We start from the raw sequence: 140774 nt of genomic DNA, 5'->3' as shown, positions 1-140774 counted from the left end.
ACCCAGGGCCGGGGGGCAGGGATGGTGGCTGTGTCCCGTGCTGCTCCGGGGACAATTAGCATCAGAAGATTAGATGCATGGTGGGCCACTCGTTTTCTCTGCTCGTCACCGCTGTCTGGCGGAGAATTGGAATTCTTAATCCCCTCCCCTCCCCGCCCCCACTCTCAGCGAATGCATATTAAACTGTTCGGACAGCTTGGAAATTTTGTCGCAGATTCTTGATGAGCTCATATGTCAGGACGAATTTGCAGCCTTGTTTTCAGCTGAGTTCTTGAGTCAGGGCTTCAGGGGATCCGGCTTCTCCCGAGTCTACCACTGAGGCGTGACAGGTGGCGGTGGTCCCGCTGAGCCCACGAGTGGGTCTGATGTCCGGACCCACCAGGAGCCCTCTGAATTTTGCTCAAGGAACAAACAGTGAGCTTTCTGCCCGACTAAAAGTACACGTACAGCCTTTGCCGGAGACCCCGAGAGGCCGGCGAGAACATCCGTGAAGCTTGCGGCTCGTTCTGGCGTGGGACAAAGGCCGCAGGGTGCAGGGGGAGAGGGCGGCGGGTAAGACCGTGGGGCGCCCACCCCAGCTCTGCTTGCCGCTGACCGTCCAGCTTGGGCCGGTCGCCCACGCTTTTCTGAGTTTCCTCTTCCTCGCCAGCAGCGTGGGGGCGGTGGGACAGAAACCTTACGGGGCTGCTGCCAATAGTGAGGAAGTACGTGTATCAGGGTTCTTTCTCCGTGCCCTTGCGTGGTGTCCGTGAAGGAGGGAGGTTCCTCGTGTGAAAGCGCAGTGCCTCTTCCTTCACCCTCTTCCTCTCCGTCATCCTCCCTCGTGCCTGGTTCCTGTCGCCGGTCAGAGAAAGTCTGCAGGACTCTCCCACGGAAACGGTGCTGAGCCACAGGCCGTGGTCCAAGCCCCTACAAACGCTACACAGAACACACGGCCGTTTCAACAGTGGTCGATCTCAGCGTCACTACCAAGACCCTTTACCCTGCGGCCCCCCTGCCGAGCCCCCGGGTGCCGCGTGCCAGTCTCGCCGACGGCACGTCCCACGCGCCACGCTTCAGGCGCTCCGTCAGCCACGTGAGGTGGGTGCCCGGGCCGTCGCTCAGCCCTGCTCCACACGTCCTCACGATTCCCCAGAACCTCCCCCACTGTGCCCTCTAGTTCCCGGCCTCCTCCTGCCCAGTGTGTCCCCGCTGTGGCCCGGGAGACCCCCACCTGCAGGCACAACGGCTCCAGAACCAGCCCGAGGACTCACGGAGGGACGCGAGGGATCCTGCCATGCCGGGAGGGCCCTGGGGTTGAGCCGCCCTCTCCACATCCACAATCAGGTGGCCTCTGGGCCCCACGCCTGGGCCTCTGGGCCCCACGCCTGGTCCTCTGGGCCCCACGCCTGGGCCTCTGTGCCCCACGCCTGGGCCTCAGGGCCCCACGCCTGGGCCTCTGGGCCCCACGCCTGGCCTTCCTGGTAGAACCTTCAGGACTGCGTTAGCTGGCCATTCTACTACTGCCTGGCTTCCTCTTCCGTCCTGAGCAGCCTGGGCTCCCAGAGGAGAGGCCAGTGGTGCCCCGGGCCCGATGACGGGGCAGGTCTGCTGGTCAATCAGCGCTTACACTTGCCACACGGCACCGGCCCAGCCCGGCTCACTGCTGCCCCAGGCTCCCGGCCATGTTGGACTCCGGGTCACCAGGTCGCAGTGGGGCTGGAGAGCGGGAAGCTCATGTTGACTTGGAGCAGCCGCCCAGGCAGGGGGAGCTGCCCCGTCTGCTCATGGCCCACCTCGTGGCTGGGCTCTGTGGTGAGGTCTGGGGGCCCGGCCACACGTGGGACGCCGAGCCGGCTGGCGGTGGGTGGCACGTGTGTGAAACGATTAACTGCCACACGGTGGCGGCTTGCTCTGACCACGGCGGGGCTGGAGAAAGAGGTGGATAAAAGAGCTGAAGGTAGGAAATGTAAATCTTATGCCGAAGGATGGAGATGAGGGTTTTCTTGGTTGCTAGAAACAGGAGCCTTGAGCCAGCTTAAGCCCGAGGGTGGCCACGGAGGTGGCTGTACCGAGGACGCAGGCACTCGGCCGGCAGAGGAATTCCTAAGTCCTGGGTGAGGCCGCAGGCCGGCTTCTGGGGCAGCTCTCACTCCTGTGCTCTGCCCGGCCCTGTCCTCGACGTGGCCCCGGCCCCCGGCCCAGTCCTGTTTGCTATAGTGTCCGCACAGGATCCCGGAGGTGTCGCCCACGTGCACAGGGCAGCCGGGCCGGCGGCCACTTTCTTAAATTCAAATTCAAAATTTGGGAGAAAGGACTCAACTCAGCTGGAACCCAGCACAGCTCGAGTTAGGTGGCCGGGAGATGGGGCCGCGTGGGACAAGCACAGCTCCCTCTCTGTGACTGCATGGACGCGGGAGAGCGGGATCCCCACCCCCACTCAGAGGCCTATTCCCGGAGAGGCGGGACCAGGTTGCAAACCGAGCAGCGGATGTTCACTACATCCCGCCCTCCGACTGCTCCCGCGGGTGTGCACGTGTGTGCGTGCGTTGCACGAGTGTGTGTGTGAGTGTGCATGCCTGCGTGGGCACTTGTGTGTGCACGCCTGTGTGTGGGTCTGTGTGCATGTGTGGGCGTGTGTGCGCGTGTGTTGCACAAGTGTGTATGTGTGAGTGTGCATGCATGTGTGGGCACTTGTGTGTGCACATGTGTGGGCATGCATGAGTGTGTGGGCACTTGTGTGCCTGCATGAGTGTGCACGCCTGTGTGTAGGTGTGCGTGCGTGCGTGGGCATGCACGCGTGTGCGTTGCACGATTGTGTGTGTGAGAGTGCATGCCTGCGTGGGCACTTGTGTGTGCACATGTGTGGGCGTGCATGAGCATGTGGGCACTTGTGTGCCTGCGTGAGTGTGCAAACCCATGTGTAGGTGTGCGTGCGTGTGTAGGCGTGCACGTGTGCGTTGCACGAGTGTGTGAGCGTGCATGCCTGCGTGGGCACTTGTGTGTGCACGCCTGTGTGTGGGTCTGTGTGCATGTGTGGGCGTGTGTGCATGTGCGTTGCACGAGTGTGTGTGTGAGTGTGCATGCCTGCGTGGGCACTTGTGTGTGCACGCCTGTGTGTGGGTCTGTGTGCATGTGTGGGCGTGTGTGCATGTGCGTTGCACGAGTGTGTGTGTGAGTGTGCATGCCTGCGTGGGCACTTGTGTGTGCACGCCTGTGTGTGGGTCTGTGTGCATGTGTGGGCGTGTGTGCGCGTGTGTTGCACAAGTGTGTATGTGTGAGTGTGCATGCATGTGTGGGCACTTGTGTGTGCACGTGTGTGGGCATGCATGAGTGTGTGGGCACTTGTGTGCCTGCATGAGTGTGCACGCCTGTGTGTAGGTGTGCGTGCATGCGTGGGCGTGCACACGTGCATTGCACGAGTGTGTGCATGAGCATGCATGCCTGCATGGGCACTTGTGTGTGCACGTGTGGGCGTGCATGAGCATGTGGGCACTTGTGTGCCTGCATGAGTGTGCACACCCATGTGTAGGTGTGCGTGCGTGTGTAGGCGTGCACGTGTGCGTTGCACGAGTGTGTGAGCGTGCATGCCTGCGTGGGCACTTGTGTGTGCACGTGTGTGGGTGTGCACGAGCGTGTGGGCACTTGTGTGCCTGCATGAGTGTGCACGCCCGTGTGTAGGTGTGCATGCACGCGTGTGCGTTGCACGAGTGTGTGCGTGAGTGTGCATGCCTGCATGGGCACTTGTGTGTGCACGCCTGTGTGTGGGCCTGGGTGCATGTGTGCGGTGGGCACACGTGTGGGTGTACAGTCTGGGGAGCACTCCTTCCACTCTCTCTTTCAAGGGTGCTTTGGAGGAACAGAGGGGGCTGAGGGGAGTTCTAGGGTCCCGGGCTGCTCTGGCTTCTCCTCAGGGTCGTGGCCGGGACACTAGCTTCCGTGCCACACGGACACAGGGGCAGACGTGGTGGCTGCAGTCGGGCCCGGGCATGGAACTGGCCTCCAGCTGCCTGGATTTCCAGCGACATCCGTGCGTGACACACACGTCCCCATTCTCAGCTCCGCTCTGTCCACGTTCAGGACAGATGGGAGCTGGTCTCTGGAACCGTGGAAGCTGCTGCGGGAAGTAACTGGAATGTGCTGGAATCCTCTGGTAACACTAGCGAGTGGAGCCCCGGGGGCAGACAGGAGAGGCTTCCCCGAGCGTCACTTTTGGGTGGCGAGGAGCGCGTCTTTCCAGACAGGATAGGAAGCTCCTTGCCAGCCTCCTTCTGCCTGCCTCCCTGCCAGCTCAGAGTCTCCACTCCTGGCAGCAACTTCCACGTTCGTCATGTTTCATTTGGCCCGTGGTGGCAGAGGGACTCCAGCTGGCCCAGCTTAGCGAGGACGTTTCCTGCTCGGCAGCTGGGGAAGTCGCGGGGTCCACGCCACGACTGAACGGCCAGGCCTTGAGGTGCTCGGGGACCAGGCCGGCCCAGGGCTCTTGGCTGGAGGCTTTCGTGGGCCTTCCCACAGCGGGCGTCCCACCTAGCTGTCCAGTGGCACCCGGGCGCCGTGTCTCAGTCGGAGGGCTGGGTTTCTGGTGGGGACGATCTAATGGCCCAGCTCGAGCCAGAAGCCCACCTGGCGGCCAGGGAAGCAGAGCCCATGACGCAGACGCAGCTGAAGGGGGTCTTTTGGTGACAGCGGGCGGCCACGGGGAATCGGCGATTGTGACGAGCCGGGCGCTCACCCCACGGTGTCTACGCGGACCTGGAGGCAGATGGGCTTTGCCGTCCGCACGGCTGTTCCTCTTTGATTCCTTACAAGGGACCCTCGGCTTTTGCCAAATTCCCTACGTCCTGCAGCGTATTTAGCAAACCATAGATGTCACTCACTTTATCGCTGCGCAGAAACCCACGCTCCCTCCCAGGCTCTCTCAGCCCCGAGCTTCCTCACCCTTGTGTACGCTCAACGTGTCCCTCTGTCCACAGGGGAACGTTCGAGAACCGCGTCCAAGTTGGGGGGCATGCGTTATCTGTGACGTCGTTCTCCACCTTCTCACGTCAGCATCGTTAGTGTATTTAGATTTCTTCCCCACCAAACGCTCTGCAAACACATCATCATCTTCTGGGATTTAGTGCCGTGAAGGCAAAGCCTGAGCCAGCTGACTTTCCTTTTTGTGCGAACCCGGATTTCTCTGCCTGGGCACTGCCTCCACTGTTTTCATTCCCTTTGAAGTGTTTTGTTTGTTTTGTTTTCTTGTTTTATTTTGTGGAAGGAGAACTGGAGAAGTGACAATGCGCACAGGCTTCCTCTCCAGTAAGACCCGCGTGAGCAGCGGAAGGACCCAGCAAACACCAGAACCCCGACGACTCAGCCGTGCTCCACGATCCTGGGTGCCGCGGGGTCCAGTGTGACGGCCGCGGCCGTCCCGGCGGGCAGCACGTCCGAACTCGGGCACGTGGGTCCCGGAGGCGGGTGGGGCAGCGCATCTGGGGGGTGTCAGGGGGCTTAACTGAGACAAGACGGAAACGAAAGCCGGTCTGAGAAATAAAGTATCTCCAGGCGATGCCGGGGGCCTCGTGGCGCTCAGAGGTCACACGCCGGCAATAATAATACACGACCGCCTGGTTATGCGGCTCGCTCCAAAGCGCTCAGAGGCCGGGGTGCTGGGTTGCAGGAAGCAGGCCGGTGAGCGGATGGAGGCTCGGGTCCTCAGCAGGTGCGACAAGGACAAAGGGCCGAGGAGAGCGGGGTGTGCGGTGCCTGGTGGGTCCAGACTTCAGGGCAGAAGTGAGGACAGAAGCTGAGGGGGGAGGGGGCCCCAGAGGGTCGGACTCGGGGCGAGGTTTGCAAGGAGGCTGAAGAGAATTTCATGTGAGAGGGAAAATATTTCAGCCGACCGAGACCTGGACACGAGCAAGTTGACTTTTATTAATTTCCAAATTTCCAGAGTGCCCTCAATTTCTGTCTCTGGTCCTCCAGCCCACCCTCCGGCCGATGTCCTAATCCTTTCAGAAGACGCAGCCCCTCCTGGGAGTTCAGGCTGACTGAGCCAGAGCCCGGTCCACAGAGGGCGGCTCCCCTCCCTCTTTCTCTGTGGACCCCAGAGCCCTGGCGGGCTTTTCTGGCCACGGTGCATCATCCGTGGCCGGAGCAGGAGTTTGCTGCCCGTGCCCTGGATCAGGCTGGCCGGTGCCCGGTCAGGCGGACCTTCCCTTGGCCCGGCCAGCTGTGTGCACCTGTTTCAAAACCTCCCACTTTCAGAGACGATGCCCGCCTTTCGGGGAGGCTTTGTCTTGACTTCTCTGCTGCAAAGGCAGGAAAATTTTAAGACACCAAAGACAGAGTTTCCAGATGTTTCTCCTGCCCCTTAATGTCCCACTCAAGACCATGGCAAAGCCGCGTCCAGCGGTCACCTGCCCCGTCTTCAGCCTTTTGTGAGAGCTCGGACCGCTCCGTATTTAAGCAGTCCCGGACCCTGGCCTGTGAGTCTCCTGGACGGACAGACAGAAGCAGCTGGCCAGACCCACAGCCCAAATCCCAACTCCGGACGCTGGTGCTGCTGTGACTACTTCCATCCGACACGGCCGTCCTGCGGCAGAAATGACGGGTCACTGCGGCACATCACACCCACTCTTCCGTCACCAGAGGCAGCTTTAAGGCTCGGGGACAAAACTGACTTTATTTCTGAGAAGTCACTCAAAGCGTGAAGGGCAGATTTATCTCTGTTATGAGGGGACATTTGGGGACGATGAGAGACTTCCTTAGGCAAGACTTCAAATACTCGTCCCTTATTGCAGTGAGAAGGAGGACGGAGACCCTGGAGGCACGTTCGCCGTAGAATCTCAGTTCGCGGGTCCCATGTCCCTTCCCTGGGGACAAAGTAAATGCGTTCAACAGACTTAAGGCATCTTCTAGAGCAGGTGTGCGCTGGGGGGTCACAGGTGCTCCCGTGAGCACTGCTGGGACATGGGTCCACACAGGACGCTGTGACCAAGGGCCCCTCAAGGGGACACCACAGCCCTTTCAGGGGAGCCCCCACCCCAGCCACGGACTCCACGGCAGAAAACTCCCGTGATCCTCCCGCTCGCCCCCGGCCCCCCACTCAGGGCCCTGGGAGCCTCTGGCTGGGTTTCCGTGTCTTCAAGGTCACGCAGAATACGTGTGCAGGCGCTGGGCCCTCCGTTCGCGGTCTAGGCACGTGGCACTCCTGTCTTAATGCCCTCGTCATGTGGCACTCCCCTGAAATGTTTTCAATTCCAGAAGTAATGGGAGAAGGGATCAAGCAGATGCCTTCCTGATGACCCGTGGACTTGGAGGGAAATTCTCTGCGAGCCCCACCCTTCCTTAGGGACCTCCTGGAAGGTGGAGTGCTGGCCCGGGCCCTCCCTTTGACCATGGGAAGACCCCCCACCCCAAGTCAGTTTCTGTGTCATGTGATGGGGGTGCACAGCTAGGCGCCCTCATTTGTCTGCATGAATCATGTGACCCTGTGCCCTTTGGAGCTACAGTTGTGAGGAGGGGCGTCGGTGCATGGAGGGTGACCCCCAGGCTGTCTCCCCACCCCCCGCCCCAGCGCGTCCCCAGCCCAAGGACCTCAGTGGACGTCGGAAGGCACGGGAGGTAAAGGCTCTCCCCTCGGTTCACGTGGGGACGAACAGAGGCCTAATGCACCCTCCGTGTCCCCCAGGGGGTCAGGATGTGGCCTGATGCTCCTGATCCCCGCTCCCCCTTAGCGGTTCCTCCCGGGGATGGGCCGACCCACGCATCCCAGTTTGCACAAAACTGTCCCCTCTCTGTCAAGTTCCGCGTCCCCGCAGCCCCCCCATCCCCAGTCCCTCCGCGGGGCCAGCGCTCGCTGAGTAAACTGCGCTGATCTTCATTTAGGCCCCAGGCCGTCCTCCGGAGCCGGAGCATTTGCCCCCATGGTAAATGCTCCCCAACGACCCAAACACCTCCGGAGCAGCCTTCACATGGGGGAGGGGCAACGAGGGGCTGGGGGGGCGGGTGGCAGACGCACCGGCTTCCGGTCACCTTGCGAGGACCGCACGCGGGCATCGGAGAGGCGGGCAGAGTCCGGGGCCCTGCGGGGCGGCGGGCGGCCCGAAGGTGAAAGTCGCCGGAGTTGAGTTGAGCCAGGAGGACGGCCAGCACTGAGACCAGGAGGGTCTTCTCCCACGGAGCCCTGGTGGGACAGCAGCCGTTTGGAAAGGGACTCATCTGCTCATCAGGTGAGCCCGTCTGTTGTCCCGAGAATCGGTCTAGTCGAGGAGAAAGCCGTGGTTCGAACAAATGAGCGTGTAGGCAGCTCCTGAAAGACACAGCGAGGGCATTTTAACTTTCTCTTCTTGGGTAGACTTTTCTTCTGAAATCCTACAGTCGTGCCAACGTTACTGGTTTCTGAGGGAGCCACACCATCTGGACCAGGCCAGGGGCTCCCCTGTTTATAGGTGAATCTTGGTCATAAGATGCCACCAACAGCTCAGCGGGGACACGGAGACCTCACGGAACTGGGGTTGCTCGTCCTCACTCTGGTCCCTTGTCCGTGCAGGGGTGGGGATGGCCATTGTGCAGCAGGAGCGAGGAGCGAAACAGAGGAGACGGGCCTGGGAGTCACCGCTCCCGTGGCCTGGGGGAGCCATCTGGTCAGATGTCTGCTGGTGGTCCCTCTCCTTGGTCGCTCCACCCGGGACCCCCGAGTGTTAGCACGGCCTGGCCTCCCTTCCTGCCTGTGGACGTGGGCAGGGGTGAGGGGATGGGAAGAGAGCTGAGCAGGTCCCTGGGGAGTCGGGCTTCTTAGACAGGAGCACACTCACCCTGACGGGTTACGAGGCACAGAGTCCCAAGGGGCACAAGGAGAGCAACGGGCACAGGGTCAGGGAGAGGCAGCCCGGCAGGGGCGGGTAGGGCTGGGGAGGGCGAGGCTGGGGGCGGGCAGGAGAGCGGGCAAGGACTTCCCGGGTGACCAAGGAGTACAGGACAGGACGCAGGGGAGGCTGAGGGTTAGCCAGGCTTCCCAGTTTCCCCAGGGCTGGCACGAGAGGCAGGGGCCAGGCAGCGGGTGACCCCCAGAAGCCTGTCTCTGAGGGGCCCGCAGCCTGAGATGCAGCCACCCCAGTTGGACGCAGGGCCGCGGGCCTCGTGCGGGCGTCAGCTGTGGTCGCGGCTGCTTTTCTAACCACAACCCTGCGGCCGCCGGGACGTGATCTCACCCGGGGCTCTGGCATATGGTTGCTTATTACCCATAATGTCCCCGCTGCTGTGAATTTTCTCCTTTTCATCTTTTTTTATGAGTAGTTTAATGGGAAGGTAGGGGGAGGGTGCGTCGGGCTGAATCTGCAGATGGTAATTTGAAGGCACATTCCCCCGGCGGTGGCGAGTTCTGGAAGGAGCACAGCCCACGGGGACCGGAGGAGCTGCTCCCGGCTTGCAGAGCTGGATGGACCCAGAGTCAGGGGGAGGGGCCGGGGCTGGCAGGGAGGCCAGACTGCGACCAGACGGGGCACAGAGAGAAGGTGTCCCTGTTCTGGCGGCAGGCCAGCGGGAGGGGGCTGGACGCTAGAACCCAGGAGCACGGAACCACTCCCAGCCCGTGTGCACCACCAGGGTGGCCCCGGGGAGCTGACCTGCACAGCGGCAAAGTCACCCTCAGAAGGTCGAAAGGACCCCACATAACGCTTTGCTACTGCCGTCTTGAAATTCATGGTAGTTAAAAAAAATTTTTTTTAATGTTTATTTATTTTTTGAGAGAGAGAGAGACAGAGCGCGAGCAGGGGAGGGTCAGAGAGAGGGAGACGCAGAATCCGAAACAGGCTCCAGGCTCCGAGCTGTCCGCACAGAGCCCGACGCGGGGCTCGAGCCCACGAACCGTGATATTATGACTCGAGCCGAAGTCGGACGCTGAACCGACTGAGCCCCCAGGTGCCCAGGTAATTTTTTCCCACAGGGTCCCCACGTTTTCCTTTTCTACCAGGCCTTACCAATCATGCAGCCATTCTTGTACAGATGCCTCGTGGGTGAGTGTGCCGATCACACCCACGTTCCTCCTGCACGACTCGGAGCACGGTGCTGTGCACACGCTGCGCCCCAGGGGGGTAGGGTTTTCCCCACACCAAGAAATTCTGCGGCACCAGCCAGGTATCCTGCAGTGTAAGTCACTCGTGACGCCATCCCCCCGGAGACTGTCCCCACCTCAGACACCAGTCACAAGGCCAGGCTGTCTCTTGCGCTCCTGACCTACCTGCTCCGGATGGGAGGCTCCCACGACCCCCTCTCAAGTTCCATAATTTGCTGGAGGGGCCCACGGAGCTCAGAGCGGTCGCTGCTCACCCGTTTGTCATACGAGGACAGGATGAAGGAGGCCGTGAACTCAGATGGGAGGGGCGTAGGGCGAGGTACGGGGAGGGGTGCCGAGCTCCCGCCCCTCCCCAGGGGCACCCCTCTGCCAGCGCCCCCCACGTGCCCGTGTTCACCGGCCCTCTACTTTTGGGACTTTTACGGAGGCTTCACCACGTGGACGTGATCATCATTTGAGGGACCCTTTTCCAGCCCCTCACTCTGGAGAACGGGCTGGGCGAACTGAATGTTCCGGGCTTCTGACGGCAGCTGGGTCTTTCCCGCGTCCAGCCCCCACCCGGGAGCCACCTAGCATCGCCTCGTTAGAACAAAGGATCTAGGAGCGCCGTGTCGGGAACCAGGGTCAAGACCAGGTATCAGAACAGCGGTTCCTGGTGCTCTGATCAGTTGGGAGGTGACGCGGGTTTAAGAGCTGTGTGCCAGGAACAGGGACGAGGACCAAATACAACTTTCTCATTAGAAATCACAATATCGTAACAAGAAAACGTCTGTCTTGGCTCATATTGTGTTGAAGCCCCCCACGTGCCTGTCGGCCACGCGTCACCCGTCACATATTTGGTGCCGTTGGCCGTTCTGCCACGAAAGCGCATTTCGCAAACACATCAATTGTTTCAAAACATGTTAGTGCGTGCATATTAAGGGCCTGTACGGTAGGGAATTCAGCGTCTAGAAAGCCACAAATAATTGTTTGTTTTCTTGTTGCCGTCTCCCACTCTGTAGTATCGTTTTCATAGTTCTTATTCGGAGGACAACGTCCTCTCACACTGAAATGATCCTACGTGATTAGTGTAGAAATGACCCTTTTGCGGGCATGCATTTTCACTTATCATTTTAACAGATTGCGGAGCGTCAGCTCTGTGTCAGGCCCGATAGAGACTGCACTGGGGACACGGTGATAAATAAAACACAACCCTGGCCCTTGGAATTCTCCGGTAGGAGTTAGAGCTTGGTGAGTATCTTCATTTTGCCTTATTTTCGTTTGGGTTCCTAAGGAGAAATTCCACGAAGAGAGTTTGCAGGTTCGGAAAAGCCAAGTGCTTTAGTGGCTGCAAGTGCATATTATCAAGTCGCTTTCCAACCCACCGTCCCCTGGGCCCCCTGCTCGTGTACCTGCTTCCCTGGAACCCCGCCGAGGTTGGGTATTATCATAAAAAAGCATCCCCCAACTTAAAGGGTGTGAAATGGAAGAGAACTGCTTCAGCTCTCGGGTGGTTCTTCTAAAGCCCACCCCTCCCCAGTCCCAGGAACCGCGTATTTATTTCAGCCCGACTCCACTCCGTCTACAAGGCACAGCCCCTCTTTCCCTCCACTATGGAGCTGAAGGATGTAATTCTCATTGTGCCTTTCTTAGAAAATATTGTGTGACCTTGTGAAATTTTTACAGCCTCTAAAACCATTTCCCTAGAGAGGAATCTTTGCTTCCCTAAAAAGTGCATCTCCCTAGAGCACTAGCTCCTTCTTCTCCCTGCCAGGAAGTGGGCGGGGCCGTTCCAAACTGAAGCTGATTTTATACACCCTCAAGCTCCCGGGGGGCCTCAACCCGGAGACCCACCTTTGAGTACCCTCTGGGGCACACCTAGATGGAGGCCACGTGGGACCAACCTGGGCTGCAGTCGCTGTTGACTCTCAAGCCCCCCAGCGGCCATGTGGGGTATTGCACCTCCTGCAGTTGCAGAGCCCCGCCCACCGCTGCCAAGCTGAACCAATGGCATCCCCCCACTCCTTGAATAGTTGGTCCAATGGGTGGGCAAGCGGTTCAAGGCGGGCCAATCACAGTCCTGCCCTGAGATTTTTTTCCCAATCTGAGCTGGAGAAGAGCAGCCCCTTTATCCCTTAGTCCTCTGTCTATGCATAGAGGTGCGAATCTGGACTTCCAGCTGCCAGCTTCCCCCTTTCCCACCCCATCCCACCAGCCAACAGGAGAGACAGCCCGCGGGTGGGTGGAGAGGGTGAGGAGGCTCCATGCGCGACGGCATTGGTCATCAATTTCGGTCTTCCCCACGGGCAGCTCCCAGCCACCTTTTCCCACACCCTTCCTACACTTTCACCATATGATTTAAAAAAGCAACTCATGTTTTGTCTTCTTTGCTCATTGATGCTAGTTAGTGTATTTCACGTGCAGGTAAGAGTTGATATTTATTTAAAGTCATGTGGAGTTTCCCCCTCATCTTGTGGGTTTGGTTGATCTCAGACCATAATCATAAAAATTCAGGTCGAATGGTTTGGCGCAGAAAGTCAGTCATTCCGCATGCACGACGTCCCTCGCCATGAGCGAGACACATTCCGAACGCATCTCCTAGACATGGAAACTCGACATTCCCATCCGAGCCATCAACCGCCCAAGTGGTTTCTTGGGTTCAGAAAGGGTGGGACTGGCGGTGAGCATTAAACTCCGTTTTGCTCCCTTGCCCTCAGACGCCAGAGCTAAGGTGAACAGCAGCAGCAGTAGTGGGGAGGCGGGACTAGAGCGGCATGCAGCTTCTGGAATATTTTGCCGAAAGCAGCCGCTGGGAAATTGAGATGCTCACCGAGGTGGCAGACAGGTGGGCCGGCAGCCCGGGCGAAAGACAGACATGAAATAACTTCATTATCTGTGTCGTCCTCCCATCAGGAACCAGCACTGGGTGCTGGGGTCTATTTTTAGCAGAGGCATCAGGTTTTACAAAGATAGTACCCAGCTTTGTCGAAGGCCTCATTTCTTTCCTCTCCTGAGTCATCTGGACTGTTGCGACACTCCCGCCCTCGCACGGGACTCAGACGTGTAAATAACAGCTGCTGGCTTGGACCGGCTTCTTTCTGTTCCCCGCCCCCTCCCCCCGCCCCCCGCAAGGGGAGGAGGGAACTCTGTCACCCGCCGGGGCCCCTTCACAGTTACCGACCGAAGCACCTGCCTGTCGTCACCCGGCTCCTCGCCTCCTGCTGGCCAGGCGGTGGCGGAGAGTCAGAGCCCAGGCCTGAGGCCTCCAGGAAGGACGAGGGAGCGAGGAGACCAAAGTACTCGCCACGGCAGCAGCCTTGTGCCCAGCGGCTGCTCCCTTCTCTGCGGCTGGGCCTTCTCGCGCTGTGACAGGTCAGGCTCCACCGCGGGGCCCTGGGGCCTACGGTGACGAGGCTGGGGGCCGACCTGGAGGCCCTCGGACAGCAGGCCGTTTGGGTCTCTGGTCGCGTTGGCTTTACGTACCTCCGGGCCGACTAGCTAGAGGAAGGGGTTGGCGTGAGAACACGGGAGGGCGCCCACCTGGGACCCAGAGAGCCCGGGGGGCAAAGACCCTGAGGACTTTGTGCAAAGCCAAGCACTTCGTCTTCCTCGCAAGCCACTCTTTGGCCGCCGCCTCGTTGCCCCTCAATGAGATGTATGAAGGGAGGGGGTCCGGGCGCTGTTGTGGAAGGGGGCAGGCAGGGAGGGTTGTGGGGAGAGTCCATCCATCCTCCCGGAGGGTCCCACGATGAGGGTGGTTGAGTGACAGGTGGCATCTAGCTGGGTCCGCCTGGGCCGTGCTGGCCGGTGCTGACAAGAGTCAAGCCATAAAGTGACTGGAACCGTGTGGAAAGGAAGGGTCGTAAATGGTGTCTTTGAGGAACAATGTAAGTGTCTATTCGTTTCTGTTTGTTTTAGTCTGTTTCCCACATGGCCCCCTTCCCGTTTGCCAGCCCCGAGGACGTGTTCCTCTCACTTCCCACAATGCCCTTCCCCGAGGGCTGTGTGGCTGGCTCCTCCCATGTCACCTCACATGGCCCTCCAGGACCCCTAGCTGATACCTGTTCCCACACCCCCTCCACAGAGGCACCTTCAGCTAAAACACACACACACACACACACACACACACAAACCACCCCAGAAATTCTGATTCAAATTCATTGTAAGATAGGAGTTTGGGAGACGAAACGTTCACTTCCAGATGTTTTTTTCTCCTTTGGGGTGATTGAAATCAAGTTTTGCAATTCTAGAACTTCATGTGATTATTTGCCAGACGATTTATTAATCCTCATAATTTCACAATCTGCCATTGTCTGGACTACCTTACTGACCTGTGTCGTCATGGGAAACAGGAAGCGGGCCCGGCTTTCCAGATGGCCAAAGCCCCGGTGGGGACAAAGGATGAACCCACAACGGACAGAGCTCCATTCATTCGGTAATCGAGTGTTCATTCTCGAGGAGGTTGTTGATCGGGACAATCTGTCGTAGTGAAATTAACTAAGGCCCCAGCATCGCCAGATAAGGCAAGAAGGTTGATGGGGCCCCGAGGAGACCAGCAGCAAAACTGTTCTCTGGGCCCCAAGAGGAAGGGCACGACGACGTTTGGCCCAGTAGAGGGAAGATTCTGGTAAAGGCCAACATGGGCTCGTAGGAGTCCCAGTCGCCCTGGAAAAGGAGGAAGTCCTTTCCATGCTGATGAGAAAGGCACATGCGAGGTGAGGACAGAGTGATGAATGGGGGTGACAGGTGACCTGTCTAGCTCCGTCGGGGGGTGACCCTGGGGGCGCCCCCGCGAGTCAAGTGCTTCACCTCCGTGTTGCCTCCTGTCCTGGTTTCTGCTGTCACCGCCAGAGAGAGAGGCGAACAGAGGATCCGCGAGCTCCTTCTGGCGGGTAAACGGTGGCTGTTTGGATTGGGTCCTCCCTCGCTTGCTGTTGTCCCGAAGGCTTCCTTCTTCGCAGGGAAGGAGGACGGGAATCCAGCGGGAAGTCGGCATCAACCGTGTGCCGGGACCGTGATGGGGACCGGTCTTCCCAGGTGACCGCAGCCCCTGCCTCCTGGCAGCTCCCAGGCCGGTGGGGGACAGTGCCCTGGCAAGTGCCCTGGGGCGACTTGGGGGAGCAGATGGGGTGATGGAGGGCCTTGCGGGGGCACCCACCAAACTTCAGGGGTAGGGCATCTGAGCCAGGTTCTGAAGGTCAGGCGTGGTTCCGGGGGCTGGAGGAGCCTGGGGCAATGCGGGGAAAGGGGTCAGGTTTGTAGGGCCCAAGACGAAGGAAGATGCATGTGCGTGGGGCCTGGATGTGGCTCCGGAGTGGCCAGAGCAGGATGGACAAGGAGAGAAGGCTGAGAGGAGCCGGGAGACGCGGGCGAGAGCCAGCCGGGGAGGGGACCCGCGTCTGCTTCACGATGGGGAGGGGCAGGGGGGAGAGGCTGGGTGACAAAACGCGGGAGCTGTGGTCCAAGGTGGTGGCCACATGTGTGCTGAGCCCGTGGGGCTGTAAAAATAAATACATAAATCAAAATAAAAAGATCCGGGTCCAGAGCAGGGGTGCAGGGGTGAGCCTTACACAGGGGAGAGAAGGTTCTTCATTGTAACGAGACAGGAAGAGGCTGCGGTTAACCGCGGAAGGGAGGGGGAGTCCGCGAAGCTAACGGCTTCGGCTGCCAGCTCCTTTCTCTGTGAGGCAGGTTATAAGTCACCTATTATGTATCAGGCACTCTCAAAATTTTCGTAATTAGTGCGGAGCACTGATTTCAAGGTTGACAAGGAGCACTGATTCTGCAAGAGCAGCCACGGCATCTCTGACAAAGATCAAGGGGAGAAGAGTGAGCTTTCCAGCTTCCCGAACATCTAAGAGTATCGTAAATAAAAAGCGTGGTCCTGTGCTCCACGGAGACGTGGACTGAGGGAACAGAAGTGGACTCGTGCAGAAACGGGGATTTGAGGACCAAAAAGCAGCTCCTGACTCGTGCTGTCGGCATTTCCAAGAAAGAGAGAACGCCACGAACATCAGGTCTCCCGTAAGGACAGCGACAAATACGGAGTCGCCAGAGGCCCCACGGCCACCGCAGATCTGAGAGTGTGGACAGCGGGGGCGGGAGGGCCGAGGAGACCGGGATGGGAAGTGAGCAGAGGATGTCATCTCCGGAAGGGAAAGGCTGGCCCTAACACGAAGCACGGAACGCGGTTCTGGGTTCGTGTTCACGGCTCCGGCCGCAGGACCGACACGGGCAGCCCGAGGAAGGCAGCAGCCTCTGGACGAGGTAAACTCCACCGAGAAGGAGCGATGTCCCCGGGGGTCTGGCATCAAAGGGAGGGAGGAAGTCAGAGGCAGAATTCAGAGACCCCTTAGGAGGGAAAGAACAACCCACCTCAACCCCACCAACCTCCCCCATCAGCATCAGGGGCTACCGCACATTTGCCTGGGAATCCGACCCATAGAACTCTTGTATAGAATTTCTCCTATAGAAGAAAGCCAGCCAACTCTATACCAAACTGCCTTGAAAAGAAAATTTAAAATGTGAATCATAACATTTTAGCCTGTGACCATTCTTTTCGCACAAGACCGTGAGGCCAAGTACTGTAAGGTGATGCACTTTAGACCAAATCAAACATCCTCAAACTAGCATTTGGAGTCACTGAAAAACACATAGAAACAGAAGTTTAGGGGCACCTGGGTGGCTCGGTCATTTAAGCGTCTGACTCCTGATTTCGGCTCAGGTTGTGATCTCAGGGTCTTGGGTTCAAGCCCTGAGTCCGACTCTGTGCTGGGGGTGGAGCCTGCTGAGGATTCTCTCTCTCTCTTTCTCTCTGCCCCTCTCCCACTCATGCTCTGTCTCTTCTCTTTCTCGCTCTGTCTCAAAAAAAAAAAAAAAAAAGAAAAGAAAAAGAAAAAGAAAGAAACTCGAAGATTAAGAACAGAAATGTAAGCGAGAGGAAGACACAGAAGCAATGCGAATGCAGGAAAGAAATGGCATAAAAAGGCAAAGCCACCTCAAAATAAAAGATAAATAAATCATAACATGCCCAAGGGAAAAAGAGCCAAATTAAATTTTAATAAGGGGCCTTGAAGACAAGGCACAAAAGTAGCCAAGAGAATGAAATTGAGTTAAAGAAGGAAATAAAAACAGAGCAGAGAGCGAGTTATTGAAATGGAAGTCAGTACGAGCCCCAGAAGAAGAAACATAGCGGAACAGCATTAATATTCAAAACCTTAATCCAAGAAAACTTCGCGGATGTGAGAGAAAACTCAACACCTGTGCATTGAAAGGCACTACTGCGTGGTCTGGAAATTTTACCCGGAGTGGTCAAGTCCAAGACCACTATTAAATAATAGTATCAAATTAGTATTTAATTAGTATTAAATTTAGTATTTAATTGGTATTAATATTAAAACATAGTGTTAAATTAAAATCATTCAATTATTATTAAATAAAGAATAATAATATTAATAATGGTCCAAGACCACGATTAAAACCATTAGGATTTAAAGACCAAGAAAAATAATCCTCGGGGTCTCCAATCAGCAAGATCGGATTATTCACAGGGTAACAAACCAGGCAGGCAAGACACTTCTCAAGGGGAAACGTACAAGAAAGGTAAGTGTGAAGCCATATTTTCAGGAAACTCAAGGAAAGGTAGAAGGAGGCGCAAGTTTTAGACCCGGTCCCGCTGTCAAGGTGTGTAAGAGGACAGATTTGAATATTCAGGAGATCGGGGGACACTGCACCCACATCCTTCCCAGGGAAGCAGCAACGGATGGAAAGATAACCCGGCAAATTTCATCTGAAGGATCAATGAGCCGGGAAGAAAAGGCAACCTAAAACCAAATGGGAAAATGAAAACAATGAGTCTATTTCAAACGAATAAACACACTGAAGGGGGGGAGACAGAACCAACGCAGGTCAACGTTGAAGTCAATGCCGTGGCTGTGGCTGTGGACCCTCGGTCCAGACAAGCAAAGGGACAGTAAGCCTGGACTCCACCAGAATCGTCTCAGCACGCTGGCTGTGGGGGGTCTGAAACCACACGTCTGTTGCAGCACAGAGCGAGTGAACACCGCGGGGACTTTGCGGGGACCCAGTTCTCGCCGTGGAAGTAGGGAGATGCAGAACAGGGAAAGAAAGAGATTAATACCCCGTGTAAATAGGTACATATTTCCAAGGTCTGTCCGTGGACAGGACCGGGGAGGATGGTCCCCAAATGTCATTCCCACTAGATGGAAGTAGGTCTCTTGGACGGTGCTTGGCTCAAGGGCAGGAAGAGAATGGGCAACATGGTTCTGAGATACCTTGTGCCAGAAAGTTCCAATGAATAAATGAGTGACAGGATGGTGGCTGGTCACTAGGAGGAAGGAACAGGCTTGCAGGGGACCCCACTGGCCAAAGCTGGGATAAGGTGAGCACCAAACTTTGAGCACAAGAGAAGTGGGACCGCTGAACGATGGCCTCCACAGACACGGGGGTCCTAAGCCCTACTGCCTATGAACGTCACTTCATATGGTGGAAGGGATTGGCAGGTGTGATCAAAGGGCAGAGAGAGATCTGAACACGGAGAAGTAGACCATCTATGGACCAGAGCCGGGTGCCGCCCTGCTGGCTCTGAAGGTGGAGGACGGGGACAGGAGCGGGCGAATGCGAGGAACTGGGCTCTGGCAGTAAGGAAAGGGTAAGGAAGGGCCCTCCCCCGGGGGCCTCCAGGTGGCGTGTGGCCCCACCAGCACCTTCATGGGGCTCGGAGAACCGACCGTGGACTTCCGACCTGCGGAACCGTAAGAGAACAGATGCGGTCGTTTGTTACAGCAGCCACGGGAGACTGATACGGTCAGCGGTGGGTTATGAGTCAGCAATGCCACGGGAATCCCTGAATCCATTCGGTAGGTGGATGGGGGAAGAGAGAGGGCGGGGATAGGCAACAAGTGAGCGGAGAAACGGACGCGGGAAGGGAGGAGAGGGCTCTCCCTTCGGGTGGAGGGCTATCTGGCGAGCGTACAGACGTGTGAGCGTCAGAGTGAAGACAGGTCCGGGCAGGAACCACTAATGAACTAGGGGCTCGTTCTGATGAGGGTCAAGGGAAACGGTGACCATGTTGATCACCCCCTGGTCCAGCGTCAGAATCGCTGTCACCAGAGCATCAGAAGGACATCTCGGGCCTCCAGGCGTGAGGCCCCGGGAGAAATGGAGGGTCACGCAAAACTTGAATCCAGGCGTGAGCAAGCCCCAGACCAAACCAACCAGAGGAACGCACTACGGAATATCGGGCCCCACGTCTCAGGATTGTCAGTGGATGAAGGAAGGCTGTGGAAGGAACGGGTCCGGGGTGACGGACGCCGGGAACCAGGGCTGTGCTGAAAGTGGGCATCGGCGGCCCCACCCTGACCTCACACTGTCCAGCACTCCAGCGGGTCTCTGGGCTCAGGTGGGAGACCCCGAGGGCAAGGCGCCCCGTGACGGGGACAGAAGCGACCCCTCGAGCAATGAGGGCCGCCCCGAGCCAGCAGGACCCCGAGATGGACCCCAGGACGGGGACCCACCTGACCTTCCCCGCCCACCTGCACAGGCCCCCCACCTTTGCCCACATCTCCTCAGATAAACCTAGAGGTGGTTCTGCGCTTTGGACCCAGTCTTTGAGACGCTAGTCTGCTCTCTTCCCGGTGCTGGCCTCCCAGAAATAAACCTCTTTCCTGTCTCCCCCCCACTCGTCTCTCTGCCTTCGGATTTTGTCGATGGTGAGTGGCTGAGCCTGGTGTGTTTGGGGCCCGTGGAGCCCGGTGTTTGTGAAGCCTTGAGCCCCACGCACTGGAGGGAAAGAATGCCATTCAGAACAATACTGGGGGCGCCTGGGTGGCTGAGTCGGTTGAGCATCTGACACTTGATTTCAGGTCAGGTCATGATGTCACTTGGGACCTCACCTGGGGTCAAGCCCTGCATCAGGCTCGACTCTGAGCCTGGAGCCTGCTTAAGATAAGAGACTCTTAAAAACAGAACAAACTGGGGGCGCCTGGGTGGCGCAATCGGTTAAGCGTCCGACTTCAGCCAGGTCACGATCTCGCGGTCCGGGAGTTCGAGCCCCGCGTCAGGCTCTGGGCTGATGGCTCAGAGCCTGGAGCCTGTTTCCGATTCTGTGTCTCCCTCTCTCTCTGCCCCTCCCCCGTTCATGCTCTGTCTCTCTCTGTCCCAAAAATAAATAAACGTTGAAAAAAAAATTAAAAAAAAAAAACAAAACAGAACAAACTGAGGGTTGATGGAGGTGAGAGGGAAGGGAGGGTGGGGATGGGCATTGAGGAAGGCACCTGTTGGGATGAGCCCTAGGTGTTATATGGAAACCAATTTGAAAATAAATTTCATATTTAAAAAAAAAAAAGATTCTCTCTCTCTGCCCCTCCCCTGCTCATTCTCTCTCTCTCTCTCTCTCTCAAAATTAATTCTTTTTTTTTTTTTTTAAAGAACAGTATTGGGACAAGAAAATAATTGGAACGTGGAGGGTAGATTAGGTGAAATTACATCCTCAGTGTAAAATGTTTTGAATTTAATATCAATATTTTGGTTACATAAAGGGATATCCTTATTCTTAGGAAAAACACACTAAAATATTAAGGGGTAAAATAAAAAAATACAATATTAAGGGGAAAATGGGATAATGTCTGCAACCTGGGAGAATACATCTGCAGCAGATATTACAAAACAAAAATTAGTATTCCTAAAAATAATTGAGGAAGAGACCCCACAAACAACCCAATATAAGAACGATCATATAATACGCACAGGAAATAAGAGAAAACACGCGTGAAGAGATGCCCGGGTCTCTCATAACAAAAGAGATACAACTTCAAACAAGGAGATACCAGAAGGGTTGGGAAACACAAAGCGTTGGTACTAAACCCGGAAATCGCGGGACTGTGAAATAGTACAGCCGCTTCCGAAGGGCCGTGCGCCCTCGTGGGCACAGACGTTCACGCGGTCCTGCTCAGAACAGAGAGCTCGGAAAGGATGCGATGGATGCGGGTCGTTTCACCCAGCGACGCCGAGCTGTGGAAGGAAGCGTCAGTGCAGATGCCACTGACTGATACAATGTACCGTTTGTGCGGCTGTCGATTCTGCCTGTAGTTACATGAAAGCAAGAGAAACGGTCCTGGGGGATGTGCAGCCGCGGACCCGCGGTGGGGCGAGTCCGCGGGTGCCCTGAGCGGGTCCCCCTCGCCTGGCGTCCCGCTCACCTCCAGAAGGGGAGGGTATCGCGGTATTGCTTGCGTGATGAAGAGGTTCGTGTGCAATTCGACATTCGTTCACAAATGCGGGCAGCAGGCTTTACCCCCGCGGGTTACAAATCGGTTTTCTGTGTGTTAGTACGTCAGCTACCACCCCCTGGACGGCGGTCCCCCGCTGGCGTCCTGGCTTCTGCCTTTCCTCCTCCTGGCACCTGGGGACCAGCTGTGTACATCTGCCCTGTGGGGACTTGGAGACCAGACCCCGTGAGCACAAAGAAATCGCGTGGACGTTTACCTACGCCCTGCCTGGGTGCGTGCACGAGACCCCTCAGTCCGGGGACAGACCTGAGGGCATCGTTGGGTGAGGTCTGCAGAATTACACATTTTGGGAGCTCTGTTCTCTGGGGACGTTGTAAAATAATGGTGTTTCCCTCCCCGAGCCTGATGACCAGAGCGTGGGAGGCTCACGGGAGAGCTCCGAGTCTCCTTGGGGATGTGTGCGATGTCACATAGAATTCCTGGCCGCCTTAAAATATCTGCGGGAACCCTGCGAAGGCGGTGTGGGACCGAGGGTCAGAGGGGGCTCCCTGATTCTCACGGCAACTCGTCTCGGGCGGGTTATGGTTGCCCTTGTCTGTTTTTTAGTGGAGAAACCGAGGTCCAGCGGAGGAGACTGGTTTTGCAAGGTCAGGGCTGAGGGCAGACCCCAGCCCCGAGCATCTCTACAGTATCACCTCCAGATCTGGGGCATGTCCTCTGTTCTTTCCTCGCGTAAAACAGAGTGACGGGATGGGAGCGGGGGACAGTCCCGTCTTCTGTTAGTTCATCTGCCCGCACGGGCTCTGACACCGGCCTGAGCCCCACACGGCGTTCTCCCCGCGAGCGCTGTGTGCTTAGGAGACGGGGGCCGGGGGAGGGTCCGCACCGCCAGTCCCGGTGGTCTGCGTCGGGATGAGCCGATGGCAGGAGGGCCTGTAGAAAACTGCCAAGATGTAGCGCCGTTTCCATTGTCAAGGAGAGAATGGAAGTTGAGATTTTCCGGTCATCAGTTACGAACACGGTTTCCCCCAATGGTTAGGAAGCTGGGTCTCGGCCTCCCCGAGGGGCAGGGGGACCTCGGAGGGACCAGTACTCGCAGCCCTCGCTGTTTGCGGTTGCTGCCCGTGTGCTCGTTCTGAATGACGAAGTTGCTAATGACACAATTATCAAAGCTGGCCCGAGCCTGACCTGCTCATTGTCACCGTATAAAAACACGTGAAGCCCTAAAGCCGGGTCTGCCGCGACAGGTGCACAGCGCAGGTGTGGGAGATGCACGGAGAGGCGGGGCTGTCACTGCAGTGAGTGGGTGGGTGCAGGGTCGGGTCGGGGAGGCCCCGCGGCGCGAGGGTGCACAGCGTGCCGTCTGGGAGCGGACGGTCCCGACATCGTCTGACGCTGACTCACGTGCACCTGTGGTCGTCCGGCCTGCAGAACGCCGTTAGCACAAGGTCATTGCTGACCCTCGCTGGGTTGCGGGAAGGTGGCCGGGGTGGGAGAAGGGCCGTCGTCCACCCCGCGGGGCTCCTGCTGGGACCGGTGGGGCGACTTACCAAAGGACCTGGTGAGTGAGATGTCCAGTACGGGCCAGAGCAGGGGTGGAGTCCTGTGGACGCCCAGGCTTGACGACCAGCACGTGTCGCTCTTGCAACAGACGCTCAGAGCTCCATCCGTGTCATTTCCGTTGCTGTGTGACCTGGAACCAACTCCTGCCCCCTCTGAGCTTCCTCAGAGACAGTGGGGACCGGGGGGGTCAGACACACTGTGACCTCAGTAAAGAGGTGCAGTTCAGAATAAGGGAGGAGGGACTTGTACCCTCTGCGGGGCCACAGCACCTGAGCCACGTCGGCCACTTCCGACACCCCGCTTTGTGAAGGGCACCGACGGGCAGGTCTGCGGGGAAATCGGGTCGGTCAGGCTCTTCGGAGAAGCAGAACCGACGGGAGAGACACATTCACGCCCGTGTTTATAATACAAAGACACCTCCCCTACGGGATCAGCTCGTGGGATTAGGGCGGCGAAGGCGTCCCGGGGTGTGCAGCCGGCAAGCTGGGGACCCGGCAGTCCTGGGGGGGACGCTGCCGGGCCCAAGACCCGAGAGGAAGCCACGTTTCTGCTGGAGTCTGAAGGCAGGGCCCCGGAGTCCCGACTCAGCCAGTCAGGCAAGAAGACTGGGGCCCTGGGGCTGCCGATTCAAATTCTGACCGCCCAAAACACCCCCCGGACACACCCAGCGTCACACCTGACCGAACGTCTGGGCCCCCAGGCCCAGCCCAGGTGACACATTAAGCCAACCATCGCAGGAACCAAAACCTGCCGTCCCCGGGGGATAGCCAGGGACGGCTAGCCGCCTCGTTTGTCGGCCGCGGGGTCTGTCCTGGGCCTTTGTGCCGCGTGCACAGTTGTTACGTGCACGGAGTCTGACTCGACGTAAGAGAGAGCTTCCCAGCGTTCCGGGTGGCCGGGGACGTGGCCTCTGTCCCTGCAACCAGCCCGACGCCCCTCAGGCAGGAGGGTGCCACATGGGCAACACGAGATGCCCTCCCCGAATGGTGTGTGTGACCCAAGGTTTCTTCCAAGCACGCGGCTCTTTGGTCCGATGACTGTGGATGAGCTTGAACGTGGGCCGTGTTGCCCAAGGACCCAGCTGCACCCGCCAGAGTGCTCGGCTGGGGACGCTCTCGCTCAGTAACCGTCAGGGGCTCCCATCACCTAGTGAACAACACTCAAACTCGGTGGCCCAACACAGGCCCTCTCCTGGTACCCGCATGCTGTCCTCACAGCCTGCCCCGACACAGACACTGTGCCACCAGAGGACGTGCTCGGATTCCCCGGGTCTCTCCGTCCTGTTCCTCCTGAAAGGGCAGGATGCTGACTATGACGCCCTGTGAGTGCGCTGGGCCCCGTGCTCTGACCCTCCCACCAGCACCTGCCACATGACACTGTCTGCTCGCTCGTGTCTGTCCCCCTCGGGAACCGGGCGCACGTCTGCTCCTGCCCCTGAGCCGCGTGCCCCGGTGCGGCACGAGGCGACAGTCTCGGATATCACTCACTGATTCCGACGGACGTGTCTGCCCTCGAGCTCCCTTCCAGCCGCGGCCTTTCCCTCTGAAACCCAGAACCTTCTGAAAAGCTCCTTACTCATACCTTGCCTCCATCCCGTTAATCCCTCCAACTGATGCTGCGGGAACGGCTTCCAGGTGCCGAGTCCCATCCGGGTTTGGGGACAGATCCGGTAGTGGGACCTGATCTTGCCTCTCAGGACATTTGTGTCCCAGCAGGTAATGTAGAAACAGAGCCGATGGCCAGACGCCCCCCTGCGGGCACCCCAGCGCCCTCGCACTGGACTCAGAGCTCCCGGAGGGCAGGGATGTTCCGGACGTTTCACCTCGGCATCTCCAGTGCCCGGCCTGGCGGGGAGGCCGCACGTGAGTGACGGGACAAACAAGGACAGGTATTTCCACATTTACGCCGGTAACGGGTCCATTTCTTCCTGAGCGCCCGTCCACCGGATGCCAGACGCGCCCAGAATCTCGAACCTGAAAAGAACATCATCAAAGCTGAAGGAGTCCTGTTCCTGGTGGATCATTCCAGGTCCTTCTACAACATTCCTATGGTTGGTCTCACGAGGACAAGTAAGCATCCCTGCATCCGGAGTCGTCTTGTGAGAGCGAGGGGACGTCGTTCTGCTGAGTTTGGATGCGGCCGAGGTGGAGAATGGGAAGCGTGGGCTCCAGGGACGCCGCAGCGGGTCCAGAGCGGGCACCTGGTGCCTCGGCCCCTGTCCCTCGCGGAGCAGACGCTGGCACGTGCAGCTCGGGCCCCCTCGCAACCAGCACGCAGAAACGACTGCCACCCTCCAGCCCAAAGCCCGCGAGTTCCACACACCCGCCATCCCGGCCAGGTCAAACGCGTGGAAATTCACGGAGATCCTATTTGTCTCGGAATTAAAGCCACGTTAATTGGGGACATGTGACGGTTCACTCGGGGGCCTTTGTGTGGGCTTGCCGTGCGCATCTGTCGCGGAAACGCGGGAAGAATTTAGCCCGGTTGGACATGATACACGGAGGCAATTTCCAAGTCCCCTTCAAGCCGCTGTCGAGGACAAGCAGTGACCGTGCTGCAGAGAGATCATCTCATCGATTTTCTTCCAAACACAGCCTGGTTCCAGCTCACGGGGCCACACGATAACATCTTGTCTCCAGGAGCAGTCACGTCACGACAAATTAACCTGCATCGTAGGGGCGAATTTCTTCAAGTTCTAACCGTTGTCTCACTGCCTCCTGTTTGGGGACATGCTGGAGAAGGGCCTCTGAGCTCACAGACTCTGATTTGAACATGTGATGAGCTGTCACAGTCCCCTTGGTGTGGACAGAGCCCACGACAGGAATTCGGATCTGGGGATTCGGGAAGGACACGGGTGGAATCTTTAGGGACCGAGTTACCGCGTCAACTAGGACCCAGAAGATGAGGGAGGGCTCCAGGGATGTGGGTTTGGGTTCGTATCACAGCCCCGGTCCCCACGAGCTGTGTCCGCTCTGCCTGCAGACCCCACCTCCCCGCAGCCCGGTGACAGCACCTGCAGAGGGAACAAGGCACGTCCCCTGCCCCCACCGGGTAAGGGAGGGCTGCTGGGAGCTGAGAGCCCAGTGCGGATGCTTGCAAACATGACCTTCTTCCTGCTTCTGTTCACACGTGTACACATGCACCGGGAGGGGGGGGACTCCGGGTTCACACCCCTGCACACAGTCTGCAGAGTCGAGGGCACCACAGGAACAGCTGTGGGTGTGATTGATGAACTCTAAGCGCTACAGTTCATGGTGAAGGCCAGGAGGGAGGGTGTGGCTCTGACAAACCCCTTGCTTTCTTGATTGCCTCTACAAGACCACATTTGTCCGGACGAGAGCAGGACAGGTGCCAGAGAGGACCTCTCACTGATTCGGTCCTGCGTGGCCTTCTCAGAATGGGATGCGGGGTCCCCTTTCCGGACGGAGCTGTGGCCAGGCGGCCTCAGGAGGTGACCCCAGGGCCCCCCCCCGCCAGCCTCAGACCCTGTTCCCCACCCTTGCGCCCACCCGCGCCCCAGAGGATCAACGAGGCCGTTTCCTCCTCTAACAACGGCCCAGGGGCGTCGCGGTGAAGAGCTTGGGCTCCAGAGTCACAGGTGGATTTAACCCAGAATGAAAGCCAAGTTCAACCGTGCTGCCTGTGACTCTCTAGATGTACTTCCTGGTCTCCCGTGGCCTCTGTTCCTGCGTCTGCAGACTGGTTAGAATAACACCTACTTCTTAAAGGTGAGTGAGTATCCGCGGGGACAGACGTCCTCGGCCCCTGTCCCATGCCACGCAGCCTCTGACTCCGCCGTGCCCGTGGGTCTCCTCGCGGAATTGTGCTCAGGGCGGGGAGTTGTGTGTTTTGTGCTCTCCGCGCCCAGAGCCCTGTCTAGGGCACAGCTGGCACGTCGCGGGTTAGGTGAGTGACAGCGTGAATGCAGGGTCAGGCCGGTGTCATCGCAGGGCAAGACGCCTTCCAGGAGTCGAGTGAGCGGGGGAGGAGCCTGTGCCTGCAGATCTGAGAGGCTTCGGGAGGTGGCACAGCGGAGCAGACACGACCACGAACGCTGCTTCTGGGATGTCTGGGTCCCAATCCCACATCTCCCTCTGTGTAACCCTGAGGGGGGCGGACAGCGGCTCCAGGGGCCCCCCGGGGAGGGGCCGAGGCCCCTGCTGCCGCCGCACTGTCCCCCTTCGTCCCTCCTCCAGGCTGCTGACCCGGGCGCTTTCCCCGGGGACCCCAAAAACAAATCTCGTACCATCGTGGGCTCCCAAGCCACCTTCTGACTCTCAGCCTTGCAGACGTGAGGGGAGCCAAACGGCTCTGCGAATGCGTCTCGTAGCCCGTGTCTTTGCTTACGCACAGGCTTATTGCCATCACTACACGTAGCGTTTCTGCAGACCCGCCTAGGCTGCTTCTCTTACAAATGGAGAACGTCCCAGCTGCGTCACAGGAGTTTATGGACGGGCATTCGCGAGTTCAGTGGGCACTCCAGACCCACATCAATAATGTATTTTCTGTCGCAGGAAGCGTCTCCTTTAAACAGCACGTGAGCGCTTTTTCACCGTTAATACAAATATCAGGAAACACTCCGTTCATTCCACAAATACTCACCAAAGGCCTCTGGGCTCGGCCCTGGTCTGCGGGCTGACACAGCACTTACAGGGATTTCGACACAGTATAAAAAATAATCACGTCCACACAGCGAGCTAACACAAGTGCCTGGAGCTTTCTAGCATGAAGGGCGGGGGGATTCGGGTGAGGGCGTTGGGGGGAGGGGCCCGGGCCGGTGACACGATCGCTCCTGCCGGGACGTGCTGAAGTCCGGAGCGGGAACAGGCGTGCCGTGCTTGGGACACAAAGGCAGCCGGGGCTCGGTGAGAGGGGAGAGAGGCCGGGGGGAGGCCAGAGACCCTGCGGCTTTAGTCCACATGTGGCAGGAGCCAGGGAAGGGGACACGACCGGATCTCATCCAGTTGGTGGGAGCCTTTGGCTCTTACGGAGAATGGAGTCGGGTTGGAGGACAAGCAGAGAGGCAGGCCAGTGGGTCGGACCCCGAGTTAATCCGCGGCCAGGCGGTGCGGACCGCGGGTGTGCAGGAGGGGCGCGTGCCGAGTGTGTGTTTGTGCCCGAGTCAGCGCGGGGGGGGGGGGGGGGGAGGACAGTGGGGAGGGGTGAGCGAGCCCGCCCCCTCCAGGTGCACGAAGTGTGCCTGTCACGCACCCACGGCGATGGCCATCTAGGCTGGAGCTCAGAGAAGGGATCGGTCAGAGAAGGGGTCAGAGAAGGGATGTGAACCGGGCTCATCCGTGTCCGGACGGTGTCCAATCCCAGGAACCGTGGACGCAAGGAGGAGGGCTCGGAAGGGAGAGGGAGAGGAGGAAGCAGAGAAGGGGAGGCCGGTAAGGAGGAGGGAGGCCCAGAGAGGAAAGGGTTTGAAGGGGGCGGGGAACGCGTCCTGCTGTGCAGCCGGTTACACGGAAGGACTGAGGGACGGACGGAAGGAAGGAAGCAGAGAAAGGCCCGCAGGACGTCGCGGGACGGAGATCTCCGCGGCCTCGAGGGGGCAGTTTCCGACGCTTCCGTCAGGAGAGGCAGGGCTGGGGGGCAGGGCTGATCCCCCGCAGCCCAGAACGTTCTTCTAGGCAGAGGCCTGGGCCCACCTTCTCCCCCACCTCACGGTCCTGGGTGCCTCATGAATAACGCCTGGAAACAGGGCTTTCGTGTCTGGTTGTCCACGGACAGAGAGCAAGTCCAGGGCCTGTGTCTCTGCCCGTGTCTCGTTGGTAGCAGGAAGTCGTAGGTCGCCGACTTGGGTGGGAGTCGTGCTTATTATTATTCCCCGGTCACCAGAGTTAACGCCCAGCGGGTGCTCAGTGGACGTAGGGCTGAGTGAGGGTCCCGACAGCTGCCCACCCCTCTGCCCTGGGTCAGCACACCCCAGGGAAGGCCTTCACCGTGGTGGCCCCGGCCCTCGCGTGCTTTCCTGCCTCCTGGTGACAGCGTCCCCATGTCAGGATCCCCTCGCGATAGGGCTGCGGACGCTAACGCCGGGTCCCCGGGAGCCTCTTTAGAGCTTCTGGAAAACCTGGCCACTTCTTTGTTCCCTGCTCTCCCACTCTTACCGAACGGGTCTCCTGGCTCCCACCCCTCCTTCCCTTCAGCCCCTTCTCTGCGTTGCAGCCGGGGTGATCTCGTAAGCATGTAACTCGGATCACGGATTACGTCGTATCCTTCTGCTTGCCACTGTCCCCAGGCTTCACATCGTACCAAAAATAAAACCTAACCTGTTTACCGTGTCTAACGGCCCCTGCCGCTTCACGGATGTCCTTCCCACCGCGCTCACTACATTCAAGCCACACTAGTCTTCTGCCCAGACTTCATTCCCACCGCAGGACCTTTGCACTGCCAGCTCCTTCCGCCAGGGGCGCGCATCCTGGGCCGTCCACACACCACATTCTCCAGGTCTTCCCGCTGCCCTAACTCAGGCAATACCTCTGCTCCCCTCTGAGGGGAAAAGCTTCCTTCAGGAAACCTCTTCCTGTTCGAAATTGTTTCCCTTATTTGCTTACTTCCTTGTTACCTGTACATTCGTTGGAATGGACGTTCCAAGACACCCGATCTCAGACCGCGTGCATTCGTTTCCTCCCTTGTTCGTTCAACAAGTATTCATTAAGCATCTACTATGTTCGAGACATTGTTGCTCTGGGGACAATACTTCAGCCCCAAGCCAGTGCCCTGCACATTCAAGTTGCTTAACAAATGTCAGTTGAATAAATAAAGGAATAAATAAAGCAAAGAACAGGAAAAAATAGGTCACATACCCATTGCTAGTAGTAAAACCATGCTTTAATAATAAAACTACTTAGTAACAAAATGCTAACGTAGGCTGGCGGAGACATCCAAGTCGAACAGCATTGGTCCTGGAGAAAATGAGCCGGGAAAGCCTTCCTGGCCAGGACTTCGGAAATTATACAAGAATCATCACACCGTGGAACGTGCCTCTGAGCAGCCCACGTGAACTTTCCGTGTACATTTCTTCTCTTCACGGGGTGACAACTCAGTTACTGATTTGGCCCCATTTATTAAGTGTTTTCCTTGCAAAGGAAAGAGAACTGTATCTGCAACTAACCACACGTGCGCTGCCGAACTCCAACAATAATATTCTGTCCAGGACTTAATGAGTCTTTCAGGAATCTTCCAAAACTGCTGAGTTGGGGTCAGATTTGAGACCGCAAAGAAGCGGTGTGTGCAGGGGGTGGGGTGCGGTACCCGGTCCGGCCCGAAACGCCCATGTTCCTTCGGTCCCTGTTTTTGGACGCTGGTGTCGTTTTCTCATAACATCGCTTCTGTCTAAAGTCGGGTACACCTCCTCCCTCTCCTTTCCGTTACGAGGACTAGTCCAGATTGAATCCAAACCCAGGAATGGCCAAACCCCAGTGACTTGGCCGGTGGGACTTTCGGAAAGCCCGAAATCTAGAGAGAGCGCTGGGAGATGTGCTTTTTTAAAAGTGCATTCAATGGTGTGAAGTTGACTCTTGCTGGTACTTGGGGGGAGGAATCTAAATAACAACAGATTAAAATGCCTTACGATAGCACATTGCGCATACATTTGTCCTCGTGAGGAAGATGAACATTCCCCTACAAGATCACATACATGCTATTTTCTCAATTCACTTGCTCAGGGCACTCAGGCGAAATGCAATCCAGTCGATCTGTGTGCAAACCTCAGGTTTACGTCTGAACTAGTATTTACTGTAAAAGTGAGAAGCGTTCTTAAGCCTGCTGTGGTATCGTTGCGCTGACATGATCCAGGCCCTCATCAGAGACTTCTTTTGGTGTCCAGATGTCAAAATATTAATCGCCTTCTGCGATGTGCTCGGACTGTATTTCGTCACTTTTCTTTAATGACTCGAGCGGGAGCTTGGTGACATTTGCGAATGGCAGGATGAACATTAAAGAAGCTGGATAAATTCTCTCTCCGGCATCCTCCCTGATACGATTTCATGGGCAAGAAATGTGCTGCGGCCTCTTTCCCTTTGGCTATGATTCACTTCCCAGTGAGCGATGTCTTCGTCTCTCTGGGGTGGAGAAAACTATGTTGATGTTGTGCTCACACAAGCACAGAGGAGCAGACAGGGCTGGATAGAAAGTCCAGGAAGCCATATATACGTTCAATAGACTTGTGTTAAAGGGGTAGGGATGGTCTTTCTTTATTTTTTTTAATTAAAAAAAATATTTTTAACGTTTATTCATTTGAGAGACAGAGAGAGACAGACAGTGAGCGGGGGAAGGGCAGAGAGAGAAGGAGACAAGGAATCCGAAGCAGGTTCCAGGCTCTGAACCAACACCAAAGAGCCCGATGCAGGGCTTGAACCCACGAACCATGAGATCGTGACCTGAGCCGAAGTTGGACGTTTAACCAACTGAGCCACCCAGGTGCCCCACCTTTCTTTCTTTTTTCAATGTTTATTTATTTTGAGAGAGAGAGAGAGCAAGCAGAGGAGGAGCAGCCAGGACAGAGAGAGAGAGAGAGAGAGAGAGAGAGAGAGAATCCCTAGCAGGCTCCACACTGTCAGCACAGAGCCCGATACAGGGATTGTCACGAACTATGAGATCAGGACTTGAGCTGAGATCAAGAGTCGGACGCTTAACCAGCCGAGCCACCCAGATGTCCCCAGGATGATCTTTCTAATTAGTGGTGCCGATCAATGGATACCCACATGGGATAACCCCCAACTGACACCAGTGTAATGTCAACTCCAGACATGCGGCTCCAACCAAGAAAAGTAAAACGGTAAAGCTTCAAGAAGAAGACAGCATCTCCGTGACCTTGGAGTCTGTACAAAGCGTCTCCAACAGGACTCAAACTGCCAATCATCGGAAGAAACCGATACATTTCTATATCAAAATAAAGAACCCCTATTGATCAGGTACCAACGAGAGAATAAGAGTACAGCTCACAGAATGGAAAAGAGTGTCTGTAATGTGTATCCGACAAATAACTCATTTTCAGAACGTCTAGAGAATTTCTACAAATTGCTAAGGAAAAGACAACCAGCCTAATGGAAAATGGGCAGAGCCGTGAACAGGCACTTTGCAGATCAGGACATCCAAAGGGCCAACGCACACATGAAAGGGTGCAAATCTCCTTCATCATCAGGAAGACGCAAATTAAATGCACGAGACACCAGCGCACACCCAGCAGAAGGGCTAAGACGGAACATGCCCGTGAGTAGCATCTAGAGCAACTGGAGCCCCACGAGCACTGCAAAGGGGAGCCTCGGGGCCGCGTCACCCGCCACGGCAGCATGGGAGCTCACCTGGGGACCAGCAGCTTTACTGCCAGAAATGCACGCGTGCATTCACCAAAACCACGGATAAGCGTGTTCATAGCCCCAAACCGGGAGCTCCCCAGACGCCCACCAGTGGGTAGAGAAATCGTGCCACATTCTCCAGCAGATAACGCTGTGAAAATGGGGAGGCCGCCACCATACACGGCGGCACAGATGTTTTCCACGGCGTCATGTGGAGTGAAAGAAACCAGACACAAAGGATACAAAGTATACGCTCATTCGTTTCTTACCTTCCGCCTGCCTGCACGTGAAATCACATGGTTTCTGTGACTTCTCTCTCTCCACGCGCAAACAGAAAGCAGAATCAGGTCCGCAAACACAGAGAACAAACTGGTGGTTTCCAGAGGGAGTGAGAGGAGGCCCAGGCTGCCAGTTACGGGATGAGGAAGCCACGGACGGAAGGCACAGCACATGGAATACAGCCAATGGTGCCGTAACAATGCTGCGTGGTGACAGACGGTGGCCGTGCTTGCGGGGCCCAGCATAACGTACAGACGTGAGACTAATGTAACACTGTGTCAACTACACTAAAAAAAAAAAAAAAAGTGCAAGGTACACGAATGCGTTTACATAAAGTTTAAAAAAAAAAAACAGGCAAAACGAATGTGTGCCCTTAAAACAGGAGGGCCACTTTTCTTCACCAGGTTTTAACTGGGAGGGGCATGAGGGAGGTTCTGGGAGGCTTCTGAGTGTCTGAGTGTCCTGTGTTTTTTTTTTTTTTATCTGGGTGCTCATTACATGGACGGTTTCAATTTATGAAAAATCACCAAGTTGGACACTTCCGATACGTGCATAAAACTGAACACTTACAATTTACGCATCAAATGAAATCTCACCGCAAGATATCTTATAATTTTTTCAGTTTATTTTTGATTATATTTGGAGAGGCAGATTTTCTATGATAGCTTCCAACCAACCATTGTACATTAACCAAATTTTACACAAGCCATTTGAAAAAAGATCTAAAAATGTGCTTAGTTATTGGTATTATATAACGTTGATCAAGCACCAAGAGTGTGCTAACAGCTGTACAGAGCAAACATAGAAAAGGTTGACAGTCCCCGCCTTCAAAAATACCCACTGCTCCCCGAGTCTCGCACACAGAACTTAAAAGTCACACCCTTTTATTCATAAGGCATAAATAAGGAAGTCTGTCGCAGTTTTCATTGTTCATCAATAAATATCTAATACCCTTTCCCCAATTATCCCAACAATTACTAATATCTTTGCCTTTAAATACAAATCTCTGTAGTACAATATACAGTATATACTGATTTGGTATTCACACGATGGACCATGATATTCTTGCAAGTTGGTTATAATATGAAGCATGTTGAATTTCAACATTCACAAATTGCTACACCTCTTAACAGAATCATTTACTGTTGGCAGCACTTTTCCGTTGTTTAAAAAAATGAGGTGCCGTCGCTCGTACACTGATAAACTGTAAACAAAAACAGCACTGCCTCGATTCCGATAAGGGCATCGGGACTCACGGCACATCAGAGCAGCGAGCGTCGGCACATCTACTAAAGTGGCCTGGCAGGTAGCAATCGCGTAGCCCCATGCCCTAAAATACTAACGCGCGACGGTCAGCTAGTAATGGTGATACAGAGGAACTTGCTTCGACCGTATCTGCAGTTTAAAGAAGGGGGTGGTGGCGTAAAATATCCGAAAACCGAGCCGGGAGACGTTTTTTTGCTTTCTGCAAGGCTGTGTTCGAAGCAAATTCAGACTAGAAGAGAGGAATACGATTATTCTGAATTTAATGACTGGCTGAGGGTATCTGATTTCAGGACAATCCCTTAAGTAAGAACATCTGATTGTTCACTTTTCAAAAGCAAGAGAAATGAAGTGAATTTTGATAGTGTATGATTCTAGGCGCCAGGCATGGGAAACCGTACTTCCTGTGAACGCGCCGGAGACGGTGGTACAAGGTGACGGCCGCTACGGGAGTCAGGCCAGTCCACACGGGATGTGGAGAAGTCTCCTTCCCAGCCAGACTCTGGTCTTGCCCCGCTCTGCAAGTACAGGGATGGGGGAGGGGGGACGGCTAGAGTGAGGGGGTCCAGGGAAAGAAGGCTGTCACAAGCATGGGGTCAGGAGAGAGAAAAGACCCAGCCGTGAACTCCACCTTCTCTAGATCCCAAGGCTCCGAGCATCTGTCAGCTTCAAGCTGTGGCAAAGATCCCTAACTTGGAACCACACTCCAAGCGATAAAGCTGGGGATAACCCGTCCCCACTGGGGCCATCGGGTTCCCCAGGGGCATCACCAGCCCTGGGTGTTTCTTCTCCGTCACGCGGCGATGATGTCGAGTTGAATTTTAAAGCCACACTAGACGGAGGGCCAGACGAGATTTCTCTGCTACCTCCTCAGACAGGAAAAGGGTAGAAGAAAATTCTACAGAGTCCCTTCTCTTCTGCACACGGGCTGGGGCTTACGGTCACACACCCTGCCTCGGTAGCTAGACGCGTGGCTCAAGCAGGGCCCGTTAGGAAGAGGCGATGGCAGTTTGGTCCATCCGCCATGGTCCTACCTGGCAAGGACAGCAGGGGTTGGGCTTGGACAAGGTTTTTCTCATCCCAGGTTGGTGCATCTCCACTTCTCTGCAAATCATGGAGCAAGAGGTTGGGAGCTACCTATCTCTGATGCTCTCGTGGCTTAATCTGTGATAAGGGGGACCGTGTCACGGAGCCGTCCTGGACGGCAGGAGAGCGGATAGGGTAGCTCCCAACTCTTACAGGTGGGAACCCAGTATCCCCTTTGAGGGTGAAAGAAACAACCTTATTTAATGTACCCAACCCAGAACAGAGCACCAGAAGACGAAAATTCTGACAATAGACAGTGATGTATATATATAGATTTTTTTTTTCATTTTCAACGATAAATCCTCAGTTCTGCATACTAAGGCTTAAGTTTCAGTCACCTAGTTGAAAGTCCACAGATAAACAGGAGAATAAAAACAGTGACATAAAGGCCCCTAAACACGAAGGCTCACTACAGACAAGAGCATCCGTCCCTTAGTTGCTCACAGCGTGAAATGTTCCGACTGCCCCGTGTGGGGAAACATAGACCTCGACAGAGCAAGCTGAGAGTCGTTCGAAGGTCTTGGGAACGGATGCTGGATCCTACTGCTTCAAAATCTGAGATGCTCCCCACACCCCTCTCTCAGGAATTGATTATACCGTCCGAGTGCTTCTTCCTACTCTCAACATTTGTTCATAACCCACCTTGTTCTCAGAAGAATTAAGGTAGCAAGTTTCTGCCAATCCTTTTTCTTTGACCCTGCAGCAAGACATGAGAGTCAAACGCTGAAAAGAATTCTCTCCGTGCAATTATGTCAAAGCACCATTCAACAGGTGGAAATTGGGATCAAATTCTGATCAAATTACAACAGCTTCCTGTACGCTGGAGAAACCTTGCTCTCAAGTTATTTAACAAAGAAGGACAATAAACCAAAACTAGGTGTTCAGATAGACACACACAGATAGATACGTAAATGGTTAAATAGAGATTTTTTTTTTTTTTTTTTTTTTTTTTTTTTTTTTGCGCTGCTGACAAGTATTTGGAACTCTGGAGTTGGTGTTGCGTTGTGGAGAACACCTTCACGCCTTTATCGTATGACTGACAAGCTTTCAAGATCCTGTGAAAGCCACCGGAAGTGGTTTTGTGGCACATAGAAACCACGGTCCGCAGTTAGAATGTCACAGCTTCTACCTCGTCTCTACTCCTCAAGGCACAAGGACACGTTCCAAACTCTCCGACTCACGTGTGAGAAGCAGAGTGCCCGGTACCACCAGGAGACAGAAGACCAAGGAGCACAAGGGAGACCGCGTGGGTGGCCGTGATTTTCCAGTACTGACCTTACGGTGTTGGTGAGCGGCTCTCCCCACACCCCGGGGTGCGGACAGGAAGATCTCCCGGCCCGGGTCCCTCAGCCTCGTACACAGAGGGAGCACACTCCATGCTATGCCTGACTCAGCAGGTGAGCTCCTCCCTACTCCGTGTGCAGGAGAAAGATCCAGAATGTTCCATGAAGATCTGCAACGAGGATCATAATGGTGACCGAAGGGCAAGATTGAAAAGTCGTAGTCCTTGCTGCGAGTCAGCAGAGAAGTAGCATCCTCTGGGGACACACAACCTGTGACTTCACCTGCAACGCAACATTAAGGAAAACAGAACTCATCTAGCTCTCTCCCTCTGCGGCCCCAGGCAGGCACGTAGCAAATATCTGCCACGTAACATATTCCCTACCGCGAGACTTCAATAAAATGGAAAGAATCCAATTAAATTTTTTTTTGCTTGGAATTCAATTTGCATGTTCTGCTCGTCCGTTACATTCTTTTGGTAGGAAAAGATATTGCACTTCTAACAACGCATCCGAGCGTCATTGAGTCAAAGCCAATAGGAGGGTAGGTCTCTCTAGAACGCACACTTCCTGAAGCGCATCTTGCCCACCGGCAGAAAGCCTCGGCGGCTGCGTCTCTACCGCAGCGAGTGGTCGCCACACGGCCCTGAGACCTCACGCCACAGAGGGAGAGCCGGCGGCCGCCAGCTGTGCACCGCGGGGCGGCCCTGGGCTCAGGATTTCATCGTGCAGATGGGCACAACAACCACGAGGATGACCGTGCACGCGGCAGCGGCGACCAGAGCGGCGATCTTGCAGACCTTGGCTCGTCTGAACTCCGCTTCCTTACGCTTCAGTAACGAGTCGTAGCCCGGGGTATAAACATCCTCCATCCAGTATTCTAAGTTGTTTGGGTTTAAGGACTCCTGCGTCTAGAAGCAACGACAAGACGTTAGGGACACGGGAAGTACTTGAAAGCAGGTCGCAGAGCGCCTGACTCGTCCGCAGCCCGGGACCACCGCGACATCTGCCATGCCAGCCCCGCCTGACACGGGCCACCGAGGCCTCGGGCTCCTACACACCACGACTACACCTGCCCCGCCCTTGCTGCCCGAGTCCACGGGTCTGACACGGGGAAACCACAGGTCTTCTCGCTGTGAGCGAGCAAATCGGGGCCGAGACAAACGGGGCTCAACGCCAGGGGTCTGCGGCCACGAGCGGGCCGGCCGGGCCGTGGGACAACCAGGGAACCTCACTGACAGGTACGCTCCCCTACCGGCCCTAAGAACAGAGCCCTTTGAGGCAGGGCTCTCTCGTGGCTCTGATTCTGTTCCCAGATCCACGCAAAAGCGTCTACTGAGAAATCAAAGGCCTGTCCCAGACGAGCAGCTCACACACAATCTAAAATATGGTCAGGCCGCTGCTCGGAGTCCCGGTCCACAGGGCCGTGCAGACCGTCCGAGGGCCACGGGCTGCGTCCGCGATGGCAGGCCCGCGCTGACCTCGGTCCCCCGTGTCCTGAGATTGACGCAGCATCTGTAGGAGAAACGCCACAGTTCTCCTGAGCTGCCCGTGGACCCTGCTCCCCAGTGATGTGCTCATCAGTTCCTGTAACAGGGCGGAGGGGGGAGCAGTGTTCTCCTCCTCCGGCAAGAGCTTTTAATAACGTAGCGTCACGTGAAAGCCAACACAGAAATCCCAAGTGAGGTCACCTAAATCTCTGAAACACAAACAAATGTATCCATTCTGGAGATTTTCTCGGCTTGTTTCATGCTCAAAACGTGCACGTTAAAGTCGCTCGGACCCACGCACAAGATCACAAAACACATCCTTTGAAAACTGCGTTGTAGCGTGTTTTGGGGGGATGTTGGTGATTCTGACCCGTGTTACTGGCCCGTCCTTCCAGACACGCCTCTGATATTTGTCACCTGGCTCTGGGGACAGAGCAGCCTGGCCCCGTGGACGCACGCCAGGTGGGCCCGGTCAGTGGACGGGACGTTTTCCCAATTCCCTCCAGGCGTCTGCTCCGGAGCCCTGGGTCTCGGTGGGTTTCAGAAACAGCTCCCTTCCCCTCGGCCTCAGATCCCAGGGTGATGACATCTGTCACTGGTGCTGGTGCCCGGATGCCCCCTGGGCTCTCACCCTGCCCATTGCACTGTGACAGCCCCTCCCTGACAGTCCCTCCCTTCCTGGGCCATCGTGAGTGACGGGACTCTCGGAGGAACGGAAAGTCTGTCAGGACAGGGGGCGGGTCTCTGCGGGAGCCCCCACTACCGCGTCCTCTGCTAGAGTCCCAGGGGCCCCGGCCTCCCCCAGCTGCCCGCTCCCGCCATTAGGATGAACACCCGTCTTCAGGCTCCAGCCAGGGCTCCCTCCCCCCAAAGTCTGCCCTCCACGGGCACTTGCAATGTGTGGCTTGGCCACGAAAGCCCTTCAGCCATCTCACGGACACCGGACGGGAGAGGGGGATCCGGGACGGGTAATCTCACGGGCAGACTGGTCTGCCACGGTGAGCGGCCACCTGCGAGCCCCCCCCCCCCCCCCCCCCCCCCCCCCGCCGCCCACTCTGCACCTTCAAGACGGGCCAGGCCACCTCTGCCTCCCAGGCTTGTCATGGAGGGAGGCCTGGAGCCAACCAAGCCCACCCTGCATGGCGGGTTCTGTCTCAAACAGAAGCAAGTCGGCTTCCTTTCACAGTCACGTACACCTTACAGGCCGGGACTCAGCCTGCAAAATAAACTATTTTTTATTAGCCTTCCTGATAACTTCAGGCTCTAAGGACAACAAACAGCAGTAATACATCAGTTTCCAGGGCCAGGGGCCAGGGTGGCTTGTTACCAGGCCCCCAGACCCTTCGAGTGACAACAGGGCCCCCCCTTTGCTCCCGCCCCCAAGCGGGCGACCTCACACCCAGACACACGGGGCCCCGGAGATCGTCCAGATGGCGCAGCTGTCCTGACATCACCTGAGTTTCCGAAAAGGGACGAGAACGAGTCAGGCCGCGCCTCCCGGCAACCCCTCCCCTCCTGCTTTGTGCAAAGGGCACTCCCTCCTTGGCTCGACCTTAAGTGAGGTCACCAAAGCTCTCTGGTCTGAAGGCCTGCTGTTATTTCGGGCAATTTTGTGTTTATACTTATAAACGTGGCACGTCAACATGTCACGCATCTGTAGGGGCAAAAAGTCACCTGTGCCTGGGAACGGCCCCCTCCCCCAACTTCAAAAGCTGTTTCAGGGCCCCCGGGCAGCTCAGGCGGTTAAGGACCGACTCTCGGTTTTGGCTCAGGTGATGACCTCACAGTCTGTGAGTTCGAGCCCCGTTTTGGGTTCTGCGCTGACAGCGTGGAGCCAGTTTGGGATTCTCTGTCTCCCTCTCTCTGTGCCCCTCCCCCCACCCCGCGTCTGTCTGTCTCTGTCTCTCAGAAATACATAAACGTTAAAATAAAGACATCAGTCGATCTATGACTCGTTCGATTCATCTGACCCTTTCACGGTCGTGTACTAATTGAACCATCCACGCCGTGAGACCCAGGAACGCAGGGGGAGTGGCCCCCACCGCGAAGCCGCACAGGGCCCACCTGCAGGGCATCCAAGCCCTGTCCCACAAGCAGGAGGAGGACAGGACAGGGAGCAGCCCGGAGGGACAGTGGACACAACACACGCAGGGACACAGCGTGCAGGGGGCAAGAGGGGCGAGGGGGCTGTCACCACAAGCCCCACCGTTAGAGTCTAGCCAGGGCTGCCCCTTCCCCTAACTGCCGTCACTCAGATTCACCGTGGTCGTTGCGGGGACACGCGGGGCCCCCGCTCTCTCGGCAGCCCAGGAGGAGGACCAGGGGCTGGGCTGGGTCCCACACAGACTGAGGCTTGTCCGACCCGGGCCAGGCACTCGGCTCCCAGAACTGGCATCTCCTCGTCTGCAAGCCGCGGACCCTACGGTCCCCGCGCCCCGTGCTCACAGCCGCCCGGGAAAGAACACGCAGACCTGACTCGTTTCAGCATCACTTAACTGGCCCCTGAAATCCTTTCCAGCGCCTGCTTCCCGCCGGGGACTTTCAGTGCCTTCTTCCCAAACCTTCTCACAACGGCTCTGCAAGGGACATACGGGCACGACCAGTGCACGGCGCGGAGCGGGCAGAGGGGACGTCCCGGGTCCCTCCGCAGAGGAGCCCAGCGCTGGGGGAACCCGAGGTCTCTGCCCGCCACACCGCGCCCCCCGGCCCCCGCCACTCGCATCTCCCCCACAGCCCCCAACAGGCCAGGTCACAAAGCTCATTCTGCAGGTGAGGACGGGATGCCTTCCCGTGGTGACACAGAGACACGGGCAGGCGCAGTGTGCATGGGACCAGGCGGGGCTGCCCACCGACGTGTGCCCGAACCCCAGCCCCTCGTGTGGTGGCCAGACTCGGGCCACGAGTGCGTTCACCGAGCTCCCGGGGGTGGCTCTTACCTGGGACTGCTCCACATGGACACATAATCCATAGCTTGGCTCCCACAAATATGTTTATCCCACGTGCTACGTGTGGAAGGAGAAATCGGCTGGTGTTTCGTGAAGCTCTGTCTCGGGTCTCGTGGGCAACGAGGAGGATGTACACTCCCTACGGAGCCTTAAACGCACCGGTAGCTACTCGGCGGCCAAAGTCAGTCAATCAACCCCGCGTTCCCACTGCCAAACGTTTGCAAGCAAATCAGCAAAGTAACGCTCCCCTCGTTAAAGTCTCGGCTCTACGGCTGATCAAGGTTCAGAATCCCGGGGCGGGGGCCCCGGGGCGCCGGACGGCGAGGTCCGTCCTGCATCGGCCGGGGTGTGGGGCGGGGGGGCCTCCCCCCCGCCGCCCGCGACCGCGCGAGACTCACCTGCAGGTCTAGGGCCGTCAGCTTGCCCTTGTCGCCCGCGTTCCTTGCGTACTCCTCGATGGTCCAGGAGGGCGGGCCCCGCTTCACCTCGGCCAGTTCCGTCAGCCGCATGTCCGCGTACAGGGGGTCATTCTTCATGTGCGCTTTGAGCGAGGCGGGGTAGGGGTGCGGGCTGAACACCTGCTCCACCAGGAAGCTGTCCTTGCACTGCTTGGGCAGTCGGTGCTGCGGGGGGACGCTGTATGGCCCGGCCGCCTGCAGAGGGGCACAGGGGAGGCCAGGAAAGGAGCACAGAGGCTGTGGGATTTCACGGCACAACCGGGCAGCCAGCAGCTTTCTACTGCGAGGCCCCGCGGGCGTCCGGGGAACAGAATGCAGGGATTTAGCACAGATAGAAGGTACGCCAGGAGTGGGGGCAAGTGTCCAGGAGAAGTGTGCCATGGGATGGCCCTCACGTGAGCGCAGGTAACGAGACCTCGCGGACCAAGCCCTCGTGGCGTCACCGGCGTTAGCAGCCCTCCTCACGCAGGCACGGAGCGGAGCCCAGAGAGGCCCCGCCGAGCAGGGGCGAGGCCCCCGCGGAGCAGGGGCACGGCTGCTGGGGGGCTCGGCTTCCAGCTGGGCTTCCGGGAGTCTCAGCCCCTCGTTTGTCCCAGTTTGTACCCAGTGCCGAGGAGTAAGCACCGCGGGCCCTTCCCCTCGAGGCGCTTCCGACATCGGGCCACCCTGCCCCTCGGGAGGGAAGCAGCCAGAGGGCACACGCCAGGAGCCTCCGGTGGTGCTGAGGCCCTCCAGGGAGCGGCCAGCTGGACAGCAGTGTGGGGTCCCGGCCCGGGGAACTCTGTTCTCCCTGAACCTGTCACACGGGGGGTCTCACAGGGCCTCCGGGAAGCACTCGGTGACTGCCAAGCCTGGGTGGGCCCCCATCTCTGCACACTCTGCAGGCCCGTGACTGCCCGGCTCCCCATCCGTCCGCCCCCTGGACGGCGAGGCCCGTTAAAGCGGGCACCTGTCAGTGTCCGCCTTTCTCCCCCTCTCCTGCCAGATCGGACGGCCGAGCAGAGGGCCGCCCGCCCGTGTCAGAGGGGGTCGACACCAAAACACGAAGCCGTGTACGTGACGCGGAAAAGCCAGGGAAAACAGGGCAGGCAGGGCGGAGAGGCTGCAGGTGCCTGAGAGGGACGTGTGCGTGAGCGCGGGATGGGCCGCGAGGCGCCAGTGCGTGAGCGTGGGCCTGCACGTGGACCGGGCTGGCTGGCGCCACACCGGCTCCCGACAGCACGGGCTGCACGTGGCTGCACGAGAGCAGAGCAGTGGCCAGCACAGGCAGTAGGCCTCCCTGGGATCGGACAAGATCACTTCCGGCGCCTGGGGGCTCAGTCGGTGGAGCGTCCGACTTCAGCTCAGAGACTGCGGCTCTGGTCAGGATCTCGCGGTCCGTGAGTTCGAGCCCCGCGTCGGGCTCCGTGCCGACAGCTCGGAGCCCGGAGCCCGTTTCGGATTCTGTGTCTCCCTCTCTCTCTGCCCCTCCCCTGCTCGTGCTTTGTCTCTTTCTCCCAAGAATAAATACACCTAAACAAAGGTTAACATATATATATACGTATATACGTATATGTATATAAGTCACGTCTTTTACCCTCCTTCCTCCGATTCTGGACACTGAAAACTTGCGTGGAAGCCAGCCTCCCGCGTGGCTTCGTGAGCCCGCAGCCCACACCGCCGTCACGCCCTCCCCGGCACCAGCCCTTCCAAGCGCCTGCGGCCCGTCCCGCAGAATCAGGGCATCGGCTCTGGCCAGAAAGGGGCGAGGAGGGCCGCCGCGGGCGCCACTGGCCCGCGGCTCCCCGCTGCAGGGGACGCGAGCATCCGTGTACGCCCGCCCTGGCACCAACGGGGAGGTGTCGGCCCTCAAGATGCAAAGGCACCGAGGCCCCCGGGAAGAGTGAGCACACAGCTAGGATGGCAGACAGCCACGGGGCAGGGGAAGCGGGCGTCGGGCGTCAGGGAGCTGCCATCGGGGGCGGGGGGACCATTTCCTGACTGGGGACTCACCGCCCGCTCCCTGCGCCCCGCTGTTTCAGGAGCAGTCATCCCTGGCTCGCCCGCGTCTCCCCCACACTCCCCGCTCCACCACCCCTCCTGAATCCGAACCCCAGTCTCTCCCGTGGACAATACCAGGCACACGCTCCTTCCAGCTGGTGGACGGACCATCTGCCCGGGCCGTCCTCCCTGTCCTAACGCGGACCATGCCCCAGATCTGGAAGGACAGCCAGGCCCCTCCGGGGATGCGCCCCGGGGCTGTCCCAGCGCGAGAGCCCCGACGGGTGGGCGCGGATTAAATTACCTCTTTGGACTTCTGATGCCAGTCCTTACTCTCCCCGGGGCCCCTATCCTTCACCTCCTCCTCACCGAGGCCCGCGCGGCTGGCGTAGGTGATGGTGCGCCAGTCTCTGGGCGAGTTGGAGGTGCTGGCGATTTTGGACTCCGTGGCACTGTTCTCCTCCGTCAGGGACCTCGAGGACGGCCTGGTGAAGAGGCTCTTTTTTAAGGCCTTGACGCGGAGGCTCTCGCTGTTGCTTCCGCTGGCCTCTGAGCAGCACCAGTCGGCCGCGTTCTCGGGTTTGGGCCCACGGGGGCCGCTGTGCCCACGAAACATCCGGGGAGAGGCGCTCTCGTCGGACGGAGCCTCGCTCGTCCAGGAATTCAGGTCGACCTGCACACCCGCCTTCTCGGGTTGCTGCATTTTCTGATCCAGCTTATTTAGCTTGCCCAGGACCTGCGAAATTTCCTCGCGGACACCCGACAGCGACTCAAGCTTCCGCTCGATTTCGCCGATCCTCAGCACCAGCCTGCACACACTGGTCTTCAGCTCCTCTTCGGAGCGGTGGCTGCTGCTTTCGGGCCGGCTGCCCTTTTCTCCTTCGCTACCGGGAAGCCCGTTGGCGATTTTGGTGACGCTGTGCTCCGGCGAACTGTCACAGTCTGACTTGTGCAGCTGAGACAAGGACCCTGTGCTGTTGTAGCAGGAGGACTGCATCACCCCCGTGGAGCCACTGATGCTCATGTCGTCAAGAAATCGAAAAATGTCACTGATGTCATCGCTGACGACCTCCGAGTCGTCGTCCGACTGCTTCATGGCGTGCCTGTCACTGTACGTCCTCTGCCCGGAGGCGCACAGGTCCTTGTACTTCTTGGTCCCCAACACGTGCTGCTCGGTCTGGGTGCCCACGCTGCTGGTGTCTGAGCTGAGCTGCCCCCCCGTGCAGCTGATGCTCTTGTCTTTGAACTTTCTGACCGGCTCGTGCTTCTCCAGGTCAACAGGGGACGAGACCTCTTTAGGTTGGAGCCCATCTGGTTTTGCCGCGTAGCCACCGGGAAGGACCTGCTGTGGGTCGCTTGGCGCGAGGTAAGTGGGCCGCCTGTCTGGGGCTGGGAAACTGGGGGTCTGGCTGCTGGGGTGTGGATATCGCAGCTTCTCCTCAGAGGGGTTTCTGTTTAGGAAGGACCGTTCAAAGTCAGGGACCTCTTCGGTGTTGAGGCTCCAGCTTTTGGCCGGCCAGGGGGTCTGCTTGCCCGGCCTCCCCGGGCAGCGCCTGGCTTCCTGCGCCCCCGTCACTGGAGTGGGCCCAAAATACGTGGAGGCCTGAAGGTCGTCCAGGCTCTCGTGTTTGGCCCGCCTCTTGTCAGGCACCGGGGAGTATGTGCGGTTCAGGTACTGGCTGTTGTAGGGCATCTCAAAGCTGTGGTTGAAGAAGGGTGTCCTGTGGGGCTCCTGGTGCCCCCGGGGCTCCCCACGCTCGACCTCTCCCTTGTTGGCGGGGCCAACCAGCGTGGGCGACACGGCCATCAGGTTGTGAAAATCCTCCTTAAAGATGTTCCTCTTGGGGACACAGGACTGGATGACAAAGGGCTCCGTGCTGCCACCCTGGCTCATGGGCAGGGAGTCCTGATCTGAGACGGGCTCGCTCTCAATGTTCATGGGGAAGTAGGTTCTCTGCATCTCACAGGGCTGGGGGCTGGCGATGGAGTAGGGCGCCAGCGCCTGCAGCCGGTCCAGGGAGGCCGCGCGGCTCTTCAGCTCCTTGCCGACGCCCAGCAGGAAGTTGGGCTCGGAGGCAGGCACGAACTGCGGGGGGCGGTCCCTGGGGTCCGCCTTCCGGCCCTGGGACGCCTGGCGGGCGGGGTAGCCCCGGTGGAAGGGCCTGTCGCCCAGCTCGCAACTGAGGGGCTCGCACTGGGCCGCGGCACAGGCCTCCGCGTCCGACCCGCAGGGCTCGAAGGGCGCCTCCTTGTGGCGCCCCCTCTGCCGGCCCGTGGGCAGCTTGCCCTTGGCCGCGCCCCCGTCCATCTGGATCAGGTTGAATATGGTCACGACGTCCGCGGCCACCATGATCTTCTTCGACTGCTGGTTGTTCCCGGGGCACTTCATCTTGTCCTTGAACAGCGTGGCCGGGAAGTTGGGGTCCAGACAGGCCGTGTAGAGAAGGACGCTTCTCAGTTTGGCGAGCTGGGACAGGTCGAAGCGGGCACACAGGGACTTGCACAGATCCTGGTAGGAAACGGTGTTTTGCTTGCTGTCCAGCTCCTCCAAGATCTTCATCAGGAAGAGGGAAGTGTCCTGGTTGGTGTCCATGGCCGAGGACGTCAGAGCCTCGCGGCCGACGCTGAATGTTCCAGTGCGTTCTACAGTGACAACATCACAAAGTAGAGGGAGATCATAAACACCAGTGTAAACCAGGCCGGTTACGAACCACCTAGCGATGCGCGAGGAGCTTTTTAATTTAAAAGTGTAGGGGCGCCCGGGTGGCTCAGTCGGCTGAGCGTCCGACTTCAGCTCGGGTCACGATCTCACAGTCTGTGAGTTCGAGCCCTGCGTCGGGCTCCGTGCTGACCGCTCAGAGCCTGGGGCCTGCTTCGGATTCTGTGTCTCCCTCTCTCTCTGCCCCTCCCCCGTTCATGCTCTGTCTCTGTCTCAAAAATAAATAAACGTTAAAAAAAATTAAAAAAATAAATAAATAAAAGTGTATCAGCAGCTTCGGAAACACTCATAGCCTACGACTTTTTTTTTTTTTTTTAATTTTTTTTCAATGTTTTTTATTTATTTTTGGGACAGAGAGAGACAGAGCATGAATGGGGGAGGGGCAGAGAGAGCGGGAGACACAGAATCGGAAACAGGCTCCAGGCTCCGAGCCATCAGCCCAGAGCCCGACGCGGGGCTCGAACTCACGGACCGCGAGATCGTGACCTGGCTGAAGTCGGACGCTTAACCGACTGCGCCACCCAGGCGCCCCAGCCTACGACTTTTAAGTCCCTTCCCAGGAACCCACCTTAAAGAAATTGTCGATGACCATGATTTATGTACAAAGATGTTTGCTGCGATGGCGTCTATAACAGCGGAAAAATGAAGCATCTCGAATGTCCAAATAACAAAGGAATGCGTACATAAGATATGTTATGATAAACAATGACTCTTTGAAGCAGTAAGATTAGATTAAGCGCATCCTCGTGATGGAGTACCACCCATCAACAAAAAGGAGCAAACTATCAGTACAGGCAACAGTGTGGACGGGCCCACAGGCATTGTGTGTGAGCAAAAGAAGCCACGTGCGTGAGGACGCCACTTTAATGACGCTCGGGAAGACACGTCGGTGGTCGCGGGGGCTGGCGGACGGTGCTTCCCTGACTGTCTACATCTGTCAAAAGTCACGCAGCCGTGTGCTAACACGTGTGACTTTCGCTACAGGTGAATTACACCTTCATTTAAAAATTACACATGGTGGGGCGCCTGGGTGGCGCAGTCGGTTAAGCGTCCGACTTCAGCCAGGTCACGATCTCGCGGTCTGTGAGTTCGAGCCCCGCGTCGGGCTCTGGGCTGATGGCTCAGAGCCTGGAGCCTGTTTCCGATTCTGTGTCTCCCTCTCTCTGCCCCTCCCCCGTTCATGCTCTGTCTCTCTCTATCCCAAAAATAAAAAAAATAAACGTTGAAAAAAAAAAATTACACACGGAAGACTTTTTAATGACAAAAGAAAATATGACACAATATTGAGCGAAAAAAATGAAAATTAGTCTGTATGTGTGAGAAGGTCTTCATTATACAAAGTGATATATTCTTGGAGATGACAATGAAAGAAATTAACGGACACTGAAATGTTAACAGTGGTTACGTTTGGATGGTAAATACGGACTTTTTTTTTTCTGAACGGTAATCTTCGTTCCTCAGTATTTTATTATGCAAATTTTCAAACATAGAGCAAAGTCGAGAGAATTTTATAGCAAATACTCATATACCCGCCATCTGGATTCTACCATTAACATTTTACCGTATCTGGTTTCTCACATATCCATCCATCCTTCATCGGGCTGTCTTATTTTGTTTCTAGTGCACTTCAGAGTAAATTGTAGGCATCTGAACACTTCGCCCTGAGCGTTTCATCATGCGTATCATTAATCCAGGTCCCAACAACAGTTCACAGCTTTTCTTTAATATAAGATCTACATGGGGCGCCTGGGTGGCTCAGTTGGTTGGACGTCCAACTTTGGCTCAGGTCATGATCTCACGGTCCGTGGGTTCGAGCCCCGCGTCGGGCTCTGGGCTGATGGCTCAGAGCCTGGAGCCTGCTTCCGATTCTGTGTCTCCCTCTCTCTCTGCCCCTCCCCCTCTCACTCTCTGTCTCTCAAAAAATGAATAAACGTTAAAAAAAAAAATAAGGTCTACACGCACAAATCTTAAGGGTACGTTTGCTGAAGCTTCAATAAAAGCACGTCTGTGTAGTAACCAACCCCCCTGGAAAGATCTAGAACGTCCCGAGTGCCGCAGAAAGTTCCCTCATACCCCTTCCCCTTCACCGTGTTCTGGTGTGTTATGCGTAATGTTATTTTCATAATTTCCCATCCTCTCTGAAATTCTGACGTCTGCTATTTCGTAATCAGCACACAGAAATAATAAGCCTTACTTCGAAATGGACGGAAAAGCCACATTAACCAGTCCCTGAACGGAAACATTAAACACACCAAACCGAGGGTTTCACAGAATTCCCTAAGACAGAGTAGAGCCCATCCATTATCGAGGACCAGGTCTGAGATTTACCAGGACGCCCAGGACACGCGTCTTCGGCCGCACCTGCCAGCGGGCCATCCTGCTGATTGTGAAATCAGCCTGTTCCCCTGTTTTCTACACGAACTGCATCTTTTCTCTGGGCTGGTTTCAGCGGCTCCCAGCAGCGGGCTGTCCCTCCTGAGGGCAGAGCTCCCACGAGGAGCTCCCACACGTGTCTGCAGGGGCCACGGTCTGGATGTCCCTGTGGGGAGGAGGCAACGAGGCCCCGAGGGGTCCCGTTCCCGCCCAGAGCATGCTGCGGGGAAGCACGTCCTTCAGGGCCACCCAGCCCGCCCCAAGAAAGCGCTCGGTGTGGGGACCATCTGTTAAAGGAGGGGACTCGAGTGTGGAGTAAGTGGGTGCAGGATGGGGGGGGGACAAATGCACATTCTGCTCGATCACTGGGGACCCGAGCACCTGCAGACACGCTCTTCCTGGACTCTGACAGCCTCACCAGACCTCTTGGGAGTGTCCTGACCGACAGGGAAACAGACGTGGGGGGCGTAGGGCAGCCACGGGGAGCAGCGAGCCCCGACCCCGCACGGCTCCCGGGAGACCCCGACTCTGCTTCCCCGGGGGGCTTCTCCACGTTCTCCCCTGCCCGCTGGCTACACATTTCTCGGCCCCAGTCAGCAAGGCCCAGGGTCTCCAGCAGTGAAGGAAGGAATCACGAGTGATCTGGAAAGCCTGAGTCATGTTTTATTAAAACCGCTCATGGACGGCCAGGGGAAGGCACCTGCCACCACGCAAATGGGCGTGTGGACGCAGGGGCAGCCCGTGTGCAAATGGCCACAGAGAAACCCCACAGGAGAGCAGACCAGGCAGGAGCCTGGAGACACGGGTGCTCTGTAACGGCGGGACTGGCTCCAGCTGCCGCGGGCAGGCTCCCTCCCTCGACCACACAGGCAGCCCTGTGGGGGGGTGGGGGGAAACGCCGCCCCCATCTCACAGACCGGAGACTGAGGTCCCAGGAAGGGTGACCGCCCGTCCAGAAGGGACGCAAGTTGCCGAGGGCCCGAGTGCGGGCAGGTATGGGGGCCGCTCTGGCCCGTGCACCTGCTGAGCCCCGGCTCTACGCAGGGGCCTACGCGGAACACGCACCACAGTATGGAGAGGGGGCGTCACGGCTCTCGGTGCGCTTGGGACAGTAACACACGTGCACATTCACAGACACACACACACGGAGACCCACAGCCCGCTCACTCAGCCTCCCTCTCTCTCAGCTCTCTCTGGGCCGGTCCCTCAGGGTGTGAACACTTTCAGCTCCCAGCACAGCCCAAAGCACATTGTGAGAGCGGCCGAGGCACCCACACACCCACCGTCTCGACACCAGCACGACACCTGCCAGCCACATGGTCCTCATGAATCTCGGTGGGCACGTGGACGGGGCAGGGAGGGCTCTCAGGGGGCCCTGAGCAGCTGGGCGTCTGGCAGCCAGGCCCCCTGAGGACCCCGTGTGGCCCCACGGACCGTCCCCCTCAACCCTGCCGAGTGCCCTACATCTCCCCTTGCTGGAACCCTGCTCCCCTTCCCGGGGGCTCCTGTGGCAGCCCCTCCCCCACCCCTCACTGACCCCAGAGTTTAAGGGAGTCGTGCCCTCCTCGGTGGTGAGCGGCCCTCTGCCCGAGCCTGGGTCACCACATTTCTCACATGATCTCATGGTTGGTGAAGTTTTAACAAATGTCTGACAAGTATTCCAGGAAAGAGAGGATGATGGAAAGCCAATAATCAAAATGATAACGTTAGAAATGTTTGAGACTGGAAACGTGGACCTCAACCTCAAAGAGCAACCCCAAATAAGACATACAGAAATAAAGTCACCTTTAAACAGCAAAACACACATGAAGAGAAAGCCCTGAAATGGTTGAAGCAGTGGGGGAGGGAATGAATTACTGAGGAAAGAATAAAACTAAAAACAGATTTTTCAAGAATAAAAAAAAAAAAAACCAGACTATTCTCTTCTATAAAGATGATATTGTAATTTGGACCATCTTTCAGAGAAACCGAGGTCTGTTTACAAAATCCATATTGTGTGTACTCCATTAACAGATGTCCAGAATTATTGGTCCATTTAAAGTTTAAAAAAAAAAGAAGAAAAACTAGAAGACATAGACACACACAAAAAAGAAAACTAGAAGACATAGACACAAAATTCTTAAAGTGCTAAGGAAAAATGACTTATCGTTTATAATCCTATCACCAGATAAACTATTATTCAGAAATAAAGGTTAAAACTAACTGCAGACAAAGATGCCTTTGTCGCTCACATTCCTCACTGTAAAAGCTACTGAAGAAGCTCCTTCAGAGAAAAGAAAGACGGATTCAGAAAGAAGAAAGCAGTAAACATATAGTAAATTCTAAACACACACCAACTGTATAAAACCATGTTAATGACTATTTTTAGAGCTAAAATAGAAGGGGGGTGGTGATCTAGGTTAAAACTCCCTAAGCATTACCTGGTATCCTCCAGAGGAGGAAGGAATGTTAAATACATTTAGATGTTAACTCAAAAACGTATGTTAGAAAACAATTTATGGAGGGGCGCCTGGGTGGCTCAGTCAGTTAAGCAAAGGACTTCGGCCCAGGTCATGATCTCATGGTTTGTGAGTTCCAGCCCCTCATCAGGCTCTGTGCTGACAGCTCAGAGCCTGGAGCCTGCTTCGGATTCTGTGTCTCCCTGTCTCTCTGCACCTCTCCTGCTCACACTCTGTCTCTCAAAAATAAACATTTAAAAAATTTTATAAAGATTTATTTTTTTTTAATTTTTTTTTAACGTGTATTTATTTTTGAGACAGAGAGAGACAGAGCATGAATGGGGGAGGGTCAGAGAGAGGGAGACACAGAATCTGAAACAGGCTCCAGGCTCTGAGCTATCGGCACAGAGCCCGACGCGGGGCTCGAACTGACAAACCGGGAGATCATGACCTGAGCCAAAGTCGGCCGCTTAACCGACTGAGCCACCCAGGCGCCCCTAAAAAATTTTAAAAGAAGAAAAGAAAAAAATTTATGGATCACCACCAGTAGAACAGGAAGAAATTATAAAACTTAATGTAGAATTTTAAACACGTGTAGAGAAAACAGAATAAATGAACAATCAATTAATAGAAGATCAGAAATCAGGGAAATGAAGCAGTGACAAAGGAAGACAAGTAAAAATCATGAATAAGGTGACAGAAATCTTTCCAAATACATCAAATCACAATAAACGTAAACAAGCTAAATTCACCAGCTCAAAGTCTGTGACTCTCATTTGGAATTTTTTTTTTTTTTTTTTTTTTAATTGCAGCCAGATGCCACCCATGAGCAATATACCTAAACATACTGTCACGGAAAGGCTGCAAGGATCAGGATGAAATAGGAAATTTCAGCCAAAACCAAATCAGAATACAGTTGGTGTTTGTTACAGGCAGAATAGTACAACAGCTAAAGATCATAGACTCTGGAGCCAGATTGCCCAAATTTAAATCCAGTAATAGTATTGATCTTGTATGACTGAGTTTTACGTATGAGTGCCTGGAAAAGAGTAGGCAATTTGGGGGGCACTTGGGTGGTGCAGTCGGTTAAGTGTCCGACTTCAGCCAGGTCATGATCTCGCGGTCCGTGAGTTCGAGCCCCGCGTCAGGCTCTGGGCTGATGGCTCAGAGCCTGGAGCCTGTTTCCGATTCTGTGTCTCCCTCTCTCTCTGCCCCTCCCCCATTCATGCTCTGTCTCTCTCTGTCCCAAAAATAAATAAACGTTGAAAAAAAAAAATTAAAAAAAAATAAAATAAAAATAAAAAAAATAAAAAAAAAAAAGAGTAGGCAATTTGGCAATACAGAAAAAGCTCAAGATAAGCAAATTCTATTGCCCTCCACATCCACCTCTGGTTACAGAGCAAGGTGACCATTCACGGGGTTCATAAGGAAGCAAAGCTGATTCTTAAAGACAGATTTTAATAGTAAAAGAGTACAGGGGGGTGGGGAGATCATATAATTGATATCATACAGCAGCTAATATGAATTTATTTACAGCCAATTTAAGGATACACTTCAAAAACATTGGGGCGCCTGGGTGGCTCAGTCGGTTAAGCGGCCGACTTCGGCTCAGGTCATGATCTTGCGGTCTGTGAGTTCGAGCCCCACGTCAGGCTCTGTGCTGACAGCTCAGAGCCTGGAGCCTATTTCAGATTGTGTCTCCCTCTCTCTGACCCTCCCCTGTTCATGCTCTGTCTCTCTCTGTCTCAAAAATAAACGTTAAAAAAAATTTTTTTTTAATTAAAAAAAAAAGAAAAACAAAAACATAAAAATGCATGGAAAAGAAAGTTACAAATGGATGTGTCATGTGACTGGTGTAATTTGGAACAAAATAGATTGTTCTGCAATGTATATATAAGAAGGAAAGCACGAAAATGCATGTGGAATGAAATATGCCAGGTTTGGGACAGTGGTTTCTTTTGGAGAAAGACTGAGGGGAGGAAGATGTGGAGAAGCCTAAAATGAAGGGCCAGCATTAGGCGCTGCCTTGACATCTGGTGAGACCTGGAGGGCCTCGAATGGCTCCCCATCTGCTCCTGCGGACAAGACCCCCCAGCCAAACGGGGGTTGGTACCCTGCCGGCCGTGGAACTGTGCAAACAGGCCGATCACAGCCTCCCACGGGAAGCACGGGTCACTCACCGTCTTGTCACAACAAAGCCTGCCTCCCGCAGCCCGTGTGTCCAGTCTGCTCCCAAGTTCAAACCCTGTGTGGCACCATGTCCTCCTCCTCCAGGTTGTGAACGTGTGATCAATAACCACTGTCGGCGTCATCTGCCCAACGCCTGGTGTTTGGCGGGTGGCCACCCCCAAGACTCCAGGAGGGGAAGCCCCCTCACCACGGGGGGAGGGCAGGTGATGGGAGCAGGACTCTCACAGTCTTTCCTTTGAAAACACAAAGCAACAAGCACTGTGGCAAAATGACCAAATGGAAGCCCCTGTTTCACCTCAGTGGCAGATGGACATCCCTTAGGTTACTTTCTCCTCTTTTACGCACTTTTGAAAATACATACTAATTAAAGTACATTTTAAAAACTAGAAAAACAAGTGCCCGCTCAGACCTGCCAGAAACAGAAAAGAAAATTTTTATAAATAAGGCCGCAAAGGCGAGCAACTAAGAAAATCAACAAGACGCTATTTCTCCCCACCCCCACAGTCTTCTGTGGAGTTTCTCAAGTTCCCCGTATGAGTGAAGACATATGGCGTCTGTCTTTCTCTGCCTGACTTATTTCACTCAGCGTAACACCCTCCAGGTCCATCAATGGGATGGGGCTTTGGGGAGGGGGTAAATGGGGGATGGGCATCGAGGAGGGCACCTGTTGGGACGAGCACTGGTGTTGCATGTAAGCGATGAATCACAGGAAACTACACCCCAAACCAAGAGCACATTGTGTCCGCTGTATGTTAGCCAACATACTACATGTTTAAAAAATGTTAGCCAACAAACTATATATTAAAAAAAAAAATAATAAGTAAATAAATGAAAAACAATTGACAAGACAGCATTTTGTTGATGTTCTGCTTTGTTCTGTTTGCATTTGTATGGTGAGAGGCTCTGTGTGCTGGAGGGAACCCTGAGCAGTTACTTGCTTTAAGATAATTAGATGAGTTTTCTGGTCAAAACGCCGAGCGATTTGGACAGTCAAACGTTAAAATTTATGATAAAGCTCCTATGATCATAATTTGATGGAGAAATCCACGGAGAGTAGAAAGACAAGAAGCAGACCCAATGCAGGTAAGGATTCAACGTATGATGAAGGTAGCCTTTTGGGTCAATGAGAAAATAATGGTTTATTCAGTAAAACATAAATGCGTCCATATTAGGTATTATTGGAGTAACTGCTTAACCAACTGGTAAAAAATTAAGTTAGTTCTCAGTCGTTGGCATATACGAAAGGACATTATGCATGAAATACAAAGAAGGAGATCTTAGTCAGGATTTAGACAACGGGAGGTTGGGTAAGTGTCTTCCACACGAGATTCCAGAAGCTGAAATCACGGAGAATGAGACTGATCAGCTTGGATAACTGGAAATGACTTACTTACAATGCCAATAAACGTCATAAAAAATGGGAAAAAAAAACTGGAATGCAGAAGCTATTCGCCTCTTACTGAAGGCTCTAAATACTACTACGAAAGGAGGATCAGTCCAAAAAAAAAAAAAGTCAATTTACAAAGAAAGAAAGGCTAAGAAAATAATGCGCATCATCATAAATAAAGCAAACTAAAACAGCAGTGTGTTTGACTACCTTCTAATTTATAAATCTAGAGTATTAAGCTGATATTTTCTTTATGGAATGGAGAAGCACCGTAATAAACAGACTTTTTGCCTGCTGCAGTAGAGTTGGTCAGGATGCTCATACCTGGGTGGCTCAGTTGGCTAAGCGTGTGACTTCAGCTCAGGTCATGATCTCACCATTCGTGAGTTCAAGCCCTGCGTCAGACTGTGCACGGACAGTGCAGAGCCTACTTGGGATTCTCTCTCTGCCCCTCGCCTCCCCTCCAAAAATAAATAAATAAACAACAACAACAACAACAAAAAAAAACCAGAAGGCTCGTACCACTATCGGGGGGATGTGGGAAAGCAGGCAGCCCCCTGTACTGTGGCACCAGGGCACATCTGGGCGACGGCTGTTGTAGGAAGTAATCAGCGGTAACATTTAAAATAAAACTTAACACCTAAAATGAAAATATACCTATTTTTAAATCAAACAAATCCACACTTGTAAGCATTTCTCCAAAGGAAAGAATCAAATATGTGTAAAAAAAAAAAAATGCTACAGATACATTCACTTCAATATGGCTCATAGTAAGAAAATATCGCGGATAACCTTTGTATCCAACAACTGGTCATGTGAAATTGTAGCGCATCGATAAACAGTGAAATGCCATGCGGCCATTAATAAATCATGTTGCAAATATACATTCGTTGACACATTTAATATCAATGGCCTTTCGTCAGTAAGAAGGTATGCTACTAAATGGTATGTTATAACATGATATAAAATTGTCTGTAAACACACACCCTCTATATACCAAAACTAGTAGTAAGTGTCCCTGGCTGATTTTTTCTTCCTTTTGTTCAGGTCTGTTATCACTTAAATGTTCTGAATCATCTGATTTTCTAACAAACAATAAAGAGGCAAGGATTTTCAGGCAGATCCCAGCACTGTAAATTGGGGAATAAATTATCACCTCTGATCTTTGGTTTTCTCATCTAGAAAAGGAAGGTATCACTTCCTCCTCCTGAGATCACGAACGGGGTCAAATGAGACACCCATTTTTTCATTCAAAAGATATCTGGCAGATGCCAGGCACTGTTTTTAGCCGTAGCGATACCGCAGGATACAGAGCAGACCAAAGCTAAAACAAAACTACCCTGGAGAGCTTGTCTTCTAGGTGGGGCACAGATAATAAGCAAAATAAATCAGTAAAACCTACAGTACATTAGAGGCGAACTACCTACGGAGAAAAACAGAGGAGCTCGGAAAGAACAGGGCAGAGGGGGCGGTAATTTTAAGATGGTCAGACAAGTCCTCAGGGGAAAGACTGCATTTGGACGAAGTCCCCACACACGCGTGGAAGAAACCATGTGCCTGCCTCCCCTCCCTGGGGGAGAGGCAAGCATCCAGGGCAGAGGGAACAGCTAGTACAAAGGCCCTGGGGCAGAAGCATAAAGGGCAAGTTGGGCTGCCCATAGAGGCATTTTATAAAATATAGCGTGCAAAGCGTGCAAAGAAATACTAGGTATTAGTATTAGGTCCAAAGTGATGATTTACCAAAACGTCTCCAAAAATGCCTTCCTAACGCTCAGGCGTCGCTCGTGTTTCCTTTTAGAGTAAAATACTAATAACGAGAGGTAGCAGGTCCCTTAACGTCCCCTCTCCCCGCCTTTAATTGTCCCCAGGCCACCTCCCTCCTGTGACCTCCCAGGAAGGGGTGAAGCCCTGGTGCCAAGAGAATGGAGAGGGACAGACAGACGGCATGGGGGGAGGGGCAGGGACGCCACAACGTTGCCTGGCAGCACACGAGCCCCCCGTGCATTCGCGCCCAGGAAACCCCCCGCATCCGCCCTCAGAGTCCTGCCATTTTCCTTCGCCGTAACTCTGTTAACGGTTTTCATGCGGGGACAGATCCGAATGCGGGCTCCAGATCCCACGTGCGCCCACCGGACAGCGGGGAGCGGCTCCGCGGCTTCCGCGCCTGATGCGCTTTGGCGACGGTGTCGAGCTTTCACTGTCGAGTTTCCCAAAGTGGGCCCCGTGGAACCTCTGGACTCCGCGGCTCAGTCTCAAGAGGGTGGAGTCAGGACTCGAGAAATGCTGACCAGGGCGAAGATCCGGGCAGACTGTCCAGGGCGTCCGCCCCCCCAGGGCTCAGAGAGAGCATCGCCCGGGTTCTGCCGCCCCAGTGGGTGGCAAATAGGGCCGCTGTCAATCGCTGTCCTGTACGTGCTCCCTCCTGCCGCTGTGGCGTGTCACCACAAACACAGAGCCTTAAAACGACACCGACCTGCCATCTGAGGGACCTAGACGTGAGGGGTCCACCGTGGGTTCACGGGGCTAAAGCCCAGGTACCGGCCAGGCGGGACCCTCCCAAGGGCTCTAGGGAGGAACCCGTTTCCTCGAGGGTTTCCGTTCCTGGCCGAGGCTTCCCAGGACTCCCGGCCCCTTCCTCTGGCTCCAAACCCAGCAGTCACACGACTGCCGCCTCTGCCCCAGAGGCCACGCCTTCCTCTGCGACTTTTCTGCCTTCTTCCCAGGTATGGACTGTTGTGATGACACGGGCCACCCAGACATCCAGGGTGCTCCCCTTCTCAAGGTGCTTAATCAGTCTGCAAAGTCCCTTCTGCTGTGAAGGTGACAGTCACAGGTTCTGGGGGCGCCTGGGTGGCTCGGTCGGTTGAGCGTCCGACTTCAGCTCAGGTCATGATCTCACACTCCGTGAGTTGGAGCCCCGAGTCGGGCTCTGTGCTGAGATCAGAGCCTGGAGCCTGCTTGGGATTCTGTGTGTCCCTCTCTCTGTGCACCTCCCCCGCTCACGCTCTGCCTCTCTCTCTGTCTCTCTCTCTGTCAACAATCAATAAACATTAAAAAAAAAAAATTTTTAACAGTCACAGGTTCTGGGGGCCCCTCCCCCCCCACGCCCCCTACCCGAGCACAGGGAAGGAAGAAAACCTCATCGCTGTGCTTTGTCATACTTAGGGGGACATAACTGGAAACCTGGGTCCCTCCCAGCGGCGAATGCTCTGCCCTAACTGATAAAACAGTACCTGCTTGGCCCAGGCTCTCGGTGAGAACCCTCTGTGGGCGGGCAAGTGAGGGGGTGACAGTTATCACCAGCGAGGTCAACACGGGCTCTCCTGTCCGGGGTCCTGAAACGCATCTGAAAATCCTGGAGACACGGACGGCCACACTGCCTCGTCCTCTCCCCATTCCGGGAGCGTGCGGTGGGGATGGTGGCCCCCAAGACCAGGCAGCGCCCCCCTCTCCCCACGAGGCTGCTCCTCACACCAGAACCAGCCCTGCCCCAGGCCGGGCAGACGTCGGGGACCTGGTAAAGGGCAGCCCTCCCGGGGTCGGCAGACGGCCCCTCTGTCCGGGCTCCTCTGACCAGCCCCGACCGGCTGCGGCCACCGCACCTTCCCGCTGATGGGACTCGGCCACAAGGCGCGTTCTGTGACTCAGAATGTGGGCTCGAACCCGGGTCCCCCCACCCCCGGCAACGGGCACTTGCAAGATGTGGGGTAAACGGAGGCTCGGTTCTCAGCCCGGACGCTCGGCCTGGACAGCCCTGGGCAAAGCCTGGGAATCCGCATTCTGGAAGGGCCCCGAGAGGCTCCGGGAGGGCTGGTGGCTGGCAGGGGGATTTGGCAGAGTCACACCTCGGTGCCGCCGGCCGGGGTTCTTCCTCACGTGCTTCCCGATTGGGCCCTGTGCCTGGCAAGTCGCTTCAGTCCCCCTCAGCCCAGACCCGGTCCTCGGTCACGCGGGGACCCTCGCCAGGTTACAGGGGGCGGGATCGGGGCATTTCCTTCCTTCCTGCTGCCGCCACCGAGTCAGGCCTCCCTCGTCCCTGCAGAGCTCCCTGCAGAGCGAGCTGTGAGTCATGCAGACGCCGTTCGTCCCCTCCCTCACCTGGCAGCTCCCGGAGCCACCCAGCCTGTGCCAGGCACCGTGCGAGTCACAGGGCGACGACACACAGGCTCCCGTCCCCATCCCTCCGGGGCCTCCCAGCTCCGCGGGAGAGGCGGACCAGCAGAAGGGCCGTTAGCACCGCCCAGGAAGTGCGCCAACGGTGACGGGGACAGAGAGGGTGAGCCCGCTGCCCACCGCCCACGGCCATTCTTTGTGTCCGCCCGCCCCCCACCCCGCCCCCGTGCCCACCCCCACCCCCACCCACTGCCCGCCCCAACCTGCACCCACACGGAGGTATTACTGCCCACCTTCCTCAGCCCCGTACACGTTCCTGATTCCTCCTGGGTGGCCGTCGCACAACGGCAGGCACCCCACAGGCTTCCAGAACAGTCTAAAGCCCTTCGTACTGCAGGACCCCCACCAATCCCTGCCAGTCTGCTGACCCTTTTGGTTTGTTTTCTCAGCTGTGTCCTCGAGTCTCCTCGAGTAACCCTAAAACCTGCAGAAAACTTGGCTTTCTCGAAAGCCCAGGGCCTCCTCGTGCTAATCACTCACTGAACACGAGCCACTGACGGCCACGACTGCCCCTCCCACCCGAAGAGAGCAGAGCAGCAGGCGGAAAGGGCACAGCAGGTGGGATGCACACTGAGGAAGACGCTCAGGGCAGGGGGTGGGGTGGAGGGCTCAGCACCACCTCCCCGGGGCCACGCCAGGGGACAAGGCTGCCACGAAAGCTCTCAGTAGCTGACGGCAGGCGCTCACACCCAGGGCACCGCAAGATCCCACGGCGATGGTGCTCGGGAGGCCACGCTGTCAGGACGGCCCCCACGGGCGCAGGTGCAGCTGCCTGTGGTCCGGCCGCAGGGGGCTCCCGGCCTGGGAGGAAGACGGATACGGCCGCGTGCCACAGCCACCGGACACGGGCCACTCAGCTCTAACACAGCCTCTCTCTGCCTTCATTCCAAGATCACAGGCAGCTTCTCTTTGTTATCTGGCTTCTAGTCTTCCTGATCCGGGAACACATTTATCAGACTCACTTTCGTCCCCCTCGACTCTTACACCAGCATTCTGCGGCTCACGCAGCAGGCTTTGGGTTATCACGCGTCCTTCTTTAGAAGACCGACCCAAGGGAGCTCTCCAACGAGCTAAAACAACTATAACCTCAGTGTGGCGGCCAGCCCCCGGTCCTGATCCCGGCGGAGCCCCGTCTCAGCGACCACTGGCCCTCCCGATGGGCTCTGGCCCAAAGCCGGCATCGGCCTGAGCTCTGTGCCCCTGTCAGGACAGGACGGACTCTCCTCCAGCCACAAACGGTCCCCAGATTCCAGGGGCTCAAAACACTCTCTCCTCCACGTTCCGTGTCCACGGCGAGTAAGTGAGGGCCCGTGCTCCGCATCACCTTCCCTCCGGGCCTCACGCTGAGGGAGCAGCCACCTTCTAGGGCTTTCTCTATCACGGGAGCAGAGGGGAAGGGAGGACGCGGTGAGGTCCTCTTAGAGCTTAGAGCTCCCACAACATCTCTCCAGCCAAGCAAGGCGCACGGCCGCGCCTGACGTCACGTAAGCAGGGAAAAGCGACCCTCCACGTGCCCAGAAGGAGAAAGAATCAGAATGTTTATGAACAGAATGAAGAACCACACCACATACGCTGCTTATCACCTTTTGGAGAAACCCAGTTCCTAGATGCAATACGACAATTTTAAAATATGTGTATTTTCGACCCTTCAGGTGGCCAAGATGTATGTTTCTAAAATATATCCGGCCTCCATCCACAGACCCTGAAAAGGCCTCAGAGCCATAAAGGTGGAGTGGGTACCATGTCGTTAATGAAGGTGACTTTGGACCCCACCCGAGGGCTGTGGCTGGTTGCCAGGAGGACCAAGGGTGTTATTAGAGGCTTGGACCAATCTGCAGGGAGGGGAGAAGGGCTGGAGGCCGAGTCCACGGCCACTGGCTGAGTCAGTCGTGACGGTGTGGCAACGAAGCCTCCGCAAAACCTGAGAGGAGGGCTTCCTGGCCCCCTTTTCAGACAGCTTCCACGTTTGAGGGACCAGGCTGGGCCCCCAGCCCTCGGAGGACAGACGCTCCTCTGTTTGGGCCCTTGCCCTCCGCAGCTCCTCGGCTGGCTGTGGACTCACATCCTTTCTCATATCCTTTAATAAATGGCAAATGGGAAGCGTTTCTGGGAGCTGCTCTGGCAAATTAATTGAACGCAAGGGGGAGGCGGTCGGAGCCTCCAATCTGTAGCCGGTCAGCCGTGTGAGGCACATGGGACAGCGGGGGGCTCACCACCTCTGTCTGAAGGGGGGAGGCGGCTCACCACCGCTGTCTGAGCGGGGAGGGCGAGCCGGGTCCCGCGGGACGGAGCCCTCACCCTGTGGGATCTGACGCTGTCTCCAGCAGCCGGGGTCGGAAGTGAACTGTCCAGGAGCTGCCTGTGTCGGGGGGACCCCAACGCCCCCGACGCTGGAAATCTAAAAAGACTAGTTAACAACACTAACTACTTTAAACGTTTTCTTACGGGGAGCCAGGCAGCGCTCTAGACGCTGGAGACACAGCAGCAAATAAATGCCGGCCCCCGCCTCCCGAGATCGACACGCAGTGGAATCATCCAGCTGTCATCACTCGGGCCAAACGACCTCCTCCTCATTTCTCATCCATCCAGCAAGCATCTGCCAAGCACCTCGTCACCTGCTGGGCACTGTGCTAGTCTCAGGAGACGCAGGGTCAGGGTCCTCGGGGGCTCACGTGGCGGGGACAGGGCGAGCCATCAAGGAGGATGGGTGCCAGTGACACATCCGTCACACAGGATAAGGTGACCACAGTCTTGCATTTCAAGCACTCAGAGAGAAGATGTGCCTCGTTCTAGAGAGAAGCCTTTTCCAGTGATTCTCCAGCTGTGTTCTGGGGAGCCATTCGGGGTTCCGGAAGGGGGCTTCGGGAAGTCCCTCTGCGTGAACAGGCTGCCACGTTCTTCCTCACTCTTCACTCCGTTTCGTGTACTTACCATCATAGAAGATTCGATTAAAACCGGGGGGGACTGCTGATCTGATGTGATGCTGCTCTCTCGTTTCGTACGTATGAAAATAAACACGCCGAAGAGTTACGTCCCCAGGCTCATACGACCCCTGAGCAGCACTCCTGAGGCGGGCCGCTAACCTCCACGGCACTCTGTCCTTCCTTTTCTTTTTCTTCCTTTCTTTTCTGATTTCAACGGACACAGACTGCAGGTAAGCTCCAAACACTAAGATCCAAACGTTCGTGGGCAAAGCTAATCAGGGAGGCTTTAAGGACATGTTTGCAGAGGAATCTGGACCCTTTTCCCAGCTGGTTTGAGAACGGGCGTCACCACCGGGCAGGAGCAGAGAGCAGGGCCGTCCCCTGCCTTCTCGTCCCCGCGGGCCACATCCCTGCCCTGCAGGCACAGTCACAGTTGCAACACCAGTTTCCGCTTCACGTTTTGTCAGGATTCGAGAGAAAGGGTGCGTGTCGGCCATCGTGGGTGAGAAAACCCCAGGCGGGTCCTGCGTGCCGTGGACGGAGGCGGGACAGACCTCCTGACCTCTGTGGAGCATGAATGTTCCAGAGGCGGCATCGGAGAGTTGGTGAACACAGAGGCTTTCAGAAGCTGGAAAGCCTCATCAGCGTTGCCCGCAGCCCTCGACAGGGAAAGGAAAGGGCTCCTCTTTGTCTGTCTACCAAGTACTAAGTGCGCTAGCTCCCTCACCAACTCCTCAGAAATGCAAATAAACTGATCGATCTGCTCTCTCTCTCTGGCAACTGACAATTTATTTTCACACAGTCCCCGACGTACACAAATCTCAGACACACGCACCGTAAGAATCAGACTTGATTTACCAGACACTGAAGGTTTTCCCTCCAGACGCCAGTAGGCCAAGGAGATCTCTAACTGTTCTCTTTCTGCAGATTCGCCTCTGGCTCCTGCTCCAGCCTCCTCTGCTGCCCGGGAAGACGGCCCATCCCCGGGGGTCGGGGGTCATGCGACTCTCCCCACAGTGCCGGGAACCTGCCTCTCCCTCACTCTCCTCTCTTCACTGCTTGAAATACCGCAGCCAGGCTCTCGGGGAGTCGGCGGCCTGGGGCTCATTCCAGAAGACCTCTGTGGCCACAGCGGGGTGCTGCCCTCCACCTACAGGGCAGGCTGCACGGGTGTCGTGGTTCCCGAAAAGGGGAGGGAAGGACCTTTTACCGACCCTCTCCGTCCCAGGGAGGTGATGGCAGCGGCTGCTGGAGGAACCGGAGCCTCACTGGCCTCCTGAGCTGCCGCCAGGCTCCGGACCTCTCTTGGCGTCAGGCGTCAAACCACAGCCGGCTCAGCCGTGAGCAAGAAGCCTGCCCCCTCCCAGGCCCCCCACCCCACCCGCAAGAGAACCGGGGTCGCAGCTTCTTAGGATAGGCCTCTATTGTTTCCAGCGGAGACTCTGGGCTCTCCCCCGCCTCTCAGGTCTTCGCCCAACGTGTGCACAACAGTTGACCACAGGGACACTCTCCCCGCAAAGCAGTGCTGATGGGGCGCTGTGGCAGGTGAGCGACTCAAATGCCACCGGCAGCTCCAGGCACCCCGGGGAGCACACGAGCGATGGCTCCGGCTGGGCTGGACGGCAGGGAGCACGACTGCTCGCTCAGGCGGGGCCGGCGGGCAGAGCAGGTAGGGGAGCCAGGGTGCACGAGTCAGACGGCAGACGAGCGCTCGCTCGGCCCCCCGGGCCGGCTTCGGTGTTTCCCGGCAGGTGAAGGGGCACACCAGATGCCCCGGGAACAACAGGACCCCGTTTCCACCGCCACGTGACTGGACATCTGGACTTAAGACGTGGACGCCCCGCCGGCCCACCTGGGGTCGGTCCCGGCTTTCCGGCTCACTTTGCGCCCCGGAGGGGTCAGGCTGTCTGCACACATAGCTCATAAAGTTAACCCTCAAAATACCGTTTCCTACAAGCGGATTTTCGGCCGTGAAAACTTGCCCCAAACTGCACGGTCGCTTCCCCTGTTCCCCTTCCCGGATCGCTGATGTCTCCGCCAGCTTCGGCCGAGCCCCGCACCCCCCGCCCCAACACCTCTGCCACCGAGCCCAGGGCGCAGCGCCCAGGCCCGCAGAGCTCAGAGCCCGGCGAGGGCAGGGGGCGCGCCCCGGGCCGGGCGGACACGCACACACGCGCACTCACGCGCACACACACGCGCGCGCGCACACACACACACACACACACACTCCCGTGCGCCCCCGCCCCGCGCGTCCCGGGCTCTCCGAAGTTACCTCCGAGGCCCCCGCGGGGCTCCCGCTTCTCTCCGGCGGCGCGGCGCTCGGCCTCCAACGCCGCTTCTGGGGAAGGCTCCGCGCCCCCCGGCCCCGCTCACGGGCAGCCCGGGGTGGGGGTTGGGGGGGGGGGTCCGCGCTCAGCCGAGCGGCGCCCCCCGGGCTGCGGGCGGGGCCGGGGCGGGCGGGCGGCGGGCTGGGGCGCGCATGGCCCCGGGCGGCCCCGGCCCCGGTCTTTTGTCTCGGGCTGGGGGCGCAGAGCCGCGCGGGGCCGGGGAGCCGGCGGCGGAGAGGCCCGGCTGGCGGCTCGCGGTCGCCCGCCCCGGGGCGCGCAGCGGGCGGGGCGCAGGGGCGGTGACTGCGCGCACCCCGGGGACGGAGGGGCGGGCCCGGGGAGGGGCGCGGCCGGAGGCTGCGGCGGGCGGGAGCGGGCGTGGGGGCGCAGCCGGAGCTCGGTCCCGGGTCGCGGCCGCCGCGCCGGCGGAGAGCGAGCGGAGGCTGCGCGCTGGAGGCGGCCGGGCGGCGGGAGCAGGGAGCGGGGTTCGCGTCTCCCCGGCTCCCCTGAGCTGAAGGTGACCGCGCCCCCGGGGCCGAGCCGGCCTGAGCGGAGTCCTCGCCTCTCCGCCCGGTGCCCCCAGCTCGCCCCTCCCCGGCCTCCGACTCCGCAGTCTCTGGCGAGGCCGCGGCCAAGTGGTCCCTCCGCTCGTTGATTTTCCCTCTTGGCCGGTCTCGGCTTAATTGGTACCCAGATTGGCGACTGGAGGTCATGTGACCATCCCGAACACACACACACACACACACACACACACACACACACACTCGCCCGGCGAACCAGGCGTGGGTTTGCAAAAGTCAGATTGGGCGCAAGGATGGGCACCGGCAGCCTTTGGCGAGTCGCCCTGTGCGTCGCAGTGGGGCTGAGACGCAGCTGCTGCCTCGGGTGCCACCGTCTCTACAGACCTGTCCCTGCGGCTGGCCAAGCTCGCCTTGAAAGCCTTCGGGTCCCCTCGGCAAGAGAAGCACCAGAAAAAGTCGTCTCAGGCCCACGCGATCCCGTTTCAAAAGGAATGTAAAACCCCCATCGAGTGTCGGTCCCTGCGCGGGGACAGGGCCCTCTCCGTGGGCCGCAGGCGGTGGCTCTTTCCGGAGCACAGCCAGGATGCCAGCGCGGCCTTTGCTACCTGTGGTCTGAGTCCGGGGGGCGGGGGGAAGGGGGGGCACGCATATCCCACCGGCCTCCCCTCCGCGCGCTGCCTGCCTGTGGCTCCCGCAAGGCTCTAAGAGTGAACCTGCTAATAATGAACGGACACTTCAAATAAGCTCTGATCAGGGTGAGCCGGGTGGGCGGCTTGAGTTTCCCCAAGCTCCTCGCTGCGGGAGTTTTTAAATCATCTGCCTTTGGTGTCTTTTCTCCGGGAGGCACAAGCCCCTTCTGTGGAGGAGACAAGGGGACTCCGAGGCGGCAGATGCGAGTCAAGTTTGTGCGGTGCCTCCCACCTGCTCAGGGACTCACAACTGGTGCCAGCGCTGCCTCGGTCTCTGGTCCGAACACGGTCTGTGACAAAGAGAGGCGTAATCCCAGAGGATACCGCGTCAGGGAAGGAGTCTGGTGATACCTAGAGACCTGGAGACTCTCTGGCCCCTCGAGTTCAGGTGATTTCAGACCCAAGCAAAATACAGATCTATTTCTCCAAATAAAAAAAATGAGGACGGGGGCACCGTGTGCAGCAATTGGGACAGGGGCTGTGCCAGCCCCCCCGGTCCCTTCTCCAGGTCGTCCTTTCTCGTTCTTCCTAGGGTTTCTCTGGGAAGGGCCACCACAGAGGTTCCGGGAGGAAAAATGAGCCCAAATCTGCTTTTTTCTCCACCAGTTCAGCCGAGGCAGGCTAGACGTTTAATTTCTTTCTTCTCAAAAACCATTCTGGAAACCAACGTCTTAAATTTAAAAAGGCATAAAATGAACATGCAGATTATAGCTCTCTGACCCTAAAAACCCCTGGATTCCAGCCAGGTGTTTGCTAGGGGATGTTCAGTCACAAAGAACTCAGCCGGTGGTGCTCTCCCCTCCCCCGCTCTTGATTTCCCTAAGACGGTCCCAGACTCCCCCCCCCCCCCCCCGCAGGCCTTCACAAGCACTCCCCCCACTTCCCGTTTGGCTACTAAGCCCTCCTCAGGAGAGACACAGGTGCACAGGTGCACAGGTTAGACCTCAGCCGGGCGCTGTCCCCCACAACACTCTGGGAAGAGAGACCCCCTTTACTTTTCTGGGCGCACAGCGGGTAGCCCTGTGCCCACCGCATCCCACCCACCTGGGGGAGTCCTCACCGGCAGACTCACTCCTCTGCACCACCCCCAGGGCCAGAATGCTACCAGACCACCCCCACCATTCGTCCATGGACCCAAAGCATAAAGGCTGGGGAGAAATGATAGGAATGCATGCGTTAGTCGCCCAGGAGAAGCAAGGCTTTTCATTTCTTTTTTTTATTTTTTGGTGTGGGGAACAGAAGGAGACAAGGGGATGAGACGGGGGGCGGGGCAGGGCACCATTAAGACAGCAATGGCATCAGCACCCAGAAACCATCCGGCTTTCGGCCGCCACCCCCATTCCTGTGTGTCCCTCCCCGATCCCCACGTGTCACCTACAACACCGCTCAGACCCAGGTGAGGCCCCAGGAAGGAATGAGCGGGGCAGCACTGAATTTGGGATCTGGAGACGGGAGTGTGGACATCTGCTCCGTGATACAAGCCAGCCGTGTGGACACAGACAAAACCAGGCTCATCTGCAGCCTTCAACACGCGGGATGTTGCTTTTGCTTAAGTTTAATGTCTGGGCTGGAGAACATGGAACAGAATTCGAGCTTGATTATGAAACCCCGATAAATCTGTGGGGATGCATGTGACCCAGTCTCAGCGCAGTACCCCACTCAGTGAAATACAGTCCAGCAGCCAAAAGAAATCTATCCTTAATCCAATAGTTTATCTGAATTTCTCAAGGACAGCGTCTTCCTCTCTTCATTACTCACCTCAGTTATTTCAGAGCTTCTCCCTCTCCCAGGCCCCCGTATCTCTCCAGGACACCCATATCTCTCCCAGACCTTCCATATTTCTCTCAGACCCCCATATCCCTCCCACACCCTCCATATCTCTCCAGGACCCCCATATCTCTCCCAGACCTTCCATATCTCTCAGACCCCATATCTCTCCTGGACCCTCCATATCCCTCTCAGACCCCCACATCCCTCCTGGACCCCCATATCTCTGGTAGGAAACATTGTTTCCGTTTCTGTTTCTGCCCCTTCCCCCGCTGCTTTATAAGACCTCCATATTCGCCGTCCTCCCTCTAGAGGGGAAGGTCGAGAACCCGTCAGAATCAGGCTTCCCTTTTGTGACAGAGGTAGGGAGAAGCCTGTGAACGCGCATGCAAGGGCACCTTGGGGTCCATCATAACTAGGTCCCCTCTGGGCACGTTTTAAAAGGCCCTCCCGAGTATTAGGAAAGGCGCTGGGTGTGGCAGCAGCAGACAAGCCTCTTGTCTCCAGCTCCCACCCCCCCCCCCCCCACCACGGTCCTGGTTCACTTGACGCGGCTTGGACCCTCTGCTGAGCTCAGTCTCACCTCCTAGAATTGGGTAGGACCCTTTGGGGGGTCATTGTGAAGCCTGAGTAAGATGCAAAGTGTAAGTCTCATAATTGGCAGGTGTTTGTGGCATTTAAGAGAGAGAGGAAAGGAGAAAGAAAGAAAAAGAAGTGAGGAAGGAAGGGGAGAGGAAGGAAAGAAGGAGAGAGGGAGGAGGAGGAAGGAGGGAGAGGGGAAAGGATGGGAAGGGAGGAGGGGACGGGGAGGGACGAGGGGGAGGGGAGAGGGAGGAGGGCAGACGGCCATCTTGGGCATCTAGGCAAACGCCTGAGTGCACGGATGGGCGGGGAGTTGAGGCCCACGAAAGCTGTCCCCCACCCCACCCCACCCCACCCCCGGGCTGCAAGTCCCAGCTGCAGTCTCCTTCTTGGAGGAAGTGTGGCTCTGCTGGCTTGACAAAACGGTGGCACCAGGAGCCAACAAGGCCATGCCGCTGGCCCGGTGCTGTCTCTGACCCTGAGCCATCCAGGAACCCCGTATCTTGGTCCTGTGTACCCCAGGCTTGTCATCTGCCAGCACAGCACTTACGGCCCGGCCCTGACCCTGGGGCTCCCTGGATCCCATCCTCCTAAACTCGCCTGTCCTGGGTCACATCTGAGGACCCCCAGAGACGCACATGGCACAGAAATGAACGTCCGGGGTCATTTCAGACCCTGGTTTCCGAGCTGTAGGAGGAGAGTGGCCTCTCCCGTCTACGGCCCAAGGAAAGCCTTTGCGACACACTGTCCCTTCCCAGGCCGATCTCACCAGGGGCAGGGCTTTGAGGCACAGAAACAGGCTTCTGAGACAACGTGGGGTTGGTGGGGTGCAGAGTCACCGTGCGTCCCTAACCCCGTGGCTGTGGGCTGCGCGGGGGGAGGCTGTCGTAGCAGATTCCGACCACGGAAACGAGGCCCGGGAGGAGCTGTAAAACGGATCTGAAACCAGACCTGAGCTCTTGTGAATCCTGGCTGGGTGTCCGCAGGGGGCCGCTGCCCAAACCTCCGGGAATGCTGTGTCGGGGGAGGGGGTGCTCAGAGCCCCCCCCTGCTGCCTGGGAGCCTCCCCGGATGAGGCTGGAGACCAGGGGCCTCTTCAGACCAAGGTGAGCCCGGCAGCCCCGTGGTCGTCTCCAGAAGGCTGCTGGGCTCACCTCGGTCCCAGGCTGGACGCGTCCCGGTTGTATTTGGACCTCGGATGCCACGCCTCTGCTTTGCACGTGGCCCCTTCCAGGCACAGGCTCCCGCTGGGGTGTCTGGCCGGTGCAGAGGACATCGGTCATTCTGTGGCTGCCCAGATTCTAAATTCTCTTCTTAGTTTGGAGAAAGTTGCCATTTTGAACCCTCAATGTCCCCTCTCCCCCCAACCCCTGGCAGACGGGGAGCGGGTATTGGCCAACCCAGGGCTCCTGCCCGACGCCATGAGTCTGAAGCCAAAGAATCTGGGGGCGGTTAAGAGACCGTCCCACCCCTGGCTGGCAGTGGCATCCGGGGCGCCACGTGGGAGCGGCGTGACTTTGTGATTGCTTACGTGGGAAGGTGCGGCGAGAGTCCCCAGCGGGAGTCACTAGACCTTTCTGGGTCTCTCCACGGCACCCGGGTGCGGGAAGCCTGACCCCTGAAAGTGCCCGGGACATAGCAGGGGCTCGGTGTTGGTCACACAATCAGGCGTCCTTGCAAACGCTGCGGAACGTGAGTCTCATCCATTTCCGGAATTTCACCCGGGCCAACCCCAGCCTGACTTGACGCTAACCCCACAACACGCACCTGGTGCCGGGCAGCGTGGATTTGGTTTGCGTGATCTGCTCTCTTGCCGAGGCTGGACAGACAGGGGGACGGAGCCACGGCCCGGGCACTGACATGACCTCGCCGAGGCCCCCCAGAGAGCGGGCCTTCCCTCAGGCTGATGGAACACGGTCCCGGCTAGACTGAGCTTCCGACAGAATGTGGTTCTAGGTCCAGTGTGCCTGAGGACACCACCCGCCAGGACAGAACTCGATGGAAAAGAGTATTTGCCAGAAGTCCATTTATGCCGCCCCGAGGTGGCCGTGCTGCGTGGGCTGTTTTGTGATTGCAGAAGGGCCGGCCTCTCGTTCCGAGACCTCGGCGTTTCCCTGGCAGTACCCGGATCCCTGAGATCGACAAAAATATTTTTAGGGGTTGGCAAACGGGCACGCCTGCAGGTTTCCCCCGAAACAGCCCTCTCCTGTATCCCGTCAGGGATGCCGGGTTACCGGATAACCTGACTCATCCAGAATCGCCTGCCTACCAGCTAAGCAGAAGACACAGCCTCGTTAGCACCGGATCGCAGGGAGGAACGCATCTGTTTATCCCGTGAAAACGCCAAGGCCCACAATGTGCCAGGCCCTCTGTCGGCTACGCCGGAAAGCGGAGACGTCGCCAAGCGCCAGTACCCATGAAGAAGCTCCCGCACGCCGGGCACGTACTCTGAGACTGACCTGACTTCAGCCTCACAAAAAGCCTCTGAGGCAGGGAATGCCGCGATTCCCATTTTACAGATGGGAAATCAGAGAGCAGAAAGGTTTCGTTACTTCTCCAGGATCACGTAGCTATAGGAGCCCGAGCAGGGAGCTGGCCCGGGCCGTCTTCTCTAGGACACGGTCCCGTGGTGCGTGTCTTTGCGCTACAGAGATGAGTGGCACTGAGCTCCGAAAGCCTCGGGGCCCATGGGAGGGACAGGGGCCCAGAACGTCCTTACAGCTCACAGGGTGGTCAGTGAGTACAGAGTGGCATGGGGATACTCAGGAGGAGGCTAGGCCATCCGAGGGTCACAGCGCTGTCACCTTGCTTGTTGTCCAAGGAATGGCTTCTTTTCTTTTTTGGAGTGCGTAACGCACACAACGGCACAAAGTCTTACAACGTCCAAAAGGTACCAACGAGTCACCCTGTCTAGAGACACCTGCCCGACCAGTCCCTTCCTCCAGAGACAGACCATACAAGGAAAAGTGGATCGGTGTTTGTTATCGCAAAACAGCGACATTCTGCACACGTTATCTCGCACGCTAATTGTGTTCGCCTCCAAGACATTTTGGAGATCACTCCATGTGGGCACCGGTAAGGCTCCTTAGTCCCTCCAGCTGACCTTTTTCACCTCAAGATACACGTAGATGTGCATGGTAGCTGGCTTGATCTTTGCATGGTTGCATCGTGTTCCGTTGTACGAATTACCTTAACGTATTTAATGAGGTTCTACTACAGACCCTGAAGAACAAACACCTGCAGGAAAAATCCTAAAAAGTAGAGCCAATGAGTCAAAACGTGACTGTAACTTCCTGATATTAAAAATTTACCCTCCGGGGCGCCTGGGCGGCTCAGTCGGTTAAGCCTCCAACTCTTGGTTTCGGCTCGGGTCACGATCTTACGGTTTTGTGAGTTCGAACCCCGCATCGGGCTCTGTGGTAATAGTGCGGAGCCTGCTTGGGATTCTCTCTCTGTCTCTCTCCTTCCCTCTCTCTCTGCCCCTCCCCTACGCACGCCACCTCTGTGTCTCTCAAAATAAATAAATACACTTAAAACAAAAATTCACCCAGCACCGAGGTTATACCAGTACATACTCCCAAGAGATCAGAAAAAGTTATCTGCATGATTTCGATTTTTTGGACAATGTGACATTTTCTTCATGGCCCCACTGAAAGTCACATTCCTTTCTCGAATTTCTGTTTGCCGGACAGAGTTCAACATATGTCAGCGCGCTTACCGTCTAAATGCGTTTGGATCTCCTGTGCCTGCTCCCCTCTCTGACAGCGACCCAAGGGAGCTTTCCTGGTGGCGACGCGCCTTTCTCTGTCCACACCCCCTCCCGGCCCTACGGCGCCGCTCTGTGAAGGCTGACCCCGGATTACTTGGGGCAGAGACATCCAAACGTCACCTGCCCGCCTCGGGATCAAGGCTGCAGCCTGGTTTTCCCCTCTTTCCGTCTTCCCTGCTCGCCTTTGTCGAATCTCTGAGTTTCTAAGTCACCAGCTTTCAGGATTTTGTGTCCAGGCCGACACGCACGCGTGAGAACCGCTCGCACAGACCAAGAGGACACCTGTCGTAGTTTTAATTCTGTGGTCATTTCGTGGCAGGCTTCCTATTACACTTCTGTTCACTACATGCCTGCGGCTTCTTTGCATCTGGGGGGGGGGGGCAGATTTTGATGATTTTCAAAGATGGCGGTGTCTGCGGCCCACCTTTGTGGCCGTAACGGACCCGACCACCCACTTCTTTGGACAGTGCTCCGTCACTCCCATCACCACGTCGCTACCACGCCACTTCCTTAGGGTCTCCCCTCTGCACGCTCTTCCTCTGCCAAATACTGGCTTTTTATACACGTACCTTTATGTCTTTAAATACATTTCCCCGCTATCCAGAAGCACGACGTTCCCGTGACACCTTCCAAACCCAGAATGGTGTAAAACAAAAATGCAACTGCTGTTAACTTAGGTGGGGAATGGGTGTCCCCAGACGAAAAGAATAAGCTCTCCTCCCTGTTCCCATACCTTGCGACACACCTCGCTGACGGACGCAGCACACAAGCGGAGACAAGCACAGATGCTCCCGGAGGGTCCAGGGCTCTAGAGGCTGGATGCCAGGTGCTGAGTGTGGTTCTAGGGAAGGGACTCGGGGGCTGCTCACAGCTAGTGAGCACTCGCGGCTGGGGGGACACTAGCGTCTGGGGGGCATTCATGGCTGGGGGACACTCACGGCTGGGGGGACACTTGCACCTAGGGGGGCACTCAGGCTGGGGGGCACTCACACCTGGGGGGGCACTTGCACCCAGGGGGGCAGTCACAGCTGGGGGGCACTCACACCTGGGGGACACTCACACCTGGGGGACACTCACACCTGGGGGGCACTCACGGGTGGAGGGGCACTCACGGGTGGAGGGGCACTCACAGCTGGGGGGCACTCAGGCTGGGGGGCACTCACGGCTGGGGGGGGCACTCACAGCTGGGGGACACTCACACCCGGGGGGCACTCACGGGTGGAGGGGCACTCACAGCTGGGGGGGGCACTCACACCTGGGGGACACTCAGGCTGGGGGGCACTCAGGCTGGGGGGCACTCACGGCTGGGGGGACACTCACGGCTGGGGGGGCACTCAGGCTGGGGGGCACTCACGGCTGGGGGGCACTCACACCTGGGGGACACTCACGGCTGGGGGGGCACTCAGGCTGGGGGGCACTCACGGCTGGGGGGACACTCACGGCTGGGGGGCACTCACACCTGGCGGACACTCACGGCTGGGGGGGCACTCACGGCTGGGGGACACTCACGGCTGGGGGGGCACTCACACCCGGGGGACACTCACGGCTGGGGGGGCACTCACGGCTGGGGGACACTCACGGCTGGGGGGGGCACTCAGGCTGGGGGGCACTCACACCTGGGGGATACTCACACCTGGGGCACACTCACAGCTGGGGGGGCACTCACACCTGGGGGACACTCACGGCTGGGGGGCACTCACACCTGGCGGACACTCACGGCTGGGGGGGCACTCAGGCTGGGGGGCACTCACGGCTGGGGGACACTCACGGCTGGGGGGGCACTCACACCTGGGGGACACTCACGGCTGGGGGGGCACTCACGGCTGGGGGGCACTCACGGCTGGGGGGGCACTCACACCCGGGGGACACTCACGGCTGGGGGGGCACTCACGGCTGGGGGACACTCACGGCTGGGGGGGCACTCAGGCTGGGGGGCACTCACACCTGGGGGATACTCACACCTGAGGGACACTCACACCTGGGGGACACTCACAGCTGGGGGGGCACTCACACCTGGGGGACACTCACGGCTGGGGGGGCACTCAGGCTGGGGGACACTCACGGCTGGGGGGGCACTCACACCTGGGGGACACTCACGGCTGGGGGGGCACTCAGGCTGGGGGGCACTCAGGCTGGGGGGCACTCACGGCTGGGGGGGCACTCACACCCGGGGGACACTCACGGCTGGGGGACACTCACGGCTGGGGGGGCACTCAGGCTAGGGGGCACTCACACCTGGGGGATACTCACACCTGGGGGACACTCACAGCTGGGGGGGCACTCACACCCGGGGGACACTCACGGCTGGGGGGGCACTCACGGCTGGGGGGCACTCACACCTGGGGGATACTCACACCTGGGGGACACTCACAGCTGGGGGGGCACTCACACCTGGGGGACACTCACGGCTGGGGGGGCACTCAGGCTGGGGGGCACTCAGGCTGGGGGACACTCACGGCTGGGGGGGCACTCAGGCTGGGGGCACTCACACCTGGGGGGCACTCAGGCTGGGGGGCACTCACACCTGGGGGATACTCACACCTGGGGGACACTCACACCTGGGGCACACTCACAGCTGGGGGGGCACTCACACCTGGGGGACACTCATGGCTGGGGGGCACTCAGGCTGGGGGGCACTCACGGCTGGGGGGGCACTCACACCCGGGGGACACTCACGGCTGGGGGGGCACTCACGGCTGGGGGACACTCACGGCTGGGGGGGCACTCAGGCTGGGGGGCACTCACACCTGGGGGATACTCACACCTGGGGGACACTCACAGCTGGGGGGGCACTCACACCTGGGGGACACTCACGGCTGGGGGGGCACTCAGGCTGGGGGGCACTCAGGCTGGGGGACACTCACGGCTGGGGGGGCACTCAGGCTGGGGGCACTCACACCTGGGGGGCACTCAGGCTGGGGGGCACTCACACCTGGGGGATACTCACACCTGGGGGACACTCACACCTGGGGCACACTCACAGCTGGGGGGGCACTCACACCTGGGGGACACTCATGGCTGGGGGGCACTCAGGCTGGGGGGCACTCACGGCTGGGGGGGCACTCACACCCGGGGGACACTCACGGCTGGGGGGGCACTCACGGCTGGGGGACACTCACGGCTGGGGGGGCACTCAGGCTGGGGGGCACTCACACCTGGGGGATACTCACACCTGGGGGACACTCACAGCTGGGGGGGCACTCACACCTGGGGGACACTCACGGCTGGGGGGGCACTCAGGCTGGGGGGCACTCAGGCTGGGGGACACTCACGGCTGGGGGGGCACTCAGGCTGGGGGCACTCACACCTGGGGGGCACTCAGGCTGGGGGGCACTCACACCTGGGGGATACTCACACCTGGGGGACACTCACACCTGGGGCACACTCACAGCTGGGGGGGCACTCACACCTGGGGGACACTCATGGCTGGGGGGCACTCAGGCTGGGGGGCACTCACGGCTGGGGGGGCACTCACACCCGGGGGACACTCACGGCTGGGGGGGCACTCACGGCTGGGGGACACTCACGGCTGGGGGGGCACTCAGGCTGGGGGGCACTCACACCTGGGGGATACTCACACCTGGGGGACACACACCTGGGGCACACTCACAGCTGGGGGGGCACTCACACCTGGGGGACACTCACGGCTGGGGGGGCACTCAGGCTGGGGGCACTCACACCTGGGGGGCACTCAGGCTGGGGGGCACTCACGGCTGGGGGGGACACTGCCTCTCTAACGGCTCACTGCAAAACCAACACTGACCACTACTTTCTTTTTGCTGTGTTTCGCTTTTGTCTTTTTTCACAAAGGCCAAAGTCCTCTTTGGGGTTCCTGGTGGCAAAAACAGGCACTAAGGCGAGTCTTTCACAAAAACCAAGTGGCGTAACGCCAACTTCTGCGAGACGGGGGATCCACGCGCATCTTCATTACTTGATCGTCAGCTTTAAGTCACGTCAACCCCCTGCATCCCTCGTCCCAGTCACAGGTTTTATTGGAAACATAACGTGCGTGTGGCGTGCGCACTCTCGTCCGTGCGTGGAGCGTCACCAGGGGGCCTGGCAATAAACGGACCTACCTCGCCGGTCTTGTTGCGGACGGTGACTCCGTTCGTCTCTTGCGTAGCTACATTTCATCTTCGAGCCGTCTCTCTATATTTATATGGCGGAATGTTACTCGGCCGTCAGTCCTGCCACCCGCAACGACGTGGATGGCACCAGAAGGTACGACGCTAAGTGAAAGAGGTCGGTCAGGGAAAGACAAACACGTAGGATTTCGCTCACATGTGGAACTTAAGAAACAAAACAGATGAACAGAGGGGAAGCGAAGGAAAAATAAAATAAGATAAAACCAGAGGGAGGCAAACCGTAAGAGACTCTAACGATGCAGAACAACTGAGGCTGGACGGGGGGGGGGGGGGGGGGGGGGGGGGGGGGGGGTGGACGGGGGAGGGGCGCTAGGAGAGCACCTGTGGGACGAGCGTGAGCGCTCGGGGTTGTATGTAGGTGACGAATCACTGGCTTCCACTCCCGAAACCAGTATTACACTACATGTTAACGAACTAGAATTTAAATTTTTAAAAACGTAGGAAAAAAAAAGAATGCTGCGTGGAAACCACACACCCTGTGTTCTTAAATATTAAATATTTTTCTCTTGCTTTTACGCTCGGCAACAGCTTAAAGCCTCTTCCACGAAATCCTCAGCCATCTTCTCTCTTGGAGCACTTTACTGCACTGCTCTGGGTCATTTTCTTGAAGAAGCTTGAGACCAGCTGGTATTTCCTCTTTTCATAAGTGATTAATCTTTTCACCTGGCCGCTCAAAGGATTCTTCCTTCCTTATTCCTTTCCTTCTTCCCTCCTTCTTTCCTCCAGCCTTCCTTCCCCCTCCTCCCCTCCCTTCCCCTTCCTTTCCTCCCTCCCTCCCTTCCTCCCTCCCTCCCTCCTTCCTTCCCTGCCTTCCCTCCCTTCCTCCCTTCCTCCTTCTTCCCTTCTCTCCTCCCTTCCCCCCTCCTCCCCTCCCTTCCCCTTCCTTTCCTCCCTTCCTCCCTCCCTCCTTCCTTCTCTCCTCCCCCCTCCTTCCTCCCCCTGCCTTCCCCTCCCTTCCTCCCTTCCTTCCTTCTTCCCTTCTCTCCCCCTTCCCCCTCCTCCCCTCCCTTCCCCTTCCTTTCCTCCCTTCCTCCCTCCCTCCTTCCTTCTCTCCTCCCCCCTCCTTCCTCCCCTGCCTTCCCCTCCCTTCCTCCCTTCCTTCCTTCTTCCCTTCTCTCCCCACTTCCCCCCTCCTCCCCTCCCTTCCCCTTCCTTTCCTCCCTTCCTCCCTCCCTCCTTCCTTCTCTCCTCCCCCCTCCTTCCTCCCCTGCCTTTCCCTCCCTTCCTCCCTCCCTTCCTTCCTTCTTCCCTTCTCTCCTCTCTTCCCCCCTCCTCCCTCTCTTCCCCTTCCTTTCCTCCCTTCCTCCCTTCCTCCCTCCTTCTCTCCTCCCCCCTCCTTCCTCCCCTGCCTTCCCCTCCCTTCCTCCCTTCCTTCCTTCCTCCCTTCTCTCCTCCCTTCCCCCCTCCTCCCCTCCCTTCCCCTTCCTTTCCTCCCTTCCTCCCTCCCTCCTTCCTTCTCTCCTCCCCCCTCCTTCCTCCCCTGCCTTTCCCTCCCTTCCTCCCTTCCTTCCTTCTTCCCTTCTCTCCTCCCCTCCCTTCCCCTTCCTTTCCTCCCTTCCTCCCTCCTTCTCTCCTCCCCCCTCCTTCCTCCCCTGCCTTCCCCTCCCTTCCTCCCTTCCTTCCTTCCTCCCTTCTCTCCTCCCTTCCCCCTCCTCCCCTCCCTTCCCTTTCCTTTCCTCCCTTCCCCCTCCCTCCCTCCCTTCCCCTTCCCTCCTTCTTTCCTTCCTCCCTTCTCTCATCCCCCCTCCCTTCTCCCCTCCCTTCCTCCCTTTCTCCCTCCCTCCCTCCTTCCTTCCTTCCTTCCTTCCTCCCTTCTCTCCTCCCTTCCCCCCTCCTCCCCTCCCTTCCCCTTCCTTTCCTCCCTTCCCCCTCCCTTTCTCCCTCCCTCCCTCCTTCCTTCCTTCCTCCCTTCTCTCATCCCCCTCCCTTCTCCCCTCCCTTCCCCCTCCCTTCCTCCCTTTCTCCCTCCCTCCTTCCTTCCTTCCTTCCTTCCTCCCTTCTCTCCTCACCCCTCCCCTCCCTTCCCCCCTTCTCCTCCCCCCTCCCTTCCTCTTTCCCTCCTTTCTTCCCTCCTTCCTTCCCTCACTCCCCCCTCACTTTTAGCAGACACTATTTGTTGCTGATAATGTATCAATGGTTCCTGGAACCCAGTGTATACCTTTGGCCTGTAAGCTCAAACCTTCTTTCATTTCTGGAGAGTTTTCATAAATTAGATCTGGAAATGTCTCCTGGCTCGCCCCCCTCCCGGTTTCCCTCCCTCCCTCCCTCAGGCCTGCCTTGCCAGCCCCCTCCGTGTGCATCGTGGGCATCGGCCTCTTTACCTCCCTTCCCCTCCCTGGTCTGGGCCAGGGAGTGCTCTCCCCTCCCCATGTCCCCTCTGTGTCCCCTCCATGTCCCCCCGGCGTCTCCCCCCATCCCCTCATGTCCCCCACGTCCCCTTGCTCCGTCCCACATCCACTCGGAGCCTCAGCTGCACACAGGCGGTCCCTCTGTCCCGTGGCTGAAGCCACCACTCACACTCAGTGGTGTGTTCCCAGTGGACAATCCTGGCCTGCGGTTCATGGCCTCCGCGCAGGACCCCTTTCTCATCCCAGGCCAGTCCCGCGGGTCTCTGGCTCCCAGTGAAATCCAGTGTCTGGGTATTTGACGACTGTCCTGGGCAGGGGACAGAAATCTCCAAGGATGCTCCCCTCCCCGCCCCCGCTCTTCCTGTCCCTGTCAAACGGGGTTCAGGGACATTCTCCCCGACCCTCTGCTCCAACACAAGGATTTTTTTCCTCCTTGGGGGCCTCCTCCGCCCCCTGCTCCAGGGCCTTGCACCGCCTTGGGGAGCCCTCCGTACGAACTCCGGTCGTCCAACATCTTCTGGGCCTCCGTCGTCTGCACCCACTGCCTTGATCTGTCCCAGGACCCCCTGTGGACACTGCGTCACATTTCCCTGTCGTGTCTCCTGGCTTCTCAGACCGCCCCCTCGTTTGGGATGCCCTTGGCAGTTTGAGGCGGGTCAGTATTTTGCAGACTGTCCCTCACTTGGGTTTTCCTCATAGTTAGATGGGTTCTGGGTTTGGCGGGAGGGACCACAGAGGTGAAGTGCCCTCGGCACACATCAGAACGCAGGGACGTACCGCGCATCTGGCGCTTCACCGTTGCTGCTACTTTGGTCACGTTGGTCACGCTTCTCCACCGCAAAGTCGCCCTGTTTTTCCCCACTTCTGAACTATATTCCTTGGAAGGAAGTCGCCACGTGCATCCCACACCAAATTCTTCCAGATAACAGACGAACGCAATTGCCTTTTCTCCCTGCTTCTTTACCTCCTCGGCGCACGCTGAAATCGCTGCGGACCCCCGAGTATTTATTCCAGCGTCGGGGAACGGTCCCGCACGTCCCGGCTCGGCTGCTCCAGCTGTGGCCACCGGCAGCTCCATCCGGGGTCCCTGGACTTCCGGCCCACGGATCCGGGGGAGAGGTTGTCTCGGGCCACCGAGGGGTCATCTGTGACAGCAGCGTCACGTGGTCACCGTTACAGTTCCGCGCGGAAACTCCAGCTGTGCCTCACTGCTTCCAAGTTCGGCCCCACGTCCCTGCCAACCACGCACCTGACCGCGTGCGTACGTACGCACACGTCTTACTACCGATACGCTACACTCGCATGCGGACATACGCGTATATACCTGTACGGACACGCGCATAGATTAGCAACAAAATTGCTTTATTGTCAAACAGGTGCTTGCATAGTAATAAAGCTTAAACGCACACGGGTATTACACTTTACCAAATGCCTTAAGAGCTCCTGTGGGCTCGTCTACTACCTGAGACATCTGACTTGCGCTCACGTCTAGTAGCGTCCTTCACCAAGACGGGATTTCGGTAACACCTGACACGGCTCCGGCCGCCCCTTCCAGTTGACTAGCAACAGAACCAGACTGATGAATATCTTTCATGAAAAATAAATAAGACCTATTTTAGTTGGGATTCGGACGATCTCCCTGCTTAAACCCGTTGAGCAAAACGTTTACCGTGTTTTCACCAGGGCGACTTTCCAGCGACGAGGCGAACTCGCAGACTCACACGGATAAAAGCCGCCCACTCCATGGGGTCCTCCCAGACCCCACTCCAGCGCCTCCACCTGGCAGGACCCCCAGCCCACCCAGTGGGCACCCCCCAGCCCCCACCCCGATGCCCCCACCCCGATGCGCCCCCCCCAGTCCCCACCCCGGTGGGCCTTCCCAGCCCCGTCTTCAGAGACCCTCTGTGTGCACTTCCCGCTGCCCCCCACGTATCAGGACCACGGGGTTGTTTGGGAACATTCCCCATGGATCCCATCTCTTCCCTCCTCCAGTTACTACAGGTGCCAATGAGCGTCTGTGCCCACAGGACACACGGGGATGGGTGTAGGTCGCCCGCTGCAGAGCAACTAGAACATCCTGTCGTAGCTCCGTTCTGTGGGTATGTGTTCAAAACATTTTGTTTTAAATCTTCATTACCTAGGCTTTTAACATCAAATGTATGGTTGTTTCCTTTTCCGTTATAATGTCCTTGAGATTTCCAATTTAATTAAAACTATCTTTTAAAAGCTATCTTATGAATTTTTTTTTAATTTTTTTTTTTTTTTTTTTTTTTTTTTTTTTGAGAGAGAGAGAGAGACAGACAGAGCACAAGTGGGGGAGTGGCAGAGAGAGAGGGAGAGACAGAATCCGAAGCGGGCTACAGGCTCTGAGCTGTCAGCACAGAGCCCGACACGGGGCTTGAACTCACGAACTTCGAGATCATAACCTAAGCTGAAGTCGGACTTAACCGACTGAGCCACCCAGGCGCCCCTTGTAAAAATTATTCTTAATCGCACAATTAATATGTGAAATTCACACTTGATTCTTTTTTGTTTCCTCCTAGTATCTTTCTGTTTCCTGCTGGAAAACAGGAAACAGCAGCTTTAGCTATAGCTCTCCTATAGCTCTCCCTTCATGAGAGTCTGTGGAGGTAAACTGATCGGAGTCCTTATAAAAATGCCTGCATGTCACCCCCCAGTCGGATGATGACGTACCGATAGGACATTCCAGCAGCAAACGCACCCCCTCCTCCCCCAGCACCTTGTAGACTTCCTCTCTCACCCCGGGCTGCTGGGGTCAGCCTGATTCTCACTCAGACGTCGATATTCTGCCTGTGTTTTCTGGGAGTTTGGAGAATTTTCTGTCTACGTCCTTGCAGCTGAAATGCCACACCGCACGGCCGGCTGTCGTCACGGACTTGCTCCTCAACTCCCCCTACGTGGCAGGTGTGCGGACCACGGTCTGTCCACAGTTGGACGAAGCGCCGCGCTCTCGTGGTTCCCCGATCCCGCGCCCCCGCCCGGTCTATGTATTCTCCGCCTCTCACGCTGCAGTTAGATGGCTGCTTCCGACTCTGGACTGACCCCTCGCGTCCCTGGACGTTTCCTTTCTATGACCCGCACCTCCCTCCTCTGTGGTCTGGGAAGACGCCTCACTTCAGCCTACGGCTCACTCACAACCCTTTCCATGGGCTATTCAACTCAGTCCCTGGGGACTTGATTTCAGCGTTTTGCTGTTAGTCGCAAGGTCTTTGGCATAAACGTCTTTCTGGTGACACGGGTGCATCTGCTCTCGGCGGGGTTGGGGGGACAGGAAGGCCCCTCGGCACAGGGCGGGTCGCACGGCTGGTGGGCGGAGAGGCACAGGTGCGCCGCTGGGCACGCGGCCGCCTGGGGCCCAGTGGAAGGTTGGCTCCCCCCATAGTGAGTGCTTCCCTCTTGGTTTAAAGAGCAAGGGAGGCTGTTCTGAGTCACGTGGTGGCTTCGGAGACTTGCAGGACCTCAGGAGTCACCCGCGGCCCCTCCCGGCTAGTTAATGCCGCGTCATCAGCGGGTCTGAGGCTGTCCAGTCCCTTGTTGTCCAAATACCACCAGGGAGCAGGGCTGCTCTGCCTCCCAGCTCCCTAGCAGCGTGTCCCCATGTCACAGCCCGTCCCCACGTCACGGCCTGTCCCCAGGTCACAGTCCGTCCCCGCAAGGGTGAAAGAGTCACACCACATCCAAAGCCACAGCCCAGCCAGATGGGTCACCTTAGAATCGTCTTCCCTTGTTTGGACACATTGTCTCTTTTGCAGGGGACTGGCTTTCCCCGAATGTTTACTGGCTCTTCCCCGTGCCCGGTCCTGCTGGCCGAGGTCTGGCTGCTGACCTGCCATCTGGGAGAAGGGGACAGACCCCCCTGCCCCACAGAATGCGTGGTGCCTGCTGGAGCCAGGCCAGGTGGCTGGGCTCAGGGCATCCGGGCGCAAGTGTCCCCTGTCCTCTCAGGGGTCGCTGGCCTTCCCGGTGCACGTGCCTACAATCACTCTTCCCGCAGGAGAACATTCCTGCTCCCCGGAGAGAGGGGAGACCGTTTGTGTGGGGTCAGCCCAGCCGTCAGGACCCCCCCCCCATCCCCAATTCTGGTCCCTCCGTTCTGAGCCAGCACCCACCCGGTGTCCCGAGGCTGCCCCCCCTTCCCGAGCCAGACTTCCAGGGCCCTTCCCGGATCCTAGACCGAGAGTATCCAGGGCTGCTTACGTGCGAGGCAGCGCGGAAACAAGTTTGCACCGAAATATTTTATCTAAATAACACCGGGGCCTCTTATCAGCTTTTCTGCGTGACTTTGGACAAACAGTTCCATCTCTCTGATTCCCATCTCTTCGGCGGCAAGTGAAGGTTCCCACGAGATGATCTTTAAGTTCTTCCCACCTGAAACCCTGTATTTACACATCAAACGCGCCGTGTGACCGCCACAGCCAGGCTCCCCACCCCCACATTCCCGTGAACGCCCAGCCTCCCACCGTGACCCCCAAGGGCAGCCAGCAACCTGTCCTGCCCCGCTCGACCCTGCCTTCGCCCCTGGGTTTACCGTAAAACCTCGGTTACTTGGATGACACTAATATCGAACGTATGATCACCCCGTGGCTGGACCAAAGTTTATCTTTGTTTCCACGGAAAGTGCAGATAAACGGGGTCAACAACACTCCCAAACCCGTGTTCAAAATGCTGAAGAAGGGGCTGTTTCTCAAGTCCCTGCGCGCATTTTCGACACACGCATTTCTATCCACCAGGAACCAGCTCTTCACCCACAGCGTAAACACCAGATGGCCTGGCGGCCGGGACTCCCGTCTGCGTCACCCCGGCTCCTTTCCCGTGGCCCCGACGCATGCCCACCCCACGCTGGAGAACGGGAGAAACCCCGTGCCGCGCAGAAGAGTGCGTAACCCACACTGCGGCGGAAAAGAGGCGGTGACACAGGGGACTCGGGTCCCGCAGCAGCAAATGGAGAATCTGTAACCACGGCGGCTGCGGCCAGGGGAAAGGGGACGCGGGAGGGGCGATGCAGGGGGAGGGGCCTCCAGCCCTTCCGGTGGGCACGTACCGCCCACGGCCAGACGCAGGACGCCATTTCTGCAGGAAGCCGCGCAGCTTTGGGGGAGGACCCTGTCTTCAGGATCCACGCATTTTGCGGGGCCACAGACGGCGCCACGGCCTGAGCCACGGGTGCACCGGCTGAGAAATACCACGGCCGGAAGCAGACATGTTAACCGGTAGTTAATAAGACGCACCATCCCGCGATGCCTGGAAGTCACCTCCAGTTTAACAGACGGACACTTACGGTCTCGTAAACTCTGTATTTTACATCCTTGCTACTGTTAAAGAGAAGCAGATGAACTGACTGGGGCCCAGAACATCTGTAGCCCAAACCCGTGCGTCCGGAGTGGGCAGAAGAGAAGAGCAGCCCCCGCCAGGAAGTCCGCCAGGAGTGACCTTGCTCAGAGCACATCAGCCCTCCGCGCGGGAGGACTCCGCCAGGCGAGCCGACTGAGGCCGCCCGGTGCTGCAAACGTGGCACCTGGTGGCTATTCACCTAAAGAGACACTTTGCAATTTCCTAGGAAGATGGGGGTCTCCCAGATTCCCCCGAGAAAGGGTTCATTGTCAGGCGTGTCACGAGGCACCCTGTATCCAGCCTGGGGCTGACGGAGTGAGGATGCGGGCGGTGAGGAGGGGTGTGCACGACACAACTAACCGCCCCTCAAACCGCATGCTGGGGGCGGACCCTCCTGAGCCAAGACGGTGAACCCACAGCGCCCCTGGTGGTCAGCGTGCTGCCTGTCTGTCCCGTCACAGCGAGTATGTGGCGGTCAGGGTGTAGGGACAGATTTATTCCCACTTTCCCCATTTCCTTTTTTTTTTTTTTTTTTAAGTTTATTTGTTTTTTGAGAGACAGAGAGAGAGAGGAGACACAGAATCCGAAGCAGGCTCCAGGCTCCGAGCCGTCAGCACAGAGCCCGACGCGGGGCTCGAACTCACAGACCGTGAGATCGTGACCTAAGCCAAAGTCGGACGCTCCACCGACTGAGCCACTCAGGTGCCCTCACGTTTCCCATTTTGTATCCTACCTTCCTCCAGTGTCTCGAGTTATTTCCGTGATGGGTCTGTGTCCCCTCCCCCATATCTGCCTTGAAAATCAAACTTCACAAGTGCTTGGCCGTGTCTCTGAGGCTCCGCAGAGCTGACCCCATGGGAGAGACGGCCACGGCCAGCGAATGACTCTGTCCTGTAAGATGAGACAGGCAGCCCCTGGGGGCAGTCACCGAGCTGGCACACTGGGAACTTCCAACCACCAGCAGCTGACCCTGCCAAGCCCGGATTTTTGGCCACGGCGACGTCTGTCCCCGTCACAAATGAGGCCCCTCCTTCCCAGATGCGTCAGGCGAGAAACTCACCAGATGCTGGAAATTTTGATCCCAGTTGCCAAGTTCTGGCCTCAACTGAGGATTTTCAGACCGATTTATAAAAAGTCAGGGTAGGAAGCTACGAGAGACATTTCCCTAAAGCCGTCCGGGACGACGCCCGTGGCAGCTGTATCCGTGGCAGGACAGTCTCGGGGCAAAGGGAAGGAGTGTGTAAAGCATGGTGCATTCGCCTCCCCGGCCTGCCCTTCAGCCACTAAAATGAAGTTAGTGCGATGTCTGAGATACCAGTTTATCAGACGCTGTATTTTAAAACTACAGAAAAGGGGCCGCCTGGCGGCTCAGTGGATTGAGCTTCCGAGGCTTGATTTCGGCTCAGGTCATGACCCCAGGGTCATGGGATCGAGTCCCGCGTTGGGCTCCACACTGATCGTGGAGCCTGCTTGAGATTCTCTCTCTCTCTCTCCCTCTGCTCCGCCCTGACTCTCTCTCTCCTTCTAAAGCAAAACTTTGTTTTAAAAAATGTGTACAATTCAAGGGGCACCTGGGGGGCTCAGTCGGTTGAGCGTCCGACTTCGGCTCAGGCCGTGATCTCACGGCTTGTGGGTTCGAGCCCCGCGTCGGGCTCTGTGCCGACAGCTCAGAGCCTGGAACCTCTTCGGACTCTGTCTCCCTCTCTCTCTGCCCCTCCCCAGCTAGCACTCTGTCTCTCTCTACCTCAAGTTTGGATAATAAAACATTTGAAAAAATGTTTTTAAATGTGTAAAATTCTAAAAATAAAATAAGGGGGAGGGGCCGAGATGGCAGAACAGCACGGAAGTGTTTTGTGTGTCCTTGAAATGCAGCCAGATCAACGCTAAACCATCCTGCACACCTAGAAAACTGATTTGAGGATTAACGCAGCAATCTACACAACCTGAACCACGGAACTCGGCAGGTACGTGGAGAGGCGTGGAGAGGCGAACTGCGGGGGGAGGGGAGCCGTGGAGGGCGGGGAGCTGTTTTTGCTTGTGGAGCGAGGACGGAGACGGGGGGAGAGTATAGGATAGCACCCCCCACCCCAGAAAGCAGCTGGAGAGAGAAGGAGGAGTACGCAAGGGACCGAACTAAAAATAAAATGAAAGTAAGAACGACAAAAAGAATCCTATATATTACCATCCCAACGGAGAAAATACCTCTGCGTAGGGGTTGGGAGGTAGGAGCAGAAAACAAAAGTCGCCAGGCTTTCTTTTTCTTTCCCCCATAAAATTTCCTTGACAAGTATGACCTTGCCCCAAGGGGAAGCAAAGGCACAGAATTCAGGAGCTCCCTGCTCGGCAGACCTGCCCCCGTTTCTTACATCCCCAGAGCTGTCTCCCGGCCCCATAGCCTCACACACAGACCTGTAATTCAAATGTGTGTTTTATGTCTCTTGACCTTGGTGGGAGGACTGCTTTTCCTCAGGCCCCGACATGCTCGACGTTAGACCCGCAGCCGCACGGAGGGAAAGCCTGGTCTGCCTTGTCCCTGTTTGCGGCCCCAACGACTGGAGACTTTATCCAAATCCTTCACACGATTTTCTACAACCAGGCCCCCCGCGCAAAGGTTTCCCAGCCCTGCTATTGATTCTGGCTTGTGACTGTGAAAGAATCCCTCCACCGTAGGCAGGAAACTAGTAAGTAAACGCATCCCCAGATCACCATGACAAATGTGACCAGGAAACTGCTAATACCAAGTGGCCCGAGTCCGGCAGTCCGCAGGCTCCTCGATGATTCGGTGCCTGGTTAGAAGCTACGTTTACGGCTTTATTAGCAAAGACATGGGGTCTGACTGAGGCACTGACCTGCTGGAAGGGCGGCGTGGTTCCCCTGCTGACCCTGCCATGGGCAGACCCCGGGCCCGCAGCCGGGGCCCCGGTAGCAGCCCGCCCGTCTCTGGGTGTCCCTGTCCCCATTCCGGCCAAACCGCAACTCTTGGCTTCCCATGTTACCCTGTGCTTCCCGCCCCACCCCCTCTGTTCCGCCTGAATCTGTCACACCTTTCCCCGAGCCAGGCCCCTCCTGACACTTCCCCGGATATTCCGGGGCCGCGTGAGGAACCAACGTGGTTTCTCTGCTGAGTCCCGGTCCTGACACCCGACCCCGAAGAGTCCATCTATGATCTCGGGCTCCCTGCTGAAATCTGTGACTGAACCTTCTTACACTTGCTGGAAAGTTCTGCATTTCCCCGTGGATTTGCTGGCGCCCTCACCCCGCGCAAAGCCCCCACTGCGTCCCACACAGAGTAGGGTCCTTCCCCTAATTCCCCCAACCCACCTAGGCTGACGGGGTCTCGCTCACCCCTGCACCCACAGTGCCCCTACGGGCACTCACAGGCACACAGTAGGTCCTCAGTGTTGATGAGCACAAACATGACCAGTCCCGGGAGGCCATGCTGTGCCTCCCGTCCTGCCAGGACCCGCCACCCTCACTCTTGTCCCCTGCCTTACCGTCCCCGGCCCCTGCTCCAAACCACGTCCCATCCAAACTCGGCGCAGAGTCCCTCGCTCTCTGGCGCGTCCCCGGTGCGCCTGTCACCGCAGCCTTCTGTCCTCTCCTCCACCGCGCGTGCCCATGCCCGCCGCGCCACGGGTCTCAACGGCCGCTCACCTCCCTGCACTCCCCGTCCATGCAGCAGGGTTGTGCGGGGCGTGCGGCCAGCAAGAGCAAAGGCGTGCGCACACATAGAGGTGGCTTGAGGGTCACAGGGCACCCGTGGACGCCGCACGCGGCCGGCTCACGGGAAAAGGTTGTTGAAAGGCTGCAAGTTTGCTCAAAGGGGAGAAGGAGGCACCGGTGCCTGGCCATCTTGCTCGGCCCTTGCGTTCCGCCCCCACCGGTAATTCACGTTCAAGGAGGGCACACACCAAGACCCTGGCATGCGCCACCGGGGAAAGGCAGACCTGATCCGGCCCTGGCAGGCCCCGGTGGGGCGGGCCGGAGCCGGCTGCCCTGTTGGGTGGATGGCTGCGACACAGCACGAACAATTCTCGCCCATCCCAGGGACATGCCCCGAACGTTCAGTGACACGAAGCCAGAGCGGCGTGATGCGTCCAGTCCCGGAACGGTCAGACCGTCAGCAGGCCCGACGAGGTCACAGTAGGACGTCCTCGCCCCTGGCGGACGCACGACGGGCCCTGCCCGAGACTCGCACATCCCTCCTCGCCCCAGCCAGACCGCGAAGGTCCCGCGAGGAAGGGCACCACGTGCGTGACGCCCGTTCTCAGGCCCTCCCGCGTCCAGGGCACGGCCCTGCTCGGTGAACACGCCTTCAGCACAGCTCAGCTGGGGCCACACAGGGGTTCCCTACCCGGACGGCGGCCTCCCCTCTTCAAACCCGGTCCTGGGTCCACCGCTGAGGTGACAACTCCAATCAGTAAGGCTTCTGAAAGGGCCGATCAAAGCTTCTCAGTGGTTTGCTTGGAAACGCCAGTCCTCCAGGGGGTTCCACGGCCCACGTGGCCTGCACCCCACGCTAACGGCTGACCCGCAGAGCCCCGAGCACGGCCACGCCAAGGACTGGCTTTCCCGTCTCCAGCTACCACCGGGGTCTCCAGCTATCGCCGCCCACGGAGTCTCAAAATTGCTAAGAAGGACAAAAGGATTCAAACGACGAAATTCAGAGCCGTGAGCAGCCCAGGAAAGGGCTCTCGACTCGCACGCCGTATTTCTATTGGCCGCCCAGCTTCTCCCGAGGAAGGATTTACCTCTGGTCGTGGCCCACACTAGCCGCCCCTGACCGGGAAGGAAACATACTCACCTGCCAGAGCGGGGAGCCATTAGTATGCTGTCCTTAGTCCCGCCCGGCTTCTGCTGGCTGTGTGGCCCCAGGAGAGTTACCCAACATCTCTGAGATTGTTTCTCCCTGCACGCGTTAAGTGATGACACAAACCGTCAGCCCGGAGGCCTGCGCATGCCTTTGTCTTCGACACTTGTGAACAAACAGCCGCACTCGGGCTCCCACCCGAGACAAATACACAGAGGATGTTCAGGGTCAGCGGTCAAGGTCAGGGGTCAGGAAGACTCACATGAAACACCTTGGGTACCGCGTTCCTGTCGACACATCCTGCATGAAAAAGGCAGGGCGCGTCCGTGGAAACGTATCATGACAGACTCGGGAAATCATAACTTGGATCGAACCTCTTGCACACCGTGGCTTCCGAGCTGTGCTGACAGCTGCCATGGCCTCAGCCGTCCCGCAGCCCGGGTACCGTCACCTTGCGTGCGCCTCTGTGGGGACACAGCACTTACGTGCTCCTCACAACCGGGACCTGGAACCTATGTGAATCACGAGGCGTCATTCGTGGTCCCAACTCGTGGTCCCAAATACAAGCACTTCCTGTCGAGCGGAGTTGGTGGTGGAACTTCTTACGTGAACAGAACCAAGTTCCACGCGAGCGCGGCAGTGAAGACTCGTCTGATGCACCGGCTGTCCTCGTGGTGGTGGTGCTCCGTGGCCGGCCACGTCCCCGTGCCCCTGCACGCGCTCTGGCCGCGTGGAAGACCCACCACCTTGGGCACCGCCAGCACAGGGCGCCGTGCTCCCTTCTGACGGACAGAACGGCGCCCTTTTGCAGTCAGGAACGGGATGCGTCCTCGGCCACTCTGCCTCGGTGGCTGTGGGGCCGCGATGCCAGCGTCCTGTTTATAAAGTCGCGGGGACGATGCACGAGGGGACATCGGAAACACGTAACCATTCTAAGCATCGGAATCCCGGGCGAGAAACACAATAGTGTGTTTCTGGTTTGTTTGTTTCTGGAAGGAAATACGTAAGCCTCCTGGGTTTATGGGCTAAGTTAATGTTTAAACACGGATTCGTTGAACGGGCAGGTGGCGGATGTGTGTGAGATGCACGGGGTACGGTGAAAAGGACAAATCCAGAGTGGCTCTCACCCAAGGCCACCTACAATGTCGCCAGCTTCCGAGCTGCTGTCCCCAGGGTAGCTGAGGGGACCGGTTTCTTGGGAAACCGTGGCTCATCCAGTGGAGAGCAGCAAAATGACTAAAATCCAAAGTCACAGGCCGGTTGTTTGCCTGCTGCGGGACGAGGACCCCGGCCCCCCACCCACCTTCTGGAACACCTCTTCCCCCATAATACGTAGCGGTCAGCAAGCCCCAGGCCAACTGGAGACGTTCACTCTGATAAAACAGGCGGCTGAGGAAAGCATGCGAGGTGCTTTTATTTGGCAGAATGTTCAGTGGAGTTCACCCGGTATGAATTCCATCTATTCCAACGGCTTGGGTTTACTGATGGGGAAACTGAGGCTCAGAGACAGAAATAATCGTGCAGTAAGCCGATGGTGGGCGGGCCCACTGCCATGAGCTCTGAGCAGTGCTGCTGACCATGCAACAGGGCAGCCCGCCCCACAGGGAAGTCCCCCCCCACCGGACAGGCCAGGCCCCCACAGGGCAGCCCCCCCCAGGGCAGCCCCCCCAGGGAAGTCCCCCCCACCCAGGGAAGTCCTCCCCACCCCCACCCCCCCACCCCCCCACCCCCACCCCCCCCACGGAAGTCCCCCCCACCCTCCCCCTGCCCCCCGCACAGGCCAGGCCCCCCACAGGGCAGCCCCCCCACAGGGAAGTCCCCCCCCAGGGAAGTCCCCCTTACCCCCCCCACGGAAGTCCCCCCCACCCTCCCCCTGCCCCCCACACAGGCCAGGCCCCTCACAGGGCAGCCCCCCCCCACAGGGAAGTCTCCCCCCACCGGACAGGCCAGGCCCCCACAGGGCAGCCCCCCCCAGGGCAGCCCCCCCAGGGAAGTCCCCCCCACCCAGGGAAGTCCCCCCCACCCTCCCCCTGCCCCCCGCACAGGCCAGGCCCCCCACAGGGCAGCCCCCCCCACAGGGAAGTCCCCCCCCAGGGAAGTCCCCCTTACCCCCCCCAGGGAAGTCCCCCCCACCCCCGCACAGGGCAGGCCCCCACAGGGCAGCGCCCCCCACAGAACAGCCCCCCACAGGACAGGTCCCCCCCTGCCCCGGCCCCGCGCTGTCTCTGGCTGCACCGGCTGCATCCGGGCGTGGTGGCTGAGTCATAATGGAAGCTGCAGGAAAACATCGATTTCCTATAATGGTTTTATCTATAGAAACTTGTGAGGACATCTTTTGGCGACAAGATCTGGCATCGACCATCCGAAAACCTTGGAGTTCCCCTCCTGGGGCACTTCCATTTTCTCCCCTCAAACGATTTGGCCGTCAGTCCCCCTCAGAGCCTCAAACGGCCCCTGTCTGCAGACGCCCCGTTCTCCCGCCGCCCCCAGCCACTGTCTGAAGCTCAAAGCCCCCTCTGCACCCGCGTCACAGACACTGGGGGGGTCTGAAACGGTTTCTGACCGGAGCCAGGAGGAGCAGGTGTGGCCACGGCCGGCCACGGAGCGGGTGCCCCGGACCCTCGGGGGAGGGTCCGCAGACAAGGCTGCCCAGGCCAGGCCTCCGTGGGTGACGTGGGCACCCAGGACTCCACGCAACGTTCACACAGGACCGGGGCGGGCCGGGGACCCTCCCCCGCGGCCTCCCTGCCCGGCGCCACGGCGTGGAGCAGACACGGACGCGTCCCGTTTTCACGGCACCGCGCGGTTTCCCAGGTGGTTTTCTCTCCACTGTCTTCTCTGGTCTTTCGACGACCTTGTAAAGCAGGGAGGGAATGAACTGGAACTCCCAGTTTTATAAACGAGCAAACGGGGGGGTTCCGGAGGCTCGGTGACTTGTCCGAGGACCTGCAACAGCCGTGCCGGGGTGGTCCTCTGCCCCCGACGCCCCACGCCTTGCCACCCAATACCCCCGCTTGGTGATGCTGGGCCGACCCTGGGCTGCTTTCCCCCTCGGCCGCCGGAAGAGGCAGGAGTCGGCAAGTCCTTCTGAAAAGGCCCGGATGGCAAACGTTCCGGGCTCGGGGAGCTGGAGAGCCTCTGTCACAACTATCCAGCTGTCGTGGCTTCAGGAAACACAGACGCAAGTGAGCGGAGACGTGTTCCGATAAAAGTTGACCCACAAAAACAGAGGGAGAGCCAGACTGGGCCTGCAGACCGTAGGCGGCCGACCACCGGCACGAAAGCCCGGAGACGCCGTCTGCTTCGTGGAGCTCTGCCCCCGCCCCCCTCCCAGCCTCCAGACCAAGATCCAGGCCTGAGCACGGCCAGAGCAGGCAAAGGGGCTCCACGCTCCGGGAAGAAAACCGTGTCCAGGACCTGAGCGTGCCCGCGGGAGCCGGGGGAACAAACGGCCCAGGATCCTGAGGGCGCGGGGCTTGCGCCGGGGGGGAAAGGGGGCGCAAGGAACAGAGGCTGCCACGTGGCGACATACCCAGCTACGTCCACGTGGAGCCAGAGCCGGCGACCGCACGGCCGGGAGATCCCCCGAAGCTTCGGCTCCACGGCCTCCGGGAAATGTAGGGGTGCGAGAGCCGTCGGGAGCACAGCCAGGAAGGGTCCTGGGGTCAGAAGGACACGCGGTAGGAGGCCAGGGGCCCCCCACGCGATGCCCTCCCCGGGAAGACGCAGACGGCAGTCACACGCCTGCCGAGGCCTCAGACGGAGGCACCGGCATCCTTGGGGCGCTCGGTGGCCTTGTCCTCTGCTGGCCTGGACGGACGGGCTCCCCAGTGACGGGGCTCCCCCAGAGCGGCGAGGGTCACGCGTCACAGGGGAGACGGACGTTCCTCCCGGGGCCCCTCCAAAGGGACCGTGGCTGTCCACCTGAGTGACTCTGTGTGTGGACTCCCGCAGACGAGGTCTGAGCCTGTGTGCCACGCCCGCTGCTCAGCTGGGCACAGGGCAGAGGGGTAGACACCCACTTCTGGGAGGTGGCAACGGGCGTGGCCCATTGTCCAGGGGTCCAGAGGGAGCAAGACGGGGAGACCAGAGATCAGAAAGAACGGGGGCGGGGGGCGAGGACAGACCGCCGACGCTGGCCCACCCAAGGACCAACCTCACCCCGTCCCCAGTGACTCTGTTACAAAATGTGTGCTTCCTGAGTCCGTTGCGCTCCGTCCTGCTGGGTCATCGGCTGCGACTCCCAGCAGGGAAGGGGATTCTTGTGCCAGGAACGCAGCCAGGGTCCCCTGGACGGGCAGCCACGTCTACCTGGACCACGTCGTGCCCGTGGACCGGCCGGCAGGGACCCTTGTCTCTACGTGTTGTGTCAGAACACTCCTGTGCCCCAGCCACACGGCGGGGACTGCGAGGACCACGCCCAGGACGTCGGGGACCCTTGGAGGTGCCCGGGGTTGGGGGGGGGGGTTCCACCCAGGAACAGTGGTCAAGGGGCCAAGCAGCAGCCAGCCGCCTACAAAGGTGAGGAGATGAAGGGCTCAGACCCCGCAGGGGTACAGGTCCGCGTCAGCCCGCAGGCAGCCTGGACGAGGCCAGTGCAGGACCGAGGGGTGGGGATCGGGACGGGAGGTGAGAGACACGGTCCACTCCTGCCTCAGGACCAGCGGCGGCAGGGACGGGGCTCACTCTGCCGGTCCTCCCGCAGGCGGTCTGGACGAGACGGTGGCCAGAGTGGCGGCGGGACTCTGTGCGCGAGCGGCATGAGGACTGGACCGTATCTGCCACCTCGAGTGACTTCCCTCCCACACGACACCGCCCCCCCCCCCCCCCCACTGGCAGAACAATGTGTTTGCACAAGTGTGACCCGAGGGAGCCTGGTCTGGGGTCCGCCACAGACCCCCTGCTCCCGGCCCCCGGGGCTTCTCCCGAGCCCGAGCCGCCTGCAGAAGCCCACAGGGCACTCTCTCCCCGGGGTGCAGGTGGGGGGCGCTGGCACCCCACGGGGCAGCCCCGGCCGCTGGGGCGGGAGCCAGAGGTTCAGCAACCCCCTTCCATATCTGGTGCAAAACCGGGCAGCGCCTTCCGTCCGGCTTCACGGAAGGTCCCGGCACATTCCGATCTGAGTCTCCCTTTTGCTCTCTCCTGCCCCACGACTCCTGATCCCCAAGGTCAGTTCTCAAAGTAGACCACCTTCTCGTGAGCCCCCATCAGAGGGCCTGCTGTTGGGGGGGGTGCAGGGGAAGTTCTGCCTCTTGCCTGCCCCCACCTTCCTCGCGGCTCCAATTTCTGCGTAAGACGGGCCGCTGAGGGTCCTCTGAATGACGAAGGTCTCCTCCAAAGTGACTTCCTGACTGTCTAAGACCCAATAACCACGTCTAATGAAAATGGCGGCAGGGTCGCCTGGGTGGTTCAGTCGGTTGTGCGACCGACTTCGGCTCAGGTCACGATCTCGTGGTCTGTGAGTTCAAGCCCCGCGCCGGGCTCTGTGCTGACAGCTCGGAGCCTGGAGCTGCTTCGGATTCTGTGACTCCCTCTCTCTTTGCCCCTCCCCCGCTCATGCTCTGTCTCTCTCTCTCTCTCTCTCTCTCTTCAAAAATAAACAAACATTACAGTTAAAAAAAAAAAAAAAAAAAGAAAATGGCATTAACCGTCCCCACCTGACATGCCTTTGGCGGTCGGTGGCGTTCAGAGGCAGAGGTCGCTCTGTTCCTCGTCCTCCCTGCGCAGGGAGCACAGGCCCTCTCCACCCGGGCACGGCTAACCTCTGGAGGCGGACGATTCTTTGCTGTGGGGCCGTCCTGTCTGTCCTGTGACGAGGACACTCAGCAGCCTCCCTGGTCCGCCCTCCCGATGCCAGCAGCCACCCCCCGCCCCAGTTGTGGCATTACACTTTTTGCAGACTTTGCCAAGTGTCCCCTCGAGGCAAAACTGCTGCTGGCTGGAAGCCTGGGGCTGGGAAGTCCCTCCGGTCCCCACTCTCTGCCGCTGGGGCGGGAGCCAGCGGATCCGTGGTAACACACGTATATTGGGGGCTGTCGTGGGCACCGGAGGGAGAGTGAGCAGGGCCTTGAGGCCGGGCAAGGCATCTGGACCGTGTCCCCGGGGCAACGGAAACCATCAGTGGGGGTGGGGCAGTTGCCTGATCGGGGTACCCTGTAACTCACCCCAGTTGCTAGGCGGATAAACAGCTGGAGAGGAGGGGCCCCCCACCCCGGCCCCAGAGCCCGCACCAGCCTCTCTGGCCGGGATTCCCGCTCCCCGATTTCAGCTGTCACTGCAGATAAGAGCAGGATTGCATTTGACAGTTCTCACAGATGCAATTTTTATGTGGCCTTTCCAGAACCCATTTAGGTTGGCATTTGAGTAACGAACACCAGGAGTGCTCTGCCCGACAGAGGGAGGCAGGTCCGAGACCTTTCCGACATGCAACTCAGACTGTGTCTCTGCCTCGCTTAAAACCCTTCCTTACACGCAGAACAAGGAGAAAGGAATCCCAGATTCTTCTGCACGTGGCCCCCGCGCCAGCCCTGCTCTCACCGGCCCCCATTCCCGGCTCCCCCCCCCCCAGCCCCAACTCGGGAACCGCTTCTGGAATGCAGAGAAAAAGAAAGCCACGCAGAAACAACAAGATGTTAGATGTACAGTCAGAAGGTGAAGCCCCTGACCTCTGTCGCCGAGAGGAGGTGCCTGCATTGAAGCACCAGGAACGGAGCCGGGGCGGCTGGGGGAGGGGGGCTCCCCAAGTCCCAAGTGGGAAGTCGGCCTGACATTCCGACGGGCCCCTGACTTGTCATCAGCGACAATGGGGCTAGAAGAGAACCTGGTATCTGCTTAAAACGTTATTCTTCGCCATAGTATTCTTTAGGAGAAAAGGCAAAGCAAAGACATTTTTTTGTTAATGTTTGCTTATTTCTGAGACAGAGACAGAGGGTGAGCAGGGGAGGGGCAGAGAGAGAGGGAGACACAGAATCCGACGCAGGCTCCAGGCTCCGAGCCGTCAGCACAGAGCCCGACGCGGGGCTCGAACTCAGGAGCCGTAAGATCATGACCTGAGCCGAAATCGGACGCTCACCCGACCGAGCCCCCAGGTGCCTTTTTTTGTTTTTTTAATGAAAGCAAAGACATTTTTAAACGTTTAAAGACTGACTTAACCCCACACAGGCTTTCACTAGAAAGCCACTAGAGTGCATATTCAAACACAAGTAGAAAGCATGCCATCGAGGACACAACAGTGAAAACACAGATAACACGGGTTGGTGAGTTTGCTTAAACACCTACTTGAAATACCTGCTGTTTCTTATTTTTAAAAGTCAAGCCAAAATTGTAAATAATAATAGCAAAAAGTAGTAGGTGTTCAACAGGAATCTAAATACACAAATCCCGTATCCATGAGTGGGGGGAGGAGAGTGGAAATATGGCTTGTTTTAAGTGTAGTTAAACATGCAATTTTAAACAACGGAGAGTAGCCATTAAATGAACAGAAGCATCATCTGTAGTCTCCAAATCGAAAGCAACTGAAAAGAAGAAAAACAGAAGCAGGAAGCGTTATCAAGACAGTAGAAGGCAGAGAAGACAGAAGGAAGCGGGAGGGCAGGCGAAGAGAAGCGGGTCCACCTATATTGGTAACACTGCTCCGTGTACACGGCTCGGGAGTCTGCAACACTGTGTGCAGGGCATGTACGAACACGTAACTCCGCAGTGAAAGTGTGCATCCACGTCCCTGGGGATGACACCCAAATTCATCCCGGTATTTGCCTCGGGGGACGTGGGGGCTAGCAAGGACCAGTCTCAGGAACGGATGGACGGCACGCCTCGATTTCCCCGCAATGCTTGATTTCTTTCAACGGAGCTCAGTCACAGAGCACGGTGTTAAAATTTGATAAACGCAGGTTGAACAACACCGCCGGCTTTCCCAGGTCTCCCGCTTGCCTAGGCGAACCGTCATGTCCGCGCCCCTCTCTGGCACTCAGGATTTGATTTTGAGAGCAGCAGGCACCCCTTCAGAACCAGACTCACACTGGAGACTGTGAATAAATTAGAGCAGAAAGGAGGAAAACTAAGACCAAAACAGAGAGGGAGGCAAACCACAAGAGACTCTTAAAGGCAGAGAGCAAACTGAGGGCCGCTGGAGGGGTATGGGGTGGGGGGATGGGCTGGATGGGGGATGGGCATCAAGGAGGCCACCTGTTGGGATGGGCCCCGGGTGTAGTATGTGAGTGATGAATCACTGGGGTCTATTCCTGAGACCAATACTATATGGTATGTTAACTAACTGGAAGGAAGGAAGGAAGGAAGGAAGGAAGGAAGGAAGGAAGGAAGGGAGGGAGGGAAGGCAGGAAGGAGGAGAGTATGGAATGCCCAAAGGAACCAAGTGGGGTTCCTCTGTGTCCCCCCGCCCCAGGGCTTCCTCACTTGCTCTTTCTGTATCTAATCTAGAAAATACCGACCATGTCTACCCCTCCAGACCAAGGTCAAATACCCCATCTGCTTGAAGCCTTCCCAAATGCCACCAGGCAGGAGTGAGTTCCATAGAACTTTATCCACATACATCTTTTAAAATACCTTGCTTTTGGGGCACCTGGGTGGCTCAGTCCGTTGAGCGTCTGACTCCGGCTCAGGTCATGATCTCGCTGTTCGTGGGTTCGAGCCCCGCGTCGGGCTCTGTGCTGACAGCTGGGAGCCTGGAGCCTGCTTCCGATTCTGTGTCTCCCTCTCTCTCTGCCCCTCCCCCACTCACGCTCTGTCTCTCTCAAAAATAAATAAACATGAAAACGCCTCGCTTTTCACATGGCATTGTGCGCACGTGTCCACACCACGTGCCCTGAGGGCGGCCACTCGGGTTCTTCCTCTACCCGCCTGGCGCTCAGCCAGGTGCCCGCATGGGGCAGTTATTCAGTGTACTGTGTCACCGACAAGACTCAGCTCCCTTCTGCAAGGACGTGACCAGCCCTGTCCAGCTTCCTTTCCTAGAATGAAATACTAACAGCTTCTAATTCTGGTAACTGCGGACTGGATGATCTGGGCCCAGCCTGCCAGAATTTTGCTAGGAATAGACAGGGACTTCCTTTACATGATGAAGAAATTTACGGGGGGGGGGGGGGGAACAACAAGAAAAGACCACAGAGGACATCACACTTAATGATGATAAAAGACTGCAGTGTACCTGCTGAAATTGGGAAAGAGACACGAATTCCCACTCTCCCCACGTGTCTGCAACGTCTTGCTGGGGACCTAGCCAGCCCACAACGGTAAGAAAAAGAAATAAAATACATAAAGATTGCAATGGAAAAAATAAAATTCCTATATTTTCAGGTGTCATGATTATGCTCATAAAATTTTCAGGAGTGCTACAGATAAAATCCTAAAACTAATAAGATCAGTAAAAAAAAACAAAAATCGCAGGAGACAAAATCTATTTTATTTCCATGTGGCAGCAACAGGCAGAAAATGGATATTTTCAAAAATGATATTTCTAACAGCACCAAGAAATGACAAGCTTCTAGAAATACAGAGACTAAAAAATACATGAAGCCTACACGGAGAGCCATCTAAAACTTTCTTGAGGGAAATTTGAGGAGGGTTCAAATAAATGGAAAGGAAAGGATCAGAAAACTCCATATTGGAAAGGTGGTCCTTCTCCCCAAACCACCTTTCGAGTCAGTGCACTCCCAGGGGAAATCCCAACAGGGTCGTACTGGGTTTAGGTTTTCGTTTCTCGTGTGGCTGGCTGTTTCCAACACATACGTGGAAATATCTAGAGTTTCATTTATCAAGTTACTGGAGGCCGCTGAAGTACAGGGACTGATCAAAGAGCTTGGAAACAGCTCCACAGATATGTAGGAATTTGATCAAGGACGAAGATCATACTGCTGAGCAGAGGGGAGAGGGTGGTCTCTCCAGTAAATGCAGCTGGGGCAATCTAATGATGTCGGATGCTTATGAAATACAAAAAGCGACAAAAGTGGATTACAGACTTAGAGATGAAAGGCAGAATTATAGAGGTTTTCGTGGGAATAAAAGAGAATCTCTTCCTAATTCTGAGGTAGAAAATGTTTGGCTTTAAAAAATTTTTTTTTTAATGTTTATTTATTTTTGAGAGAGAAAGAGAGAGAGAGAGGGAGAGACAGCATGAGTGGGGGAGGGGCAGAGACAGGGAAACACAGAATCCAAAGCAGGTTCTAGGCTCTGAGCCGTCAACACAGAGTCTGACACGGGGCTCGAACTCACAAACCATAAATAAGATCATGACCTGAGCCTGTCAGACGCTTAACCAGCTGAGCCACCCTGGTGCCCCATTTGGCTTTTTTAAAAAATAAGCCGTAAGAAGTGTTACTTATAAAGGAAACAATTGATAAATCAGACTGCATTAAATTAGAAACCACTGTTCATCAGAAGACACCTTTTAGAGAGTGGAAAGGTAACTCCAGAGTGAGGAACACATCTTCCATGGAGGAGCACCCCACAAGGAACTAGTACTCAGAATACATAAAGAACTCCTATAAACAATCAGGAGCACTCTTACATTGGTGGCGCCACCCTGGAGGAGAGGGAAGCGGAGACACGCATCCCCCACATCAGGGAGATGCTGGGCATGTGCCAGTGCCCCCTGCAGAAGTTTTCATAAGAGCCCCAAACTGGAAACAACCCAAATGTCCAGCAAACAGTAAAGTGGGTGAATAAATCCAAGTGTACTTATACGAGGGAATACTATGTAGCGACTACACTGGTGAGTCCTTAAAACGGAACATTGAGCGAAAGGAGGTTCTACTTATGTAAAGGTCAGAAACAGCCTCGGATGAGCTCTACGCCCAGGACGTGTGGACAGGTGGCAACCACAGAAATCCAAGCAAGTGATTACCACACAAGTGGCGGGAAGGAGGGAGGGGGCTGTGGTGCGAAAATGACACAAGAAGTGCTCCTGGCAGCCCTCTATTTCTTAACCTGCATGCGATAAGATAGGTTTTTACTTTACAATATTCAACTGCACATTTGATCTGTGAGGAAAAACAAGAGGTAGTCCTGGGGTGCGGACGGTGAATTCCGGGAGGCCTGGGATCGTCCCGGGCTGTTTCACTGAAGCGCTCACCTGACCCTGACCCCTGGCCAAGCCAAGACGTATTCTGATAGATGGTGTTGCACCATGAGCTTGGGTCTGAGGCCTTTCTGGGAGGCTTGTGCCCGCTTGTCAGCGACGTTCATGGGTAACAGTGGGACAGATGATTCCCAGCTGGTCCCCAGGAGCATCCTGGAGGGCTCCGCCTTTGGAGCTGGTGATATAGCTCGTGCCTACGAGACCAGCAGAGTGTCGTAAACCCTGGGGTCCCCGGTTCCGTGTGTTCCCAATACCAGCCAGTGGTTCCCAACCTAAGAGAGAAGGTGTGCTGGGCTCGAGCCTTAGAGAAGGGGACGATGCCATTCACACCTCACTTGCCCCACCTCTTGCTTCAGGGCGGCCTTTGGCTGGGACGCAGGGCCTGACTTTAACACCGTGGCTTTATCTCAGATATTGGCAACGTCTTTTGTAGAATCTAAGCAGCGAATATTTAGGGTTTTCAAGCCAACAGGCAATGTCCTCTACTCTTTCAACTGTGCCTCTTGAAAGGCTAATAGTCTTTCATACAATAAAAAGGTAAAAGCGGTTCTTAACTCGTGGACTGTGGCCCAAAAGGCAGTTAAGCCCGACCCCTACTGCAGCGAATTGGTTTCCCGCAACGAACTGTGAGTCTGTAATCGTTGCCACTGTGGCGGCTGATTATATGTGTCCACGTGGGGCTGTTTTGGGATGAGTTTAACATTGACATGGCGAACTTGTGAGTAAAGCAGATACCATCCGTAATGTGGGTGGGCCTTGTCCCATCAGTTGAAGGCCTGAAGCAAACAAGAACACCAGCCTCCCTGAATAAGAGGGACTCTTCCAGTTGATTTCCCTCAGGCTTCCACGCGCACCCTCGTGCTCCCGGGTGTCCACACTGCAGACACATGAGCCAGCCTCCATCACAGCATGAGGCAACTCCTCAGAGTAAATGTGTCTATGCAGACGTGCACCCTGCTGGCTCTGTTTCTCCGGAGAACCCCTGACGAACACATCTTGGGTCCCGTAGCAACCGAACCCTGCCTGCCTCTTACCATTAGCGCACCTCGTAACAGAAATAGAACCTCTTCACGTCCATCAAGGGCTCGCTTTGAGCCCACTGCCTTATCCGAACCATCTCATCGATTTCCCTCGACAGCCCTTGTTGGGTAGGTACCATTTATTAACGTCCACTTCGTACATGACGAAACAGAGGCTTGGAGAGCGTGCAGAGCCTCGATCTGTCGGAATCCGGAGCCTTCGCGCACCAGCACCGCGGTCCACGGGCCCCGGGAGGAAATCTGCGCACAAGACAGTCTGCCCACAAGGCGGCCGGGACCCTGAGTCAGCAAGACAACAGAGGACACGCTTAAAAGAAACGAGTGAATTCAACTTGACTTGGGTTCACGCTCCGCAGGTGAGGGGCCTCTCTTCCCGGCCGCCTCGTCCACCTCCGTCACTCACACAGGCGGTGTGTCGTGTGTTATCGCGTGCCGGGTTCTCCCCACCGTCACCAGCACGCGGTTTCCACGGCACACGAGAGGGCAACTTCGTCGGGTGGGACTCTCTTATGCCCGCCAGGCTCGTCACCAGGGGACGTCAGAGAGCGGTCCCCACCTCTCAGCCCACCTCTCAGCCAGGCACAGGACGCCCTCCCGGAGCCGGTCCCGCCCCATCTCCGGCCTCCTCCCTGCCCACACGTTCTCCCCCCTCTGCACAGGGTGGCCCGCCCCTCCCCCCCACCCCCCTGCCCTCACTGACCTCACGCACCCTCGTCCCCTCACTGACCTCATGCACCCCTGTCCCCGCACTGTCCCAGGCCTCCACTCACGCCGTTCGGCCATTACCACCAGGGCACGTCTACCCCGCTTGGGCTCATCCCTCCAAGGCCCTCCGTCGGCGTTAACCACAGGGCACACTGATCGCTGTTGCCTGACCGTGTCTCCCGCTGAAGGTCACCTCTTCAAGGGCAGGGACGCGGCCTTCCTGGAAATCAACCCCCTGGTTCCTCCCAGGAGGTCCCAGTGGGGAGTCTTCTCCAGAAAGAGTGGAACAGGGCAGAAGCCGGAGATGCCAGGAGGGAGGCTGTGCGCCAGACAGAAGGAGGAAGACGGTCTGGAGAGAGTCCCGGGCTCTGGGCCAGCAGAGAAGCGGGACGCTGTGCTCCGCTGAGTGTCCCTGCCTCACCGGAGGCCGACGGGATCTGAGGCTCACATCCCCCCGCGTCAGGTGCGTGCTGGGCTCTGCCCTCGGGTTTGCACGACGGGACGTTCAGGAGCTCTTTACGGAGGAATGTGAGTGTCTCCCGTTTCTCCTCAGGGTTGAATTATTCCCGGGAAACAGAGCCGTGCAATTATTAGGATCTCAAAGCTTGTGCTGGAAAAGATAACCTTACGCAACGTAACCCTGGCCCCTGGCCCCTGGGAGGTCCTGCCTGGTAAGGGCGGCCGTGTCCACCTGGGGCCCTGGGGCCGTGCCCGAGAGTCTACGCGAACAGTGAGGTTTGCGGCGAGGGCCTTGCGCCACCCAACATCAGCCTGACCTCTGGAGGGGATGCAGACTCAGGGCAGCCATATGGGGGGGCCGCCATGGCCACGCCCCGCCCCCAGGGGGAGCTCAGGTGCGCCCTCGCCGGCAGGCCTCCACGCACACCGTCACACGTCACTGCCGGGAAATGCGCTGTCCGCACGCCTCCCTGGGAGAGGACAGCTGGAAGCCTTGGGGTCCCTGCAGCCCGCGCTCTGGGCCTTTCGCACGGCCGGCTCTCCTTTGTACCCTGTCCTGTAACCATCTCTAACGGGGTGGGACAGCTCTGTCCTGTGGGTCCCGCTGGAGAGTCCCCGAGGCTGAGGCTGGCCTCGGAGACCTCCCGGGTTTGCAGAGCTCCTGCCCAGGAAATACTTTCTTTCGCCAACTGGCGGCACCGGGGGCCAAACAGCTCTCATCTCTGAATGCCTTGAAAAGACCCTCGGAAACCAGGAAACGAACGGCCGCACTGGCAGGCAGGGGCTGGCTGGCCCCTGGAGACAGATGGCTGCGCTGAAAACCCGCCAACAATGACCCGTGCGCGTGAGAGGGGCCGGGCAGCGGAAAGGGCACCGGGCGTAAGGCTGTCACCCCGGAGGCGGAATTCCTCGGGGCCACGCCCAGCACGGCACATCGGTCACCAGTCAGAACAGGCAAACCCCACAAGGTGATCCCACCGGAACCCCTTGCGGTGGTCTCGGCACCGGTGAGGCCCTGGGGCCCCTGAGGAAAACCGATACCTTCGGGGCTGACTTTGGTCAGCGGGAATACCCAGGAAAGCCCATCTCAAGGAAGTTCACTGCCTCTGTCTGAACGTGCTACTCCATAAGCAGATGATCCGATGCGGATCCATTAGGATTAGGGGCGGCGGGCAGGACACGCGGCTGGCAAGGCCACTGGAGAAGCCGGTGGAGGCCGAGAGGGAGGTAGAGAACGTCGAGGAAAGGGAGGGAGAAGGATTTCCAGCCGGGAGGGGAGGGGAGCGGTGTGGACAGTCACCCTCTAGGTCAACACAAGCGGGTGCTGGGAGGGCCTGTGGAAGGCAGGGGACGGGAATAGCAGCCCCTGGGAGCCCGGGAAGGCCCGCACGGGGCAGGGACAGCAGGAGGCCCTGCCCCCGGCAGCTCCCCACTGGGCCCCCCCCCACCCCACCCAGGGCAGCCGCAGATGACAGCTCGTGCAGGTGCCCTGGTCAGCAGGGGAAGCTAGCGCTGGCCACGGTCACTTGTTTCCCAGAAAGACAGATCCCAGAGGCTGGGGGTCCCGCCCTCCTAGGAAGAAGTTCCTTCCAGGAGCTATGCCCGCTGACCTACTCGTTCCGTGCTGGCTCGAGAGAAGGGTCAGAGTCCAACAGGGCGGTGACCCCTCGGCCTCCGTGTCCACCTCTCCCTGGCCAGGCCTGCGGCCGTATCACCCAGAGTTTGGGTGACCTTCACCTTGCCAGCTGCAGGACACAAAACCAGGAAGGGAAGAGACTCCTTCCAGAAAAGTCCACAGAAATCTGAGCCCCAGTCCTGGCGGAGGTGTTGAGGACAGAAGCGCCTCTAAGCAGGTCCTTCGGGCGCAGTTCGGATCACTTTGCAGGTGGGGAAACCGAGGCACAGGAAACTTAAATCACTTCCCGGCTAGTGGCAGGCCTGGCCACCTCTGGCCACGATGCCGGGTTCTAGCTCCAGTGCTGTGTCTCCCAGCGTAGCAAGCTGGGGGGGCTCCGGGAGGGGGCAGAGGCTGCGGGCACGGCCGGTCAGAGGGTCCGGGCTGACCCTGCAGTGACGGCACACGGAGCACTTCAGAGCAGCGAAAGAATCAGGCAACGAAAGTGTCACCCTTGGGGTTTAGCCAGTGGCCCCAACAAGGCAGGGACCTGGTAGGCGTGGCCGTGGCCTCGCCTGTCTGCTCTCGTCCTCTCCCAGCACCGACGACAAAGACCAAACCTGGCCTCCAGCCTGCGCAGCCGGTGCAGCGGGACAGACCCTGTGACATTCAGCAGTCGTCCCAGAGAGCAGGTGCCCAGGCGAGCCGGTCGGGCGCTCACGGGGCAGCAGCTGCCCACGGGGAGAAACGAAGGCCGTTCCTACCGACCCTGCCCCGCCCCGTGGCCCCACACATCCTTCGCCTCACCTTCATCCCGTTCTGCTGAGCGTGCGCCTCCAGGCCGTGCGTGCTGATGGGAGCAGAATGTGAGACCCAGACGAGCCGGCCTCGGCTCCCGCCTGCGGGGGGCTCCCTGCCCTGGGGTCGCGGGACCGTGTGCGCGCTGCCTTGGCTTCTGCCCGTGTGCTCAAGGCTGCTGAGGTGACAGACCTGCCGCTTTCTCCTCCCGCTTAACCCCCGCCAACAGCCCGAGAACGCCGCCCCTGGCCGCAGTCAGCCCGTGAGCGGCAATCCGCGATAAAGGCTTTGAAAACACACACGTACATACATACCTTGAACTTCCAGAGCAAAACTGGACAAAACAGTGACTGCACAGTGAGGCAGACGCAGTGAAAGTGCATTCGTGTCATGTCTGGCCAAGAAAAGCGAAAGCTTAACATGTTACAGATTTCCCTTCTCTTTTTTTTTTTTTTTTTTTTTTTCAATGTTTATTTATTTTTGGGACAGAGAGAGACAGAGCATGAACGGGGTAGGGGCAGAGAGAGAGGGAGACACAGAATCGGAAACAGGCTCCAGGCTCTGAGCCATCAGCCCAGAGCCTGACGCGGGGCTCGAACTCCCGGACCGCGAGATCGTGACCTGGCTGAAGTCGGACGCTTAACCGACTGCGCCACCCAGGCGCCCCAGATTTCCCTTCTCTTTGTGAGGGAGTTGGTTGCTTCCGTTTCAAACAGGGATTGTAGGGGCGCCTGGGGGGCTCAGTCGGTTGGGCGTCCGACTTCGGCTCAGGCCATGATCTCACAGTCCATGAGTCTGAGCCCCGCGTCGGGCTCTGTGCTGACCGCTCGGAGCCTGGAGCCGGCCTCCGATTCCGTGTCTCCCTCTCTCTCCGCCCCTCGCCTGCTCACGCTCCGTCTCTCTCTCTCTGTCTCTCAAAAATAAACAAACATTAAAAAGGGATTGTAGGGGCACCGAGGTGGCTCCGTCCGTTAAGCGGCCGGCTTCAGCCGGCTTCGGCTCAGGTGGTGATCTCGAAGTTTGTGAGTTTGAGCCCCGCGTGGGGCTGGCAGTTGTCAGCGTGGAGGCCACTTAGGATCCTCTGTCTCTCTCTCTCTCTGCCCCTCCCCCACTCTGTCTCAAAAATAAATAAACATTTAAAAACTATACAAAGGGAATTGCAAGAACATATTCTTTAAGATCTGAAAATTCAGCTATCCTTGATGGAGCGTAACAGATCTTCTTTTAATTAATGCATTGATCTGTGTGATACTGGAATTTGGAAGTTCTGTTTTATAGACATTGTCTCTAAAGGTTTCAACGTGTTTGCTGAGCCTAATGAATTCAACTTTCTGTGTATGCAGACCGCGTTCAAAGCCCCCAGAACCGGTTCCTAAGACTTGCGTCCTGGGGGTGCTGTGTCCAGCCCGGCCCGATGACCGAGCTTCACGTTGTAACGAGACTCTCCTCTTGTCCCGTAAGGAGCAGGAGAAGGGCTGGGGGGAGGAGACACTGTGCAGAGAGGTCAAGGGAAGTCCATTTTCCAAGGTAGGAAATCCATGGAGAGCTACCGGAGACCAGGTCAGAATGACCTCCTTTCCCGCCTTACATAACTGGGCACAAAGCGAGGCACTCCCGCGCCTCTGAATCTTACGGTCATACGTTGCTGTGCACGGTGAAAACCCACAGGTACAGAGCAGGGACAGCTGACCATCCTGTCTGAGGAGGCGGCCTCTGTCTGCAGGGCCCGCGGGCCACCTTCTGAGGGGAGCGCGATGGGGGCCCCGCTCGTCGGCCGGCTTCCATGCCCCGCTGATGTCCAATCAGACGTCCCTCCTGACCGAGAGCCCCCCGAGAACAGAGGGCAGGTCCCCTCCCAACCTCCAAGGTAAGCCGTTCTTTTCCACGATGTTCGTGGCCCGGGGACCTCTGGGCCCAGCGCCACGGGTTCCCGCCTGCGTGGCTGGGACGCTTTCCGAGCTCCCGGGGGGCCTTCCGCAGACACCGACAAGAGACATTGGCCATCTTTCAGATTTGAGGTGCCTCCTTCAACAAGGTAGTTAAAGCCTGTTTTAATACATCATCTCACGAAATATTTACTCCAATTAGAGTCCGACATCCTCTTACTCCATTTCATAAAATGTTTAATATTCTACTATCTCCTTTCGACGAACAACAAGGATGTGTTAGTTGTCAGACTGATTCATTTCCACACTTTAATTAAGTACACAGGAAAAATTTGATTATGGGATCTAACGCAATTAATTACTTCTGATTCTCATACGTGATTCCTATTTAATTACCTCAAAAAGATAGACGCCCGTGTGCAATGCACAAGTATATACCCACTTCCCAAAGACCATGTTTCATGTACACAGCTTCAGAAATCACAGGATTTGAAGTACACTTCACTAAATAAAGAGTAGTAATGCTATCAGATATATGTCCCTGTGCCATTGACGGATTTTAGTAACATATCCCATGAGATGTGCTCTGAGTTACTTCTTAATGGTTCATTTTAAAATAATATTATCTAGGGGTGCCTGGGTGGCTCAGTTAGTTAAGCGTCCGACTTTGGCTCAGGTCATGATCTCATGGTTCGTGGGTTCAAGACCCGCGTCGGGCTCTGTGTCGACAGCTTGGAGCCTGGAGCCTGCTTCGGATTCTGTGTCTCCTTCTTTTTCTGCCCCTCCCCTGCTTGTGCTCTGTCTCTCTCAAAAATAAGTAAACATTAAAAAAATTTTTTTTTTTTAATTTTTTTTTCAACGTTTATTCATTTTTGGGACAGAGAGAGACAGAGCATGAACGGGGGAGGGGCAGAGAGAGAGGGAGACACAGAATCGGAAACAGGCTCCAGGCTCTGAGCCATCAGCCCAGAGCCTGATGCGGGGCTCGAACTCACGGACCGCGAGATCATGACCTGGCTGAAGTCGGACGCCTAACCGACTACGCCACCCAGGCGCCCCTAAAAAAATTTTTTTTAAACACATGGAAAATAACACTGGCTCTTTCTAATTTTATTTATTTATTTTTTTTCAACGTTTATTTATTTTCGGGACAGAGAGAGACAGAGCATGAACGGGGGAGGGGCAGAGAGAGAGGGAGACACAGAATCGGAAACAGGCTCCAGGCTCCGAGCCATCAGCCCAGAGCCCGACGCGGGGCTCAAACTCACGGACCACGAGATCGTGACCTGGCCGAAGTCGGACGCTCAACCGACTGCGCCACCCAGGCGCCCCTCTAATTTTATTAAAGAAAGAAAGAAAGCCTGACGTGACTGCCTGGTCTGCCAGCAAGGACTGGCTTTGCTAATTGGGTCATAGGGCAGATGTTCTCCAACCACTTGGCAAGTTAAATGGGAGTTCCAAGGTTTCACCCAAGATAAAAATGTTCATAAAGCAGGCAAAGCGACGAAAACACTTTACTTAACACAATATTGCATAGACCAAGTTATGCTGAAACCGACATTGATGGGGTGCCTGGGAGGCTCAGTCGGCTGAGCGTCAGACTCTCGATTTCGGCTCAGGTCATGATCCCAGGGGTCGTGGGATCGAGCCCTGCACTGGGCTCTGTGCTGAGTGTGGAGCCTCCTTGAGATTCTCTCTCCCTCTCTCTCTGTGCCTCCTCTACCTATGCGCTCTCTCTCTCTCTCTCGCTCAAAATAAATAAATGAAGTTTAAAAAAAAAGAAGTTAGCACTGAAATTTCCCAGCCATTCCTGACTAAACAAGGGGCTGTAAGTGCAGACAGTGTGTACCGAGAACGGTCACCGAATACGAACTGCACCGGGTTTTTGGTTGTATTTCCACAAGGTTAAATAAGGAATAACTTTCATCAGTGGGGGGCATGCACTTGCAGAAAAGGCGGTGCAGTGAATTTGACTCCCGCAGCCCTGCAGGCGGGCCTAACGAGGTCGTCAGCCTGTTAGGAACTGAACCGGAAAGGTTGATACGTCAGCACGGGCGCCGATCTGTCGGAACTCGGAGGGAGTTGCCAGAATCGAGAGACGCTCTGCGGGGTGGTCTCCTTTCCCACCCACGTATCTCCGAGAACACGCTTTGTCAGCATTTGCATCTGGAGGAACGGAAAACGGAGACAGAATAGGTACTAAATCATGTCACGTTTCAGCAACACGTAAAATTCATCAGTGGGTTATGATATCATTTTTCAACAGCCATCCATCGCGCTAGAAGATGTGTTTTCAACACACTTTGTGTTTTGTACTTTGTACGTGTGCTGCTTTGTGTGGATGTCTGCCTGCCAAAAGGGTGCCCCATGGGCCCCCTCCCACGGCGCGGAGCTGTCCCTCCCCGAGAAGGGCTGCTCATCGGTGGCCCGGAGCGGTTGCCCACAGAAAGTGAGCGGTCATGGTGCCTGTCACTTCCAGGCCACGGCTGCGGAGGAGGGCCCTACGCCCTCACCTCCATCTTCCCAGTGGGTTCTGCTAGGATGGGATAGCCCCTCCAGGAGAGAAGCCACGGAACGGACAGAAGCCTGAGTCCCCGAGTCACTGGGCAGAGAGCTGCCCACCTGAGACAAGGCAGTGGGCACAAGACAAACCTCAGTCATTCGGGACGGGAGTCGGGGGTTTGTTTAAGCGGCCGTCATCTTAAACAATACAACATGTAATCATTATTTGTCGTACTCATAATAAATCACACAACACGTAATCATTATTTGTCATCCTCGTAATACGTCTATGTTGTTTTTTTTAAATGTGTGTTAATAATGAATTACATTGGTAACTCGGTCCGGAAGAGACTTTTAGCACTTAGAGCCTATGGTCAAGGGAAATTATTTAAAAATTCAATTCCCGGGGCGCCTGGGTGGCTCAGTCAGTTGAGCATCCGACTTCGGCTCAGGTCATGATCTCACGGTTCGTGAGTTCAAGCCCCACCCCGCATCGGGCTCTGTGCTGACGGCTCGGAGCCTGGGGCTGCTTCGGATTCTGTGTCTCCCTCTCTCTCCGCCCCTCCCCTGCTCATGCTCTGTCTCTCTCTGTCTCAAGAATAAATAAACATTAAAACAAATTTTTTTTAATTCAATTCCCATTATATTCATAATCTTAGGCGCTATAGACAATTTGGCTGGAGTGACGATGAACATGAAAATGTATCGTATTAGGCTAAAACTGTGCCCTGGAAGGGAACTAGCAAAATGGATTCAAGGAGTTAAAGGGATGCTATGGAATATCCTCAGGGGGAAAAGAGTTTGTTCACTCGCCACTTGTAAAGGATGGTGGCTTGCCTGGCGCTCCCACCAGAGTCTCCCCTACAGCGTCCTTAAAATGGTTCAATACTTGAAAACTCTGTGTCCTCAGTAGATACACAAAAGGTTAGGAAAGCACGAGTTAGTAAGTGGGGATCTACATTTGGAGCTGGGATATCTTCACATTATTCACTGCACAAGCGTTTATCGACGACTCTAGACTTGCCTGAATCTGCATCAGAGGCTTTGTACCGCACGGGGGAGACAGACAGCACTGCACTCAGGAACAGCCCTCCCTCTCCCTCTCCGCCCCCTTCTTCTCTCTCTCTCCCTGTCTCTCTTCCTCTCTCTCTCTCTGTCTCTCACTCTCTCTCACACACACGATGTCTAGAGTTTGCTATTTTGTTTTATCTTCTTAATTTTTTGCAGATCTATCAAGACAAAAATTGTATATATGTACAACAAGATTTAAAGGCGTAGAACATGACGATTTGATGTATGTACATATTGTGAAGCGATCATCACAATCAAGCCAAGTAATACATTCCTCCCCTCACGTAGCGGCCATCCGTGTGTGCGGTGAGAATACTCAACAGCTCCTCTCTCAGCAAATTTCAAGTATATCACCCAGGATCACCACCCGTAATCCCCATCCCGTACCTCACATCCCTAGAACTTATTCTTCTCATCCCTGGAAGTCTGTGCCCCTTGGCTAACATCTCCCCGTTTTCCCCCACCCCTGCCCCGACAACCACCGCTCTAGCCCTGGTTCAAGGAGTTTGACTGTGTTAGACGCCACGTGAGACCAGACAAACTTTCTCTCCCACTCGGTAGGCTGCCTTTCCACTGTCTCCGGGTTTCCATTGCTGTGCGGGCCTGTTTAACTTGATACGATCCTACTCGTTTATTCTCGCCTGGGTTGCCTGTGGGTCGGGTGTCACACCCCAAAAAATCACCGCCAAGACCAAAGTCAAAGGGCTTTTACCCTCTGTTCTCTTCTAGGAGTCTCATGGTGAGAGGTTTCTCACTCATGCGTTCTTCCGTCCACTTGGAGTCCGCCATTTTGAATAAATAAGACAGCGCCCCCTCCCCAGGAAACGGGCCGTGAGAGCAGGCAAACGGCCCAACTCAAAACCGTAAAGAAAAGAGCTGCCTCGTCCACCTGGACATTCTGTGCTTTGTCCTGACGGCTGTCACCCCGGGTCCTGGATCTCGCCAGCTCGCGGTGCGGCAAAGCCGGTAGCCAACCAGGCTCCGCGGCTCACGCAGACCCGCTGGTGTCTGGACTCACAGCCCCCACCCCACTTCCACTTCTCAGGGGAGCCGGTGAAAGCAGTTCACGCGTGGCTGGCAGGTGGCCGTAAGGACGGCCTTGGCGGGCGGGCTGCTTTCGATGGGCCCGTGCCGGGTCACCTCTGCTCTGGGTGCCACGCTCTGCCACGGCCCCGCAGCCCCGACGGAGTCCCTTCGTGACCCCACTCCAGCATGGGCAGTGATGGGACCAAACCCGAGTGAGAAAGGGGGCGGGGGTGGAACTGGGCACATCACCCCGAGGCTGACTTTTACAAAATCTCGACATCGCACAACTTCCTGAAATATGATAAGCAAAACGACCATAAGATCTACCTCCAAAAGGCTTCTGGGGCGCCTGGGGGGGCGGGGGGGCTCGGTCGGTTGAGCACCCGAATCTTGATTTCGGCTCAGGTCCCTCTGTTCTCTCTCTTTCAGGTTACAAAAATAAATAAAAAAATAAATAAAAGGCTTCTGTCTCTGCTATTCTGATTTGTTACACAAGAACCCCAAAAGTGATCATATACAGGGTCCTGATCTCTGTAGCCTGGTCTACAGAAATTACAGGGTGCTGTATTTGCATTTAATGTAAGACAGCCTTTTATTAAGTAAATAAAGTTTTAGGATCGTAGGCCCCCTAACTTGGAAGGGGTAAGCAGAGGATTTATGGTAGGAGACACCTAGCTGGGTTAGATATCCCCAACCCCAAGGGCCACCATAGTTTACCCTTTGCCGTGGATGTGGGGCTCGGGGGGGGGGGGGGTCTGACAGCCAGCCACCAACCACCTTCCTTCTCAGAATGGCTGCTGGTACCACATAAAAGCACGTCCCCTAAGTTCTCCTGATGGCGGTGGCTTTGGCCCCACCCACTACCCCCCTTTCTCAACCAGCTTGACCAGAGGCCCCGGGATCAACCCAGAAGAGAGGCGTGAAGGCACGGGGAATGTTTGCTGTTATCCAAGTAGGAGGGGACGGAACAGAGGTGGGGCGGTGTGCAACCTGCTGGCCTGGGGAGAGTGGGCCAGATGGTTTGTCTTCCTCCCTCTGCAAGGTCCAGAGGACCCGGAGCTGCCTCTCACAGGACAAGGATTGAAAGGCCAGAGGATGTCAGCCTAACTGGCATCCACTAAGCTCCTACCAGGGCCCTTTGATGTTTTGGGGATGAGACGCTTTCGCGCCACCGTGGAATTCCGAAGGTCAGGAAAAGCCGCGGGTGGGTCCAGCATCGTGGGGACAGAGGACTGGCAGTTCAGGGCTGCCTCTGCCGTGACGGCTGGTGGACAGATCATGTGTCTGCCTGGCTGTCCCGCTCAGCGACCGAGGCAGGGAGAAGGCGGGGCTTGGAGGAGGTGGTGTCCCCAGGAGCGGGGGCACCGGTCTGCTTAGAGCCTCCCTGGAGCCTGTTTCTTGGGCTCAGTATCTGGGAGGCAATCTGACAAAGGAGGCGCGGTTGGTCTGACCCACCTCCTCACCCTGGTCCATTTGCAGATGAGCCTCCACAAGGACGTCCTCAAAATTAGCCATACTTATTCCAAGATTATCCCGAAGCCCCCGGATCCTTGTTAATCAGGTGGGTGACCCTGGCGGAAAGCGGCTGGAGACAGAACCGTATCGTCGCTTTCCATCTCGGTCTCACTCAGTCCTCTGTGCAGGAACGCTTCTCCGGGGCCACCTAGCCTTCAGGCATTTTCCAGCTGCACGACACATCCCGGCCTCAGGCAGGAAAGGCCTCAAACCGCTCCAGTGAAACACAGCTCAGCCTCAGAGCTGACAGCCGAGTCTGTCCTCGCATGGCACTTAATCTTGTGTTCATTTGCAGCAGTGAGAGGGACAGATGATTAAGTACCACGGGGAGGCGTGGGGAATTCACCGGAAGATGGGCTTGCTCGCATTAAACCCTATCTATAACCTTTTGCAGTTGGGGACAATCGAGCGGCCAAAGAAAATAGCCCAAGAGGGAGACCAAAGAGATTTAAGATGCCTTGATGGAAGGTTCTTGACAAAGCTCCCAGACCGGTAAACCCTTTCCATCCTTCACCAGGAGAATCCAAGAATGAAAGAGAAAACAGCCCACGACGAGTCTCGTCTGCACTAGTGGTGCTGACAAAACACACACTCCTCGTGCAGCAACAGGACGCCTGGCACACGCTTGTTTGCAGGTGCACGTCGTGGGCAGCACCCGCCTCACTCTCCGTCACCTCTCCTCGCTCATCCTTCCATCGAGGGGCCGGCCAGAGCTGGGCCCTGCAGTCCCATAGAAGGAAACCAAGAAAGAGCATCTGCTCCTTTAAAACGGACCAGAGGAACCAGGAGAAAACTCATTTTGCAGACACACCCTGACATTTCACTGGAAAAGGCTGGCCCTCATCCTGGTGCCAGCAGGACGCTGAGAAGAACGGAGATTCGGAAGGATCCTGCTGAACTGGAGTCACCCAGCTTGGAACGGAAGATCAAATCCCAGAGTCAGGGGTGGGGGCGGGAAGGGACAGGAGTGCCGGGGGCCTGGAGGGTCCTGGAAAGCTCTGGGGTGGGGGTGGGGGGAAAGCTCCCGGAAGGACCCGGTAGGGTACTGCATTCGGTTCGGCACAGCCTGCACTTCACAAATCCCCACCCCCACCTGCCGCCCCCTTTCCTGGGGCCGGTAAGCCCCGTTCACCATCACTCCGCTCCCCCTGGGGCCACAGGCATCTCTTCTACTTCTCAGTGTGACCCAGAAAGCCACCAGGCCCGACCACCAACAGACGGCATTTTTTTACGGCCCCTCCGGAGTCTCCTAATTTGGGGTGTAAGGGGCATTTGCACACGTCACCCCACCTCCCGTCCCTGCTCAGGGAGCGGAATGCGCAAACACGCGTCCTGGTTAATCCCTCTAAGAACGGGCATTTGTGTGTGTGCAGAAGTAGGGTCTACGCGGCAAATTAAAAGACAGGTCTCCACTGGTTTAGACTAAAACATGAGGCAGGTTTGAGAGCGTACAGGGGATGTCGGTTCAGTTTGACTAGCACCTAACTATCGATGGTCCGTCGGTCCCCTCTGGGGACGCCGGCTGGGAAGGCGGGCCCAGGGACCGGGCTCTGGTCAGCGCGGGGTCCGCGCGCACGGTCAGGGGACAGAGGACAGGCCGGAAGGACCGGAGCCGACGCGTGTCCACGCCAGGCCGAGCACGCAAGCTCACGCCTGTGACGACTGGGTGTCTCGGGTGCAGAGCCACGGGAGCCGCGCGGCTGCGCCAGCTCAGGAGGGCGCCCACGGGTGCCTCCAGATGCACGGCCTCGGTCCACAAAGTACCGCGCTCCGTCACTTCGGGGGCAGGAAAGCAGGTGTGTGAGGTGGCTCAGCGGGCCTGGTTGCAGGGACTTAGTCGGTGTCCGAGGAGACAGACGCCGCTCGGGGATTTCAGGGCGTGGGAAGGGACGAAGGGGCAAAGGGAGAGCAGGCTGAGTCCGTGTGGGTGGGAAGCGGGGTCCCCCCTGAACAGTGAGGCCGCCGCACCAGTTTGCAGGACTCGGGAGTCTGTGCGCCCTGGGAGGAGCGTGGGGGGTCCGGGAGCCTGGCCCTGCGTGGCCGCAAGCTGCTGCTGCCACCTGCTGGACGTGACATCACATGCAGGGAGGAAGGGTCGGGACAGCCTCTCCTCCAGAGAAAAGCAGCCTGAAGCCCCGCGGCGGGCCCGGCACGCGCAGCCCGGAACGTGGGGTTTTCCCGGAATGTCCTGGAACCAACCACCTCACGGAACAGCCACCTCAGACCGGGCCGCTCACCCGGCCCGCAGAGCAGGACCACGGTAAGAATGCGCGGCATCGGGCGTGGACGCCTACCCAACCTAAGTGCCGCTCAAACCACAGAATGACCAGCCCTCTCCCACTCGGGCTGACACGAGCCACCAGCCACCAGCCACGGCTGCTCCTTTACCAAGCTGTGGCCTCGCTCCGCTCTCCTCCCAGATTAGATTCATTAACACGCCGGACCACAGAGGGACCCTGCTTCCCGGCGGCATCTAGCCCAAAGCCCCTCTTCCTTACCCCCCCCCCCAAGTCACCCCCACGAGCCCAAACCCTGTCATTGGTTCTCCCAGCACCGTCTTGCTGAGACAGCCGTGGCCAGTGAGTGATGGACCCCCCCGCGATGAGTGCTGGCCCAGCCCAGCTGATTCCAAGAAAGTGCCTGCCAGAGAGGGACATGGCTGCCACGTGCCCGCCGTGTCCCTGCCATGTCCTGGCCACGTCCCCGCTGTGTCCCTGCCACGTCCCAGCCACATCCCTGCCACGTACTGGCCATGTCCCTGCCACATCCCTGCCATATCCCTGCCACGTCCCCGCCACATCCCCGCTGTGTCCCTGCCACGTCCCGGCCACGTCCCTGCCACATCCCCACTGTGTCCCTGCCGTGTCCCGGCCATGTCCCCACCACGTCCCTGCTATGTCCCAGCCACATCCCTGCCACATCCCCACCACGTCCCCGCCATGTCCCAGACACATCCCCGCCACATCCCCACCACGTCCCCGCCACATCCCCACCATGTCCCCACCACGTCCCGGCCACGTCCCCGCCACATTCCCGCTGTGTCCCTGCCATGTCCCAGCCACGTCCCTGCTGTGTCCCTGCCACGTCCCGGCCACATCCCTGCCACGTCCCCGCCGTGTCCCTGCCACATCCTCCCCACATCCCTGCCGTGTCCCGGCCACGTCCCCACCACGTCCCCACCACGTCCCTGCTATGTCCCAGCCACATCCCCGCCACGTCCCCACCGCATCCCCGCCACGTCCCGGCCATGTCCCTGCCACATCCCCGCCGTGTCCCCGCCACGTCCCGGCCATGTCCCTGCCACATCCCCGCCACGTCCCCGCTGTGTCCCTGCCACGTCCCGGCCACATCCCCGCCGTGTCCCCGCTGTGTCCCTGCCACGTCCCGGCCACATCCCCGCCGTGTCCCTGCCGTGTCCCGGCCATGTCCGCACCACGTCCCTGCCACATCCCCACCACGTCCCCACCACGTCCCTGCTGTGTCCCAGCCACATCCCCGCCACGTCCCCACCACGTCCCCACCACGTCCCTGCCACGTCCCCGCCATGTCCCAGCCACATCCCCGCCACATCCCCACCACGTCCCCACCACATCCCGGCCACGTCCCCGCCATGTCCCTGCCAAGTCCCGGCCACGTCCCCGCCACGTCCCCGCCATCCAGCTTCAAGCCTGCTGCCAGAGAGGCACACAGCCGCCACGCTCCTGCTGTGCTATCTCCCTGCCACCGGGGTCACTTACACACAGCTGGTCGTGCCTCGCCGGCATGGGCCTCCCTCTCACTATGTTGCCTGTCGTCACCCCGTCCTTGCCATCTGAGCCGAAATCATTTCCGTTTCACTAACTCTGTGTCCCTCCCTCGCAGGTGACAGCTGCCTGGCCCTGTTGTGCTGGTGTGACCCTGGACTTTGCCAGGTGCCGGCCAAGACCCGTTTCGTGGAAGACGCCTCCAGGCCTCCACCCACGTCCCCCACCTGGAGGGAAGGACGGCTCCAGGACCCAGGAGCCGGGGGGGGGGGGCGGTGACAGCGAGCCTGCCCCCAGCCCCACTCCAACAGCGCGCGTCTGCTAGAGCCCTCTTCGCGGCTGCCGCCATTCACACCAGGACCCTCCCGTGCCACGTTTCTGCCAGTCACTGCCCCATCAGCAGCGCTGACCCAGATCCGTCACGGTCGCTGACGGATTCCAACAGCTGATGCCACCCCGCCACTCCCGGGTAACAGGTGAAAGTCGGGTCAGGCTCTGTGTATTTTTGTTTATCTTTGAACGTTTGGTATTTGGGCGTATGATTCGGGACAAGGTAAAGAACTGCAGAAACCGGGACAGTCCTGGAAAGTTGAGGACCAACGAGGGGTCCTCTCCCCTGGGACATATTGTATTACTGACGCCCCCTCTCGGCCGCCTGGACCTGGGGATTCAAGCCAAGAGGCTGGACCCAATTATTTGTGGAGGAACTTGGCAACCGGCAGATTTTACTTTTGTCTTCTTTGTGACAAACACAGAAATGAAAGCGATAATGTCATTTGACCATCGCTAAATACCATTAATGTCCGCGAAGACCGTCCCCATTTCCTTCTCCAGGACCAAGAGCCACTCAGGGCTTTTCCCAAGCGTGGTCCCCACGCCAGTCACCGTGCATTGGGTCCATTGTGAATATCGAGGTGCGTGGCCTGTTCTGCAGAGAATTACACCTGCTGAGGGGCGGCCCCCCTCCTGGGGAGAGAGGTGCGGCCACGTGCCACCCGGTCCCTCGGAATGAGCACGAAGCACAGGTTTTATCGGGGAAACACACGAGCCAGGGTGATGAGGCACGCAGGCCCCTGCACTGCCCTCATCCGTGGAGAAACGCAGAGGGGCAGGCCCTCCCTCCGCTACCCCCACGACGCGGAGCCCATAAGCAAGCGCCACGCGGCCTGAGTTTAGACACCAGATGCTGGAACGCGGGAGACACTTTGGGAGGCGGCATTCTGGCTGCAGAGTTCAGGAGCCTCTAGTCCCATGGGAACCCTGTGCCCGGCCTCTCTCCCCCGGGGGCAGATGACATTTGTCCCAGGCAGACTTCCAGGCACCTGACGAGGATCCCTGCCTGGGGTCACCGCCGAACGATTCTGCAATACAGACCCACCCCCTCCTCTCCTTTGCACAAACGTTCAAGAGCCAGTTTGTCTGAGGGAACACATAAATCGGGGTCAAGGCTGGTTCCGTGCTTCCTGAAAACTGACCCAGCCACCATTACCGGCTGCACCCAGCCCGGGCGTTACCATCCTGCGGGTGCAAACACAGTCACTTGGAGATTAGCGAAAGGAAAAAAATGCATGGAAAGAAAGAAAGAGAGAGAGAGAGAGAGAGAGGGAGGAAGGAAGGAAGAGAAAAGGTCAGCCCATGAAATGCACAAAGGGGTGCTGGACTGCCAAATGCGGGGCGCCCCGGGGCTCCGTGCTCAGTCACACGGCCGACGGGATATTAATCATCACCTCGGAGCGTCAGATGACGGAAGCCAGCCGAGGGCTCTGCTCCTACCAGCCACGTGGCTGTCACTGGGTGCTCAGCTTTGGGGATCTCAGTGACCAGGCTTCCGGAAGGCACGGACGAGAGGACGGGGGTCGGGGTGCGGCACAGGCGGATGCGCCTTTGTTTCACGTTAAAACTGCGGAAAATGGAGACCTGCTTTCTCAAGTACGGTTCCTACCGCCCAGCTGCAAACACCTCAGTGCTTTGGTACGATCTTAACCCTCAGGAGGGCTGAATCACGTCCGGGTATTTCTTGGCCTCTGTATTTTGTGAATGACCTTCTTCTGACTTTTGCTGGCAGCTTTCACTTCGAGGTCTTTACAAAGCAGATTGTAAACATTCCTTATGTACGAAGGCGTCGGCCATTTCTTCGTGACGCTGTGGGCAGGCAGCTTTTCCTGGTGTGCTGCTTGTCATTTTTGGTATTTGACTTACAAAAGGTGCAAAACTTGGGAGTTGGCTCGATCAGTCTTTTCTCTTAGAATTCCTACCTTTTTTATGGTTAGAAAGCCCTTCCTAAAATAAAAGTTACATAAATGATAACTGTATTCCTTTCTAGTGATTTTATGGGTTTGCTGGGGTTTTCTTTCTTTCTTTCTTTCTTCTTTTTTTTTTTTTTTTTTTTTTTTTTTTTTTTTTAGCATTCAAATCCACCTGGAATTTATGCTGAGCTATGGCAGGTATGAGACACAAAATCCAGCCGTGTGATCTGTGATCAGTGATCTGATCGAACGTGTTTCTGACCAGTGCACCTGCCCCATGAGCTGTCCTGTGCACCTGCCCCCAAATCCGGATGGTTCCGTTGACCAGTCGGCACCCGGCCACACGGTTTTCGGCCTGTAACTCTGAGATAGTAGATTATGTGACAACACACATCCTCCCTCTTTTTTAAGTGTCCACAACTATTCACACACGTAAATCAATCTTCTGTGTTAACTTTAAATAGTTTGGTAAAGTCCCCCCAAAACCTCCCATTGCAATTATATTCAATGTGTTCACCAATTGGTTTGCTGTATCCCGTTTGCTCTCCAGGAATTAGAAATCGTGTAAAACTATAAATATAAATATAAATCATGGGGTGCCTGGGTGGCGCAGTCGGTGAAGCGTCCGACTTCAGCCAGGTCACGATCTCGCGGTCCGGGAGTTCGAGCCCCGCGTCGGGCTCTGGGCTGATGGCTCAGAGCCTGGAGCCTGTTTCCGATTCTGTGTCTCCCTCTCTCTCTGCCCCTCCCCCGTTCACGCTCTGTCTCTCTCTGTCCCAAAAATAAATAAACGTTGAAAAAAAAATTTTTTTTTAATAAATAAATAAATAAATAAATAAATCATGTAAACTAAGCCAGAGTTCATGACGTCAGCAAACTTTTGTTCTCCTTCTCACTGACCCCAAACGGAATTTTGTTAATTCCTACAGTTATCTTATCTTCAGACAATGAGATCTTTTACTAATTACGTGACGCAAGTGGTTCACGCTTGTGATTGAGTTTGCCATATTTATGTGATAACCTGGCTCGTTCTGAAATCTCATGTTCCTTCTAAGGCTTTCAGTTGAGATAACTCGGGATCAGCAGCTCAATAGCGAGGGGGGCAAAGTACGTGTAGATCACAACATCGAACGTTATCTAGTTTACAATTTAAAATGAGATGCTCTCAGCGGAGTTGCCTCAACTCATTCTCACACAATTACAAGAGACAAAATCCTGTTACGGATGAAGGAGCTCGGGCAGGGCAGACCTGAGTGTCCCTGATCCACACCGCTGGCGGGCGGCGGAGGTGGAGCCTGATGCAGGGACTGGATAAAAACATCAGCTGCATGTTTCATGGGGGATAGTACGCGCGAATTCGTGTGACCCGGGACGACACCGGCTCACCCAGCGCTCCCTCAGCCTCCCACCTCACGGCACACACAGGAAGTGACATCATCACACGGCACACGGGTCAGGTGCACAGAGCTGAGGGTGCTGTCTCCTGCGGACACCCGTGTCGCAGGACGCCCGGAACCCACGTAGAACCCTGTGGGTGCGACGCTCGGGTTGCATGCCGTGGAAGGATATCCAGGGTGCAGCGTCAGGCCACAGTATACGGCTGCGAGTGTGAGCAGGGAGCCCTCGTTACGGAACCCGAAAAGTCAAACAGCCTCATTACAGAACCCGGAACGTCAAACACCCTCATTACAGAAGCCAGAGCGTCAAATACCCACAGTGGTAGGGATTAATTCCCCTTTTCTTTTGCCCTTGAGTCTACACAGAACTGGTCTCTTTCTTGTGCTTCAGCAACATCCCGTTGGTAGTTAAAGACAGAAACTAGGTGACCCCAGAAGCTGCCGTCTACCAACCTAAACAGCCCTGCTTCCTCCGACAGCACGATCAAGGGTACCCATGCAAACCCGGCACTCTAACACATGGTTAACATGGCTCAGGTCCCGCCCCCTGTTCCGTGTGGAGCCCACCCAGCACCCAGCCCCAGCCCAACAGTCCTGTGAATTTCTGAGCGGATTCGAATCCCCAGATACCTGGGGGCGGGGAGGCGGGGGGCTTACTGTGGATGCTGCTCTTGGCCATCCTTCTCTCAGCTCTCGTCCACGCACCGTGCCCCACCTTGATTCCCATCCTACCGCCATCTCCCCCACGTCCCGTCTAAGTGTGCAAATGCACACACAGCCTGTTCCTGTTCTGAATCGCACTGTTTTCTCCTTCTGGCTACACAAGCTTCCTCCTCTACCTGGTCTCTCCTCCCGGGCAGAATCCAATTTGTCCGAGTGTCTCACGGGGTGTCCGGAGCAGTAGCTCTGACATATAAGGTCAGGGGCATCGCTCTCGTGTCCCCCCCCCCCCCCCCCCCATTAAATAAAAATAGAAGATGTAGATGAGGAAAACACAAGATCTCTAAATGACACGTGATCTGCCATCGAGAAACACGGTGCTGTCTTGAGGATATTCTCTCTGGATTTTCATCTTTGCAAAAATGTGTGTGTGTGCACTTTGAGCCCCAAATGGGACCACGTTTTGGAACCTTCTTTTTGGCTGTTGATAAAATTATTTTCTTCATAAAGTTCCCGCACATTTTAAAAAACTTTTTCCTCTGGCAGTAAAATAGGTAAAATTTTTGTCGTTACGGTAACGACATGGCCCAATGGTAACCACGGTAACCATGTCCCAATGGTAACTGGGAATCGTTACCATTACGTTTCCGAAACAGCTCTCCTTGCTTTGTAAGAAAATATTGTTTTTGTATATATTTTTAAATCGTCCGCTTATTATTATTAGTTCTAATAGATTTTTAGTTAATTACCTTGGGTTTTCCACACTTTGTTTCTTTTGAAACCATGGCTTTTATTTTCTTTCCTTGGGCTTAAGTGCAGGAAGAAAAATCAGCTCTCGAAAGGAGTGATGACACATTAGGGAACGTCTCACGCACTCCCCCGCTCCCGTGCGTCTGGGATGGTATTGATTTGGGACTGACCACAGGACGTCCTACATTCCGGTGCCGGGCAGAGTCTGTCTCCTGAAAAATGGCTGGACCCGCGGCTGGTGAGCGAGGCTGGAATGTTCGGCAGAGATCAGGGCACCATGGGAACACCCACCTTCCGACCTCCCGGAGTGCCGTCTGGAGAGTCTGGGAACAGGGTGAAACCAGGTCCTGAGAAGGTCTATCGTCAGAAAATGGGATCAGTGGTCTGAGCCACATAACTGTGTCCAGGATGTGTATTTTTAAATCAATTTCCCATTTCACTCTATGAAGTATATTTCCAGGGGAAGAGAGGACAAGTAATCTATTTTGAAGCTCTACTTATTAAAGATTTTTCTCCCGTCTTTTCAACAAGCAGATACGGAATCTGGAACTAATCCTGGAACCTGTCAGGGATTTGGTGTGAACAAAAAAGGCACTTCTCTGCTCTGACCCTCTCAGCCCCTGCACAGTGGAGGTCCGCAGGATCAGACCTGCTTTTCCATCCACACGCGCCCTGACGGCCCCATCGGCACACGGCCATCCTCGCGTGTGTGAACCCCACAGGGCCTCTCCGGCCTGACTGCCCCGGGCACGGCCGTCAGGACCACATCTCAGTGGGTAGCTCCTAGGGACCCCAGACTCAACACGGCCAACGCAGCGCCCTGGGTCTGCCCCCACGGCCCCTACCCGAAAACTCTCCTTCCCACAGGCGGGCCCACGAGAAAACGGGACAACTTTGCACCCAGTCCTACAACGTCGTGAAGCTGTCCTCGACTCCTCCCTTCTTCCTCTCCTGCCTCGGATCCACCCCGAGCCCGTCCCTCCACCTGCTGAAGCCACGGCCACCTCTGCCCGGACCCCTGCCGTGGCTCCTACCCCCGCATCCACCCACACGGCAGCCAGATCATATCTGGAAGAGAATCCAACCCAAACAGGAATGTTCCCAGCAGTTCTGTTTGAAAAAGCCCGACCCGGGACAGAGCCCAGTGTCCCTCGGCGTGTGACTCAGTACACGTGGTACACACGTGCCACGGGGCCCTTGCCACACGGCAATCACACGGAACGGACTGTGAAGACACACGGCAACCTCGGGAGTCCCTAGGGCGTTACGTTGAGTGAGAAAGGCCGATCTCAGTAAACTGCATGATTCCCTTTACAGACCATCCTCAAAACGACAGGCAAGTGCAGGGACGGTGGAGGGAGGCAGTGGTACAAGGGGCTCCGGCGGGGAGAGCTCCGTGGTGGTGGCTCCATGGATCTGCGTGTGGGATAGGACACGTGGCACTGATGGTTCCGGAACTTCCTGGTCATCACCGAAGACGTTACCACAGGAGCGGATATCGGATCTCTCCTAAAACTACTCTTTTTGGGATTTTTTTTTTCTTTTAGAAATTTCAGGTCCACAACAAAATTGAGAGGAAAACAGGAATTCCCCACGTGTCTGCCCCCACATACACGCAGCCTCCGCATCATCAAAACACTCGCCAGCAGGACTGACTACACTTTTACCAAGGACGAGCCCACACGGACAGTGTCACCACCCCAAATCCACAGTGTACCCTGGGGTTCGCTCCCGGTGGTGTTACACGTTCTAGGAGGCTAGACAAATGCTACCTGCATAAACCCACCGTCACGACCCCATGGAGTGTTTTTACTCCCACCCCGGCCACCACGGACCTCTGTATGTTTCCACGGTTTCGCCTTTCCCAGAATGTCACGTGGTCGGGACCACGTAACTGGTAGCCTTTCAGACTGGCTTCTTTCGCTCATTTCCCGCTGATGCTGAAGTATATTCCGTTGTCTGGATGGACCAGGGTTTATCCATCACCCACGGAAGGGCATCTTGGCTGCTCGGAGTTTTGGTGATTACGACTAAAGCTGCTGCAGACGGCCGTGCGCGGGTTCTCGCGTGGACCTGATTTGTCTATTCCTTGGGGTTAATGCCGAGCCGCGAAGGCGCTGGGCCACGTGTGGGGTTTTGTGGGAACGGCCACGCTGTCTCCCGGGGTGGCCGCACCACGTCCCCTACGGTGACGAACGAGACTTTCTGCTCCTCCACGTTCTCACCAGCGTGGGGTGTCGTCAGGGGCTCCGGATTTGGCTGTTCTGTGCTCCTTCTGCAACTTCCCGTGAACTTATAATCATTTCAAAAGAAGAACAATTTGACTATGCTATCTCCGTGCTGGCTTCCCGCCTCACTTGTGCATAAAGAATGTAGTCTCACCGTGACCCACACGGTCTCCTGAGCTGTCCCGCTAGCCCCCCTGCTCACTGGCACACCTATCATTCTATTCCGATGTCCCCCAAACGTGCCCTGCAACTCTGCCTCAGGGCCTTTGCACTCGCTCGTCCAGCTGGAACGTTCCTGCTCAAACGCCATCTCATCACTGAGCCTACCCTTGAACCCAGCCCCACTAATTCCTGTCTCACTCCATTACCGCACACCCCACGTCACCTGTCCTCACCGCACCATCGCGACCTGACCTCACACGTATTTACTGGGTCGTCTGTGTCGAGACTGTTCTGGAGAACGTAAACTTCACGAGGGCAGCAGGTTTGTTTCCATGTTATTACCTCCCCAGTGCGTAGCAGTGCCCAGCACGTAGATGTTCAACAAGTGGTCACCGAATCGATTACTCCATTCGCTGGGACTGTTGTCCTTATGGTTACGAGTTGCAACCTGAAGCCTCTCCCAGTCTGTCTTGGGTTCTCTTTATAGCGCGCACACGGGTTTTACCGTGCGACAATCTAAACATCCGTGCAGCGGGACTCCCTTCTTTCTCCTTCTGGACATTGTATCATAAGTAGAAGGACCCCCTCCCAAGCCAAGATTGTTTTCTGTCTCTTTTTTCTCTGGAAGGCTTCAAGTGTTTGCCTCTCTGGAAACTGCTGGGCAGAAAGCAGGAAGCAGAGAGGAGCTGCTTCTAGTCTCAAAGCTGTGAGCATCACTTCCTTTTCACGTTTGTTTTTATCCTCACGGTACCCCTTTGACAACCCTTCCGTTCCCAAGTTTGCCGGTAACCGGGGGCTCTGGTGGTGTTTCTGGCGGGCCACGGCTTGCACACGCCGTGTAGGCTGTACGAGATCTTGGCTCTGTGAGACGGCCAACGCTTTACCTTCAAACAGGGGAGTTTACCCTTCTGCCTGTGTCTGTGTGTCAGAAACACTTGAGGTTAGTTCTTTTACGCGAGTTTCACAGCTTGTATCTCTGCTTCAAAATCTTTGTAGAGGCAATGACTTCCTTGTTTTTAATATGATAATGACACGTTTGGTCACAATTTTTATCTGCCCCATGCCAACATTGTTGGTAAGCGTTTTCCATTTTCAGTCCGTTTTCCCCAGTGTTTCTTCCCTTTTATCCTGTATCCTTGGATAGACCCAGGGCTTCTCAACCCAGGCACCCCTAACATTTTGGGGTCCACGGCTTTGCTGTGGAGGCTGCCTTTGCACTGCCGGATGGATGTTCAGTGGCATCCTGGACCCCCAACCCCGGATGCCTCCTCCCCACTTGTGACAACCAAAAGTAGGTCCAGACACTGCCAAGGGGGCAGCCCCCAAGTGTCCCCGCAGGGTCACGGTTCTCCCCGTCGAGAACCACTAAGCTCCTGCCTCTGGTTGCTCATCCCAGAGACAGAAGGACACAAGCCTCTCGCGTGGAGATGAGCCCGTGCTGGGGCAGGCATGACGTCCCCTGTCGGCGTGTGGCGAGGGAGCAGGAGCCAACGAGCGCCCACAACCCTCTTCTCCAGCCCCCTGGGCACGGCAGGTGGCGCTCCACACGGGATGCACCACTCTCCTCCATCCGCCTGGCGAGGGGGAGCCAGTGACCCTCCCGAAGCCTGTCCCTAACAGCTCTCCGAGGATGAAGCCCAACCCTCTCTTACGGTGGCCTAGACTGTTCTGCTGGCCCTCACCGGCCTCTCCAACCTCGCTGCCCCTCGCGCACCTGTGTCCCCGCCCCCGCGCTCCGGCCAGCCAGAGTCCTGGCTTCCCCGAGCCATGCCCTGCCTCGAGCCTGGACCCCTGTCATCACGTGGCTCAGTGAATCCGTGGATGCACGAGTGAGTGACTTTTCTAATGTGTGTTTATACTTGAGAGAGACACAGAGTGGGGGGGGGGGGGCAGAAAGAGCGGGAGACACAGAATCCGAAGCAGGATCCAGGCTCTGAGCTGTCAGCACAGAGCCCGATGCGGGGCTGGAACCCAGAAAGTGTGAGATCATGACCCGAGCCGAAGTCGGACACTCAACCGACTGAGCCACCCAGGCGCCCCAATGTTTATTTACTTATTTACTTGAGAGAGACAGAGACAGAGACAGAGCGAGAGCGGGGAAGGGGCAGAGACAGAAGAAGACACAGAATCTGAAACAGGCTCCAGGCTCCCAGCTGTCGGCACAGAGCCCGACGCGGGGCTCGAAGTCATGAACCTCAGATCATGAGCTGAAATCGGACACATAACAATGAGTCACCCAGGCGCCCCAGGATTTGCTTTCTTACTGATGTCATTCTGCCTCCTCCTCCTCCACCTCCCCGTCCTCCTCCTCCATCAACTCCTCCTCCTCCTCCTCCTCTGCCTCCTCCACCTCCTCCCACTGCTCCTCCACCTCCACCACATCCCCGTCCTCCTCCTCCATCAACTCCTCCTCCTCCTCTGCCTTCTCCTCCTCCACCTCCTCCTCCTCCACGTCCTCCTCCTCCATCAACTCCTCCTCCTCCTCCTCCCGCACCTCCAGCTGCACCCAAGCTACTCTCTGATGCGACTATTCGCCGCAGCAAACGTGCATCATCCCAGTTTCAAGGGGGAGAATTGAAAAGTGCCTTCGCTGGGAGGTTCTGAATGGAGGTTCTGCAGAGACACGTTTCCTTGCGCTGAGAACCAGCCCAGCTCTCAGAGCCAAGGTGAGCCTTACTGGCGTTTCCATCCTGCCCTCTTGTGGTCATTTCTCGCATCGCGGCAGTCCTCAGAAAAGGAAATGCCCTGAGTGTTTCCGGGAAAAGTCATCAAGGGACTGAGCACGGCAGTTGGAGCAGCGCTGACTGGGAACAATTCGCGTTCACGCCACTTCCCTTCGGGGACTTCGCTCTCACCGCAGACGGAAGACCCCCAGCCCAGCAGTGGGTCACCCTGAGTGGCCGCACACGGCCAGGGGCGGCTGGACCGGGGGTCCCGCCCGACTCTACGCTTGGTGCCCGGTACCTTGCTCACCGGGCTGAAGGGTGACTGTGCCTCTGCTCGAGCCCGAGACCCGTCCTCCCCCGCCCGCAGACGTCAGGCTCCCTGTTCCCGGGCTCCGACTCGGGCCCGGGTTTCCACCACAGACCCCTCGGCCCCAGACCAAATACCACCTCTGGCTCTCCTGGTTTCTCCGGCTTGCTTCTGGCAGACGCAGGGACTTCTCAGCGCCCGTAAGCGTGAGAGTCAGTTCTCACAGCAAACCTACGGTAAGTCCTGTCGTGTCTGTGTCTCCGTTTCTCATACACATACAGTCTGGAAGAAACGTCCCCCCCTCGGTGGCACCACATTCACAAAGGACAGAATCAGCAGCTCCAGCCTGAGCCACGTTCCCCTGCGACCCTGCCTCACCCCCGACCAACTACTCCTGTATCCAAAGCTTTTGCCAGGAATGGGTTTTACTAAGCCATTTGTCTTTCAGAGCCTCTTGAGAGAAGTAAAAAGCATCCCTCAGTTTACTCTTACTAGCCGGACGGTACTAGCCGGACGGCTTTGGGAAAACCTGAGTAAATGACCCGTGCCTCAGTTTCCCCACTGTAAAACGGGAATGTTGAGAGTCCCCGCGTCACAAAGCCATTTGGAGAGCTAAATGAGGGGACACACGCCAAGCGTCTCCCACTTGGGTTTGCTCACAGGAAGAGCGGAGAGTGATTCCTTCCACGGTGGCCGTGATTAGGATTAGTTCTTAAATCCCCAGCCGCGTTAGAACAAAGGATCCAGGAGCGCCGTGTCGGGACCCAGGGTCAAGACCAAGTACCAGAATAGCAGTTCCTGGTGCTCTGATCGCTTGGGGAACCACAAGGGGCTCGGCAGCTGAGCCTGGACCCGGGGACGGAGGCGGACGCGTGCACGTGTCACTGTGTCACAATTACGCGTCACTCTCCTGTTGGGGGACACTTGGCCTGAACGGGGTTTTGCCAGATGCCAGGGTTGTTACCTCCTCGTCTGCTGCGTATTTTCCTGGCAAGTTTTTTTCGTCCTTTTTTGAATGTCTGCATCTCTCCGTCTGTTAAAGGAAATGTACTTGGATCTTACACTTTTGTCTGAGAGTTTCTGTTTAATTGGTTACCTGTCCTTTTATCCTATTTTTTATTTTTTTAAATTTACACCCAAATTACTTAGCATATAGCGCAACAACGATTTCAGAAGTAGATTCCTTAGTGCCCCCCCCCCCCCCCACGGCGTGTCGTGTGGCTTCGTGCGACCCTCGGGGCCTGTTTGCCCGGCCTGCGCGCTCAGGCTCCCCGGGCCTGGGAATGTGCACGACCAGAAGCCAAGGCCAGGCCCTGGTCGGCGTCTTCCCGGAGAGTCGAGGAGGGAGGAGGGCGCCCCGGACGCAGAATCGCAGCGCAGAGCAGGACCTGACAGGTTGTTCACACGGCACTTTAACCCCCCGCCCCGGGTACTAGCGGGGACACAGCAGGGAAGAGGGGACGCCCGGGGGCAGCTGGAACCCGTCTCCATCAGCCGCTCGCCAGTCGGGTCTGCCGTGCCCTCGCCCCACAGGCTCGCCGTCCGGGCCGCTGGTCCCGGCTTCCTGACCTCCGGGGGGCCCTGGTGGCCTGGGGCCGACAGGCAGGACAGGCGGGCACGGGGCCTCGGTCCGTCCTCCAAGTCCCCTCGTCGGTGCCGGCCCGGCCCCGGCCCCTTCCCGCTCCTCCCCACGCTGTTCCACCTCCCCGAGGTCGCGGGCACAGAACGCGTCCTCGGATGCTCGCGCCCTGCCTGCTTCCGTAGTCCCTGCAGGCCGCGTCTGGAGGATGGCCGCTCGCCAGGTCACCGCCCTGAAGAGGGCACGGGATGTGTCAGCCTACTCTTACACACACGCCTGTACACGCGTACCACACACGTGCTTACATGCACACAAACTAAGACACACACCGTGCACACGCACACACATATCGCACACACACACGCACACGCTCCCCTGTGATGCAGCCTCCAGCTGCCGGTCCGAGTGCAACACACCCAGCGCGTCCGTGAGCGCTGGCTGTCAAACGCACAAACCGAGGATCGCTTCACACACGCAGTCCCCCCACCCCAGGGTCGCACCCGCCTGAGAACCAGTCCTGTTAAGATGAGCTGCCCTGTGTGGCGAATTAGAGAGACTACAGTTAATACCTCAACTGCCTAAAATGTGCCAAGTCAAGAATGAAAAGGACACGCAGCTCACATAGAGGCTCTGCGAGGGCAAGCCACGGGAGAAGCCAGACGCCCTTCTGAAGGCTGTCCGGCAGAGCTGGGACCCCTGTCCCCCAGCCCCCTCACCTACCTGGGCCTCGTTCCCTCCGCGAGGGACACGACTAGTAAGAGACGTGACTTGTTAAAACAAACGTGGCCTCGCACTCCAAGAGGGAGCGTGAACAGCGTGGTCTGTGGGCGCCCCCGAGAGTCGCGGCGGCAGCGGCCTCCTCTCCAGCAGGCCAGGTGCCCTCTGGGAGTTCACACGCGGGGCACTTCCTCCTGTAGCCCCTGGGTCTCTCACACGAACCCCCGGACACACAGAAGCTTCCTAGAAAGTGCAATGGCCCTGTCTGGGCTCTGCCGCCCTCGCTGGCCTCACGCAGGCAACTGTTTCCCATCAAGTTTTGCAAGGCCTGTCCGTGATCGGCAGAACCAAGGACCCGTCACATGAGCACAGCACACGGGCAGGGACGTCCGGTGACAAGCCACTGCAAGCTGCTGAACGTCCGCCCCGCAAGGAACGCCGCGAACGGCTGGCTGTCCGTTTTCACATTTAGATTTTGACGTTCGAAGCCTCTCAGGGACCATTACGTCTGGTTTATTTACTCGTCTCGTTGGAGAGAGTGACGAAAGAGGGAATCGGCGGGTCTGAGCCCAGCGCTGCGCGGGGCACATTCACTCACGTGGTCCCACCGGGGCTGGAAGACACACACGCACGCCTCCACCTGCAGACCCACCTACACGGTCAGAGGGCGGCGGCCTCTTCCCGGGCTGCCCGCCCCGGGGCTTCCGTGTATCCAGAGCTCTGTTCCGACCCTCACTTCGCGGAATCTGCAACACCTGTCATTTTCTTCCTCCCCACCTCTGTCCTGCTTTAAGTTGAGCGGGGCATTAATTTTTTAAGTAAGGGAGAGGAAATGCCATCAGGGACATAGACACAGACAAGCAGTATTTATCTTTCAACCAAGCTAAGTAAGCCTCACGGAGCTTCGTTTCCACGTGACGTGTTCCAGCGCACCTCGCCCACGACGCGTTCACACCTGCCAGACGGCGCGGGCTTCGGATTTCTTGGCAGAGGTACTTTAAGGCAAACATCGGATCTTCCTTCGAGAGCTATTACGGAGACATGTGATCAGTAATGTATTAACTTCTTACGAACAGGCAACGCTATACATTCAGTAACGAATAATGTATTAAGACCTTAGTACGTGGCAGGCGCTATTCTAGGGACCAAGGACACGGCATGGAGTTTACATGTGGTGGCGTAAGAAGGACAATAAACAGACGAGTACACGTATGTGTCAGTGGTGACAAAACTAGCTTCGAAGAAAAGCAGGGACAGGGAGACGAGGAGGCCGGGGCAGGTGAGAGGGAGCCATCTCGAATGGAGTCGTTAGGGTAGATCTTGCTGCTAATGTGACATCTAGCCAAAAGGAAGTGATGGAGGCCATGCAGGTGTCAGAGAGATGGTGTTCTAATTGGAAATGGCATGTGCAAAGGCCCTGGGGCAGAGGCAAGGCCCAGTGTGTGACAGGAAGAGCAAGGAGACCTGGGTGGAGTGAGAGAGGGGAGCAGGGCAGCCGGTATGCCGATGACGCGGGATCTCCCGGCCCACAGCGAGGACTCTGCCGTGACCCGAGGGACCTGTGGAGCCACGGGCAGGTGGTGACCCAGAATGACACGGTCTGACTTGAGTTTTAAGCAGACGCCGTGGCTGCTGAAATGGCACGTAGCACGGCCACTCCCCGTCTTCTCCCTGTTCTCGGCCCCTCTGTCCGGACCCCATGATGACGCTGCCTCCTCAGTGACCTCCTGAGTCTGAGGCAACAAAGTAACCGAGGCCCTAGTCACTGCCTCCGCTCGCCTGGGAGATTTGCCCGCGGTCTGCGCACGCCTGCACACAGACCCCGCACGCCCCGCGAGGGCAGCCTTGCTCCATCACACTGTCTGCACGGGTGCCCACAGCCCCCATCCGCCTGTAAGCTCCTTCAGGGCAAAGAAACAAAGGCACAGGTCTCCACGGTGCTCAGGCCTCGTTTTTATTAAACCACGTGCTGCCTCCGGGGAGATACAGCCGACCGAAGGCACCCGGCCACGGGTCTCCTCCCGCTTCCACGGCGGGCACCCCTGCTCGCCCGGGACGGGAAATTTCTGCAAAGCCACCCGCCCCGGGGCCCGGCTTCTCCAGGCACAGACAGCTCCACAGAGGGAAGCAGACTAAAGAGCCCCTTCTTCCGCACAGAGGCCTGGACACACACGGGCCGGATGACCCGGGCACCGTGGGGCAGAGGGAGCGCCCGGAGCCGCCCCAGGAGGCCTGGGCACGCGGGGTTCCTCCTCTGGCCAGGCGCGGGTCACTTCCTGTGGCCCTGCACAGCGGCCAATCTCAGCCTGGCCACTCGCTCTTCTCGGCGTCACGCACGTAACGCAGTCAGATGCGTCCCCGTCACCGGGCTCTGTGGGCGCCGGCCGCCGGGACACCGGGAGCGGGCACCTGGGAGCTCGGTGCCCCCCCCTACCCCTCCCCGGGTGGCTCTGCCTCAGGCCCAGCAGGAGCCCATGACCTAGGAGGGCAGCTCCGTGCTGGGGGCGGGGCGCAAGGTCTAGGAGTGCGCCACCCGGGGGGCGGGCCGCTTCTCCGTGAAGAAGCTTTTCAGCAGCAGCACCTGGCTGAAACTGACCAGGAACAGGGCGACGGTCTCGCCGACAGACCAGTACGAGACCCGGCTGTTCAGCTCCTCCGCCCGCGCCCGGTCCTGGGCCTCGCGGAGCCGGTAATGCGTCTGGGAGTCAATCACCGTCTTCAGGGCCTCGTGGATGGTCACACAGGCCGACTCCATCTGGGCGGGAGGAGAAGAGCAGTCATGTTCTAACCCCGAGAGGAGCGTGCAATCCGCACACGGCCCACGCCGACACCCGGGCCACGTCCCCTGAGCCGCCGGCACCCGAGGCTCCCATTAGGAGGTGGCGGAGTCAGGAGCGGAGCCCACGTGTCTGAGTCCCGAGCCCAGGCCTTCGAACGCGGCCCTGGGGTCTCACCTAACATTCGGGACAGTGGCGGGCGGGGATCGCCACCCCGCTGGTAGGAGGCCTGACTGACTGCTGGCCCCGCACACAGATGAGAAAACTGAGGCTCCAAGAGGCCGTGTGACCTGCCCGAGGTCAGAGACGTGAGTCACAGTGGTGGGGGCCTGTTCCTGTCACCCCTCTCGTGTACGCACACACACCCGACCGCACATATGAACGCGCACGCTTACACACACACGCTCACGTGGGACCCCCTTCACCCGGCTCCGCGTACTGAGGCAGAACCTTGAATCCGTTCCCCCTCCCCCACACCTGCCCGACTCCCGCGACACGATGAGCTGTGACTAGGTCACCCTCACGCCACAGCCACCACCCCAGCACCTGACCTGACCACAGGAGCCGCTGAAAGGGAGCAGAGCTCCAGCGGCCAGCCTAGAGGACACAGGCACGTGCGGGGACCAGAGGAGGTCTCTGGGGGCCGGGGCACAACAGCCGACAAGGACCCGAACCCGCCAACAGTCTGGCGAGCGCGGAAGCTGATCCCCGGCCTCACCCCGACCCAGTCTGGGGACCCGCGTGGCCCGGACCGCCCGCCTGCGGCACTGAGGAGCACGTGGTCCGCTTCGGACGCTCGGTTACACCACGAAGGGAATCACAAGCCCACAGTGGTCATGAGGCTCACTCACAGGTGACCTATGACACGCATTCATCCGAAACCTAGAAGATTCTATCCCAACGAGGCCAGAGAAGCTCGCAACGCGTCCCAGAGACACTTGCTTCGGTCCCCAAAGCGCAGAGGTGAACTGTCCACACCATGAGCGCAGGAAGGGAGGGGAGACCGAGTCACGGAGCCACCGCCTGACTGACCCCCAACACCCTCCCTTGTGTCACAAATGGAACTGTTTCCGGGAGGCAAATAGGAGACTGTGGCCAAAAAGCAACGTCGCCCTTACTTGCCTCACGGGCTGTTCACTCCGGGCCACGGCAGGCGCCACACCAGGCCACGCAAGGGAGGACGAGGCCTCCTTTCGGCCCCGGCGTTTCCAAGGCCACGTATCGTGTCCACCCGATGACTGGTCTGCCGCCAGGGCTACGGTTTCATGCGGACACGCGGGCGGCTGCTGTCACCCGGGTCCGTGGGAAGAGCTGCAAAGTGCCACCCAGACAGGAAGCGACAGGGTCACTGCCACCCAGGTGGAATTAGGGGAGCTTCACAGGGCAGCACTTCAAGGGGCAGAATCCAGGGTAACAAACCCACTTTCTCGGGGACACCCGCACACCCTGTCATCTCAGGCTGGCGCCCGGCGTCGTCACCTGCCCCACACTTGGTAGGCGGCTCGTACCTACAGGCGTCAGACGCTGAGAAGCGGCCACCTGATCCTGGAAGGGCTCCTGACACCAAGGAGTTCCTTGATGTGTCAACCGGCTCCAAATGCCGGCCACAACAGGACCACCAGGGGCACAGACCTCTGCCGGACGCACGGCGGCATTCGTAGGCGCTGACACCCCCCCCCCCCCCCCGCCCCAGCTCTTCAGGTGACGCTTCTGGAGCTCACGAAGGCGTGTCCGCCATCACAGAATGAACAGCGGATAAGGGCTAGGAAGGGCCAGGAAGGAGGCCGCGGCGTGGGGTCAGGCTACTCTGCGAGCCTGTGTCCAGGCCAAATCACGACACGGCCTTTCTGGAAGCCTCTCTAGTCCAGCTGCACTGGTCACTGCGGTTCTGCGGGAAAGACAGGGCAGAGCGGCGGACAGACGTGGGCACCGAGGGCCCCGCCACAAGCAGGTTCGGGGTGTCCTTGAGATCAGCGGGGGCCGGGGACGCACACGTAGGCACGCGCGCCTGTGGGACCTGCACACACACACACACTCACTGTGCATGCACACACAGACTTTGCCTTTAAGCACGAGCCAAGGGCCCACGTGGGCTTCCGGGCTAGAATTCCACCCTCTACGCTTAGGTCCGTCCCACGCTCATTCAGAGACTCGGAGCGGGCGCTCCCTGGGCCCTGGGCCTGGCTGGGGGGGTCAGGAGTGCAGGTCGCAGGTGCAGGCTCCTCCCAGGGCCCAGCATCGCTGGAAAAGGAGGGAGGGAAGAGGAAGAGAGACAGGGAGGACCCTGAGGTCACAGGTGCAGAGGCCGAGGCAGAGGACACGTCGGGTCCGCCGTGCGAGGCGCCACGTCGGAGGCCGCGTCCCACCCACAGGCCAGAGACGGGCACCGCGGTTCTGAGAAGAGGGCGGCGGTGGCCTTCACATCAAGGTCTCAGATCAGGCCCCGGAGGGTAAAGCAGCAACGGGCAGGAACGCAGCTCTCCCAGCATCAAGGCCACGGGGACCCAGGGGCAACACAGCACAGGATGCACACCCCCCCCCCCCGAAGCACCCCCTGCCCAGAAAGGCACACTACGTCCCCATCACTGGGACCCCGCCTGTGCCAGTGCACGGCCCGTGACCACGAGCTTTCCGTTAGGAAACCCGTCCAGCCTGCTTCCTACCCTGCGGAATCCCTTCTGCTTCCAAGAACCCTGTTTTCTCAGGGCCCTGGGCCCCCTGGGCTGGAGTGTGGCTTCCGCCCTGGCTGGTTCCCTGGCTGGAATCCGGGAGCCTCCCGGGGTTTCTGGTCACTGCTGTCTTGTGACAGTTGCTCCCTGGAGACACCCCGATCCGTCCCCCTCCCGGGACCATCCCCTTCCTCTGCTGCCACACCGGCGTCTCACCCTGTCTGTCCTGCCTGGCGATGCTCCAGTCTTCAGCCTGCAACCACCAGCAAGGTCCCCCAGCCTGCACCCCACGGGGCCCCCACGGACAGGAGCACTCGGGTGCTTACAGACTTCAAGAGCTCGGAGCCAGGGAAGTACGAGCTGACCTCAGAGCAGAGGTGGGAGAACCTTTAATCCTCCCTGGAACACCAGTGAGCGGCCCGGGGCCTCTGACCTCCGCTGGAAAACCTTCAGCCTCTGCTGGGATCTGCCCGGACTCTCAGGAAGCTCAGCTGCCCCAGGGGCACCCTCCCGGCCCCTGCCCTCTCCTGGGAGCCTGGTCAGGCTGGGACCCAAGCTGGAGACAAGTCCCCGTGGCCTTAGCCCCGGCCTGGACCTTGGTCACTCTGGATCCCGCTCTTCCATCAGAGTTTGGGTTCGGGGGCCAGAAAACATGGCCTCTGGCCCACCGCTGTGCTGGAAGAGGGTGGGGGGGGGGGGGGCAGGGGGTGTGAGAAAAGAGCCGGGGCCAATGGGGGATCCAAGCCACGCCAAGAAAACAAGGTCTGGGGAGGGACGTGCACGTGCCGGCCCCTCCCGAGAGCCGTCCCTTAAACCACAGCTCTGACCACAGCGCCCCGTGGCTAACTGACATGGCCACACATCTCAGCCTGCCGCCAGCAGGCACCAGCACACAGGAAATGCCCGCCACATGGGAGCCAGGCTCTCAGGTGTAGACACAGACAGACGGTGCTCAAGGCTGGGGGTGGGGGCGGGCGGGGTGGTCAGGGGAAGGGACCCCCTCTGGAGGCTGGGCAGGAGAAAACAGGAGATCCGGCCACGCAGAAGGGGGTGAGTAGTCAGTTTCCTGCAAGAAAACCAAATCTAATTCTAAGCCTCCAGGAAAGGATTTCTCGATCGCAGTGACCACCGTTAAGCCTTTTCTCTACCCGATCTGTCTTCCACCGGTTAGAGGGGGAGACCTTCAGCTCTGCTTCCAGAGTTCCCACATCTTCAGCACGGAGGCTGTCTCGTCGGTGAGCCACAGAACTCCCAAGAGTACGGGCTGTGAGACCTCCCACCCAGGACACGCCACAGGTCACGCGGCCAGGCTCAGACCCAGGGCCGTCTGGCGGAACCTGCCACGCGTGGCCACTGGCCACCTGTGACTGCTGGGCCCCGGAAATGTGGCTACGCAGCCAACGAGGAAACGAGTTTTTAATTTCATTTTAATAAACTTACGTTGCAATAGCCGTACGTGGCCAGGCCACACCCCGGACTGGGTGGCAGTAACCCCCATCTGCTCAAGGAGGGCAGACGAACCCACGGTCAGAGCCACAGAGGAAGGGAGCGGGTGACCACGTGACCACCGAGAGGCCGCCCAGAAGGCGACCTGGCCCCGCTGGAGACTTAGACGCTCTGGCTTTGGATCAGGAGCAGCGCAGCCCCGACGGTCAATCCCGTCTTGCGGGGTCCCCTGGGCCCCGCCACGCAGTCACGTGGCAAGTCTGTGCCATGCGCCACGACGGGGGGCAGGGGATACCAGGGTAAGGGGCACGGGTTGCTGGGCGGGCCTCGGGAAGCCGAAGCCTGCACTGCGCGTGAGGGGCAGGAGGGAGACTGACGAAGGAGCCTGGGCTCAGTCTGTCACTGGCCCCGAGAGCCCACGCACGACCATCTATCCCCGATTCTCTTCCAGAGTGTGTGGGGCCCTGGCTGCGAGTCCACTGCCCAAGCAGACTGTCTCTGCCAGCCCTCCCGGCATCCAGGGGGCCGCGGGACACCTGGCAACGACGGGCTGAGCAGAAGTGCGGCGAATGACTCCCGGGCCGGGAGTCTGAAGAAGCAGGCGGCACTTCCGGAGGGAAGTCCGCTCAGAGCCCAGAGGAATGGAGCAGGGAGCCCACCAGACAGCACCCCGGATTCCTACGTCAGTCCGTGGAGGAAAGCTCTCCACCAACCTAGGTTACCGCTTGAGTGAGAAAAGATGTGCCACAGGGTTAAGCCACCGACACGTGGGGTTGATCTGCTGTCGCAGCTCACGTGGCCCTGACAACACACCCTACGAAGCAGGCGTTTGGTCTTGATGACGCACACACACTGTACACGCGGGGGGGGGGGGGGGGGGGACAGGCACGGACGCCTCCCGAGCGATGCCGTTTGAAAGGCCGGTGGGAACACGGAAATTCCAGAGGATCCGGCGAAACAACGCAGAGGGAGAGCACGAGGGGGACCGTGTCCTTTAGGACTGAATGCAGGAGGAGGCGAGGCCAACACTGAGCCGCGCAGGCCGGGAGCTGGGGGGGGCGGGGCGACTGAGTGCCGGCCAGGCCTAGGACCGGACCCGAGGGGAGGAATGGGCTGAAGGCGGAGCCCGGCCCGCGGCCGCCGACGTCCACTCACCTGGGTGAGGGCGGTGACCCTGTTCCCCATGTCTGGGAGGATGGGGGGCTCGTCGCCCACTTGGAAGTCAAAGTAGACGGTCTTGTGAGAGAAGGTGGAGAACTCATTGCTGAAGCAAAACTGATAAACGCCCTTGACCTCGGCCCGGTGCGTGAAGCTGTCGTACTGCTTCTTGGTTTCCCTGTAGATGGTCTTTCCCAGGGGGTCCTCCACGTAGCAGTCCACGTCATAGTGGCCTCCGGTAATGACCTGACAACCGGAGAGACACCCACCGTCTGCCTTACCAGTGGGGCAACCGGCGCGCGTGCAATGCCGACCGGCCACCGTGAACTTCCTAGAACAGGTGCTGGGATGCTCTCGGTCGTCCTGGGGACGACACTGAGGTTGGGAGAGTTTAAGTAAATCCGCCGTGGCCACACTGCTAGAAAGGGACAGGGCTAAGATCGGAATGCCCGTCTGCCCCACTTCCCAAGGTTTGGCTCTGCAAGGGCACAATGAGCTTAATCCTTCCCCTTTTACAGAAGAGGAAACTGAGGCTCTGAGATCAAGTAAACTGCCAGACGGGTCTGGTGACTGTTAATATTATTACTGATCAAATGCAAAAAGCAAATACAGATGAGAGTGCTCATAGACCCGGTGGCCATCAGAGGTGGGAGGGTCCTTGGGAATGACACAGTTCAAACTCTTTATACACATAAGAGTGACAAGATGGGCATTGGGCAAAATCACACAGGTGGTCATCGGCTATAACCAACGTCCATCAAGGGACACAGTCAGCGGCCTACATCTACTTCCAAAGTTCTTTGCGCAGATGGGAGGATTTCCTTTATAAGTGGTCGGCCCCCTGCTGCTGGAGGTGCCGAAATCAAGGTGACCATCCTTTGACAGGGCATTTCTGCCCTAGCAGTGACCAGACCACCTCCCAGGCCCCTCCAGCCTCATAATGACCGGTTTTTAGTGATTGTGGGGGGGGGGGGCTGTTGGGGGGGGCTGTTAACCCAGACACAATCTGCATGTTGTCCACAGAGATGTCAAAGTGGCCATACCAGCGACCCAGAGGCCATCCCACGCCATGTTGTCCACAGGCACAAGCCTCCTGCAGTGGCTCTGGCCAGAGAGGACCCATGAAGGGCCTGCCTCACTCCTGCTTGCCCACGCCACCTCATCCCGGGAACGCCTGGGAGCAGGTGTCCACGGGCAGGTGGCCGTCTGGGGAGGATTCCCACTGGCACCCCAACCCCAGATCTGCCCACTAAACCTCCGGGGCAGATCCCTCACCCGAGACCAGTCCCCACCCGTGCGCCGGGCGGTCTGTGGGAGAAGGCGGGAGTGCAGGAGCGGCAGCATATGGCCACAACAGGACTGCTTGCTGGTAAACACTGCGCATTGTCCCCACCCCTGCGCTCACCCCGCCTCCGCCTGTAAACCCTGGAGAAGCGGGGAGTACGACCACGAACCCACCTCCCGCCCCCACTGCCGTGCTTGAGTACACGCGGGACAAGGCGGGCCGAGAGCGCTGCCTCCCGCCCGCCCGCAGTGCCGCCCGTCGGGGCGCGGCCTCACCTGGTAGTCCAGGGAGAACTTAGCGCCCCGCTCCACGTCCTCGTGGAAGCACTGCTTGGCGCTGTCGGGCAGCTCGAAGGTGAGCTCGGCGCCCCGCGGCCGCTCGGCCCGGAGCAGGAGCAGGAGCAGCAGCAGCAGCAGCGGTGGCGACGGCGGGGAGCCGGGACGCGCGCCCGCGGGGCCCATGGCGCTCCGGTCCGGTCCCGGCCGGGGCGGTGGCTGCGGGGCGCCGGGCGCGGACGTGGCGTCCAGGCGGCGCTTCCGGGGAAGGCGCCCCGCCCCTTCCCTGCTGCGCGTGCGCGCTGGCTCCGCCGGGCAGGCCACGCCCCCTGCCCCTGCGGCGCCCGGCTTGGCGGGAGGGCTGGGGGCGGGGCAGGCGGGCGCGCTCCGCGGGAGCCCCGCACCCTGGGGCCACTGAGGCTGCGCTCAGCCACTTAGATGTCTGGGCTATCAGGACAAGGCGAAGGTTCTCCTGGGATGAAACGCTCTTTCTTTCTTTCCTTTGCCTTCTCAAAACCATGAAAGCGGGGAAATTGACCTACTGCCTTATCCATTACCATTGGCCTAAGAAGATATCTTGTATAATCGCTACTACAGGGTTTTGTAGAGCGGGTAAAGCAGAAAAGACACCGACTGTGGTCTGGCTACTCAGTAAAGAATTTTTCGGGACAGCGTGATCACATGTGCATCCGGATTTCCGCAAAGAATTGTACCGCCGTATAGACCCCCACGTGGACGACAGGGAAGTGTACCGCCGCGGGGCACATCTGGCCGTGAATTAACGTGCGAAGCTATGTCAAAGCGATCAGAACGGGTAATGTCATATTTGATGACTCTGTACCAGGCTCAGAGAAGGTATGTTGTGGTGTGCCTTGAGGCTCTTTCCCTGGTTCTGTCCTGCAGCACATTATTTTTTAGTTACTGATATATATGTGTGTGTGTGTGTGTGTGTGTGTGTGTATACACATATATATGTATATATCGATATCAATATATACATATATATCGATATATATGTATATGGAAAAAACATGTAAGAAATAATCATTTCATCTAGATGCACCGAGGGAAGAAGCAAATGACAGATGTAAGACTAAGATGACCTTGGCTAGCTGCGGTGCTAAGATTAACAAGAAATTTTGCCAGGTTAAATGTTAAGTCCTGTGTTTAAGTTCCAAGAAAACACCTGCATAAGCTCAGAGGCGGGAAGACTGACACGGCCGTAGCTCAGGCCACGGCATTCGAAGCCTGAGCCTCAACAACACTTAGCTGAGGGTAAGAGTGGGAATGCACCAACTGAGCAAGGAGGCCTGACTCGCCCCCTGGGGGTTAATAAAGGAACAGAACTGTCACAGCACCTATGGGGTGGAGTAACTGTCACACTGTCTCAGGCACTGATCAGAGCACATCTGTGTTACTACCTTGGAAGGGACATGAATAAAACAGGGGAAAAAGTCACAGCGAGGTAGTTAGGAGGGGACCAGTCTAGTAAGCTGCCAGGAAGGCTGTTCAAACAAAGTGAAGTCAAAGGAAACAGGATATAACCCTGAAGAATAAAATCTAAGGATGAAGAAAGTGTTAACTTTAAAAAGTTTGCATAACAGCAATCTTTACAGCTACCATTCAGCACCTACAAGGTGCCGGCCTGCAGTGTTAGCTACTCACACACTTCATGTATTTTGCATTAATTAATCTGCACGAGTGGCCATGCAAAAACAAACAAAAAAAAAGTGTTATTATTCCCCCTTTGACAAAGAAGAAACAGAAGCTCAGGAGGTTTAATTAAATAGCATTTGTTTCGGTCGGCCTTTGCCGTGTGAGTCAGTGGCTTAAACCAACAAAGACGCACAATTTCTCGTGATTTCGTGGTTGTCTGGGTGGTGCTTCAGCCGCTTTTGCTTGGGCTTATTCACGCAGCTGCCTTCGGCCAAGGGTCCTCGGGGCTGGAGGTCCAAGATGGTCCCACTGAAGAGGCGGCCGGCTGATGTGGGCTGCTGGCTAGAGCAGCTCAGTTTTGCATGCATCGTCTCCCTCTTGTGGGTTACATGATTTCTTCATATGGCAGGCTCAGGGCAGCATCCCACGAGGGCCAGGGCAGAAACAGCAAGGCCCCCCCAAAAGAACTACACTCCAATATCACTTTTGTCACTTTCTGTTTGCCAAAGCAAGTCCAAGGCCAGACCAGGTTCAAGGTGAAAAAATGGACTCCATCTCTGGATGGAGGAGGCCTAAGTCACGTTCAGAGGAGAAGTATGTTGGGTGGCAGGAATCTGTGGCCACTAAACAAGCTGCCAGGGTCCCCAAACTCAGCTTGTTAATAGCTAAGCTAGGGGCGCCTGGGGGGCTCAGTTGGTTAAGCGTCCAATTCTTGGTTTTGGCTCAGGTCAGGATCTCTCGGTTCGTGGGTTTGAGCCACGCATCTGACAGCACAGAGCCTGCGTGGGATTCTCTCTCTCCCTCTCTCTCTCTCTTTCAACATAAGTAAATAAACTTTAAAGAAAAAATCATCAAGCAGAAACTGGGTAAACAAACAATTCACATGTTGTCCCCAGTGAATGAAAACACAACTCTAACTAGATTAAATGATACACGAATATCTTACTTCATGTAACGGGAAGTTCAGAGGTAATGCAGCCTGCAGGCAGAGCATGATCAAGGCTCCAGTCCGTCTCCCTAGCAGCTCTGCCCTCCTCTGCACGTTGGTTTATCCTTTGACTCCATTCTCTCATCGTCAAAAGAGGGCTGTCAAACCAAACAAACAAACAAACAAACAAGCTTCGGAACAACATGTTTATTGGGTCACATCTAGTAGGAGGTAGAGAAAATCTGTGAACCAGGGGATGTATGTCCTTCGTTCAGCCCAGCTGGTCCAGTCAGGCCATGTCTCCTTCTCTGGATCTAAGGCACTGAGAAGGGAAGGCCGTGTGGTGATTGGCTTAGGCTGGATCCTTTAGCCAATCACTGATGAGGAGAATGGACTTGTCGTGATTAACTCAGACCAATCAGGACTTCCCTTGGAGGGAGCTGGGGAGGGAGCAGTGTGGCTTTAGTCAAAAGAGAGGCCAGGATATGGGGTGACCACGTGAACAAAATCAGGCCCGAACGGAAAGGAGAAAGGAGGAATCAGACCATCTAGGTGAGCAACAGTGCCCACCGTGGCAGGGAAAGGATTAAATACTTCTTAAGTTCTAATGGGATCGTTACAAAATTAATGTAGACCCTTACCTCTCACCGTATGAGAAATTCTTTTTGCTCTGGATCAGGGGTGTCTATGATTCTGGGTCCGTCATCCCGGGTGAGGCAGAGGATCCAGAACGGAGGTCGGGGGTGGGGGAGGGTGGGTGTCGTGTTCCGCGGTCTGTTTCTTTGGGCTGGTCCACACCTGCAGGGCCTGTGTGCCACCTTCGGTCCCCCCATCACCTCTCCCCCCTCCCATCCTCCTCCTCCCCAGTCCTGACACATCACGCTCACCCTGTTCTGTGAACCGCATTACGTTTTTTACTCTGTGATGTCAAAAACCCCTGTCCACGATCAGTCCAGGAAATTGGATCACAGAACCACCTTCAGCTG

At 57.4% G+C, this 140774-nt stretch overlaps 2 protein-coding genes across 6 annotated transcripts; both read right to left on the bottom strand.

The window, feature by feature from the left end:
• Positions 1-33017: 33017 nt before the first annotated feature.
• Positions 33018-45509, bottom strand: MINAR1 (membrane integral NOTCH2 associated receptor 1). 3 transcript variants are annotated; one of them, XR_006705395.1, is made up of 4 exons: positions 43221-45509; positions 40877-41131; positions 40470-40535; positions 36841-36954 (listed from the first exon to the last, which is right to left on the bottom strand). XR_006705395.1 is itself a non-coding variant. In XM_045452239.1 (3 exons), the coding sequence occupies exons 1-3, from the start codon at positions 45507-45509 to the stop codon at positions 36757-36759; spliced, it is 2742 nt and encodes a 913-aa protein (XP_045308195.1). In that variant the 3' UTR covers positions 33018-36756. The 3 variants fall into 3 exon arrangements, 2 of the variants coding, with proteins under 2 accessions (XP_045308195.1, XP_045308196.1); XM_045452239.1 differs by lacking the exon at positions 40470-40535 and having other exon boundaries at positions 33018-36954; XM_045452240.1 differs by lacking the exon at positions 36841-36954 and having other exon boundaries at positions 40518-40626.
• Positions 45464-137480, bottom strand: TMED3 (transmembrane p24 trafficking protein 3). Of its 3 annotated transcripts, none has more exons than XM_045452243.1 (3): positions 137205-137473; positions 135642-135890; positions 45464-45559 (listed from the first exon to the last, which is right to left on the bottom strand). In XM_045452243.1, the coding sequence occupies exons 1-3, from the start codon at positions 137388-137390 to the stop codon at positions 45521-45523; spliced, it is 474 nt and encodes a 157-aa protein (XP_045308199.1). In that variant the 5' UTR covers positions 137391-137473; the 3' UTR covers positions 45464-45520. The 3 variants fall into 3 exon arrangements, with proteins under 3 accessions (XP_045308199.1, XP_045308197.1, XP_045308198.1); XM_045452241.1 differs by lacking the exon at positions 45464-45559 and adding an exon at positions 119835-120258 and having other exon boundaries at positions 137205-137480; XM_045452242.1 differs by lacking the exon at positions 45464-45559 and adding an exon at positions 129528-130349 and having other exon boundaries at positions 137205-137480.
• Positions 137481-140774: the final 3294 nt, after the last annotated feature.

The sequence above is a fragment of the Leopardus geoffroyi genome, chromosome B3 (assembly GCF_018350155.1).
Source record: "Leopardus geoffroyi isolate Oge1 chromosome B3, O.geoffroyi_Oge1_pat1.0, whole genome shotgun sequence".
NCBI lineage: Eukaryota > Metazoa > Chordata > Mammalia > Carnivora > Felidae > Leopardus > Leopardus geoffroyi.
This window is presented reverse-complemented; position numbering and strand designations above follow the sequence as displayed.

What these genes read in the sequence shown, in the direction of transcription:
- TMED3 (XM_045452241.1), bottom strand. Translation starts at nt 137,390, where the DNA reads ATGGGCCCCGCGGGCGCGCGTCCCGGCTCCCCGCCGTCGCCACCGCTG. An exon ending in AGTTCTCCCTGGACTACCAG is followed by an intron (nt 135,891 to 137,204) that starts GTGAGGCCGCGC and finishes TCCGGTTGTCAG; the next exon opens with GTCATTACCGGAGGCCACTA. An exon ending in GGGTCACCGCCCTCACCCAG is followed by an intron (nt 120,259 to 135,641) that starts GTGAGTGGACGT and finishes CCCTGTTCCCAG; the next exon opens with ACTCTCCAGACGGCACTCCG.
- MINAR1 (XM_045452239.1), bottom strand. Translation starts at nt 45,509, where the DNA reads ATGGACACCAACCAGGACACTTCCCTCTTCCTGATGAAGATCTTGGAG. An exon ending in GGCATCAGAAGTCCAAAGAG is followed by an intron (nt 41,132 to 43,220) that starts GTAATTTAATCC and finishes GCCCCTCTGCAG; the next exon opens with GCGGCCGGGCCATACAGCGT. An exon ending in TGACGGCCCTAGACCTGCAG is followed by an intron (nt 36,955 to 40,876) that starts GTGAGTCTCGCG and finishes CGTTGCTTCTAG; the next exon opens with ACGCAGGAGTCCTTAAACCC.